Source organism: Cryptomeria japonica, chromosome 9 (genome assembly GCF_030272615.1).
Source record: "Cryptomeria japonica chromosome 9, Sugi_1.0, whole genome shotgun sequence".
Taxonomy (NCBI): Eukaryota; Viridiplantae; Streptophyta; class Pinopsida; order Cupressales; family Cupressaceae; genus Cryptomeria; species Cryptomeria japonica.
In genome coordinates, this window is record NC_081413.1 from 750,940,694 (window position 1) to 751,084,872 (window position 144,179).

Genomic DNA, 144,179 nt, shown 5'->3' on the forward strand with positions numbered 1-144,179 from the left:
TTGGTGGAGCATTGAAAGGGAACTTGGAACCTTGAGGAGCAGGGTTTGTGGCAAGAGACCATGACATGAATGTTCTAGCCTTTGGAACGAAAAGACTAAAGCAGGGTACGAATAATGAAGCTGAAATCCAAGTGACACTGTTAGTAATCAAGATGGCTAAGAGAATGTTGGTGGAGAATTTGCATTTAGAAGATGATTCTCAAGTTATAATTAATGTAATAATCAGGGGTGAATGTCTTGCTTGGAATTTAAATAAAATTATCAAAATTATAAGAAATCTTTTAATTTCCTTTAAAAAAAAAAAAATTTCCCATGTGATGAGAAACGAGAATTGGGTAGTGGACAGGATGTCGAAATGGGTGGTCTCATTAATGTAAGATCACGCGAAATTTTTTGGGAAGATTTATGGGTGATTACATTCACTGATTAACGACGGGTCATACGTTGCCAAACGCAGGAACAATTATGGAAAGGAGTGTGTGTTTAATGCGATATGATGGGGGTTTATTTTAAATTCGGCATCAAAGCTTCTTCTGGTGCAAAATGAGTTGGTGTTGGCGTAGGTTGGCGTGTCGCAGACTAGTGCTGAAGTGATGCAGCATGGAAGCAAACTTCAACCTGTCACCCCAAGTAGCAACTTGCCTTCTTGGGCCGGGTTTTAGACAAGCGACTCCGCAATATTTTTTAATTTGATGACCCTCTGTTCGTGCAGATACTGGACATTCTATTTGGAGAAGAATTCATGAGAATGGAGCACAAGTATTGTACAAATATTGATATAGTCTCTATGTTGGTGGCACGGGAGTTGGAGCTGGAAAGTAAGGAGAACGTCCAGTGGGTCCTCAAGGAGTGTGTGGAAGAAGATTGGCCGTATGGTTAGAGGCCAATTCTGGAATGGGTACGACTGGGTGAAGGCCTTCTAGTTGCGGAGGGAGATTGGCTAAAAATTGGTGATCAACCTTCACAACTCCAACTGTTCATTTGGCAGAGCTTGGTGAGCAATGTGGATGAGAGGAAGGTAGAAGCGTGCATTGGGTGGGAAGCATTGAAGGACTATCTTGGGAGTGAGGCTTGGATCATGAGGATGTCGATGTGAAGAGAGAGATGAAGGGAAAATCATGCGCAGAACGAGAGCATGAGGATGGTGGGGTGGCAAAGGAGCAAAAGGACAGATCTTGGGCAAGGCTCAATGTTGAAGATTACCGAGTTAATGGACCGCTTAGGGCATGCAGGAAATAGGTTTTTTGAAGGATACTTTTCTATGAATTTTGTATGAGGTATGTTCGTGGTCTATTTTTGTGGATAACTGTAAATTTTGTATGAAAATTGAATACAATCATGGCTCTTTAGAACATATAATGTTTTATTTATAGGGGTTGAGTGTCAGATGATATTTTGTAAAAAACAATATGATGGTATCAGTGAGCAAGGTTGTTAAGGTTTATGTAGATGATCTTATCTCAAACTTTTAATGTCAATGTAAATTTATATTTAAATTATTAAAATTACTACATTATATATATATAAAAAGAATAGTAATGATAATAAACAATATAACTAAGATGGAGAGATAGCAAAGATGTGAATATCTTGAGGTGTTTAGGGACACTACAAAAGAATACTTCAATAACAATAAAAAAGTAGAAAAGATAAGAATAAGAAATAAATATCACCTCTTGAAGCTTGAAAACTCAAAGAGGATAAGAATGTTAAATGTCACAATGCCTTTAAGATTTTTTTTGTAGAAGTGCTCATGTGCTCACATGGAGGAACTAATGTCAACAAGTTGTAGCAAGAGGTGTAAAATGAATTCATGAGAGAAAAATCGAGTATAATGAAAGATTAAAAAATGAGGGAAAAGAAAGGAGCTAGTGAACTATTCACTCATGGGATGTTAGTGTGTCACACTAGTGTCTAGAATCTTTTGGCTTTGAAAAAGATGAAACACAAGGTTAAGATAGCTTTAACATCAATTTGACCAAAAAGAATCATGGGAGACAATGCTTTGGCACCATGGGGAGGAAAAGGCTAATAAATAAGTTGAAATGAACCTAAAAACATTTTAAGGGGATGGACAACGAATTAAGAGAAAACCATGACAAAATATTGCAAGGTTATGCAAAATTCTACATTGCATATACATTTTTATCTATCTTAACAATTCTCTAGAATGGAATTTATTTTCACCTTAACAACATTACACATCAAATTTGACATAAACATTCTACCCAAACAAATGAAGAGCATATTTATATTTGAACATTACTAGCGCCAAAGTATTTTCTTCATGATGCCCTTCCCACTTTTCAACACAAACTACGTAGAGTGCCAATTACTAATTGATATTTTAAGATGTCCTCAAAAGGGCATTCTTACAAATTATTACCCATTTAGTAGATGTAGCTCCCTTTCAAGTTTTCAGCCCTCTTATCTTTATTTTAAACTCCATAAAATGCTAAAATTTGATAGGATTAAAAAATAATGAGCAAGTCTATAACTTGAAAATGATTTGTAAGCAAAAATCAAAGCAGACACTAGAAAAATTTGTGAATTTCCATTGAAGATTATATTTAAAATCCGAGTGGAGATTTAGAGCACATCTTCATGAGGAGTAGGAATATTTTGAAGTCCTTAAAAGGATCTAGGGAAATTATCACCCTAGATTTTGAAGGTTAGATGCTTCTACTTGGTGAGATATGAGGTTGGAGCCTCTCATTCAAGAGATTGGAACCTCTTGATGAGTTGGAGCTCAGTGGATGGGATTGATGTCTCTTGTGGATTGGAGCCTACAAATTTGTACAAATATATATATATAAATAATTATTTTGATGTGGCTTTCTCCCACAAGGGTTTCCACATAAAATTGTGTGTGCATGTTGTCTTCTTTAGTTAGATCTTAATTGTGTGAATGCTTTGTTCATTACTTTGAGATTACTAAAATTAAAAATTGAGAAATTTGATCTTATACTAATTCAACCCCCCTCTCAGTATAAGTGTGTGTGTGATTTCTTCTAAGGGAGTCATACCCAAAAATAAGATTTTTAAACCAAATTAAAAAAATGCATTCCCTGTAGACATTGGTGCAATAATGCAAGAACACTTTGCAACAAATACTAGGTATCCCATGAATGGGAAACATAATAGACATCTACAACATTTAAATTTTGCTTCACCTTTGGAATCAGAGCTAAGGTGTATGTTAAACTATACCTCATTTTTGTTCTTTTTTCTATGCATCATTGTCCAATTTTTCTCTAACACACCAATGCTCTCATCTAATTTCTCTAGAGGCTTTTCCTTTTCTCCTAGAGACTTGGTTTTTGAACTCACAATCTAATTTCTCTTCTCCTTACTAGGCTTGAGCTCCTTAGTTGTCTTAACACTATCCCATGTTGCTTCAAGAGTACCATCCACCTTTTTCCAAGAGGTTAGTGTTGATTTTGATGGAGCATCTAGAATCTCAAGCCCCTCCATACTAGACATATTAGTGGCAATAGTGGAGACTTTGAAAAGAAACTTGAAAGCTCATAATAACAATTTCCACATAACCCAAAAGAGAAATCTATGTAAATAAGTATTCAAAATTCATATGCAAAAGAATAGACAACATACCCATCAAAGATGACAAGATATTCCTTGGGAAAATCCTCATGAGGGAAAAACATAGCCTCCAAAATAATTCATCCTCCATGTATTATTTAGCAGTGTAATTGTAGTGTCCTAAATTATACTTGCCTATAATTGTGTCCTCACTTAGACTTCACTTCTACTCCAATGCTTGATAGAAGACTAATTGTTTGCTCACTTGAATGTATGATCTCAATTTTTCTCTCTTGTGTTGTTTAGGAATTAGAATCGGGGATTGAATGAGAGGGGTAGACCTCCTTTTATACTTGCTTTTCAAAAATCAAATTAAATTCCTGACCTAAGCTGACATGGGATTGTTAAATATCCAGGCAACTGAGAGCGGGGGGGTGTGAATAAATTGTCAACTTAAATCTTTTCTTCAATATTCATATATCTGGAATAACTGACAAAATTAAATAAAACGGATATAACATGAAAGCACATACACAAAACAGATCACATAATGAACACTGGATAAGGTGACTTTTACAAAGGGTGGCTCACTGCCTAGAAAGGATCGCTGTCGAAGGAAGAAGAAAGAAAAGGGAATCCAATACTGAAATATAAACTGCAATGTCAGAACTGCTTCCAATACCTCTCAACACACTTCACATATAAAAAACAATTGGATTTTCCTTTTCAATCTTGCACATCTTCCATACCATAACATAATTAGATCATCTTCTTATATACACTATCTCTGATAAACATACTCTTCTAAGTCGGACAATCAGAGATTCAAAAATAGGTCACCACTAAACATTCCAGTGGTGGGAAGGAATGAGAAGTAGACCATACCACAATGCACTTCATTGATCAAATCAACACATTACATCCATCATAATTATCAGACACAAATCATGACTCATATGCAACACAAATGCCACTACACAAACTCCAATTCCAGATCAAACTAGACCAAAAATAGCACTACCCAACTTAGCAAAATAAGAAAGAAATCAAGATACTCATGAATACAATCAATTAATACCATATCTAGTAAGAGGATAAATCTGGATTACCATCATTACAAACAATCAACACTAAATATCAACTGTAGCACATCTTTCAGATCACCAAACACTCTGAAACACATCTTCCAAATCACCAACTCTCAAAACAATATGTTGACATCAATGGCAACCATTAATGACAACCATCAACATCACATTTGTAACAATCTCCCCCTTTGTCATTGATGGCAACATCCATCAACAACAAACACATAACTTTGCAAACTTACTCAGTATCTTTGCACATCACATCTCTGCATCTCATTACATCTCTCCCCCTTTGACATCAAGGACAAAGGCATACATAACTCCCTCTTTAAAACTCACTCTACTCCCCCTAAGAGGAAGAGCCCAATCATTAGTCTAGATAAGAATATGCAAATAGTTCACTGCACCAATGTACTTCCAAATGTACATCAGTTCAAATTAGGAAGGAGTAACACCCCTAACTTCTATCGGAGATACTCAAAAGTATCCTTACACAACACTTTAGTGAAGATATCTACAATCTTCTCTTTTGTAGGTACACACTCAAGCTTTACTTCATTGTCCAACACCTTTTCCCTCAAGAAGTGATATCAAATAGATATATGCTTTGTTTAGGAATGTTGTACCGTGTTCAGATTAGAAATTTTTATTGCACTAGTGTTATCACACATTATTGAGATGGGTTCATTGAACATTGCACCGATATTCTTCAAAGTTTGCTTCATCCACAATATATGTATACAGTATGAAGATGCTGCAAAATATTCTTCTTCAGTTGTAGATAAAGACACAAAATCTTGCTTCTTACTTGACCAAGAAACCAACCGAGAGCCAAGGAAGAATGCTCCACCACTTGTACTTTTCCTGTCATCAACAATTCTGACCTAGTTTGCATCTATATAAGCTGTCAAAGTGAAATCTGAATTTCTGGGATACCACAAGCCAAACTCTTATATCCTTTTTAAATATCTGAAAATTCTTTTTACTGCTATAACATGTGATTTTTTCATTTCTTGTTAAAATCTAGCTGCTAAACAAACTGCATACATGATATCCGATATGTTGGTAGTCAAATATTACAGTCCTCCAATCATTGATCTATACTGACTTGCATTAGCTTTAGGAGATTTATCCTCTTTGGTTAACTTGCATCCGATGGTCATAGGTGTACACACCAGTTCGGAATTTTCCAACCCAAACTTCTTCAACAATTCCTTAATGTATTTAGACTGTGAAATAAAAATTTATTTGTCATTCCGATTTACTTGCAAACCAAGAAAGAAATTTAACTCACCGATCATGGACATCTCAAATTCCTTCTGCATCTCATTAACAAACTTCTTGTACATACCTTCATTTCCTCCAAATATTATGTCATCAACATATACTACAACAATCAAGATTTTACCTAAGTCAATTTTGAAGTAAAGATTACTATCAACAGATCCCTTCTGAAAACCTTGATCAATCAAATACTTATCTAGCCTTCCATAGCAAGCTCTAGGAGATTGTCTCAATCCATACAAGGCTTTCTTCAATATACAAACAATGTTAGGATCATCTCTCAATTTAAATCCTTTCGGTTGCTCAATGTAAACTTCTTTTAGATCTCCATTAAAAAATGTCGACTTTACATCCATCTAATAGACCTTGAAATCTTTAAATGTTGCAAAAGCCAAAAACATCCGGGCAACAGGTGCATATGTCTCCTCAAAGTCAATGCCTTCAACCTGCGTATAACCTTTGCAAACCAATCTTTATTTATTTCTCACAACCTTTATGTCCTCATCCAACTTGTTTCAGAATAATCATTTTGTTCCAATTACATTCTTGTCTTCTAGTCTGTGAACTAATTCCCATGTCTAATTCTTCTACTGTTTTTGGTTCAGTCTCGAACAATAAACATAACCAAACTTGTTCTTGAGTTGCTTTGCTTCTTGTGATAGTTCCTTTGTTCTTATCTCCAATAATCTAATCTACTGAATGATTCTTCTGCACATACCTTAGAGTTTTGGATGGAGATGTCGAATCATCCCGAGTTTCCTTTTCTTTCTCTTCTTCTCTGGTTTCCTCTTCCCTTTTTATTTCAGTGGGCTCATTAGATTCATATCTTGTCAGTTTGTACGAGTCTTTAGAGATGTATTCATCAACCTTCACATTTGCACTTTCAACAATCTTGTTCAGTCTTTTGTTGTAACACCAGTATGCCTTGCTCTTTGTAGAATATCCTAAGAATATACCTTCATCTGCTCTGCTATCAATTTTTTCAAGATTATCTTCATCTCTCTAGATATAGCACTTGCTTCCAAATAGCTTGAAATACTTTCAATTCAGAGTTGGACCATGCCATAGCTCATATGATGTCTTTCCATATCTCTTCCGATATAAAATTTTGTTAAGAGTGTAGACTGCTATGTGAATTGCTTCTTTCCAGTAAACTTTCTGTAGTTCTGCTCCTTTGATAATTGTTTTGGCTGCCTCCTGCATTGTTCCATTCATCCTTTCTACTACACCATTCTGTTGTGGTGTCCTTGGGGCAAATAACTATCTTCGAATACCACATTTCTCACAAAAAAATTTAAACTCATTAGACATAAATTCTCCTCCTTTGTTAGACCTCAAGCACTTAATCTTTTTGTCAACTTCAATCTCAACTTTAGCTTTGAATATCTTGAATTTTTCTAATGCTTCTCTAACTTCTCCCTCAAAAATGCAACCCATGACATTCTATAATAATCATCAATTAGAAACATGAAATACCTCTCACCTTGTATACTCCTTGTTCTGGTGGGACCGCATAAGTTTGTGTGCACCAAGTCCAATAATGTAGTAGACAAATATTTCTTCCTTTGAATGTTCCTCTTGTTTGCTTTCCTTCTTAATATTCTTTGCAAATTTTGTTATCCAATTTGGTTAGCCTTGGCAAATCTCTCACTACACTTAAAGAATTTATCTTCATCAGATTATCAAAGTTGATATGACACATCCTCTGATGCTAGGGGAATACCACTTAATTTTAAAATCAGGGCAGACTATAATTAACCTCTTAATTTTAAAAAAATTCTTGAAATTTGAAATGTTTAATTTTGAAGGTATTTCCGATTCTAGAGGGATCAAAAATCGATAGAATAAGCCAATCTTCCGGATTTAGGCTACTAAATACAATCATAACAGTCTCCCGAAATTTCGAGAAAAAAGTCGAGGACTGTTGCAGGAACACACATGGTCCAACCAACTTTTTTTCGAAAATTTCAGGGATGGATATTACGATGATTTTAAAGATAACCCAAAAAAATTGGCGAATTTTATGATCTCTAGATGGGCGAAATGAAGACGCAAATGTGAAAATAGGACCCTATTAGGGTTATGAAGAAAAAGAGGAATTGAATTGCAACTTTGAAAAGGGTCAAACATAATGGATAGGGACACCTTGGAAAATGTTTAGAAATTTGAATGTAAATGAAATTGATTTGAAATTCACACAAAATCCAATTAATTTTAAAAATTAGGGTTTGATGACCTAACCACTTAATTTTCAAATTTGAATTTTGGGAAAAAGGGGGGAAATTGAAATTTTGAATTGTAGGATTGAAGACAAATCTAAGAACAATAAGAAATCTGAAAATAAAATTGAAATCCAATTTTTTAATTTTTTTTCCACAAGTTCAAGATGATTGTGGAAAATTAGGGTTTTAACAAGTAACCTCTTAATTTTGTAAGCTGTAATTACAAATTGAACAAGACAAAGAGGAAATTGAATTTGACAAACAAAGCAATTTTCAGATCTAAGATAACCATAAACAATTTTTACAAATCACAAGCTCAATTTTAAATTTAAAAACTAGGGTTTTGAATGATTTAACCACTAAGTTTGCAGAAAGTTGAAACTTGTAAATGAAAAATATGCGATTTTGTTCAAAGGAAAGCATGCAAGATGTTGGGTTCACCAAAATGTAATTGTGGGAAAATGGTGAATGATAGATCAAGAAGGAAACTACTCTTTCCCTCAAAGAGAGATGAGAGTTTCACTATTGATTACTGATGCTTTGCAAAAAGGATGTTAGGAAACACAAACACGACTCAAGAATCAAACGTTAGTGTTAGTATCATACACGAAATACAATCCTAAGCAAGAATATCAAGAGAGATATAAAACATTTAATGGAAAGCATGCAAAAACAAAACAAAGACACAAGACCCTTCCAAATGCTTGCCAATATGTTCATAGTTGTTCCTCCCTTGTTCCTCTCCTCTCCCAGTTCCACATGAGTGTAGCCCTCAGCTTTTTGCACTACTATGAAAGTCTTATGGAGATTCAAGATTTATGAAATGATTAAAAGATTATGCAAATACAAGCTAAATATGAGAAAGCCTAATTAAGCTATATTGGTTTTAACCAAAATAACAATTTAGATATGATTTGCTCCTAAAATGCTCTCTTAAATTTCACTACAGATTAGATGCATACAAGATTTTTGGATCTGGATATAAAGGAATGGGCTCTATTTATAGGAAAAATAGAGAAATGGATGGTTGAAATTGAGTAATCTCAACAAGGGTCAAGATTGAAAGATTTATGATCCATGTGAAGGCTTTCAACCCAATCCCAGGATGACAAATGTCAACATGAGATGGCTTGAGAGGAGAGGGAAGAAGCATTAAATGCTTGAGATGACATGAATGTTAGCTTGGGAGGTAAGGTTAAGCTTTAGTTGAATGAATAAAGACTTTATCCAATGAATGATGCCTTTATCCAATGGACAAACTCTTGTGCAAGAGTTAGTGGGGATAACCATGGTCAAAGCAATGAATGCTTGAGGAGACACATGAGTTAAATGGAGGTTGAGTTAGAGGTAAAGCCTCTAACCATATGGGCAAGTGGAATTAACCATTAATGGTTATGTAAGAGCCATAAATGGTCATGTAAGAACCATTAATGGTTTGGAAGACTTTAGGGGTTAACTTGTTGGAGACATAAAGCATTTAATGTTTTTCAAAGATTTTGTAGGCTTTGAGAAGTGACTTCAAGTTGCTTAGGAATGTGACAATAATTAGAGAGGGTGATCAGGCTAATTAGGAATGGTTTAGAAGAATCTAGAATGGGTTTAGGATGCAAGTGGGTTTGGTGGGTGAAGAAAAATAGGATTTTATTTAAAATAAAATTTACTTTATTTTAACAAAAATAGGTGCAACTTGCATTTGTAGGAGAATGCAAGTAAGGGAGGGGGGGGGGGCGGGTTGTTTAGGGATTTAAATAATTTTTTTATTATTTATTTAAAAGAGGAAAAGGGGTTAAATTAAATAAATGTGTTTTATTCATATAATTGATTTTGAGTGTAGCTTAAAGAATTCATTTAAATAAATTGAATAATTTATTTAATTAATAGGAGAAGGGGTTGAGGATGAATTAATTAAATATTAATTAACTGATTATTGATGGTTAATTAATCAAATAAATACTAAATATTCATTTAATTAAGTGGACATATTTATGTGACTACAATTACCATTCAAGCACTTTTCACCATGTTACATTAGAAAGAGGAGAGGATGATTCATTAGATTCAATCTCTCCACATGAAGATGGTAGATTGAATTCTGAATGAATTGGGAATGTTAATTTGATCCCCCCTTTCTTGTTTGAAATGGAAAGGAATTGATTGAATTATGTAGTGCAAAAGTGACAAAGAATTGATTATATCTTGAGATCGGAATATGGGATGAAGTTGTGCACCTAGATCTGGCCGTAAAATGTCGAGACGAAGTCGCACTGCGAATTTGAGGAAAAGTTGCCTGAACCGTGGCGGGAATGTACACGATCCTCCAAAAAATCTGCGAAACGAAAAGAGTTTTTCCGCCTCTGCGAATGAAGCCCGAGTCCAAAAGTACAGTTGGGCACCTGCAACCTACACACTAAAAAGAGTGGAAAATGGGTTGGGATTGGAGGTTTGCCTTTAGGTCAAACCCCAATTTTGGAATTAACCAAGTAATGAAAGAAAGTACTTGCAAGTAGATGTAAATGAAAGACTGAATTGTAAATCACCTCAAGGGAGGTTGTAGTAGCAATGTTGATAGAAGTGCTTGTGTGGAATTGAATGTTGAAATCAATCTCCTCTTCAATGGTTGAATCCTTGACTTGAATGCAACATCTAGCCTTGAAGGGAGACTTGAGAATGCTCAATGCTGGAAAAGAATGCTTGAATGCTTGAATTCTTGATCGCTTATGCAACTTGAATCTATCGAACTTAGACCTATCCCACTTATGCAAATGAGAGGACAAATGCCCCCTTAAATACATGTTAGTGGATCTGATTTTCGTCACGGGCCAACATCATGGGAGTTTCTCGCTCGAGGCACAACCAACAATGCAACCCTAGGAAGGGTCATGCCCCAAAATAGGGCAGGGATAGGGGCACCATGCCCTTGTCCTACCCCTTTCTCTAGAGCAGAGTGCAGATGAGGTGACGCAGAGGACAAGGAAGACGTTGTTTCTGCAAGCTGAGCAATCTCCAGTCTCTGATCAGGCTAGAGGATTCGAACTCGCATGCATGAAGACCCTAATGCATTCAAAAATTGCTAGGACAACAATTTTATGACACTATACATTGATATGAGATAACATTAATGACTTGTAGCCCCTTCTAGCTAATACATATTTGTACCAGTCTTTTTCCCTGGTGCAATAACAATTCCAGATCCTTTCTGGATCTCACAACTATCATCCTGAAAACAACATTATAACCATTATCGCACATTTTCTCAACACTTAAGAGATTATGATGTAAGCCCTTCACATAGTAAAGACTGTCAGTATTATGTTTTCCATCAAAAGTAATAGATCCAATTCCTACAATTTGTGTTGTTTGATCATCTCCAAACCTAACAGAACCTCCATCATACTTTTCAAGTTTTATAAACTTACGCTTATCACCACTCATATGATTTGAGCATCCACTATCAATCAACAATTCATTTCTATCTCTTCTTACATATAAAGTAGTAGAAACGGTCTTAGAAACATCAACCTTAGGTACACCTTTTTCTATAAAAAAAAATATACAATCACCATCTTCGTAGTTTGATTTATCATCGGAAATACCAACATCATGTTTAACATAAAAATCTTTTTTGTTAAACTTCACTTTATTTTTCCTAAATTTTTGTCTTGACACCTTTTCTGGACATCTAGTAGCTTATATGACCAATCTCTCCATATCTAAAACATTTAAGAGGTAACATACCTTTATATTTACCATTACCTTTCTTCAATCTTCTTTCAAAATTTGCTTCCATTTCATCCAAGCTTTCATCTTCCAAATCTTCCTCAGAGGATTTAAAGGCAATCTCATATTTCACTTTGTCTTTTCCAAACTTCCTTATCTCAAATGCAGACAAGGTGCCATATAGTTGTTCCCTACTAAAATTCTTAGGATCATAAGTTTCTCCAATAGAAGAGATCTTATCACTGTATCTTTCTGGTAGAGACATTAGAATCTTCTCAATTATGTCTTCATCTATTAAGGTGCCACCAAGTTCTCTGATTTCCTTTATTGCACTATCAACCTTTTGAAATTAACTTGTTATATCTTCTCTTTTTTCCATCTTCAAGTTCTCATATATGTGCTTACTTGTCAGCTTCTTTGATAATTTAACTATATCATTCCCTTCATAGATATCCTTCAACTTTTCCCAAACCTCATGAGTAGTATTCAATGAAATAACCTTTGTCAATTTAGTCTTTGATAAAGCACTAAAGATAGCATACCTTGCCTTTTCATTTTCTTCATATGTTTGAATTTCATCCAGAGTGGTAGGACCATTTTCTAGTTGTACATAATTATTTTCCACTGCTTTCCAAGTGTTGTATCCCAAGGAGATCAGGTAACCTCTCAACTTCACTTTCTAGAAGCCATAGTCAGATCCTTCAAAGATAGGAATGTCTGTGTACCATCGGATCAAGATCTACCTCAAGTGATTAAGCTCTTCTTCAAGGAACCAAAGCTCTGATACCAATTGTTAAATATCCAAACAACTGGGAGGGGGGGTGAATCAGTTGTAAACTTAAATCTTTTCTTCAATATATTCATATATCTGGAATATCCAACAAAATTAAAATAGAACAGATATAACATGAAAGCACATACACAAAATAGTTCACACAATGAACACTAGATATGACATGGAAAACCCAAGAATGGAAAAACCAAAGAGAATGTCAGTTCTCAATATATAGCATCAGTTTTTTTTCGGTTTTTTTTTTTGAAAACAGGTAAACCTAAACTTCAAAGTGATATTCGAAGGTCACACACTCAAAACTAGCAGTTGAGAAAATAATAAGAATTGTAGTACTTTGAATCTAGTTTCTAAAATGCTAATTTTTTTTTAAATTGGATAAGATTAAGAGGGTCAAACCTCTCTCACACGAAAAACTGTTCCTGATTTTTTCTGAAAAACATAACATAGCTGTTTTCGTGCGTTGCACAAAATATATAATTAGATTTAGTATTTTATAAAAATCTTTGGTAGGATGATAGATAAGATTTAGATCTAGAAGTTGTGTATTTTTTTGTAATTTTTTTTTTATGATTTTTTGAAGTGACTGAATCCTGAAAATTTGGTACCTATTCGTGCATTGGGCATAACTTGCATCAAAATAATAAAAAATGAAAACTTTTTTTAAAAAATTGTATAGAATCTAGTGCAAAACAATAATATGTAATTTATTTTGAATTTGCTCAAGTATATCAAAATTTATTAAAAAAATGGTAGACATATGTCTGTGAGGACTGTCAAGGCACTGGTAAAGAAAATTAAAGTTTACTTGCTAATGTTGTCTAAAAATATAAATATTTATATGGTCAATGAAAAGACGTGTGAGATTATGGTGGTAACTTTAGAGATACCCGCTTGATCATTTGTAAACCTGATGATGATGAAGTTGAGAAATCATGTTGAAAGATGTAAAACCGTGTAAAGGGACAAAAATGGAGGGAAAATGGGCTTGCAAGCCTTAGGGTCATTTTTCGACCCTCTTACAAGCCAAAACTCGCACGGGTTCTGATGTGCAAGATAACCCGCTCGGGTTTTGAAAAATAGAAAGTACCATTCATAGTTCTACATAACTTGTACGGGTTATGTAGAACTAAAACCATCATTTTGAGTTTCACAAAACCCGTACGAGTTATGAAACACATCATTTTGAGTTTCACAAAACCCGTACGGGTTATGAAACACATCATTTTGAGTTTCACAAAACCTGTACGGGTTATGAAAAATCATTATTTTAATTTTCACAAAACCAATACGAGTTATGAAAAACATCATTTTGAGTTTCACAAAACCTGTACGGGTTACGAAGACATCAAAATGTATGCTTGTAAACTTAGCATATACTACACATATGTATAGACATACATATATAATATGTGTTTATGTATGTACATATATATATATATATATATATATATTTATATAGATACATGTATATATGTTTGTATACATGCATGTCTCTCTTCTTTTCCTCTCTCTCGTCTTCCTTCCCCCATCACCGTCTCTGTCTATTCTGAGCCCTAATTATCCTTCTTGAGTTTTATCTCATCTCTGTCCCCTTCACACTTCTCTCTCTATGGAGTCTCTCACCCTCTTCTCCTTCTCCTTCTCTCTCTACCTCATGTATCTCACCCTCTCCTCCTTCTCCACTCTCTCTCTCCCTCCCTCTCTCTCGTTATCCTATCCTATTATCACCCTCTCCCCCTTCTCTATCTTTCTCTCCCCTACCTCTCCCTCCCCCTCTCTCTCTCTCTCTCTCTCTCTCTCTCTCTCTCTCTCTCTCTCTCTCTCTCTCTCTCTCTCTCTCTCCCTTCTCTTTCTTTCCCTATCTCTCTCCCTCTCTTCCTATCCCCTTCTCTCTTTGTCTCTAACTCTCTCCCTCCCCCTCTCCTTATCCTATTTTATCCCTATCTTCCTACCCCTACTCTCTCTCTCTCTAACTCTCTCCCTCCCCCTCTCCCTCTCTTCCTATTCCATTCTCTCTCTCTCTCTCTCTCTCTCTCTCTCTCTCTCTCTCTCTCCTCTCCTCTCTCTCTCTTTCCTTATCTCTCTTCCTCTCTTCCTATCCCCTTCTGTCTGTCTCTAACTCTCTCTCCCTCCCCCTCTCCTTATCCTATTCTCTCTCTCTCTCTCTCTCTCTCTCTCTCTCTCTCTTAATCCTATTCTCACCCTCTCTCCCTTCTCTTTCTATCCCTATCTCTCTCCCTCTCTTCCTATCCCCTTCTCTCTTTGTCTCTAACTCTCTCTCCCTCCCCCTCTCCTTATCCTACTCTCTCTCTCTCTCTCTCTCTCTCTCTCTCTCTCTCTCTCTCTCTCTCTCTCTCTCCCTACCTCTCTCCCTCTCTTCCTATCCCCTTCTCTCTATCTCTAACTCTCTCTCTCTTCCTTTCCCTCTCTTAATCCTATTTACACCCTCTCTCTCTCTCTCTCTCTCTCTCTCTCTCTCTCTCTCTCTCACTCACTCACACACACACACACACACACACACATTCTCACCTTCTTTCCCTTCTCTCTCTCTCTCTCTCTCTCTCTCTCTCTCTCTCTCTCTCTCTCTCTCTCTCTCTCTCTCTCTCTTAATCCTATTATCACCCCCCCTCTCTCTCTCTCTCGCTCTCTCCCCACCACTTCTTTGGTTCCTAGTTCTACATAACCCGTACGGGTTATGCAGAACTAAGGACAAAAATTCTAGTTTTGCATAACCAGTAAGGGTTATGATAATTTTTTTCTCAAAACCCGTATTATTTTTTATTATTTTTGGCTAGGCTTGGTGTTACCAAGCCTAGCACGTTTTTTAATTTCATAGAACACGCATGGGTTATGAGAAATTTCACTTTTTTTTTTGCATGTGGCCACTTTTCTGTTCACCATCTTGGTGCACTTACCCCACCACTTAAGGTGATTTTTACAAAGGGTTGCTCACTACCAGAAAGGCTCACCGTCGAAGGAAGAAGAAAGAAAAGAGAATCCACCAATGAAATATAAACTGCAATACCGAAACTGCTTCCAGTTACTCTCAACGCACTTCACATATCAACATCAATTAGATTTTCCTCTTCAGTCTCGCACATCTTCCATACCATAACATAATTAGATCATCTTCTTATATATACTGTCTTTGACAAACAAAATCTTCTAAGTCGACCAAGCAAATATTCAAAATGGGTCACCACTAAACATTGTGGTGGTGGGAAGGAATGAGAAGTAGACCATACCACAACACACTTCATTGACCAAATCAACACATTACATCCATCACAATTATCGGACCCAAATCATGACTCATATGCAACACAAATGCCACTACACAAACTCCAATTTCAGATCGAACCAAACCCAAAATAGCACTACCCAACTTAGTAAAATAAGAATGAAATCAAGATACTCATGAATACAATCAATCAATACCATATCTAGTAAGAGGATAAATCCATATCACCATCATTACAAACAATCAACACTGAATATCAATTTTAGTACATCTTTCAGAGCACCAAACATTCTGGGAACACATCTTTCGAATCACCAACTATCAAAACAATGTGTTGACATCAACATCACTTTTCCAGAAGGGATCTAATTTCCTGCTCTCACTAGGGGACCGTTGAGAGGGGCCAGTTTGGGGCCCAATTGAGGAGCCCAAGGTGTGGGCGCCATGGTCCTGTTCCCTAGTCCTACAAGTCAAGGTTCTAGACAAGGGGGTCAAACTGAAAAATAGGTGAAAACGTGACATGAATGAGGGGTGTGAGCAAATTAGTGCTTCAATAAGGCCTTATAGGATGAAACGCCAAAGTGAGGCCTAAGTGAGGAAAAAATTGTAGGTGAATACAATTTAGGACGCTACATTTAACCCCCACTTTACCAAGAGTATGAGACTAAACATACTCATGGTAAAGTACAAAGGTCTAAATTGAAAATATTCATCAAAATATTAGAGAGACAAGATACACTAAGCCCCCAAGGACTTTAGGATCTTACTACTCTAATATCGAGAGATAAAAGGGACATCATGTGTGTGTGTGTGTGTGTGTGAGAGAGAGAGAGAGAGAGAGAGAGAGAGAGAGAGAGAGAGAGAGAGAGAGAGAGAGAGAGAGAGAGAGAACATGATTGCTAGCCCAGTAAGGTTTTATTACTATGATTAATGAAAAAGAAAAATACCAAATTACAAAGCAAAATGCTCATTTTCAAAGTAATTTGAGTATTGAAACTTGTCATAGTGTGTGCATAAAGTGAAATATTGAGCGAAGTGTATGCTCCCACGTTAAAGTGATTGCATACACCTTATCGAGAACAATGCTTTAAGGTAGAATGCATCCGAAAGACAAGCACATTACCATGTAATGAGATACCCTCAAGAAAGGACAAATTAATGGATAATGGTTGCAAAACATACAACACATAAGGGATCCACTAACTCTGGGGTAAGTATGCTCTTATGATAAATAATTTATATCATGAATATTTGGATTGAATTGACCTCATACCCCAAATATAGTGGAACCACAAGCACAATGGAAGAAGGGAACATATGTCTTTTGAGTCAACATGGAAGAGACCAAAAGATATCTCAATGCTTTGCATCATCCCCAAATAGACAACACAAAGGACATCAAATAGAAGAATTGAGATACAAATAGAATAATGTCACAATAGATTCGACCTCTTTATTACCCTACACCAACAGAGTGTCAAGGATCATCTAAAGACAACATAACATAACACAAAAATACATCACGAGGGAAACACAATACGAACAAGAAAGAGAGGATCTATGACATGAATGAAGCTAATCAAGCAAATCATCCACCTCCCAAACTTGATGAACATTGTTTTGGGAAGGTGGACAAGATGAAAGAGGAGCAACTTTGAGCCATGGGGGATTCACTGTCTAGACAATATTATATCACATGCATTCATATTGGGGGGTTTAATATCCCATAAATGAGGGTACAATATATTGCCTATCGGTGAAAATAGGGGGGTTTTTAATTTGAGCTATGAAAAAATATAATATTTGGCAAAAATAGGGGGGTTTTTAATTTAGGATGTGTATTGGAAGGGGGTGACAAAAAAGGAGTTTATGGCAATATTTTATGAAAATAGGGGGATTATTTAGTATGCCATGAACACACTTGCTATAACCCAGGTTCACCAAGTGAAGCCCCTGTGCTTTAGATATAATAGAGCTACTACAAGTTCCAAACAAGGGCCATGCTCTAATGATGAGTCACTTTGTTTGACACTAGGAACTAGGATTAATGCTTTTGAAAAATGTGATGATAGATCATTATTAACATCGACAAGCTCATACATATAATCAAAATAGTTAGAATCAACATCGTAAGCATGAATGACATCATCATCCATTTCATCATCTAGATTCATAACAATAGGATCTCTAACACAAAAAGAGTATGAACCATCATTTTTCTTAAGCATTTTTAATCTTGGTGATTTAGGTTGAACTTCCTCCTTAGGGTTAGGTAAAGGCTGGACAAATGGGACCAAGTAAACATTTGGTGTCTCCGGAGAGGAAATGGTTTGAGAAGAAAGTTCACAAGCCTTAGCATGATATCTACATCGATGTTCTCTCGTACAACAATTTATTTTAGTTTTAGCTGAGGGTTATGAAGGCTGAGGATCAATGGACATAGGCTACTTTTCTTCCTTCGAAGGAGGAGGAATGGGAGAAGCCACATTAGGTTGAGACATTGAAGATGCCAAGTGCTTTCCTTTGTAAGATGTAGGAGGCAATATTGCGACATATATGGGGGGAATAGAAGGTGTGGGAAGGATACCAAGTCCATCATGAGGAGGAGGAATAGGTCTAGGGTCTCTAGGCTTACTCAAGGATAAGATCACCTCGTTCTTCCACTTTTGATATGATAGTAAAAGGACATCACTTCAAGGCTTAAGAGGATCAATTTATTTAGGCCAAAAGTAATCAAGTGTGAAATTTACATGCTTTGCCATGGGTTGATACATGTTATGATTAATTGTTATGATAGTACCATTATGAGGGAATTTTAAACATTTATGAACAGTAGAAGGGATAACTTTCATGGAAGAGAGCCAAGGATGTTCCAACTTCACACAAAACTAATCCATTATAGGAATGATAGCAAAAGTCACATCTAATCATTTAGTACCAACCTCAATGGGAAAAGTGATAGAGCCAATAGTAGGGCAAGAGAAACCATCATACACCTTGACAATTACATCAAATTTATCATATGTTACTTGATGAAATTGTAAAATGTAAAGATATTCTTTAGTGATCACATTCACCATACACACTGGATCAATGAGCACCCCTCGTGAGAGTTTGTCTTTGATCTTCACAGTGATATATAGTGAGCCATCAAGTGCAACAATAGTCTCATTAGGATCAGAGGTAATGCATAGGTCCTTAGGAAGGTTAGGTTGGTCAACAAGGTTCATAATATTATTAGACTCAACACAAAGGCCATCGGGAGAAAAGGAAAGAGACACAGACTCAACCAAATTAGTAGAATGGGAAGGCAAAGGATTGGTGAAATTTTGGAGATTTTGATAAGGAGGCACTACAGATTTGTTTCCATTGTCATTCACATCGGCTAAAAATATGGTATTATTATCAATGAAATATTGAACCTTACTCCTTAAAGTATAATACTTCTCAGTATCATAACTGGGTTGACGGTGATATTGGCATAAGGCTTTGAGATCATGATAAGATGGCAAATGTTTGGAGGTATCAATATCAACATTATACTATGAAAAGACTTAGAAAGAGGAGTAAAGTATTTTCTAAAGTATTTGGATAAAGGGGCCACACTTGATGTCGTGGCTGCCACTTGAGTATTGATCTTGTCATTTATCTTGATATATCCTTTGTTCAGTTTAAACTTCACAAAATATTTTAGAGCACTCTCATTCTTATCAAGCAGAGCCATTAAAGGAGATGATTCAAATTGACTCACTTGAAGCTAATAATTATGAAGCACTACACACAATTGCGTAAAGGAAGTAAACTCATAAAAGAGAAGCTCATCTAATGTCTTTTTGTAAATTACCAATAAAAAATATTCAAACATCATGATCAAGCATAGGATATTAAATTTGAGAATACAATTTTTTATATCTACCAATAAAATCAGTCACTTTCTCTTTAACTCCTTTCTTACAATGAATCAAATTAGTCAAAGTAATTTTAGGACCAATATTATTGTGAAATTGTTGAATGGAAGCATTAGCTAATTGTTGAAATGATGTAATAGAATAAAGAGGCAAAGAACAATACAATTACAAATCTTTATCCCTAAAGGTTCAAGTAAACAATTAGCCATAAGTATTTGGTCATGAGCAAAATCACTACATTAAGTTTGAAATGTTTTCACATGAGTCAAGGGATCACTTTTTCCATTGTACAACTTCAATTGAGGGACTTCCATATGCTTAGGAGGGACATCATAGACAATGTCATCGAATAATGGGCTTGCTACATCAAATATGGACACATTAAACTTGGATTGGGTAATGGAAGCCAATTGTTGTTGTAGGGATATAACATTTTGGGCAAGGTTATTAATGGTTGCTTCGATGGATTTTAAATTGGACATATTGGATTGTGTTGGAGGAGTAACTGTTACAATTATGGTTATCGTTGCTCTAAAAGATCGACCTATTAATGCCCTATACAACCACTATGCTTACAAAATCCATAGGAGGCAATTAAGCCATGTCACAAACCCGAGCGTTGCACTGCACAACACAATGAGACCAAGGGCGTAGACCTTGCAACAACCCCCCCCCAATGCAAGTGAGGGGTTTGAACCTATGACCAAGCTCTAATACTACTTGTTACAAGTTTGGTTGTTGTTGCACCAAAAGATCGACCTATTAATGCCCGATACAACCACTAGACTTATAGAATCCACAAAAGGAAGTTAAGCCATGTCACAAACCCAAGCGTTGCGCTGCACAACGCAAGGAGACCAAGGGCGCACACCTTGCAACAGTAACGTTGTTGTGTGTAGGTGGAACACTATGATATGTAGGTATGGGAGATGATTGGGATACAAATGGAAGACTCATGGAAGGAGGTATGTAAGAATATTGATTAACGAGATTGCCCCCATGACTAACATGTGCAGGATTAAAATTTTGTGTGGAAGTAGTCATGATAGAAGATGCAAATGTAGGCACACTAGGCAAGGATGTAGGAATAGAGGGAATGATTAGTTTGACTAGTGGGTTGAGAATAACCAAGGAATTTGGCACAAATTTTGATAGGCATGATATTAGTGTCAATAATATGAGCAAGGCCACACAAAAAAGAAATACCAATTTTATCACTTTACACCATTCTCTTCAATCCTTCAAGTAATGGGATTGCCTCTCTTTCTGGGTATTATTGACTCATCCATTGTTGAATATTTTCAAATTCATTGTCAATCTTCTCTAATTGGTCAATGGTAACCCTAGTTAGTGATTCATCCTCAACATGATAATTATGAAGGGAATGGGGATAATGACATCATTTGTTGGGTTGGAGGAACCACCAACATTCTCATGAAATAAGTTATCCAAATTAGGTTCCATATCCCTAGTAATTAAACCTTGGGAAGCCTTAATTATATAGCTTCTTCTCACGAGAATATTGTTGGTAGGACTAATGGTAAGAAAACCCATGCACAAAGGATGCACAAATTGAAAATTGTGATTAAACAATGCATTTTTTTTATAAAAGTAATTGATTAGCCAATTAATTAAGCAATTTAATTTGTGAATTTTAAAGATAAGTGCCTCTATATCATAGCATAACATACCATAAATATCAGATCTGAAAAATATATTTAAAAAATTATGCAACCCACAAGTGAATTGTAGAATTATAAATTAGGGTTTTTATGAATTTTGTAATGTCACAAATTGCACAACCCTTTGTAATTCAACCTGCATCTTTTGCAATCACTTTGGTGTCCATTCCCCTAGCATCTGAGTAGCTCACTTTAGCCCTTGCATCAGCCTTTTCCCTCTCAGGATGCTCAAGACACCCTTCCTAGTAGCTCCCTCATGGTGTTAGTCTGGTTAGCCGCATGTCTCCCTTGTCTCATGTCATTTTCAAGTGTGATTCATTTGGACACTAGTGCACCACGCAGACATCCATGTGTCATGCATTCTTCCCACGACATCTCAACGTTTGAATGTTGGTTCTGGGCGCGCCTTTCCACTTGTCACCTGCCTATGTCAGTGGAAACAACTCAAAATCTTCTAGATACATCGCAACCCTCTCTTTCCCTCCTCTTCTCTCTTTTAAATCCATCTTTCACTTCATTCAAGCTCTCTTGGTTACTCAACCTCTCTTACACTCTCTTGGTCTCTCTCTTGGCTCTCACATCTTTCTCTTGTTGTTGCTCTTGCTAGAGCAATTCCTAGCTTCCTACAACACTCTCAAGCTCTCACAATATCTCTTGCGACTCTCTTGTCTTTCTCAAGCCTCTTTGGTAATAGCTTTATATCTATCTATTTATCCTATTTTTGAGCATCTTGGGATTTATCACATCCCCTATCTATTTTATCATTTTATCATTATAGCATCTATCTTTTATTCTATCAATCTATTTGGGTTGTGCGTGGAGGTGGAAACACCAAAATGAGGGTTCGATTGAGGCAGACTCCAAAACACAACCCCCAACATTTTCCTTTCTGGCTTGTGTTTAGGTTGCATTAGAGAAGATTCATCTGGCTAGAGGCTTCATAGCATGGACCTATTGTTTGTTTACTTTCTTCCCTTTTTCTGCTTCCATTTTATCTTGGTTATTTCGTATATAACATTTACTAGTTTAGCTATATTACTTTCTGTGTTTTATTGCATTATAATCGCACTTGGAACTCCCTGTATGAATTATGTACCTCGTCTATACAGGACGATAGTGCGTTGTGCTAGTGTCCAATACCTGCATGCTCATCCTTTGAACAGAGGCTTGATAGAGTCATCTTAGAGCCTCAGATTGCGATTAACTACTTAACTCTGTCATTTTTATCCCCTTGCACACCTTAGCGCCAGTTTGAGTGAGGTAGTGGAAGATCGATTTGTCCTCTAAGATTCATCATCTTGGAGGTGACAAGTCCCTTCCTCTACAAATGTAACCTCTAAATTTATGTAATTCAATTGAAAATAAAACTTATGAGTGTAAATTTGAATTTGAAAATGCATAAACAATCAAATCTGACATCACAAATTAGAAATTAAGGTGCATAAGTGAAGTCAAAATTCAAGCATTGGAGATGGAATTTATGTTCTATATTTTATGAAGACAATCTACATGAAACCCTAATTCCTTTTTGGAGACAAAAAAAACTTCATTAAAGGTATATCATTAGTGTTTCAAATATTTTCAGCCTTTCCCTCAAAAGGAAAGTATTTTACTGCAGTACGTTATTTACATTTTCAATTCAATTTCATGGTTAATTCCAAAACCAGTGTTTGACCTAAGGCAAACCCCTCTTCCCAAAAATTTCCCCCTTCTTTTTGTATGCGGAAAACAAGAACAAAGTTGTGTTCAAGAGGATCGACAAGATTAAAAGAGACGAAGAGGTTCAACTTTTAGAGGCAACAAATTCAGAGGACCATGACAAATCGATACTACCTAGTCTCAAAAAATCAGGTCGAACTTGTACGAACAGATCCAAAACATATTCTTCTACTCAAATCCAGGTTGGTGTCTCTATACAACATATGTATCTCACTTTTTCTATCAGATTAGTTCAATTATTCACTATCTTGCCCTAATCTTCAACAATTCAAATTCAATTCAATTTAAGTAGGAAAGAGCCCTATCCAAAGAGGCTTGGAATCTAATCATAATCTAGATCTATCAAGGTTAGATCTATTAGATTCCTTTCCTTCTTAATGTGTTGGTAAATTAGGTTTGTTAGTGGTTTTATTATCTTAATTTAACCCTAACCCTAAATTTTACACCACCATAGTAACATTACAATACATACATGAATAGCTCTGAATCACAAGCTCTCTACAAGCACTCCATGTGAACAAGCATGTAACCATACATCTCATGCCATGCTTCAAACCCTAACAAAAAATACAAGAGACAATCTCAACCCCTTAGCCAAAATAGCCAACCTTAAACAATACCCTAGTGGTTTCTTTTGTTGAAATACGTTCCCACAAAACCACCAAGTGGTATTACATAAAACCATGTGACTAATACCATGGGATCACAAACCATTGACCCACATTTTATATTGGGTACTAATTTTTATCTTTATTAAACTAACTTTCTTAATATTAAATAAATACAATTACATGTGACATACATCACATAAAGTGGCCACAAGAATGTTAACTGCTAGTGATGCATGTCCATCTAGGTTCCCCTAGTTGCACCACACACATGATAATAAATAATACATTATGTATGCGGGAAAATTGGTTCAATGAAACTCAATATGTGAAAATATTTCAAAGGACTTGTCCACACACCCATGGGACTCTTGATGCAAGTTATGGAGTCATGAGGAATGACTCAACTTCCCAAGGTGGGTTCCATGGTTCTCTATCTCACAAGGTCCCTCAAGCCAATGCCTTTGCTCTCATATCACTGAGAAAAGTTACTTAGGGATGACGAATGCAAGAATGAGGGATGCTTTAGATTAATTTTAACATGAATGCATCCTATTTATGCATGATTCTACAAAAGAGTTAAACTAGATTATAAGATGACAAGATTAGTAACAATACTACCTTAACATGATATACTAGTTATATGATTTAAGCTAATGATAATAGAAATGCTCTAAAATGCTTATTAGATTAATTCCTATTAAAAAGAGAGGCTAGATGTATGCTAAAATTGAGTATAAGTGTGATACTAAAAGCTTGGATGATAAAAATGGAGGAATTAGGGCTCTATTTATAGGGAAAATAGGGCAATGGATGGTCAAGATTGGAGGAGTTTATCAAGGGTCGGGATTGAAAGTTATCAATCCATGTTTTAAATTCTCACCAATGAAATGGTGACAATTGTCAACATAAGATTGCTTGAGAGGAGAGGTAAGAAGCATTAAATGCTTGAGAAGACCTTATGGTTACCTTAGAAGGTAAAGGTTAAGGTTAGGTTAAGGATATCCATTGGATAAAGCTTTTATCCAAAGGATAAACTATTATGCAAAGGTTAAAGGGATAACCATGGTCAAAGCAATGAATGCTTGATGAGATCCCTGGGTTAGAAGAGGGTTGAGTTAGGCAAAAAGTCTCTAACCATGCCACTAAGGGTTAGTTAACCATTAATGGTTTGAAGACTTTGGGGACAAATTTGTAAGAGTCCTTCCAAATTTGGGGGTATTCAACAAGTTAGCTTGTTGAAGGCATAAAGGCTTTAATGCCTTTTGAAGACTTTACTCCAAATTTCAGAAGTGACCTCCTTAAATTTAGGGAAAGGGGATAATTGATGGGTTTAGTTTAATTGATTAGGATTAGATAGGTTCTAGAAGAATTTAGGAATAGGGTTAAGAGGCAAGTGGGAGATATAGGAAAATGCAAGTGGGTGAGGAATAATAGGTTTTAATTAAAATAAATTGTTTTATTTCAATTTGGTTGCAAATTGGGAATTTAAATAAAATATATTTATTTAATTGGGGTAAACTATTTAATTAAATGTAAATTTAATTAAAAAGTAGAGAGAAGTGATTTAATTAAATAAAATGATTTATTTAATTAAATGATATAAATGACTTAAGTGAATTCAAATAAATAAATTGATTAATTTATTTAATTAAATAGAAGAATGTGGATGATTTAATTAAATTAGATTTCACTAAATAGAGGAATGAGAATAAAATGAACATTAAATATTCATTTAGGAATACGGTCATTTTTATATGTCTACATTTTGCCCCTCTTTGAAGTGACGTGTGTGCACATGTTGATTCAAAGAAAAATGATGCGTCGTCCAAATTTGATTATGATCAGTGTGATGTCGTGTCGAGATGTTCATGTCATGCCCCAGATTTGATAAATGATGTTGATAATGTCCCATCGGAAGATGAATCAAAAATTTGAAAATTTGATTGCATTTTGAATTTTTTTCTATGTTGAATGCATTAATTTGATTAATCTCCCAGTAATGATGTTTGTTAGGGTTAGAATAGAGATCACAAGCAATTTGCGTGCTTGTCCACGCAACCCTAATGTTCATTTACCCTATAAAAAGGTAAAAAGTGATTTATTTTGTCTCATTTGTGCTTGTTGTCTTTGGAGAAAGTGACATGTGGAGAAAAAGACAAAATGTCGATTCCCTTTGTTTCTCATCGATTTGAGCACATTTGGAGGTATCGAAGACCCACCATATATGGACCATCGATAAGTCATCATTTTCAACACCTTTTTTATTTTTGTTTTGTCATTTTTAGTCAGGTTTTTCATTTTTTGCACGCGGATTTAACGGTTTAGCGCGTCAAGTAAAAACTGTAGCGCATACGATAAGTAGCATAGCGCGTGGGGTTTTAGGAACTAGGGTAGCGCAAGGGTAGGTTAGGTTAGCGCAAGGGTGTGTTAGGGTAGCACATTGACATAGTTTAGCGCATCAGGTGTACAGGGTAGCGCATAGGGGGAAGCGGGTAGCACATCGCTTAGACCTAGTGCTTAGGGTTAGCCGAGGTCGCATGGGTAGGTTAGGGTAGCGCGTAGGTTTATTTTAGCGCTTAGGGTTAATGGTGTAGCGCATACAGAAGGTTGGATGGTGCATAGCTAGCATCTTAGCGCGTAGATAAAACTATTTAGCGCGTGGGCCGAAAAAATTGGGGAAAGTAGGATTTTGGTGAGGATTGTGAGATGAAGAAAGGTATGTAGGTGTTTGCCAGTTTTGTCGGGATGGGTGTGATAGTTAGTCTGCGTGTCCGTTGTCGTTTGTTTTGATATTTTGTCCAATATGAGTTCCGATATGGTTTGGTGGATATGGTTTTTGGAGATAACTTTATTTGATTTGCAATGTTTCAAGTTGATGTTGTTTTGTTGATTTGATATGATGTGGATTTTGATATGGATGTTTGATATGAACTTGATTTGATATGCAATGTTTCAAGTTGATATATATGTGGAACTCTAGTTGTTTTACAAGCTGGTATGATTGTGGAACTTGAGTTGTGTTACAAGTTGATATGTTTGTGGAACTTGAGTTGTTTTACAAGCTTATATGAATGTGAAACTTGAGTTGTGTTACAAGTTGATATGAATGTGAAACTTGAGTTGTGTTACAAGCTGATATGAATGTGAAACTTGAGTTGTGTTACAAGTTGATATGATCTGATATGGATATGGATTTGATATGATGTGGAACTTGATTAGATTTTCAATGTTTCAAGTTGATATGAATTTAATTTTGATATGAATTGATATGATGAGGAAACTGATATTGGACACGTTTTGTTTATGATAGGAGTGACTTGGGGTGGTTCAGTCACGAGAGTGATTTTCGAGACCGTGGTCATTGATACCATGATTGACACAGGAAGACAAGGATATCATTGAGAGGTGTGGCATATCCTCTTTGTTAGAGATGCCCCAGTATATCATTAACCGGGGTTTGTTGACAACTTTGGCCGAGAGGTGGCATAGTGACACCAACACCTTCCATTTGGTGACAGGTGAGATCATAGTGACACCTGAGGATTGCTACTGGATTTTGTGGATTCCCATGGTAGGTGCACTTTTACCTTATGAGAAAACAGAGGAGGGCGGGACAAAGGCAATTCGTCGGATTTTGCATGATGAGCATATTTGTGGGTATGAGATCCCATGGCAAGAGTTTATTGATTTGGATTCTTCTCCTCTACCATCAGTGCTGACAGGATTTATAGGTGGGTTTTTACGTCCCGACCATAGGTCGAAGGGACTGGCAGTAGGATGGGGGTTGGTCATGGAGGACATGGTGACACAGGGTCGCCGATTCACATGGGGGTCTACCATGTTGGCCCACTTATATAGGGATCTACATCAAGTGGTTTACTTGGGATACAACAGTCTATCAGCTGGGGTTACCCTGTTACAAGTATGGTTGTGGGACCATATTCCTGCAGCCAGGCCACTTGCGGACAGAGATAGGCCTGCTGGGTGCACTTATGCCTATGGATACCGCGGGATAGTTGTCCAACGTAAGCTAGGCAAACTAGAGCATTGGAGGTGAGTGCTAGATGATATCGATACAATCGTTTGGAGACCATATATGGATTGTGAGGTATGGGAAGATGATGGGATGGAGATGCCCTATGCCTACATGTCCTGATTTTTGATAGGGCAAACACCCTTTGTGATTGAGAGGTTCTTGCACAGCCGAGTGTTGCGACAGTATGGATGACAACAGGGGATTCTACAAGGAGCATGCTTGTATGCTCATCAAAGGCAGGATGTACCAGAGTGGTGACTGACTATTGATAGCGCGATAGCAGTTGAGGAGTTCTTTCACCTAGCCGACCAGATATGGGACTATACCTATGGGATAGTAGATGCAGGGATGACAAAGGAGTTCGCAACACTGTTTGCGACATATGTTGTGGCTAGGATATCAGATCCAGCGAAGATGATTCCCATTTTTGACGATGATGAGGATGAGCAGCATGAGAGGCTAGGGAGACGGGGAGAGGAGGGAGAGGAGCTAGATGAGGGAGGTGGGGATGGTGGAGCTAATGACAGTGGAGATGGTGGAGGAGGTGGCCGAGGTCGGCAAGGGGATAGAGGGAGATGAGATCAGGGGAGGAGAGGAGACAAAGGTGGAGTTGGTGGTGACAAAGGGATACAAGTGGAGAGAGTTGTGTGGCAGGCTGTGGAGGATAGAGGGAGAAGAGGCTTGGTTATTGAGCTAGGGGTGAGGAGTAGGTAGGAGAGGTGATAACAGCAGTGGGAGGGACAGATGAGTTTAGATGGCCGACCCAGAGGAGGAGGTCAGATGTGTTACCCCCACCAGCACCGAGGACAAGGGGAGGGATAGGGGGTACCACTTCACAGGTACCCATCCAGATGCGGATTCTGACTCACCGGGAGGACGCTCAGATTAGGTCCCTGCAGTTATCAATGCAACACCTGTAGACATGATTACTGGTGCATCAGCGGCAGATTACACAGTTGACCACTGATCGAGATACACTTTTGGAGTGGTTGGGTCGAGCCGAGGCTCGAGCAGAGACTTTAGAGAGAGCGGTGACGGGTGGCTCGATGAGAGACACCCTGAGAGAGGTGGCTTTGAGAGCCAAGGAGGTGGAGTACCACCAAAGGCATTATGAGGATGCAGTGCCCAGGGAGCGCCGAGTTCTAAGTTTCACAACTTCGAGATCTAGTCGATCCAAGCAGACTAGGTCGAGGACAGAGAGAAGAGGCGTGACAAGGCCTACTAGACAGGATCCACCTGGAGATCCACGTGCTGGGACATCTGTTGCGAGACCGTCACCCTTAGGAGATAGTCATACCTGAGAGATGTTGTCTCTATCGTATTTTGATTATTTTGTTGTGTTTGGCACATACATGACATATTTTGTACATTGATCATTTTTGAGATATATATATGATACCATTTTTCTTGATCCTCATGTGATGTGTTATGGATGATGCTTTCTATATGATTTTAATGTTTCTATGATGATGATGCAATGCTTAGATGTATGTGATTTTATATGTGATGAATATGATATGTTTATTGCATGATGTTGTGAGATGTATCTTGAAAATGAGATGTATGATATGATATGTTGTGAGGTCTATCTTGAAAATGAGATGTATGATATGATATGTTGTGAGATGTATCTTAAAAATGAGATGTGTGATATGATATGTTGTGAGATGTATCTTGAAAATGAGATGTATGATATGATATGCAACTAATTGTAAAATGATATGCAACTAATTGTAAAATGATATTGTAAAATGATATGAAACTAATTGTAAAATGATATGCAACTAATTGAGCATCCCTCATTCTTCCATTTGTCATTGTATAGTCGCATGTTTTTGCTTTCTTTGTAGGTATCATCATTGAGCATTGATTTGTTGGGATATGTTGAAAATTTATACAAGCATAATGGTATAATTGAACCATAATGACCTGAGAAAAATTTACATGATTTTTTGATTTTGCAAAATAGCACAAGCGTCAAGGTATAATTGAACCAGGACGACCTGAGTGCGACTTGGGTATAAACAGATAATATTAAACCATTTGTATGCGCAAAGTGGAATCATGTCTTCAATGATATGCTTTGAATCACGTCTGGAAACAAGTATTTGCACAGTACAAGTGATCGCCTCACAGACATAAAACTAATAAATATTGGAGTCCCCATGACTTTCTCTAGCTTGATGCATCGTTGAGAAAATGTAGAGGATCCAATAGTTCAAGAAAGTTCAAGTGCAAAAATAGTCAAAACTTCATGTAGGATGCCAACATTTGATACTTTAGAAAATCATCCATCATGTGTTCTGAAACGTTTTAAGTGATCAATGTTTGTTCTCGTGATTGTTGATTTGTTAGATAGGATGCTCTGAGTTTGCTGCAAGTTTTGATTTTAGGATGGAATGTTTGATCAATGTTGCCCCTAGCTGAGTTTTCCTCTTAATGTGGATATGTGCAGTGATTACCAAGCCATGGTGGGATATGATGAAAGGATATTTGGATAAACCGGGATAGTGACTACACTAAGTATGTCCTGGATAACGCGATAAGACGTCGGGCGATGGCCGATAGTGCTTGACTGTGGATATAACGGCTTTTGAGTAAATATAGATAGAAGAGATGTCCTCTTACAATAGCACCTATTGCCAGGTTTTCACCAGTTGCTTTTATTGTACCTTGTTATTTGCTTTTTTCTTGATTTTTGATATTTTTGATATTTTTTTTTTTTTTTACTTTTCCGTGCATTAGATTGTTGAAGTGTAGTATTTCTTCAAATGGATGATGTTAGTTGGTTCATCGAGCGCATCTCCTTCTGAAGTTGTTAGCTGATAAGCACCTGATCCATAGGCTGATATGATGACATAGGGACCTAACCAGTTAGGTTCAAATTTCCCTTTCTTTTCCCGATCCTGCTGATTTCTAGGATTTTCCTTGAGTACTAGATCACCAATTTTAAAAATTTTGGGAATGACTTTTTGATTGTAGCTTCTGCACATGGGTTGTTGATACGCTTTGAGGTGAGTATAGGCATGTTGGCATTTTTCATCTAGAAGTTCTAGCTCTTGAAGTTGGTTGACCCGATACTCTTCATCTAGAATGAGGCCTTTTAAAGATACTCTGAGAGATGGAATCTCTACCTCCAAGGGTGAAATTGCTTCTAATCCATACACCAATGAATATGGCGTAGCTCCCGTAGGTGTGTGGATGCTAGTTCTGTATGCCCAAAGTGTTGGATTGAGTTGCACGTGCCAATATTTTCCTGCATCATTTATTGTTTTCTTAAGGATTTTCAATATTGTTTTGTTGGATGCTTCAGCCTGACCATTCCCCTGTGGGTAGTAAGGTGTAGAGAAATGATGTTGGATCTTGAATCTGTCACATAGTTCTCACACATCTTGGTTCTTGAAAGGCCATCCATTATCTATGACGATGGAATTGGGAATGCCATATCTGCAGATTAGATAATTAAGAATAAAAGAGACAATTTGTTTCCCAGTCACTGTGGTCATGGGGACCGCTTCAATCCATTTGGTAAAATATTTTGTTGCAGTGATAATGAATTTGTGTCCATTTGAAGATGAAGGATGTATTTTGCCAACCAAGTCTAGTCCCCACTGGAAAAAGGGCCAGGATGTTGTGAATGGTTGCAGTTCCTATGCTGGTGCATGTATAAGATTGCCATGGATTTGGCATTTAGGACACTTCTTTTCAAAACGATAAGAGTCTTTTTCCATTGTTGGCCAGTAATATCCCATTCTTAGAAGTTTTTTAGCAAGAGTAGGACCACTTGAATGTGTGCCATAGATACCTTTGTGAAGCTCTTGTAAAGCAGAGTCAGATTCATTACGATCGAGGCAACGAAGAAGAGTACCATCTAAACCTCGACGATACAGAGTATCAGTAGTGAGAGTATAACGGGCGACTTGCCAGATAAAGTTGTGTTTTTGGTTTCGAGATAGGTCAATGGGTAGGGTATTGGTTTTAAGATAGTCGTATATGGGTCTGTATAATGGAGAATCAGAACCGGTCAAGGCATAGATAACATGGGATTCAGAATGGTCATAGGCTCGGGAGAACAGTTGCTCTACCAGAAACTCGTAACGACTCTATTTCTCTAGAATTTGTAGTAGTGAAGTGATAGTAGCCATTACATCAGTTGCTCTATTGTCCAACCTTGGTATTTGCTCAAAGGTGATGTGTACAAAATATTGTTTCAAATCATCCACCATTCGTTTGTATGGTAGCAATTTATTGTCCTTCGTCTAATAATCATTGTTGATATGATTGATGACTAGTTGTGAATCTCCGTAGACTTTTAGTTCTGTGATCCTCCATTCCACGACCATTTTGATCCTTGTAACCAGTGCTTCATATTCAAAAATGTTATTTGTGCATGGAAACATGAGCCTATATGATCTTGGTATGGTGTGCCCGTCAGGAGTGATGAATAGAATGCCAGCACCTGAGCCATGTTGAGTGTAGGAACCATCAAAGTAGAGGGTCCATTGCTTGGTGTTTATAGTAAGAACATCCCTATTTGGAAATTCAATCTCCATTGGTTGTTTGTCCGGTAATGGTGCATTTGCCAACTGATCTGCAATCACTTGTCCTTTGATAGCTCGTCGCTCGGTGTAGTGGAAATTCATTGAGAATCATGACCCATTTAGCTAATCTTCCTGTAAGAGTTGCTTTCCTAAGCAAATATTTGAGAGGATCATTTTTTGCGACTAGCTTAATTGTGAGCTAGCATGTAATGCCAGAACTTTTGAGAAGCAAATACCACTGTTAGACAAGCCTTCTCAATGAATGTATAGTTGAGTTCATATCCATTCAAAATTTTACTAATGTAATAGATAGCTCGTTCCTTGCCTTGTTTATCTTCTTGTGCTAATAATGCCCCCAGTGATATGTCTGTTGTTGATATGTAGAGAATGAGTGGTTTCCCTGCTATGGGTGGTACTAGAACTGGTGAGTTCATTAGATATTGCTTGATTTGATAGAATGATTCTACACATTTGGCTTCCCATCTGAATGGTACATTTTTATGTAGCAAATGGTTGAATGGTAGACTTTTATCTGCTAGTTGAGCAATGAATCACCTGATTGACTGGAGTCGTCCTTGTAGAAATCTAAGTTGGCTAATGTTCTTTAGTGGTGGCATCTCCATTATGGCTTGTACCTTTGTTGGATCCACTTCAATGCCCTTTGTTGAAACTATGTAACCTAATAATTTGCCTGATGTTACCTTGAAGACACACTTCTTAGGGTTGAGCCTGACTTGGAATTTCTCCAATCTGTCAAAAATCTTTTCTAAGATGTTTATATGTTCTACTTGGGTAAATGATTTAGCTAGTAAATTATCCACACAGTCCTCCATGAAGGTATGCATCATGTCATGAAATATTGTTGTCATTTCTCATTGATAAGTTGCCTCAGCATTCTTTAAGCCAAATGGCATGACATTCCAACAATACATTCCCCAAGGATAGGTAAACGTTGTTCTATCTTGATCTTCTGGGGCTATCTTGATTTGATTATAGCCCAAAAAACCGTCCATTAGTGATAGCATTGCATGGCCTACTGTGAGGTCTACAATTATGTCGATACTAGGCAAAGGAAAGTCATCCTTTGGACAGGCTTTGTTGACATCTCTAAAATCAGTGCATATTATGATACTGTCATCTGGTTTTGAAACTGGTACTATGTTGGAAATCCATTCAGCATAGTCGATAGGTCGAATAAATCCAACGTCTAATAGTTTCTTTAGCTCAGCTTTGACCATGAGTGCTACATGTGGATTCATCTTTCTTAATTTTTGCTTGATTGGCTTAGCTCCTGTAGCAATGGACAAGTGATGCATGATTAACTGTGGATCAATCCCACACATATCTGCATATTGTTGGCTAACGGATTGGATTTCTCAAAATTTATAAATAAATACTCCTATTGCCCAAATAGAAAACCAACGAGAACCAGCAGTTGGGTAAATAATTATTGTTTTTACCCTCTGCATTAAGGTACAGCTCCCTATATGATATTCAATGAATTTTGAATAAATTTTTTTATGTGATTCACTTTTAACCAGAAAGCAAACAAAAGGCTTCAACATTCACTAGTCAACACAACGTGAATGCTTAATGATGGATAATGAAATTCATAATAAGATATTTGATCTTAAATGGAAATTAACTCACAAGATGATAAAAAGAATATTTGAACTATGATTGATACTCGCTTATGTCTCACAGGACGAGGGGAATCAGAAAATTCAAATGCTTTCAGCTAGTTTCATTTACCAAATTGATTCGCAGACTTCAAATGAAAAATCAGAGAAAGGAAACAGATACATGAACACATAATCATTCCAACAGAAATTTTATGCATTCAAAACACACAGGTTTCTAAAGTTGTATCATATATTTCATTCCACTCAAAGATGGGTATTTCACTGAAATTATGAGTGAGATCAGTTTGTTCCTACCAATTTTTACACAAAAATTCTATCTCGCGCAAAAACATCCTTACTAATATATATAGCCACCAGGCTTAATTGTCTTTTTTTAAAACAAAATGAAATTATGAAATTCAAGAGACAACCGCCTGTAACTGAAATTAACTAAACGGCTCCAAGCCGTAAATAGAGCCATAACAAAAAGAACAAAAAATGGCCTAAATTGTCTCTAGGGAGTGTGTGGTGCCACGTATATTTCGCCACTCCATATGAGCCGCAGAGAAGTTATGAACAACTTGGTAATGTGGGAGCCCAATGTGCATGATGCGTTGCTTCCAAACTTCTTTATCCATACCCACTTGCGTGACTTTAGTTTTGTGCACTTCTAAGTGATCTGAACAGACAACCAACATGGATTCAATGCGGGCTACTCTGGTGAAGTCATCTCGGGTGAAAGATTTTGATTCTTTAACCGAGTTTATTTTCCCTTTGAAACTCTGCACCGTATCTACTACCTGCTCAATAGTCTATCCATCTTCCTTCAGAAGTTGTACATCAATGCACTTCAAGTCTTTCTGCATCACGGCAATGAGTTCTTTCAATTCTTTTAACAACCTAATGGACCCTTTGTGACCTTGTTTTATGATTGAATTTCTCCATTCAATGTTTTCCTTGGCCACATGCAGTACCTTGTCATCCAAATCATTTACTACCTTTTCTGTAAGGAAGTTCATGACACCATACTTCTGTGCATCTTTCATTTGAATCAATACTGCAGCCCATTTTTTCCTTTCCTTTTCCCACGCCGACACCTCTGTTTCAAGCTCTTGAGTTACAGTTACAGCATCCTCGTACACCTTGACTAGATTAGCAATATACTCTGTTCCTTGCTGAATTATGAACTTAAGCCACTCCTCGAAGGTTTCTGCTAGCACATGATTTCTTTGAACCTTATCCAACAAATTCTAGTTCATGGGAGATTTAGGATCAAAATTCTGAGGAACCTATGACAGGGGTTGTGGGCTGGGATGATGAATGGCATTAATGTACTCTGCCATCTGCTTAATGGTCTATTTCAACTCCCATTTGTCCTTCTCATCCTTCCATGTTCTGGACAACATTCGTTTAGCATAGGACTCTAGGTGTTTTGCATCAGCAGCCCTTGAAGCAGTTCCTGAATCAAGCTTTTCAACAACAAAATCCTGCTCAGTTGCATTCTCTGGATCTTTGTCTGAAATCGGCCTAGCCACTTCAACTGCCCAGTGTCCTGTATTCTCATCCACCTCCAGCATAGCTTCTGCTTTTAGCTTTTTAGACTTAGGTGTTTTCTCGAGGCATTTACTCACCATATCCTCCATGGGTACACTGATAGGGACTACGTTGTGTTTCTTACTTATTGATGCTCCCAACCACCTTGAAACGTTTGAGGATATCTTTGCTGGCGGCGTTTGCTATTCAGATGAATTAATGGTAGCCAAAGTAGTTACTTGATTGGGGCTTTCCTCGGGCTGCTCCTTTTCTTTACCTGCATCTTGAGCTACAGGGATGTTTTCTTCTGGTTCACCCATAATCACTTGTGCCTCCTTAGTATCAAGAACTATGATAGTTTCTTTCCTGTAATGTCTGCACCTTTCTTTTTACTTCTAGAATGAGTGACTCGAACCGTTGAGGGGCCAAACAATGGTTCTTTAAGTCTTCTGGTTTGACCCTTCTCACCTTGAGTACCAGTGACACCTGCAATATCAACAATAATGTTAGAAGAAGAAATTGGTACAGCAGCACGAGATTGCTCAACTGATTTCTCAACTGAGGCAGCGGTCAGTCTTATTCAAGGCCTATGATCTCTTAACCATTTCTTCATTCTCCTTATTACATTAAAGGTTCTAGACTGAATATTTTCTTCTTCTCTCCTATCCCAATCAATTTCAGGAATAGGTTGCTCATGAACTCTTTCATTGAACTCCGGGTCCAATACATCTTCACCTTTCGCTTCTTGTATTCCTGCAATGTTCATTGGCAATTTCAAAGTAATAATTTGTCGTAAAGTGAACCTTGACCATAATCTTCTTCGGACTTCAAATTCATCACAACAATCCTCCCAATAGTCTTCTAATTGGGGTATATGTGAAAAGTTCACATCAACATTTAGGTGCTTCACTGCATATTCTTTGATGTCAAACCCCTGTCGAGCAACATATGGCGGCAAATTCATCTTCTTGAGCTCCAATTCTAAGTTCAATGCATCAAAAATAGTTTGGCAACTATAATGTCCGAGTTCAACTGGGAAAATTGCTTCAAACTCACTTTTCATCCCTAATCTCTTATCCACATGAGCTAACTGTCTGCTAACTTCTAAAAGTACATAACTATCGAGAGCATATCTAGGTAATCTAAAAGGTTCATCTTCAAAGCCACCAATTCTAATATAAGTAAATCTAGGAAATTGAATAAAACAACTCCCATATGTGGTGACCAACTTTAATGCCTCAGGTGACATTCTATTATTCAAATTTCCTTGTAGTTCAAAAGTTAATCTTCCCACAAAGACATCATTCCATCTCAAGAAGTTTTCTATGTACCTCTGTATTTGCAAATGTGGATAGCATTTGTAGACCTTCATTCCATTAACCCAAGGTTCTTGATGTAATCCTGGCCATTCTCTGATACAAGCTAAAATATAGAACAAGTATGAAGTCATGTGAAAATTAGCTATTCCAATAAAATTACTCAACCCTTCATGCAATCTCTCAGCAATTACTTGCGCCCAATCTAGGTATTTTTCACCAAATAATAGTACCTGAATATAGAAATACATCCAGTCTTCCTAATAGAAGGCATGCGAATTCCCCTTAAGCCTGTTCAAAAGAATCATGATGTCCCTAACTTTTGTGATGAAATGCTCTCTTGTCAAGGGTTTAGGCAACCTAGAACCTCCCTTCTATATTTTAAGGAGCCAGTTTCTAGCAATGACGCTCCGATAAACACTTCTCTTCTCAGAGAAAAATGTGTATGAGGTTCCTATGGACCAATCTTCATAGGGCTCTTTGTGAGGAATTCCAATTGCAGCCATTACTGTTTCTCTGTCAATCCGCACTAGCATGTCTCCATTATTGGCTCTAATACACCTATTACTAGCATCATATCTGTTCATGCATGCATATACTAATTTTGGGCAAGGAGCAGCCATTGGGAATGTAGCGGCCTCAACAAGACCACTGTGAACAATCTTTTCCATCATGGAATTGGCTGTTGGGTTCCTAGCCCTCTCTAGGAAATTATCTAACTCATCCTGAATGAAGGCTGTATCATCTAACTCTGGAAGGGTACTAACCAAGCATGATGTTTGACCCAATTTGGGCAGAGTCGATCTCATTTTTTCTTTAAATTGCGTCAATCAAACAACATTCAACTCCAAAGCAAAGAATTACACTTTCCAATTTTCAGAACTAAAACAGAGCAGGGGAAAATAAGCAATTGAACTCACCTGTCTTCGACATCAAACTGTGAAACCCTCGAAAGAACTGAGCTAAATTACCTTCTGTGTCTCCACTCTTCGCCAATGGCAACAATAATTATCTTACCTGAGACGCCCCATATTTAAAGATGGAAAAGACTGAAAAGAACCAACACACGCTTCGGCCCAGCTCATTCATCCGTGTAAAACCACTTGTGATTTGATATAATTCTGACATGCTTATTAATTAGAAATCAACTCCACATAATCGACATGCCTTCTCATGATTGTTTCCATAATTGCAATTTGAAAACATGAAAACCAAGAAAAATTATGTTTTGATTACGCCGCCTTTTCTTCCAAGACACCATCGGGCTGATTTGAAAACACTGCTTTGAACCTTGAACTCATTTTAAAAGAAGTTCATTGGTTCAAAGTTCAATGACAACAAGTCACATTTGTGAACAAGCAGAAAGAGACAAAAGGAACATTCAATAACATGGGAATGAACCTTGAACCTTGAACCATTTCAAAACAAAGGTTCAATGGTTCAAGTTCAAAGTGACCACAAGACTAGTACTAAAGAGACAACCGCAAAACACAAGACAAAAGACCGATTGAACCTTGGACCTTGAACTGAAAAGGTTCAAAGTTCAAGTTCAATGACTATGCTAATGATGACTTAGAACTTTATGGATCGCATTTCTCTTGAACTCGAATTGTGAACTTTATAAAAGGTTCGACGAATGAGTATGAAACTCGTTTGATGAAGACTTAAGTCCTATGAAAATAATGACCCCTATTTTTGATAGGCTATAAGCGAAAAATAAAAAAGAGGCAACACATATGACCAAGCAAAGTTGATTTGCTTTTCTTTGAAAAAGTGGACAAACTCTGATCTTTCTTCCTCTATCAAATATTTTGCAAGATGTATGTTTTTGGCTGCTTCTGTTGTACCAATGTTGATTGATTGAATAGGCTCAATCAATATGGGTGATCGCTCCTGATAATGTTCGGGAAGAGTGTCAAGTCTCCCATATTTAGGTTCCTTAAAAAGGTTTTCACCCGTGAATGCGTCCTTTATTTTTACTTTTTTGTGATCTATTGCTACAATTGACTGGTTTTCAACAGTAGATCCTTTGTTTCATTCATTTTTGCGACTGAGAGACTTGTCACTCCCCTGATTGTAGATGTTGTTACTTTGTTCACTAGTAGAGTCTTTTTCTGGGTTGACGATACACAAGTAATGGATAATGGATTCATCATTTGGGAAAATTGGTATGTAATGATTTTCAAGTTCGTCCAAGTCTATGAGGTCAGGAAAGATAAGTGGTAAAGAGTCATTAGGTGGATCAAGTTCAGCTGTTGTAAGTGTCAGGATGGAGGTATCATTGTGGTTGGCCAGGATTTTAAATAAGTTAATGATTTTGTCGAGGTCTTCGATGGTATCATCTTCTATGTATACTTTCTTGTAATGTCATTGCTCGTTTTCTTTGGCGTCATAGATATTTTGTGGACCAAATTCAAGTAGTCTAGGTTCTGTGTCGTGTTCTTCTTGAGAAATGGGTATATGATTGTCATTTGTAGCAATATCTTCAATAACATTAGAACAACTGCCCCATTCATATTCATTTGAATCAGTCTCAGAGGTATTATCCCAGATTCTTGCAATGTTGTGGATTGGTATGTTGTAGGGTGAAAACAAGTCTTTGATGATTGATACGAGCCTGATATTTTTTTCTGATTCTGTATCAGATCTTTCTTCCACTCTTTGCATTTGCTCATATATTGTCTCTCCTCGGGGAGTAATGATGTTATCAGAAGGTGATTCCTCGTTGTTGGACACTGGTTCTTGAACATGATGTACTTCTGCAGTAGGTTCTTCCTTCTTTTGATTGACCGACTTCTCTTGATGTTGCTTTTTTTCTTGCTATTCACGTTTCTTGCTTATTGTTTCTGTTGATGCAAATAGCACCTCTTGCCATGAGTCCTCCTTGTATTTCTTCTTTGCCTTCCACTGAGGTTTTTGGTATTTGCTTGGTGTCTTTCTTGGTGGTAGAATGTGTTCATAGCCCAATCTTGTTTTATTTTTACAAAATTGTGAAGGATGATCCAATGGTTTTGTGACGCCTTCCTAACGCTTGCCGATAGGTCCTTTGCCATTGTATCCCATTTGTTGCATGATCAAGTAGCCTTTTCCATACAGGTGTGTTGGTATAGCTACTTCCATAGTAGCCGCTCTGTCTTCTTCCTCATCCTTGTATAGCCAACTAAGGATGTCCTTTTCCTCTTATTCATGTGCTAGAGTGCCTAGTTGGATAAATTTGCCATCAAACTTGGTGATGGGTTGTGTTGCTTGATGTGTTGATGATGTAGGTAATCCATGAGATTTAGGTGATGCTAGTAAGTTGGCTAAACACAAGGGTTCTAAAGAGTATTCTCCCATGCCTTGCTCTTTGATTTTCATTTTCTGCTTGAAATCCATAGATAGTGATTTAGACTTTTCTTGCTGAAGATCTGGTGCTAAGGAACTTTGTTTTTCTCTATTATGTGGAACCAAGTTGTCTTGGGCTGCCCCCATAGCATTACAATGTTGAAAAGGGTTATGATCTGCTGATATAGAAATCTCTTGTCCATTGTAGGGTAACTTAACATGTCGGTGATAAGTAGAAGGTACTGCTTGCATTTCATGTATCCAAGGTCGACCCAATAAGATATTATATGTGAGATCTATGTCTAAGACTTGGCACATAGTGTCCTTTTCTATTGGTCCTACTTGAATTGGCAACATTATTGTTCCTTTGGATGATCTTTCTTCATCATCATATGCTTTGATAGTGATCTTTTTGCGTGGATCAATATATTGCTCAGAGAAGCCTAATGCACAGATAAGTTTCAAGGTACAGATATTGAGTCCAGCTCCTCCATCTATTAATACTCTTTTGACTCGATGCTTGTATACCAAGACTTCAATATGGAGTGGAGTATTGTGAGGATGGCTCAATGAGATATTATCATGCTCAAAAAAGGTAAGGTTATGAGGACCTGTCATGTGAGCTACCATGGCTTGGAATTTGTCAGCATCCAGATCTTGAGGTACATTTGTTTCCAATAGTGCTTGTTCCAAGATGTCTTTGTGTTTTGGCGAAAGTTTTAGCAATTCCAGTATGGATATTTGAGCAGGAGTCTTGCGTTGTTGACTGACTAGATCATATTGCATTTTGGGTAGGTGTTGGTTGTTGACGTATGTCCCTTCAAGACATATTTTTTAGCTCTGGTGGTTATGTTGACAGATTCATGTTCACGCTTGACTTTGATCGTAATGACATTTACGTGATTGTCCTCAACTGATATATGATTGATGGTGTTATTGTATATGTGATTGATACGAGCTACACAAGTATCGTTTGAGGTCGAAGCTCCATCCTTGTTGTAGTTTGGAAGAGGATTCTTAAAGGCTTCATGGTCACCATTTGTCTTGAGACCATCGACTGTTAAATCGCCTCTATCAATCATGTCTTGAACAATGTTTTTTAGTCTCATGCAATCATTTATTTGATGGTGTCTTTGTTTCGATGAAAATCACAAAAGTGTGAGTCATTCCACCAGGGTGGTTTGATTTGTGGTTCAAATTTGTTGGTAAGGAGATAATTTTGTTTACCAGGAGTTCTCTAAATGTTGACTCCAATGATTTCCCTAATGGTGTGTTGACGCATTTTGGAAAGTTGTTGGTGTTACCTCATGAGTTTGTATTAGGTCCTCGATTGGTGTTATTGCTTTGTGTATTGTTGGTGTTGGTTGTGTTGAGATGATCTTGATTGTTATTTGGTGCATAAGTGTTAATACCTTGGTTAGCACTTGTCGGATTCTTTGTAGCTTGAGGATTTCTTGATAAAGCCAACACTGGTTGCTTGGATTTCATATCATTAGGATCGTTTCCTCCTTCATTTCCAGTGTTTTTGTTTCGGGTTCAGAACCTGGATTTGTCTAAGTTGTTGTTGTTTTGGTTATTGTAATTAGAGTTGGATGAATTCATCCCTTCTTTGAAAAATTTCAATGTTCCTTTTTTGACACATGCCTCTTCTACTTGGATGCCATTCTCAATCAATTTAGCAAAAGATGGTATTCGTTGGAGTTTGAGTTTGTAACTCATCTCGCTATTTAAATTGTCAATGAAAATTTCCATCTTTGCCTTCTCAGGCACATCTTGAGGATATCATGAGACCATCCATCGCCAACGTTGAAGAAACACCATGAATGTTTCGTTGTTCTTTTGTTTGGTATTGCAGAAATCTAGCATGGCGATGGCATGTTGAATGTTGTAGGAATATTGAGTTATGAATTTGTTGACTAACTCATCAAAGGATTTGATAGGAGGTGTGATTTTGGATAACCATTCCATCATTTGTCCTCTCAAGCTTCTTGGGAATAATCTCATTAAATAGGTGTCATCATGGACAAATTCTAGGCTCATGGTGCAGAATTCCCGGACATGATCGCAGGGATCACTTTTCCCATCATATTTGTCAAATTTGGGAACGTCTGAATTAGGGGGAAAAGGTATCATGTTTAACCGCCTGTCAAAAGGATAAGGAAAAATTTCATTCAAGGTATACCGTATTGTTGTCCCTTGTTGCATGTCTTGCATTTGTCTTTGCAACATTTGCATTTATTGAGTGAGAGCAATCAAAGGCGCATTTGTTTGTCGAGGGAAGAGTTCTTCCCTAGCATTATTTCTAGTTTGGAATGATGTGTGTAGTGGTATGTTTTGCTCAGGGATGTTTTGCTCGAGTAAATTTTGTTCAAGTAAGTTTTTCTCAGGTATGTTTTGCTCATGGTCACGTAATTCCACCTCTCTTTCTCATTCTTGATAAGCATAATGTTGAGACCTTGTTCTAAATATGTTAGTACCGAAGTCTTCAGGGAGTTTAACTCCTTTTCTTGTGAACATGAGTAGATATTTTTCGTTGTCATTTTCCATGATTTTTTCCACAAGTTTTTGAAATGAAGCACATTCTTGACACTCTTGGAGGAGTTCCTTAGAAATTTTGGTGTTTTCTAGATTTGGACACTCGAAAGGATTTGATAATCTTCGATCCATGCTGGACTCTAGTTGTGTTTCGCTTTGTTTGTTTCGTTGAGAGCGAGTAACAACTGGCATCTAGTAGAAACTTTCTATGACAAAGGGAATGAACTCCTCTTCGATGTTTTTCTCAGGGGTTGGTGGTTCAAATAGAGGTATATTGTAAGTGATGCACACTTCGGGGAAGAAAGCTGGATTGATTTTTCCTCCTTGATTCAGGCATTGACTAAATGCTGATTTTTGACAGAATGATCTACTCCTTAATGGTTCCTTGTCAAATTAGTTTGTTTTGTCTTGAAGATACAAGTGCATATGACAGAGGAATGTTTGATGATATTTGAACAGTTGGCAATTGATGTATAAAAATCTATTCCATTTGGCAAGTTTCAGAGAACTGGGTTGGTGTTTCCTTAACTTAGTGTTATGATAAATACTCTTTCTTCTCAGAATATGAGGATTACCCATGCACAAGTTATCAATGGTTTCCTTTGATTTTTTTTGGATTCAAGATATCTTGTTTGGAAACTTAAGTTTTACTTTATCAAATGAAGGTTTAGATGCCCCCTCATGACAAAGTGTGTCAAATGATATGGAACAAGAGCTTTCCCGATATGGAAACTCGATTTGAGAACTTGGAGTTTAAAACAAGTATGTTTTTGGATAAAAATATGTTTTATTGAAGAACCTTTTGATATGTGTGATGATGTTTCCTGATTTTGATAGGAGAGATGTGTTTTATCCTGCGACTAGTTTTCAGATTTTGACAACTTTGTTTTACGGAAAACTTGCTTTTGGAGTGGTTTTGATAATTCGATTTTGATTCTTTGTTTGATGAAGTTCAAGCTAAGGAAGGAAGGCTTCCTAAACTATTTTTAGAATATTCAAAAATAGCTTCTGTTTTGCCCCCTGTTTTCTCAGTTTCGGCTATGTGCTAAGCCAGAAACCCAATGCGCTACTGAATTTCCTCAAAGCACTAGAGAATAGACTCCATGTGCTAAGCTGCCCTTTGTGATGTGCTAACTGGATGGTTTAAATTTGTTTTGGTCTAAAAGGTTATGCGCTAATATGGGCTTCTAAAGCTCTAGTTCTGGATCCAGAAGCCCCAAGCTGTTGCTTCAACACGCTAGAGTATTTTTAGAAAGCGCTAAGTTTTTGAACTGGTGATTTTGGACTGATTATGCACTAAAGTTCAGAATGAATGCGCTAAGTTGAAGCTTTTAAGCACTAAGATGTTGTTCTTATGTGCTAAACTGCCCTGGTAGTTTGACTTGGTGGTTTTTCTGCAATTTTTGAACTTTGTTTTTAATGATGATGGATGATTTTATGAAGTAATAAATGCAAGCACGACACAAAAGAGATAACCATTTTGCTTAGTCTAAACAATGAATTTATGTTCTACGAGGATGTGTTCAAATCCCCAGTGTTTTAACAGGTTGAGATACAACAAAATACACTTCAATCAGACTCTTTATCCAAGGGTCATAAGTAATACCATAGCCCACTAGTCTCAATACTCTGTCAGCTCAAACATCCTTGTCACTCCCTAGGGGGTGCCTGTTTTTTTGCCTTTTGTCAGAAATTAACTCAAAGTGAATTGCTTCACAATTAAGTAGTTATCGGGAGATATATGGTGAACGATCTTGGGGGCGGATTCTTCCCCACCCTTGCACTATGATATTACAAATGTTTGGATACTGACTCGGCTCAAAGTTTCTAATGCTAAAGTTCGTAATCAGGCTTCCCGTTCGGCCGTCAGTGATAAACTCCCTCAGGAGGCTTCCCAACCTTTAAAACAAAGGCTTTACATATCGTAAAAATACTGGGGGAAGGTTAATCGCTACGTGTAACCATTGAAAAGGACTTTCGTCACTTTCCACTTTTGATTATAGTGGGTTGGAACACTTGGCATCAAAGTCGTTCCCCATTTAGGTCGTTCCCCTCACACCGGCCAAAAAAATGGCTTTAATAGTTTTTCAACTACTCGGGAGGCCAGGCTTGCTAAAGGATTTAATGCAATAAACACTGAAAGTGTAAGAGTGGTCTGGCTTTTTGATCACCCAGTTAAGGGGAGAGCATATTCCTTCCACTTTCAAATCAAAGCAAACAAGTGTTCTTTTTAACCTTTTATTGCAATGATTTGGTAAAATCTATATGGAGATATTGCTCCACAAAAACATGGTGTTTATTTTACTTCTTCAAATCAATGATTATCTGATCTAGGAAAAGAACCTAGTCAACAAAGAAAAACTTCGATGTTGCGTCAACAAAATAAAATCAGCAAAAGGGGAAAAACTTCCCTCTTTAACTTGAATAAAACAAAACAAGTGTGGTTCTTTTACTTTGCAAAAATTGAAGTTGATCCTTTTATGCAGCAAAGGATGGTGAGATTCTTTTTAAAGCTCTTTTTGCAAAAATAGAAAGATTGTCTTGTTCTTTTTAGAGCCCAAAAATGAAATTTTTTCTCCTAAGAAAGCAAGAAAGATTTCTTTGTTGTTCTTTTTATTTGCCCAAAATAAAGGTGAGTTCAATTTTATTTAAACAAGAAAAGAAAGAAATTTGAATCTTAGCTAACTTTGAAAACTTAGTAAAATTTAAACTACTTTAATTCTAGCCTAAATAGAATAGATTGAAAACTTGCAATCAAAATGTTAGTAACCTGCAGAAAACCAGTCAATTAGTTAGCAAAAAGGTGAGTTCCGTGGACTTCCACAAGTCTAAATTTTGATTTATGTTACAAATTAATTTTATGTTTTATGTCTATGATGCGCTACAGAATAACTTGAGTGCGCTCTCGGACAAACCCGATGAGCTGAGATGTTTTCCAAATGTGCTACTCTATTAAGTTCTTGCGCCGAGATCTATAGGATTTTTTTTAAATGCTATGCGCTAAGGGATGGTTTCCACGCGCTAGGATATGAGTCCTACGCACTGAAAAGTAAACCAGATGTGCTGGAATGTTAGCCAGATGTGCTAAGGAATGTTCCCCATGCGCTGATTCCTGTTTCTCGCGTACCTGCAAAAGTGGTTAGATTCAAAAACCAATTTGATTAATGGGGTTATGCCCCACGGTGGGCACCAAAAATGTATGCGGGAAAAGTGGTTCAATGAAACTCAATATGTGAAAATATTTCAAAGAACTTGTCCACACACCCATGGGACTCTTGATGCAAGTTATGGAGTCATGAGGAATGACTCAACTTCCCAAGGTGGGTTACATGGTTCTCTATCTCACAAGGTCCCTCAAGCCAATTCCTTTGCTCTCATATCACTGAGCAAAGTGATTTAGGGATGACAAATGCAAGAACGAGGGATGCTTTAGATTAATTTTAACATGAATGCATCCTATTTATGCATGATTCTACAAAAGAGTTAAACTAGATTATAAGATGACAAGATTAGTAACAATAATATCTTAACATGATATACTAGTTATATGATTTAAGCTAATGATAATAGAAATGCTCTAAAATACTTATTAGGTTAATTCCTATTACAAAGAGAGGTTAGATGTATGCTAAAATTGAGTATAAGTGTGATACTAAAAGCTTGGATGATAAAAATGGAGGAACAAGGGCTCTATTTATAGGGAAAATAAGGAAATGGATGGTCAAGATTGGAGGAGTTTATCAAGGGTAGGGACTGAAAGTTATCAATCCACGTTTTCAATTCTCACCAATGAAATGGTGACAATTGTCAACATAAGACTGCTTGAGAGGAGAGGTAAGAAACATTAAATGCTTGAGAAGACCTCATGGTTACCTTAGAAGGTAAAGGTTAAGGTTAGGTTAAGGTTATCCATTGGATAAAGCTTTTACCCAAAGGATAAACTCTTGTGCAAAGGTTAAAGGGGTAACCATGGTCAAAGCAATGAATGCTTGATGTGACCCCTGGGTTAGAAGAGGGTTGAGTTAGGCAAAAAGTCTCTAACCATGCCACTAAGGGTTAGTTAACCATTAATGGTTTGAAGACTTTGGGGACAAATTTGTAAGAGTCCTTCCAAATTTGGGGGTATTCAACAAGTTAGCTTGTTGAAGGCATAAAGGCTTTAATGCCTTTTGAAGACTTTACTCCAAATTTCAGAAGTGACCTCCTTAAATTTAGGGAAAGGGGATAATTGATGGGTTTAATTTAATTGATTAGGATTAGATAGGTTCTAGAAGAATTTAGGAATAGGGTTAGGAGGCAAGTGGGAGATGTAGGAAAATGCAAGTGGGTGAGGAATAATAGGTTTCAATTAAAATAAATTGCTTTTTCAATTTGGTTGCAGATTTGGAATTTAAATAAATTAGATTTATTTAATTAGGGTAAACTATTTAATTAAATGTAAATTTAATTAAAAAGTAGGGAGAAGGGATTTAATTAAATAAAGTGATTTATTCAATTAAATGATATAAAGGACTTAAGTGAATTTAAATAAATAAATTGAATAATTTATTTAATTAAATAGAAGAATGTGGATGATTTAACTAAATAGAGGAATAAGAATAAAATGAACATTAAATATTCATTTAGGAATACAGTCATTTTAATACGTCTACACATTATAAAAATTATGCAAGGTGTACAAAACCTAATTCCCAACATTCTCCCACTTTATACATTTCATAAGGGGCAACAAGTAACCAAAACATGAAAAAAGAAATGATCCCTCTAACCACATGTATACAATCAAGGAATCAAAGTGATCCATGTGCTCCATCAAGATACCTAAAATAAGAAACAATGTGACCACCATCTCAAACATTAACGCTCTCATCCTGCATCATGCCACTTCCACGACACAAAGATAAGAAGCCATCCAAAGAGAAGCCACACAATCTATCACAATGAAGCATAAGTCTTGCCTCAACTGATATCCCAAACATAAACACTCAATCCAAAGGTATCAAATGCATCAATAGCTTTCAAGAAACCATATCCATAGTTGAAATAAAACCCACATCAAGTGCTAACACATCCAACTATCTATACCTCCAAGGTATACAAAACATATCAAGTGCATCTCATGTCATCAATATATATAACCCATATCATGCAATCATAAGCTCCAAGTGCCATATCTATCACATATACACCTAGAAAATCCCACTACATAGCTAATGTCAAATATAAAAAATGATCTAGACATCTAAAGATCCACTAATAAAATTATATAGAAAGTGTAGTCAAAACCATGTAGTATCAAGGAACATCCACAACAATATGCATAACCTATAAACCAATAACATACAAGTACAACTCTCACCACAAGTCTTCATAGCTATCCTAATTTTTTCAAACTTAAAAAGGGAAAGAGACAAGGTAAACTCCATCTCATCTCCCATGTTGCAACACATGACCATAAACTCGTGATCACCAGAGCTCCAACAAAAACCTCAAATCTAATGTAATGTGAAACCAAACATCCAGGAAGATAACCAAGACCAAAATGAGAAAACCTATAGCATGTCCTTATACATACACCTCTAAATGCTAATTGTGTCAAGTACGATCTCCTCCATAAAACACCAAAGAGAAAAGAAACAACAATACCCATATATCCAATCCCATATAGATCAAATAAACATATATATCATGTAATCAACATGGATGTAAGCCTCTGATAATCAAGAATATCAAACTCAAAATACCAAATTCACAATCCAAGAGAATAACCCCAATAAACCATCTCCTAATATCCAAATAATGAACGGATAAAAGCACAAAGTCGTGTCACACTTTTATAAAGGAAATGGCCAACACCTATTCAACTTTTTAAATTGAATCAATAGAAAGTGAAATATATGTTTTGAATTTTGAATTGATGTAAACTAAAAAAATGTGTATTTTTTTGTATATTTTATGTTTGTTATTTTTTAAAAATTTAAAAAATTATTTGAATATACTTTCTTATAAATTAAACACTATAATTTAATTGTTGATATAATACAAAAATTGAAGTTACACAAGGCGTCACACTTTATATAATAAATTTTAGCTTTTTTTCACTTTAGTACGAAAATATATTTTTAACTATTGTTTATGTATATATATTTTTCAATAAATTTTAAAAAGTTGTGTGTACTGAAATATAACTCTTTCCATTTGGCGTCACCTTTTTTCTTAATTATTTATCCAAATTAGAAAATAATTGTATCATCTTGAAATGGACTCTTTTCTCTAGTGCATTTATTTTTTCAAAAATTTTAAGAAATTTTAGCATTTTTCCTTTACAAGATAATCAAGCTTATATTCTAGTGTTTATGACCTATTTTCAATAAAATAAAATATAAATATAAAAAATTAATTAAAATATTAAAAGATATATATTGTGGAAAATTCACTTATAGATCTATAAAAGGGTATTTTTATATTTCAAAAAAAATATTATTTATAAGAGTAGGAGTTGTTGAAACAATGAGTTTTTCATTTATTTTTTTGATAATTAGACCCAAAGTGGTATAAAATATATATTTAGTAGACAATTCCAATTGGAAAAGTTGTGGCCCATATATAAGATAGCTATAATGAATCTCTATAGACCATATGTTTGACTAAAATAAATTTTTAGTTAGAATTACTTAAATTCACTTGTGCTGATTGTTGGCAATATTACAAGGATATTGAGAAGGTTGTTGATGATTATGGACATAATTGATTAAAGATGTTTTACTGTCTTGATATTATTATTTTTTCATTGATGTCAAGAAATTGATTTTCTAATTCAGTATGATGTTGCCATATCTTAAGAAATATGATATGAAGATTATAAAGAAGTCGGTAAAGACACATGAAAGAATATGATGAATAAAGGGATAAGTTATTCAATGGGCAACTCTACCGAGTCAAACAATGATGAGATCTTGATGTTTTAGATTGTTCTAACATCATACATATGTTGTAAAATGTAAAGGTTAATACTATACTATGTTATCAAGCAAAGAACCTAGTCGGTAAACCCTAAGGAACCTAGTCAGTAAACCCTAAGGTTATCGCAGTCGGTTAATGAAGACGGAATATCTACCAAGTAAAGTTTAGTATTCACTGAGTTGTAACCGAGCTATAACAAAATGCATTAAATGTTTACATGTGATATTTAATGAAAGATGTTGATGGGCTGGAGCGGATCAATGATTAGCAAGACATAGAAAAAGTTTGTTAACGAATATACGGCAATGGAAAGTCGGTAAGAAGATCTACAGCTCAAATTGAACCGCATCACCCTAACACAAGCTCCAAGATGAATGTACAAGTTCCAAGGCGGGGTAAAACATTTTCAGATCGAAAGATACAATGAACCTAGACAAGATTGAAGATCCAATGGCTATGATTGATCATGGGAAATGTGATCAATGAGATTAAGCGGTTAGAAGATTGTTTATAAATAAGGAACTATTGATAAACAATGTATGCGGGCAAGTGTATGCACAGGGATGCTACATAGTTATTACCGAGCACAGAAGCTTGAAGACCTGTTAGAATAACAGAGTATTGATGCCCAGTAGATAGACAAGATTAGTTCTATGTCTAGATTGTATTGAACAAATAGGAATCTGCTTTAGCATTTTAGATGTGAAGTTGCAGATAAATTGTATTACTGTTATTTTGTGAAAGTGACAGGAAATCTCTTAACTGAGTGGACTTAACAGTCTTATATGTAAATCCTCTAACAAGGTGACATTCTGATTGAGTGTTTGAAATCCTTTGACAAGGTCACTTCTAACAAAGTGAAGATCCTAACAGATCTAAGGGAAATCCCTTAACCAGGTCACATCTAGCAATGTGTTTTGTAATCTTTAACAGGATTGGCTTTTAGCCGAGCATACTCTAGAAGAGTATATTTCTTAGTGGGTCTGAAATCCCACAGTGGTTTTTCCCTATTTGGGTTTCCACGTTAAATCTGGTGTTATGAGGTTTATATTGTTCATATGCTTTTGAGTTTGCATGTTTGACAGTTTTTTATTATATGACTGATATATGTTACTGAGGTTGAATATGATGTTTTTATGGATGAATAAGTTTGTATGATTCACCCCTCCCTCTCATCTTGTTGGCTGTTGGATCTATACTTATATTAAGTATCAAAACTATCAATTGGTATCAGAGCTTTGGACTCCGAAAGGAAAGTTTAAAGGTACTTGAGTTAAAGATCCAAAGATGTATAAGAGGGACGCACCTAAGCTGAATAAGTCAAGTTTCTCTACATGGTAGAAAAGGATGAAGCTACATCTATCAGGAGTTGGAGAATATGCTTTATACTATCTGGAGAATGATTTTGTTGCACTGAGCACCTATCCATTGACTATGGAAGAGATAAGGGAAAAGCAAGAACACATTCAAGCAATGATTGAAATAACATTTGCATTGACCGATTCTGAGTTTAATGATCTAGAAGGCTGCAATGGTGCAAAGGCAATGTGGACTAAGCTCATATCTATATATGGAGGAGATGAACATGTTCAAAGAGCAAAAGTTGATAGTCTAAGAGGACAACTTGAATCTATGAGGATGAATGAAGGTGAGAAAATAACCCAGTACAGTACAAGACTAAAGGAGATTGTAAATCAAATCAAAGGAGCAGGAGGAACTATTGAAGAAAAGGATGTGACAAGTAAGTTGTTAAGAACCCTTCTACCTTCCTATGCAATCCGAGTCTTTGCAATCAATGAATTGAGGTCTGTACCTAATATGCCAGTTTCCTTGGATGCCACTATTGGTAAGCTACATGCATTTGAGTTAAGTAATTTTGATAATAGTGGGTCATCGGTAAATAAAGTTGATTCTGCATTTAGTTCTTTTCATCTGAATGAATCTAATGATTACAATGAGAGAATGTATAAGTACTCTGAAGGAGATCACAGTGGAGCAAGTGAAAGATTTCAGAAGAACATGGAGGAGGTACATAAATTGAATAAAGAAATCAAAAAGCAAGAAGAATTTGAAGCACTATTGGCCAAAAGGTTACCGAGAGGCAAAGGTAAGTATAAAGGAAAACTACCTTTGAAATGTTTCAATTGTGATAAGATTGGACATATGGCTTCTAACTGTCCTGACAAAGATTTCACTGAAAAGAGAGATTACCGAGATGACAAACAAAAAGATAATCATTACAGAGGACACTGAGACTTCAGAAGAAGAGATAGAAAGACATGCTTAATTGCTGGTGAGGAATCTGAAGATGATAAATCAGATGAGACTGATACGGAGGAAGTTGTTTATGTGGCTATCAAGGATGGATCAAATGAAGAAAGGTATGAAGAAAAAGCCCTAATATCTCACATAAACACTAATGATTCTTGGATTATAGATAGTGGATGCTCACATCATATGACAGGAGATAAACACAAGTTTGTTATGTTAGAAGATTATGATGGAGGCTATGTTAGATTTGGTAATGATGCACCATGTCCGGTAAGAGGTAAAGGATCCATAACACTTCTTGATAAAGCAAGATGCAATGATGTTTATTGGGTTGAAGGTTTGAAATATAATTTGTTGAGTGTAGCACAACTAAACAACACAGGTTACCAAATAGAATTTCATAAAGGAATTGTCAAAGTTCATGACAAGAATGGAAAGTTGGTTGCTATCGGGACACAAACAAAAGGTAATACATTTCACCTTGACTCTACTCACAACAAGTGTTTGCATGCAAAGATTGATAATACCTGGTTATGGCATAAAAGGTTTTGTCATGTTAATTTTGATAATCTGATCAAGATAAGTAAGAAGCACAGAGTAAGAGGTCTACCGAGTCTTGAAAAACTTGAGAATACTATGTGTCGAGGATGTCAGATGGGTAAGATGACAAGATCTAGCTTTACAAGTAAGTCCTACACTTCTAAGGGAATTTTAGATCTTGTGCACACTGATCTTTGTGGTCCTATGAAAGTTCAAAGTTATTATGGTGATAAGTATTTCATATTATTTGTGGATGATTATTCAAGGATGATGTCAGTAATATTTTTAAAAGAAAAGTCAGAAGATTTTCAAATGTTTAAGTGGTACAAGGCTAGAGTTGAAAATGAAACAGGAAGACAACTGAAATGTCTTAGATTAGATAGAGGAGGAGAGTTCACATCTGATGATTTCAACCTATTTTGTAATGATCATGGTATTAAAAGACAAGTCTCTGCACCAAGAACTCCACAGCAGAATGGAATAGCTGAAAGAAGAAACAGATCTATTGTGGATTGTGCTAGAACATTGATGATTGAGAAGGTTCCACAAACATTTTGGAGAGAAGCAATAAGCACAGTTGTTTACACCTTGAACCGAGTTCAATTGAAGAAAGGTACTTTGAAGACGCCTTATGAAATCTGGTATGGCAAGAAACCTAATGTAAGTTATTTTAAGATCTTTGGAAGCAAATGCTATGTTCATAAAGATGATAGAAATGGCAAGTTTGATCAGAAAAGTGAAGAAGGAACATTTCTAGGATATTCTTCTAGAAGAAAAGCATTTAAATGTCTGATCAAATCATCTAACAAAATAGTAGAAAGTGCAAATGTGAAAATTGATGAATTTGCAGAAAGAACTAATGACAGGAATTCCAAAGAACCAGAAGACTATGATAAATTTGTCTATGTGCAACCGAGAAGTCCTACCGAGATAACTGTTGAAGGAAATGAGGAAGATATCCAGTTACCGAGTGATGAAGAGTATCATACAGAGCCTACCGAGCCTGTATTAGCCAAATATGTCAAAAGACACCATGCACAAAGTCAAATTATAGGAGATAAGGATGATCCAGTGATGACAAGGAACAAACTGAGACAGAACACATGTTTGATATCTGAATTTGAACCGAGAATAGTGAAAGAGGCATTCAACAGTGAAGATTGGATAAATGCTATGACTGAAGAGATTGATCAAATCAAGAAGAATGACACATGGACACTGGTCCCAAGACCGAAGGACAAAAATGTAATCAGTACAAAATGGATCTTCAGAAACAAGCTAAATGAGAAAGGTGAGGTCATTCAGAACAAAGCAAGATTGGTTTGCAAAGGTTATGCCCAAGAAGAAGGAATTGATTATGGTGAGACTTTTGCACCTGTTGCTAGACTTGAAGGAGTTAGAACATTGTTGGCATATGCTGCTTTCAAAAACTTCAAAGTATATCAAATGGATGTCAAATCTGCATTTCTGAATGGAATATTAGAAGAAGAAGTTTTCATTGAACAACCTGAAGGATTTGTTGAAGACAATAATAAAGATCAAGTATGTAAATTGAACAAAGCTTTATATGGTCTGAAACAAGCACCTAGAGCATGGTATGAAAGATTGCACTCTTATTTGATTAAGATTGGTTTTATAAGGACAAGTGAGAACAACAACATGTACATGAAGAATGATGAAAATGGAATACTAATCTCAACCATATTTGTTGATGATATTATATTTTGTGGAAATGACTCTTTATGCAAGAACTTTGGAAATGAAATGAGCAAAGAATTTGAGATGTCATTAATCGGTGAGATAAAGTATTTTATAGGCTTACAGATACTGCAAATGAAAAATGAAATTTTCATTACTCAATCCAAATACATAAAGGAAATCTTGAAGAAATTTGGAATGGAGGATTCAAAGCCAGAAAGTACTCCTATGACTACAAACTATCAAAGAATGATGAATCTGCATCTGTTGATGAGACACTCTACCGATCCATGATTGGAAAACTACAATATGTTGTTCACAACAGGCCAGATATAGCACATGCAGTAGGTATTGTTGCAATATTCTCTGCAGATCCCAAAGAAATACACATGACAACAATCAAAAGAATTTTCAGATACTTGAAAGGCACTGAAGATTATGGCTTAGTATATCAGAAAGGAAATGATTTTGATTTAAAAGTTTATACTGATGCTGATTGGGCAGGCAACATTGATGACAGAAAAAGCACAAGTGGAGGAGCTTTCTTCTTAGGAGAAAGACTAGTGAGCTGGCTTAGCAAGAAACAAGGATGTGTTTCTCAGTCAACAGCCGAAGCTGAATATGTTGTTGCAGCACTGAATTGTACCAACATTGCATGGATCAAACAAATGTTGGAAGGTATAAATGAGAAAGTTACTGAGCCAGTAACTATATTATGTGACAATACTAGTGCCATTAATATTTCAAAGAACCATGTTATGCACTCTAATACAAAGCACTTATCTATCAAATATCATTATCTTAGAGAAGAAGCTCAAGAGAAGAAAGTGGTGTTGGAATATGTTAACACAAAGGAAAAAATAGCTGATATCTTCACCAAGCCACTACCAAAGGACACTTTTGAATATCTCAGAAGTAGGTTAGGGGTCCTACCCCTATCTTTTACTCACTGACCGAGATCGGTGAAAGCATCACTTCGATGAATCTATTGAATATCTTTTAAGGAGCCCATGCTGGAGTGATACACTTTAGAATGTTTTTCTGAAAGTGTACTAGAAATAATACTGGGATAATACAGAAAATGATATAGGGAACAGGAATTGTAAACAAAAGCTCCGACCGAGACTTAGTTGATACACAACAACAGGAAATAACTTCTTGCAACAAGAAATTATGTTTTAGTTATATTCTTTTTAGCATTGTTGTCAAAGGGGGAGAAGACCAAGGAGAAGACCAAGAAGGAGAAGACCTACCCAGGGGGAGAAAAATGAGACAAGACTACAGATTGAGATAAAGACTGAAAACAAAAGAGAAGTCTGATGTATGGGGGAGAGCATTTCAGCATTTCAGAATCACAGCAATCCGAATTTTTAAAGGTCAAATCAATTGGTTTTTCCATCAATGCCAAAGGGGGAGATTGTTGGCAATATTACAAGGATATTGAGAAGATTGTTGATGATTATGGACATAATTGATTAAAGATGTTTTACTGTCTTGATATTATTATTTTGTCATTGATGTCAAGAAATTGATTTTCTAATTCAATATGATGTTGCCATATCTTAAGAAATATGATATGAAGATTATAAAGAAGTCGGTAAAGACACAGGAAAGAATATGATGAATAAAGGGATAAGTTATTCAATGGGCAACTCTACCGAATCAGACAATGATGAGATCTTGATGTTTTAGATTGTTCTAACATCATACATATGTTGTAAAATGTAAAGGTTAATACTATACTATGTTATCAAGCAAAGAACCTAGTCGGTAAACCCTAAGGTTATCGCAGTCGGTTAATGAAGACAGAATGTCTACCGAGTAAAGTTTAATATTCATCGAGTTGTAACCGAGCTATAATAGAATGCATTAAATGTTTACATGTGATATTTAATGAAAGATGCTGATGAGCTAGAGTGGATCAATGATTGGCAAGCCATAGAAAAAGTTTGTTAACGAATCTAAGGCAATGGAAAGTCGGCAAGAAGATCTATAGCTCAGATTGAACCGCATTACCCTAACACAAGTTCCAAGATGAATGTGCAAGTTTTGAGGCGGGGTAAAACATTTTCAAATCGAAAGATACAATGAACCTGGACAAGATTGAAGATCTGATGGCTATGATTGATCATGGGAAATGTGATCAAGGAGATTGAACCGCATTACCCTAACACAAGTTCCAAGATGAATGTGCAAGTTCTGAGGTGGGGTAAAACGTTTTCAGATCGAAAGATACAATGAACCTGGACAAGATTGAAGATCTAATGGCTATGATTGATCATGGGAAATGTGATTAAGATTGTTTATAAATAAGGAACTATTGATAAACAATGTATGCAGACAAGTGTATGCATAGGGATGCTACATAGTTATTACCGAGAACAGAAGCTTGAAGACCTATTAGAATAACAGAGTATTGATGCCCAGCAGATAGACAAGATTAGTTCTATGTCTAGATTGTATTGAACAAATAGGAATATGCTTTAGCATTTTAGATGTGAAGTTGCAGATAAATTGTATTACTGTTATTTTGTGAAAGTGATAGGAAATCTCTTAACCGAGTGGACTTAACAGTCTTATATGTAAATCCTCTAACAAGGTGACATTCTGATTGAGTGTTTGAAATCCTTTGACAAGGTCACTTCTAACAAAGTGAAGATCCTAACAGATCTGAGGGAAATCCCTTAACCGGGTCACATCTAGCAATGTGTTTTGTAATCTTTAACAAGATTGGATTTTAACCGAGCATACTCTAGAAGAGTATATTTCTTAGTGGGTCCAAAATCCCATAATGATTTTTCCCTATTTGGGTTTCCACGTTAAATCTGGTGCTATGAGGTTTATATTGTTCATATGCTTTTGAGTTTGCATGTTTGACAGTTTTTTATTATATGACTGATATATGTTACCGAGGTTGAATCTGATGTTTTTATGGATGAATAGGTTTGTATGATTCACCCCCCCCCTCTCATCTTGTTGGCTATTGGATCTGTACTTATATTAAGTATCAGAACTATCACTGATAACTTGGCCTGAAACGTGACATGGTGCTTTTACCTGAATGTCATAATAACAACATATGCACAAGGAGATAACCAATGCCAAACATCTTTCAAATTGAACCCTCCAAAACTAACCATCTATCCATAACTCAAGATCCATATCTATAAAAGATGAACATAAACATACTGTACCTAAAAGGAATAATGGGAAATACCTCTCAAGTGGTAAATCGTCGAGTAGACCAAAAGTGGGGATTATGAATGCTCCTCCAAGAAATCTAAGTCATCATGACTCACTCAAAGAACAATCTCCTCTCAAGTCCATACCAAGTGAAAGCTCCTCTATCTTCCTATTGAAACCATCAACTATCTCAACACATGTCTCTAATTTGAAGAGAACTCAAGACTGGCCTATGTCTCCATGTATCCATGAGCACTTGTAAACAATCAATCTATTTCAAATTCCATTTGAAACATAGCACCATCATGAAGTAATCAAGAAAATGATCATGCACTTAATACAAAGAGAACCACCCAAGATCAATGTCAAAGCTCAAACCATGGAATCATAAACATAAACATGACATCATGATCTAACCATCTCCTCCTATGAGATAACATGTTTCGTATGGACATATCAAATAGCTATATCATGCCAAAACTCTAAACTAGTAATTAAGAGTATACCATGATGTAATAGAAAACATTCTATGTCAAATGATAAAGCATAAACCACACCTCAACTAAGGACTCCATGAGTAATCGAAGATATCAACATCTGCAACCATCATGAAGATAACCACCTCCTACCAGTGAACTTGCAAATGTGAAAGACCCTTATGTAACAACAATCGCGAGCTCCTTCAAACATATGCAACACTAAAGAAAATCATCCACCATAAAATTGTGAATACACATCACTGACAATAACTCCCACTAAATCGTGGTACTGAGTCACACATGGTATTGTGATAACCATCTCCTTTAGAAATGAAGATCATCCAATTCTACATGCATACAACTGAAATATCAATATCAAGTGTAACCATGATCTCCAACCCAAGAAGATACATACAACCATTAACAAACCACCAATAAAGAGTCATTCCTACACCACCAATACATCACTGTCAAAAGATCCTACTGAAATGTGTTACCAATGAAATGCAACCAAGCTATCATGCCATTATAATAAACCACATGCTACAAGTCCTAACACCAAGTATCTAGGTACTATAAACCATATCTATCCTTTCATCTAGAAAACAAACATACCAATGCACTAATGACCACAGACAAAGCCAACTAAAAAACACTGTGTTAGACAGTTCAAAAACCATAAGATAGCTGAGAAGGGGGGGGTGAATCAGTTGTCACCAATTACCAGAACATTTAGCAATTAAAACTTTAATACCAGAACCCAAAATATTAATATTGGAATGCTTAAACCAAATATTGGAATAACAGATAAACCATAATCAGAGAATAAATACCATCCTCATAACACCAAGATTTATACGTGGAAAACCCGACAAAGGGAAAAACCATGGTGGGAAGCTTACCCACAGTCAGATAATACTTCTGCAGTAAGTATGTGAATTACAATTGAGGGACCTGCACTTTCAGGAAGGCCAACAACCTAGAGCGCACTGCTCATCACAAAAGGAGTCTCATTGACTACATAGAAATCCATAGTACAATCTGGAAGAATGAATGAACTGTAAAGATAGCATCTCCTATGCCTGAGTACAGTTCTAATTAAGCTCAATACCAGAGGACTAAATCCTCTTACATAAACCCAACTCGATCTCCAATGGTCGACCAAATCCTCTGCCCGAATGATATTATGTAATGCCCTGCCAAGAAACCCTAAAGGATTCAACTACAATTATCGAATAGAGTGCAAATAATTTTATTTTTATTAACATTAAAGAACCTAAAGATGCCTTAAATAACATATTGCAATAACATTTGCACAAGCGGAAGTCCTAACTTAAACACCTAAAGGGTTTCCAACGAAGATTACTAGATTAATCCAATGAACATTAAGGTGTACTAATCCAACTAACAAAGAGATTGATTAAACCTACTCATGATAGAATGATTACCACATCAACATAGCCATAAAATTCCATAAGAGATTTAACTATCATGATTGAATATATACATCTTGACATTAGCTACAATACATCATTAAGTTGCATCCATCATAATCCATATTACTGCATTTAAATGATGACTTCATACATACATTTAAGATTAATATCATCTAAACTATATTATACATTTTAGCCATAATGTCATTCATAAATCCAAAATAAAAAGGAACCAAATGAACACATACACCATACAACACCAAAATTGATATCGAAGTTCACCCCTAATGGGCTATGTCTTCGGGTTTGCTTCAAATGCAAGACCCTTCTAATAAATAATAGGTGAAAAATACATAAGGTTCACATCAATTACATCTTGCCATCAAGGCGTACAAAAACAAATGATACATATGACCACATAGGGTCCAAGAGATACATGAACGATCCAAGAAGAAGAAAGAGGATCCATCTAATACATGGAGTGGAGTAAATACAAAAGAACATCTAGAGCACCTACCAAAACTAATTCCTCGCATACCATCATAAGAATCCCATGGTCTAACAGGAATATCAGGTACTCACATGAAGTATAAACACAAAGATATTACTCCCACAATAGTGCTCCAAGCAAAATCAATACAAGATTGCACACTGGAGAACATAAGGAAAGAACACATGGTCTAACATGACATCGAACTATCTCAAGAAACATACAAATACACACCAGATAAGACTTCACAAAGAATACCAAGTGACATCTACAAGTCTTCACAACCGTGTACATAAGAGAAGAGTGTCATCGCATAGTTTGGCATGTTATCCTGGCAAGCCTCCATAGGCCCCAGCCCCCATCATGGGTTATCTTGGTAGTCTCTCCTGAACTCCCGCCCCCATCCAAGTTCTATGCGGACCCAAGTTATCCTTTCGTGAAGACAAGGTAGATGGTTTTCCATTCCAGGCCTTCCCAATGCATCCTGAGTCTGTACAAGCACTCAACCATGAGCAGGGCACAATAAATCTTGATTAATGTTTGTAAAACCCAGCCCCCCATTTTTAAATTAAGTTATCACTTATTACTCAACTTTCGATGGGTTATCCTGCTAACCACTTTGGGCGCGACCCCCACTCGAAAGCCACTCTCCCTTATGATGCCACAACCTACTGAACTCTACGGTATGACACGATACCAAAATTTTCAAGTGGTTCAGGCTCAATAATAGTTCACTTGGTCACATGAACCTAGTACCTAGGTTGAGTAAACCAAAGGACTCAACTGGGTCATGAAAGGAGACTATAACAGATAAACAACACCAAAAGGATTACATATAACAATTAACTAAATGATTTGCACATAAACTTAATCATAAGCCAAACAAGTAGGCAAACCAAGATAGCACATCATGACATAAAAGAATACAATAATGTTGATTATCGTATATCTCAATTGACCAAGTTACTAAAATTCTAAAATTCATCAATATATTAATTACGATAATAATATTCACAATTACAATAGTAGTAATTTCAATTGAAAGTAATTCCTTAATTACCCATTTAAAGAATTTCACAACATAATAAATAATCAGTCTATAAAACGAAATACGTAATTAAATATTTTAATTTCTCAAGCAAAAACAAACATTCTCACATATTTCTCAATTCCAATATATTAATATTCATAAATATATTATAATATACACTCATATATATAAATATTTCTTAAATAAAAACTTAATAAAAAAAAAATTCCTTAATCTAAAATGACTATTTTAATATATTATTAAACTTTAATAAATATTATTAATAATTAATAATACATATTAAAATCAACTCTTAACATGTATTATTAAATTATTAACATTTTATATATATATATATATATATATATATATATATATATTTTAAAAAAATATAAAACAAAACTTTAAAATTTATAAGAAAAAAACATACTTTAATAAAAAGCAAGTTTTAATAAAGTAAAAGCAAACTTTACTTTAAAGTAAAGTGTGGTGAGGGGGGAACATGGTTCCCAGTATGGAAAACCATGGACTCCCTTCCCACGCAGCACCCAAAATGCCCCCGTGAAAAACAAAAAACATGGTTTCGTTTTTGTTTTTTTTTAAATTGTTTTTAAAGTAAAACAAATTTCCCTTTCAAAATATAATAATTTTCTAAGTAAGGAAATAAAGTTCTGGAAAATAAAATCAGAACTAATATGTTTTTACCAGTATATACAGAATGCTCAAATTGGCAAAATTGTGTCAGTATAACCCCACCCAGGGGTAAAATTAACAAATTTAGACCACTATTTTTGACAAAGAATAAACTGATTTTACAATTCAAATACTAAGATAAGAGAATCAAAGTGAAATCTTGGGTTTTCAACACACAAAAAGAAATTCACAAAACTGATTATTAACTCAATTTTTTTTCCTCACAACCAAGAAATTGATTGAATCCAATCAACACAGGATTAAATACCAAAACCTAAACACTCATTCCCTTTTAACCAAAAAAAAATACAAGAGTTTCCGAACAGAGAATGAAACCACATAACCTAAACACTCATTCCCTTTTAACCAAAAAAAAATACAAGAGTTTCCGAACAGAGAATGAAACCACATACCCACACACACAGGGATTTCCTCAAAATAATTTAAATTTCAAAACAAAGGTAATTAACAAGAATCCAACCTCAATAAGAAATCTAGGTAGTGATTGTAAGAAGAACTCCACCTGCAACTCTGATAAATTCCTTCAACCAAGGATGCACAAGATTTTTTCTCCAAAACTTCTCCCCCCTTTCCTTTGAAAGAATATGGTTAAATAGAAAATTTCTAACCTAAAATTATTTTAGGTTGAAATTATTTTTGGCTCAATCAAATTCTTTCCATAAGATTTAAATGCAAAAAAACTTTTCTCTCCAAAATTTGATTTTCTCCATTTATTTAAAAACTCAAATTTACATTTTCAAAGTCAATGATGAAAAAGATTTTTATTTTCTTATTTCTATTACAATTCTTTTCAAATTTGCCTACACATTTTATTTCTCACATGAAAACAATACATCATCAAACTTGCTTATATAATAAATTGAACAAATTGATTTTACGATGAACCACAAACAGGGGTCGCAATTGATCTAATTTAATCTCTTTTATTTACCAATGCATAATAACATATTTATTCTATTTAAATACTTCAGATTTAAATCATTTTACCCATTGCATAATACAAACTTAAGTAACCTAATTAAGTACATGACTCACAAACCAAATAAAAAGAAAACTTACGGATGACCGACACCACTCATATTGAGAAAGACTAGGGGTAACACGAAGGGTTAAAGAACTTATCTTCTCCCACATTCATTGAATCAAGAAGGTACGCTCAAACCTGTGAAACCAGGTGGAGTCGATACCTCGTACCCACATGGTACTCAAACCTGCATTTTCCTAGATCACCGATACACACATGCATATATACATAAAAACATGGTAAACACACCAGTGAAGGAGAATCGTGACTTCTCATGTCTCACCAAAGTTAGTGACGAGAAACCATCTCCCCGCACCCCATACACAAACATACATAGGGTGAATTCACGAAGCTGGTTCCCACTTTTGCCAACGAAGGAATTTGGCGAAAGTGGGAATTTCGGATTTGCCCGTGTTCAAGCGAAATGGAAATGTTCGCTCGGACTACCCCTCGGAGTCCGAGCGAACCAACCTTTTGACTTGGGTTCGCTCGAACCCCCCATTCGCTCGAACCCGTTGCGGTTAGGGTTTTTTTTTTAAATTTATAAATATCGAAAATGACAGTTAAAAGGTCGTTATCAAATTTGACTTTTTCTGTCTGATGGGGGTTGGATCGAACCAGTCGTCAACATCACGTCACCAAGCTTTGTCTGCAGCAGTTAGCATCTTTCCTATTTCAATTTTCGACCTTTGTTATATCAGGTGCACAAATTAACCCTTTGTTTGGTTTAATAATGTCTTTTTTTATTAAATTTGTAAATAATTTGTTTGTTAATTTATTTTTTTAATTAAATAATTGTATATAGTTATTGTTTTTCAACATTTTAGAAAAATGTTTGATAATTTATTGTTTTTCATTATTTTAGAAAAATGTTTGATAATTTATTGTTTTTCATTATTTTAGAAAAATGTTTGATAATTTAATGTTTTGATTGAAATGTGTCAATTTGCTTTTAAAATTACATAATTGTATAGATGTATATTTTTTTCAACATTTTAAAAAATTGTTATGAAAAACATAGAAAACTAACCTGTAGTAAATCATAACTTAGAAAAACATTAGCAAAAAAAGAAAAACGTTAGAAAAATTAATTTAAATAAATATTAGAAAATTTAGATAACAAATTTAAACAAATTAAATTTCCTCTACAATGTGACCCATTTTCACATCCTATTACACGCACAACATGACCCCTTAAGACCACATATGACACTATACGTTCCCTTAGGAGGTCATAGAGGATCACATATAACATAGTTGTGTACATGTATGACATTCCCTTTAGGATCACATCTAGTGTCCTAAGGGGTCATACGTGGTTCTAAGGGGTCACACATGTGTTATAACACATGTGTGACCCCTTAGAACCACATATGACCCCTTATAAAATTGTAGTGTGAACGACATACCCCTTAGTCCATCAAATAGTGTCTTAACACATGCATGACCCATTACAACTGCATATGACCCTTTATAAAATCCTAGTGTGAACGACATACCCCTTAGTCCATCACATAGCGTCTTAAGGGGTCGTATGTGGTCCTAAGGGGTCACGCATGCATTAACACATGCGTGACCCCTTAGTAGGTCACATAGGACCCCTTATAACATCCTACTATACATATGACATTCCCCTTAGGATCACATAGTGTCATAAGGGGTCATATGTGGTCCTGAGGGGTCATGCATGTGTTATAACATATGCATGACCCCTTAGAACCGCATATGACACCTTATAAAATCCTAGTGTGAACGACATACCCCTTAGTCCATCACATAGTGTCTTAAGGGGTCGTATGTTGTCCTAAGGGGTCACGCATGCATTAACACATGCGTGACCCCTTACTAGGTCACATGTGACCCCTTATAACATCCTACTATACATATGACATTCCCCTTAGGATCATATAGTGTCCTAAGGGGTCATATGTGGTTAGAACCACATATGACCCCTTATAAAATCCTAGTGTGAACGACATACACCTTAGTACATCACATAGTGTCTTAAGGGGTCGTATGTGATCCTAAGGGGTCACGCATGCATTGACACATGTGTGACCCCTTAGTAGGTCACATATGACCCCTTATAACATCCTACTGTACATATGACATTTCCTATGTGTCCTAAGGGGTTGAATATGTGGTCCTAAGGGCTCACGCATGCATTAACACATGCATGACCCCTTAGTAGGTCGCATATGACCCCTTATAACATCCTACTGTACATATGACATTCCCCTTAGGATCACATAGTGTCATAAGGGGTCATATGTGGTCCTGAGGGGTCATGCATGTGTTATAACATATGCATGACCCCTTAGAACCGCATATGACCCCTTATAGAATCCTAGTGTGAACGACATACCCCTTAGTCCATCACATAGTGTCTTAAGGGGTCGTATGTGTAAGGAAGTTAAGTAGTGGAAACAACTTCCTACACTAACCTTGAGAGGAGGGTAATGCAAAACTTTTTCAGATCATTACAACAGTTAAAGAAAATAGAAATAGATATAATAGCATTCATACCACAACACAGTGATTTACGTGGGGAAAACCCTTTCGGGAGAAAAACCCCACCCTCCAAAAGCAGCTCAATATTTTATTCAGCAATCAAAAACAGATTACAACATACTTGCAGAGCAAGCTCTTCACAGGAGTAGCACTAATTAGAGATTCAGAGGCAACTCAATAGCCATAGGACTCTTACACACAACCTCTATCTCACACACCTCATAAATAAGAGATACAATACAAGAAACCGTCAAACGGTATTACAAAACCATGAGCTAAAACCACCCAATAAGGTGTAGGCGACCTTATCTCCCTTCTAGATGCCCTATGACATGTTAAAGCACACATCAACATGTGTCGCTCCCTTTTACAGCTCATTTATGTATCCGATACAAATTATTTTTCCTATTTCAGGAGTACAAACTTCCGGAGGCCATAACTTGAGAACCGGGTGTCCGATTGACGAACCGTTTGAAGCGCCGGAAAGCTCGCGAAGTGCTCTATCACCTCGTAACCGGCTTCGCCGGTTACAGCCACTTTTCAGGGCATTTCGGAGCCTCTAAAGTCCCCAAAATTAAGTTTAAATATTTTATTGCACCCCTCCAAGACGAAAACATTAATATCTTCAAAACTAGTTGTGACCTTGCGACGCAACTTTACCGGAATGCTTATCTAACCAACCAGAAGCTTTAGGGAGAGTTTCGCACCATTTCGTGCTCAAATGAAAACTTACTATAAATAGTAACCTCGCATAAATGCAAGGTTGAGACACCATTTTTCCCAACAAATCTCCCACTTGTCGAACACCTTGCAAGACCAGAAGGGAATGTCAACACAATGAATCAATTGCTAGGGGCCATAAGGCCCATAGACTCTGAACACCATCTGAACTTTTCTGTGCTCACAGCCTTAGTTAAAGCATCTGCAACATTCATCAAAGTTTCCACCTTAACCAGCTTCACCCTACCATCTTCGACCATATCTCTAACAAAATGATACTGAACATCAATATGTTTGGTCCGGGCATGAAATGTCGGGTTCTTAGCTAGGCTAATTGCACTCTGACTGTCACAGTAAACTGTCACTGTACCTTGTTTTATTCCAATATCCGAACACAGTCTCTTAAGCCAAATGGCCTCTTTACAAGCATGAGTAGCTGCCATATACTCCACTTCAGTAGTGGATAAAGCAACCACAGCCTGTCGCTTACTCATCCAACTAATTGCACCACCAAACAAAGTAAACACATAAGCACTGGTGGATCTTCTACTATCAATATCACCCGCCCAATCTGAATCCACATAACCATGGATATCAAGGGAAGTCATTTCTCCAACTGAATTACCATGATAACACAAAGAATACTCTGAAGTACCCTTCAAATATCTGAAGACTCTTTTGACTACATCCCAATGAACTCTACCAGGATTAGACATATATCTAGAAAGTACTCCCACTGCTTTGGCAATGTCTGGTCTAGTACAGACCATAGCATACATCAAGCTTCCAACCGCACTCTGGTAAGGCACTCTGCTCATGTCTTCCATCTCCAATGGGGATGTAGGACAATCTGAAACAGATAGTTTCGTTCCAACTGTAAAAGGAACACTCAATGGTCTACAATTCTACATGTTGAACCTCTGTAACACTGAATTCACATACTTACTCTAGCCTAGCCATAGCTTTCTGTTCACCCTATCTCTTCTAATTTCCATCCCAAGAATGTGCTTTCCTGCACCAAGATCTTTCATTTCAAATTTAGCAGCGAGCTGAGACTTCAGTTCTGAAATCATACCTTTCCCTTTACCAATGAATAACATATCATCGACATACAATGCAATGAATAAGAAATGATCACCATAAGATTTATAATAAACACAGTGATCTGATTTAGAACATTCAAATCCCAAACTCAACACATATGTATCAAATTTCTGGTACCACATCCTAGGACTTTGTTTGAGGCCATACAAAGATTTCTTCAATTTACAGACCAAATTACTTTTACCTTTCACCACATAGTGCTCCGGTTGTGTCATATAAATATCTTCCTCCAAATCACCATGAAGGAAAGCAGTTTTCACATCCATTTGCTCAATCTCTAAATCATAAGCAGTAGCAATAGAAAGCAAAAATCTAATGGACGTCATTTTTGCAACAGGAGAAAATATCTCACCGTAATCAACACCCTCAACCTGAGAGTAGCCTTTTGCAACCAACCTTGCTTTATACTTCTCAATGCTTCCATCTGAACCAATCTTTTTCTTGAACACCCATTTACAACCAACAGGTTTTCGTCCTTCAGGCAATGGTACAAGATCCCATGTATCATTCTTTTTCAAAGCTGCCATTTCTTCCTCCATAGCAATCTTCCAGGATTCTGCATCATTCATACCTAATGCCTCTTCTACAGATTTCGGTTCATCCACACTAGTATTCAGAGAAAAAATACATCTCCAATCATCAGGTGAATACCTTTCAGGTGGTTGTCTATGTCTTGTAGACCTTCGAACAAGCTGAGTTGGAGGTTCTTCCTCCTCTTCTGAAGATTCAGAGCTAGACGAGCTCTCCTCAAATTCTTGCCTATCTAGGGGTCTCGATTCAACTCTTTCAGGTGTAGAAGGAAGTTGAAACACATCTTCTTTTTTAGTCTGTTCTGGCTGCAATGTAACAGAAGGAGACTTAATTTCTCTAAAAATAACACTTCTACTGTGAATTACCTTTTGTGCAACAGGGTCCCAAAGCTTGTATCCTTTCACACCATAACTATACCCGATGAAGATACATTTCACAGCCTTGTTCTCCAACTTTGTTCGCTTCTCCTTTGGCACATGTGCATATGCCTCGCAACCAAAAACTCTAAGATGTCTCAATGAAGGCTTGTGACCTGACCATGCTTCCATAGGCATTTTATCAACAAGAGCTGATGTAGGAGACTTGTTAATCAGGTAGCAAGCAGTGGCAACAGCTTCAGCCCAAAACTTTTGTTCGAGACCAGCACCACTCAACATACTCCTAGCCTTCTCCATCAGTGTCCTGTTCATTCTTTTTGCAACTCCATTCTGCTGTGGAGAATACGGAGTTGTCTTCTGCCTGTTAATTCCACAGTCTTTACAGAATCTATCAAAATCATTAGAGCAAAACTCACCGCCATTATCAGTTCTCAAACATTTTATTTTCTTTTCAGTCTGCAACTCAACCATTGCTTTAAATTCTTTAAAACGACTAAAAACTTCAGATTTACTCTTTAGGAAATAAACCCATGTCCTTCTACTAAAATCATCAATAAATGAAACATAATATGTGGATTTTCCAATCGAAGAGACATCTACTGGACCAAACACATCAGAATGGATAAGATCCAAAACACCACAAGTTTTATGAGAACTCAAGTAAAACTAAACGCGGTTTTGTTTTCCATAAATGCAATGCTCACAGAAATCAAAGTCAAGATTACAGTCATTCAAACCTTCAACAAGGTTTTTATTTTTCAAGGTCCTTAGACCCTTTTCTCCAATGTGACCAAGTCTTTGGTGCCATAACATAGTCTTCTCTGCAGGTAACTTTGCTTCAGACGAAAGAGCACCCTTAGGTACCCAAAAACCATTTCCATCTGCTGAAGGTGAAACCTTCAAATCTTCCAGTGAAGTATCTGCAGATTTACTTATTACAGAAGTGCTATTACACTCAACAGTGTATGCTTCAAGCTTATACAAAGTGTCAAACCTGACACCTCTAGCAACTACCATAGCACCCTTAATCATCTTACATCTTGCTTCAGAAAAGACTACCTGCACACCTGCATCTATCAGTTTGCTCACAGATAACAGGTTTCGTTTTAATCCAGGGATATGCAGCACACCATTAATCCTTTTTATTCTACCATCAGAAAACCTGATTCTAACTTTACCTCGACCAACAATGTCTAGATGTGAATCATCACCCAAGTACACCTTACCTCCATTAAATCCTTCATATTCAGAAAACCAATCTCTATTGGAAGTCATATGAAAAGATGCACCTGAGTCAATTAGCCAGGCATCATTACCTACATGAGTCGCCAAAGCCGCAATAAATGCATCGCCATCTTCCTTGTCGGACTCAGAATCAGAATCGAACTTTTTCTTTTTCTTCTTCTTCTTTTCTTCTTTGCAGTCCTTACGGATGTGACCCGATTTACCGCAGTTCCAGCAAATGACTTTGGACTTTCCAGGAGATTTCGATCTCCCTTTGGATTTGGACTTGTCGCGCTTCTCATTCTTCTTGCCTTTCTCCTTAGGTCTTCCACGAACGGTTAGGGCTTCCTTTGAACTGATGGATACCTTCCTTCGCATCTCTTCACTGAGTAGGGCACCCACCACGTCTTCAAATTTCAAAACAACAGAAGTACTACCGATAGCCATAACAAGAGAATCCCACGAATCAGGCAAAGAACAAAGCAAGATCTGACATTTCTCCTCCTCGTCCATCTTAACACCGATGGATACTAATTGAGCCACCAACATATTGAATGCTTCCAGGTGGTCTGCAATTCGTCCACCCTCTTCCATCTTCAAAGAATACAATTTCTTTCTTAAGAAAATTTGATTTAATAAAGATTTCACTTGATACATCTCACCAAGCTTAGTCCATAGCTTCTTTGCAGAGTTCTCTTCATGGACATTGATTAGAACAGAGTCTGCCAGGCACAGTCTGATTAGACCCTTGGCTTTTCGGTCCATAACATCATACTGAGCTGTCGCAATAGGATCTGAGGGCCTTTGGACATTCGCATCAACAGCATCCCAAAGATCTCGATCTATTAGCAGATCTTCCATCTTCAGCTTCCACATCTCAAAATTACTTCCATTAAATTTCTCCACCTCTATTCTCCCTGACGAACTCGCCATCTGAATATTCCTGCAACAAGATCAAAAAGTGTCTTTTGCACAAGCTCCCACTCAAATCTAGATTAGTTCAAAAAACCCAACTGCCCACAATTGAAACCAAAGGTGATCAGGCTCTGATACCACTTGTAAGGAAGTTAAGTAGCGGAAACAACTTCCTACACTAACCTTGAGAGGAGGGTAATGCAAAACTTTTTCAGATCATTACAACAGTTAAAGAAAATAGAAATAGATATAATAGCATTCATACCACAACACAGTGATTTACGTGGGGAAAACGTTTTCGGGAGAAAAACCCCACCCTCCAAAAGCAGCTCAATATTTTATTCAGCAATCAAAAACAGATTACAACATACTTGTAGAGCAAGCTCTTCGCAGGAGTAGCACTAATCAGAGATTCAGAGGCAACTCAATAGCCATAGGACTCTTACACACAACCTCTATCTCACACGCCTCATAAATAGGAGATACAATACAAGAAACCGTCAAACGGTATTACAAAACCATGGGCTAAAACCACCCAATAAGGTGTAGGCGACCTTATCTCCCTTCTAGATACCCTATGACATGTTAAAGCACACATCAACATGTGTCGCTCCCTTTTACAGCTCATTTATGTATCTGATACAAATTATTTTTCCTATTTCAGGAGTACAAACTTCCGGAGGCCATAACTTGAGAACCGGGTGTCCGATTGACGAACCGTTTGAAGCGCCGGAAAGCTCGCGAAGTGCTCTATCACCTCGTAACGGGCTTCGCCGGTTACGGCCACTTTTCAGGGCATTTCGGAGCCTCTAAAGTCCCCAAAATTAAGTTTAAATATTTTATTGCACCCCTCCAAGACGAAAACATTAATATCTTCAAAACTAGTTGTGACCTTGCGACGCAACTTTACCGGAATGCTTATCTAACCAACCAAAAGCTTTAGGGAGAGTTTCGCACCATTTCGTGATCAAATGAAAACTTATTATAAATAGTAACCTCGCATAAATGCAAGGTTGAGACACCATTTTTCCCAACAGTATGTTGTCCTAAGGGGTCACGCATGCATTAACACATGCATGACCCCTTAGTAGGTCACATATGATCCCTTATAACATCCTACTGTACATATGACATTCCCCTTAGGATCATATAGTGTCCTAAGGGGTCATATGTGGTTAGAACCACATATGACCCCTTATAGATTCCTAGTGTGAACGACATACCCCTTAGTCCATCACATAGTGTCTTAAGGGGTCGTATGTTGTCCTAAGGGGTCACGCATGCATTAACACATGTGTGACCCCTTAGTAGGTCACATATGACCCCTTATAACATCCTACTGTACATATGACATCCCCCTTAGGATCATATAGTGTCCTAAGGGGTCATATGTGGTTAGAACCACATATGACCCCAAGTATAAAATCCTAGTGTGAACGACATACCCCTTAGTCCATCACATAGTATCTTAAGGGGTCGTATGTGGTCTTAAGGGGTCAACATGCATTAACACATGCGTGACCCCTGAGTAGGTCACATATGACTCCTTATAACATCCTCCTGTACATATGACATTCCCCTTAGGATCATATAGTGTCCTAAGGGGTCATATGTGGTTAGAACCACATATGACCCCTTATAAAATCCTAGTGTGAATGACATACCCCTTAGTTCATCACATAGTGTCTTAAGGGGTCGTATGTGGTCCTAAGGGGTCACACATGCATTGACACATTCGTGACCCCTTAGTAGGTCACATATGATCCCTTATAACATCCTACTATACATATGACATTCCCCTTAAGATCATATAGTGTCCTAGGGGGTCATACGTGGTTAGAACCACATATGACCCCTTATAGAATCCTAGTGTGAACGACATACCCCTTAGTCCATCACATAGTATCTTAAGGGGTCGTATGTGGTCTTAAGGGGTCAACATGCATTAACACATGTGTGACCCCTTAGTAGGTCACATATGACCCCTTATAACATCCTACTGTACATATGACATTCCCCTTAGGATCATATAGTGTCCTAAGGGGTCATATGTGGTTAGAACCACATATGACCCCTTATAAAATCCTAGTGTGAATGACATACCCCTTAGTTCATCACATAGTGTCTTAAGGGGTCGTATGCGGTCCTAAGGGGTCACGCATGCATTGACACATATGTGACCCCTTAGTAGGTCACATATGATCCCTTATAACATCCTACTATACATATGACATTCCCCTTAAGATCATATAGTGTCCTAAGGGGTCATATGTGGTTAGAACCACATATGACCCCTTATAGAATCCTAGTGTGAACGACATACCCCTTAGTCCATCACATAGTGTCTTAAGGGGTCGTATGTTGTCCTAAGGGGTCACGCATGCATTAACACATGCATGACCCCTTAGTAGGTCACATATGACCCCTTATAACATCCTGTTGTACATATGACATTCCCCTTAGTATAATATAGTGTCCTAACATATGACGTGTTAGAGCTCTCTATTCTTGATTTTTTTATGTATGTCAAAGATTTAAATATGTACATGTGTTAGATCTCTCTATCTCTCTGAAATATATGTTATCTCTAGATCTGAAATATATGTTCTCTCTCTCTCTCACTGAAATATTTGAAATTTTTACTTGTGTTTTTTGAAAATGAAAATGATCTCTCTCTCTCTCATGAATATTTATATGTATATAATCTCTCTCTCTCTGCTTACGTATTTATTTTAACTTTATGACACGTACCTAGATAGATGGCATCCCAAGATATACCTTCGCAGGCTCCTGATCAGGATCCACCTTCGCAGGCTCCACATCAGGATCCACCTGGGCAGGCTCCACATCAGGATCTACCTGCGCAGGCTCCACATCAGGAGCCACCATAGCAGGATCCTCCACAACAAGATCCTCCACAGCAGGATCCCCCCTTGCCCGACATTGCTACTATTTTTCATTACAGTGATCGGGAGTTGCATAGGTTGAGGGCCATACTAGATGACCCTCGTACTGATGGCGTGTACAAGAGTATGTGCACGTCCATTTTTGATAGTTTGCGGACATTGAGGGACCGCTTAGTATCTCATACCTCATTCTCACCTGAGGTTATAGAGGATATATATAGACAGTTGAGGAGTGAGATGAGGGGTCCTCATTCTTTTGCTGATGTGGTGGGGGTGGTCTCGAAGGAGACCATCAAGGAGAGATGCTTCCCACAATATCAGGAGAAGAGTAAGGTGAGGGGATATCAGGTTACTAGATGTATCGACCCACAGGTTGCATCACTGATTTACCCACGATTCTTAGCAGCCCATGGTCGTTATCCTAATAACAACCAGATTCCATTATACTTTGCATAGCAGGTATTTGCTGAGGTTCATTGTCAGATGAAACCAAACTACCTTGATATTCTGGGATATTATGGACAGGGGAGGGGCAGGATTGCTGATAGAGATGCATATCGTAGGCGTGATAGAGCTTTGCCTAGACACAGGGACCTTGTTGGCCAGAGATTTCCTGCAGTAGTCCCAGCCATGGCACCCATAGCGAATCACGTTCCGATTGCTTCTCAGAGAGAAGCAATTGATAGGATTGGACAGATTGCATCAGCAGTAGCCACCATATCTTCTGACATGGTGGGCAGATATATGATGAGTCGACCACATTCGCGATCATCCATAGATCATGCATCTTCTAGTCATGGGGGGGCTTCAGATTCAGATGATCGGTATATTTCTGCTGGCATCCCCTCCCCAGATGAGGTAGCAGCTATAGTCGGAGGTAGTAGACATGTACAGATGTCGCAGTATTTAGCCGAGGACCTACTACATGCTTATAGTTTTATTTCATCTCAACTTGGGATACCATTGGGTGATGTTAGAGAGGAGATTCTCAGAGATGGTCAGGCTACAGCGGCATCGACGCATACCCCGAGGCAGTCACAACATTCTCATCACTCTACGCATGCTCCAGGCACTAACCCACCTACAAATCACTCTGTTGCTGCAGAGGAGGAGCTACGAGCTGATCAGCTCCATATCACATATGAGGGCCGGTTGGATTCATTTGAGGAGGAGATACGAGCTGATCAGGTACATATCACAAATGAGGGTTTGGACTCATTTGAGGATCAGCTGAGAGATTTGAGCCATACTGGATTTATGGACATGCTACTACAGTCAGACACTTCATCCACGATGCCCACTCATCTAGTTAGCCCCTTGCACTCCTCAGTGATACGTACAACTAGAGAGAGTTATGCAGGCACGAGTGATGTTGTTGATATGATCACAGGACAGGATTAGACTATACAGCCTACTCCAGGTGATACACAGGTATGTACATGTACATGTACATGTGTGTATAAAATTTTAGAAGATATGTATACATACATTGCAAATTTGTACCTGATAAATCTATATATATAGATCTCATGTTTAATAAATAATCTAGAGTTCTAAGTTTTAATTTGTAGATCATTTAAATTGATTGTGGACTAATCCTTAAATTGATAGTTAGCTCATGTCACTCCTTCCTTGAGCTCTGAGCATGTGCATAGGAGAGATTCTTTAGATGTTGTTAGTGTACAGGTTGGTTATGGTTTTTGGTACATATATTTGATGTACATGCACGTCTAGAGAGATAGATATATTATATTTAATATTTAAATAAATTCTACTTTTGCAGGACTCCCCCTCAGATGGTCGCTCAGTTCGTAGCCGACATGATCCCTGTTGATTTGCTCCAGACTTTATAGCTCATTTACATTTATCTTTTTATATACTTTCATATTATATATATTCATGCACGTACATGGAGTTTAGACTCTAGATTATACTTTATACTTGGTTTGTGTTTGACTCTAGATTATACTTTATACTTTATACATGGAGTTTAGACTCTAGATTATACTTTATACCTGGTTTGTGTTTGACTCTAGATTATACTTTATACTTTATACATGGAGTTTAGACTCTAGATTATACTTTATAAGTTTTATACATGTTTGATTATATTAGATTTATACATGTTTGATTATATTCTAGATTTATGTACATGATGTTTGATTAAATTAGATTTAAATACATGTTTGATTAGATTGTATATTTCATGCATGTACAACGACTTGTTTAGACTCTAGATTATACTTTATACCTGGTTTGTGTTTGATCAGATTATACATGTTTGATTATATTAGATTATATTTGATTATACATGAAATGAACAAACTAAAGTTAATAGGTCATGTATTGATTGTTCACATCCAGTACATTGTAGGTATGTGAGCTTCTAGGTATGTATATTGTAGTTAAATAGTTCACAGTTCATGTACATGTCCTAATTCCATATTAAATATCAATTTTACAAATGTACATATTACATTTTAATTTAAATATGCATTTTTTAATTAAATACAAATACAATTACATACAATTAAACATGTACATTTAAATACATCCTAATTTGATATAATGTATAAATAAACTTAAAAAATATTTATCCTTTAGTTTCAAATGTTCAAGTTACTTGAGATCTAGAATTTATCTTGATTGTATTAATTAGATTTATACATGTTTGATTAGATTAGATTTAAATACATGAAATGATTTTCAAATGTAAAAGAGTATGTATGATTATACTTGTTTCAAGATTTTCAAACAAAAGAGTATGTATGAAATGAACAAACTAAACTTAATAGGTCATGTATTGAATAGTTCACATCCAGTACATGTATATTACATAGGTATGTATATTGTAGGTATGTGAGCTTCTAGGTATGTATATTGTAGTTAAATAGTTCATAGTTCATGTACATGTCCTAATTCCATATTAAATATCAATTTTACAAATGTACATGTATTACATTCTAATTTAAATATGCATTTTTTAATTAAATACAAATACAATTACATACAATTAAACATGTACATTTAAATACATCCTAATTTGATATAATGTATAAATAAACTTAAAAAATATTTATCCTTTAGTTTCAAATGTTCAAGTTACTTGAGATCTAGAATTTATCTTGATTGTATTAATTAGATTTATACATGTTTGATTATCTATTAGATTTAAATACATGAAATGATTTTCAAATGTAAAAGAGTATGTATGATTATACATGTTTCGAGATTTTCAAACAAAAGAGTATGTATGAAATGAACAAACTAAACTTAATAGGTCATGTATTGAATAGTTCACATCCAGTACATGTATATTACATAGGTATGTATATTGTAGGTATGTGAGCTTCTAGGTATGTATATTGTAGTTAAATAGTTCACAACATGTACATGTCCTAATTCCATATTAAATATCAATTTTACAAATGTACATATTACATTCTAATTTAAATATGCATTTTTTAATTAAATACAAATACAATTACATACAATTAAACATGCACATTTAAATACATCCTAATTTGATATAATGTATAAATAAACTTTTAAAAAAATCATCCTTTAGTTTCAAAACAAGTTACTTGAGATCTAGAATTTATCTTGAACTTACATTAAAATTCAATTCATGTGGATTACTAAATGTATATATAGTTCATACCACATCAAGTGGTTCACAACGCTCTTCAATAACACTTAATATTTTGTCATGATCTTCACTATCTAGTCTCCACTTTTGAGACCGCCCTCGACATGGAACTGTTTGAAGAATTAGGCCAACAGCAATGACCAAGTCACTATACTGATATACCTTGTTGTCAATTTGGTATTCAGTGAAATGAATCCCATGTTGAACAATTTTAACTTGTTTGAAATATGTCCCTTGCACTACAACTGATTCTGCATGTACATGTATATAAGAAACGTGAGAAATTAAAATTTTCACATAAGCGATTTGTACATGTACATGTACATATTCAAATCAGAACTCAAACCTGTGGGAAATGACATTCCATCACTCATCTCAGATTTTGATAACTTCTTTCTCTCTTCTGTGCAACGCAATAAATAATAACTAACACCTTCTATATTTCCATCTTCTGCTATGACTGCAAAAATCTCCTGCAATTTGACACAAGTTAAATAAATTCTAAGTTATATGTCATTTTTAAGGAAATGTTTACATGTGTACGTCATGTATGTACCTTTTTTAATCAATCCTGAAATATGATCGTAATCACCAGAAATCAAAGGAATGTCTTCAAAGTTTTCATCCTCATTTGAATCCTCGTATGTGTCAGAAACATCTAGTGGCACCATTTTCCATTCACTAACATATCCAAGCTCTTGGTTCTTGCAATCAACATAGTTTTCGAAAATGCATTCAAAACAAAAACATGAATCATCCCTAGTGTATAATGTCCATGGGCGATTATCTGTACTCATGACACAATGCAAAGATCTTGTCCTCTCCACACTCTTGCATCCATGCATTGATTTTCTATCCACATCTACAAAATGTACATGTGTACAAGAATGTACATGTAGATCAAGTTGTTAAATTAAAAAAAATTAAATAAAATACTAAAAGAGAACACGTACCAATTATCTCCCAAAACACTCTATATGAAATGGGCTTATATGTTCTCAATGATGTTCCCCAGGATAATTCGGTTGCTCAAAGTGTTTCTTACACCATTCAACAACATCATGTGCATTTTCTATACGTTCTCCTGTGTACTTTATTTGATGCTTTCTTAGAGCACGTTTGATACAAGCTCCTACACCATCATGTTCACCCTTTTCATGACCACTCTCAAAAAAACTCCAAACATGTAGTATTTTGTCATTTCGATGATATCTACATAGTGCATAAAATGGCCTCGAAGATTTAAATTATGCCGCACATCCATCAAACCAAACAAAATGTTTAACTATTGTTATGCCTCTATCTTTCAAATACTCAAAAAACTTCTTAAAGCAATGTTGTACAAAAAGTGTGTCATGCTCCTTATCATCACTGATATAGAAGTGGTACTCTTTCTTAATGACAAAATTTTCAAATGTACTATCAACACCATCCAAATTCATCTGTGCATGTCGATAACACACATGCACAAAAATTGTGATTTGCTTTGAAAAGTAATACTCTGATTGAATCTCTTTTTGATGTGCAAAAGAGTAATTCTCTGCGAAGTCAACTACAGATAGAATAGTTCCAAGTGGGAAAGTGTCTCTTAATCTTTTAAATTGTTCTGCTTGCCACTTGGCAAAAAAACCATGGCATATGTATGGTTTTATCAACTTACGAAAATTTTCCATAAATGTTCCAATAGGTATTTCCTCTTCTACATAATCTAGTCTTGTAGATTCCTTTCCAAATTTTGTTTCAAATTTTTTGTACTTGTAACTCTTGCAATTTACCATCTTCCTCATGTCAGTATCTTCATCTCTCAAAGGCAATTTAGCCAAGTCCCTGCATGTTCCACAAATTCCTCTTATACAATTTATTTGACCGGTTGCATTATCATTTGATTTATCACATAAGATGGATGCTATGAATTGACTTGTTCGTTTAGGAGGAGCATTTTCATAACCATCATTATCTTCTCTAATCTTTCGAAACACCTGATAGTACAAGTCAAATTCGATGTGATAACGACAACAACAAGTTTTGAAAACTTTGTTTAACTTCACATAATATGGCCTTAACCGTTCAAACATGGTTTGTCCAATATTTATATGAGGGTTTGTTTTAGTAAACAATACATACAATTCATGTTTTGTTGTGTCTATCCAATGTTTTACATGGAGATCATAACGATCAGGACCAATCCTTTGCTTGATAACATCTCTACTATTTGATGAAGGGCGAGTATTATCATTCCAAAAACTTGTCACAAAGTTCCTAACAACATCTTCAATTCTATCAGAACGAGGAGCTCTACACATAATTGCCCAATTCCCTTCTGAGGTAGTATCATCCAAAATCTTTCTCCTTTTAACATATTTAGATATTGTCCTTCTACTAAAACCAAACTCAGATGACAGTGAAGAGATTTGTCTTTTTTGAGGCAATCTTTCATTTACTAAAGATGTCAACATCACTCTTCTTGAAATGGTCTTATCTAGTTTTCGAGATTTTTTAGCAATGTTCACCAAACCTTTCTTAACATTATCAACAATAGATTTTTGTAGCTGAGAAGATTTCCTCTTTTGACTTGTTGTATCTATACCCAACAATTTCATTGGATCTATTAAGTCTTTATGAGTAAGTACAATTGATAACAATTGAGCTTTTTCTAGTGTAGTATCAAGATTGTTGAAATGCGACATTATTTCTTTTCCACTTTTATTCATTGACCTCCTTTTAGTATGTCTAGGTTCTTCACTAAGACGTTTCAACTCATCCACATCCATTTCAAGTAAATGATCTAAATTTTTATAAGAAATATTTCTCTTCACCTGTTTAGCTAGATCCACAATATGCTCATCCATATCAGTGGTAGGAGGTAAGGAGCCTAACCCCTCTCCTTCAAAGGTCTCCATTGGTTCAACTTGGACAATCTCCTCCCTATGTTCATCAACTATATTGTGTTCTTCAACAGGTTCGTTTGCCCGTTCTGCACATAATTTAAGAGTTTGTGTAAGGTTCTTGAATTAATCAGAGATTATTCAATTAGGATTAAGAATAAGGATGAATTTGGCTTAAAGCTTTACATGTTAAAAGTAGCCCATTCAATTTGGTTTATTAAATTTAATTACTTTCAGGACCTTATTGTTATAACTCTAATTAAATTACCTGTTTAGGTTTAAAGTTCAGTTTGTTCTTAGGTTAGGATTAAAGTTCAATCTCTAATTTTGAGCACTAATTTAACACAAAATAAAATTTTGATAAATTAGAAATTCCAATTTTAAAAATTAAAAGTACAAATATTTTGATGCATGCATACGATAACTTAGGTGACCTCATATTAATTTGTTATGGACCATAATGTAAGTGGACTATAATTTGTCACATGTGTGTATATTTAAGACCTATTATTGCATAATAGACCTCCTAATCTGAAATGTTTTTGCATGTACGTGAAGTTGAATATAAATAGTTCACCTAAATTATTCAACATGTTTAATAGGTTATAAATTTATGTCACATTTAAGACCTATAATCAATGTAATAGTCCTAATATGCCTTATTATTAAAATCAATATGACCACATTTGAAAAAACATTTCACAATTAATATACTTAACTACCCTTAAGACAGATATATTATGTGATATTAAAGGACCTATCACATGAAATTACTTGTACATGTAGATTAAATATTCAATATATATAATTTAGAACCTAGAAATTATGACATAATAGGTCTTATTAATTTTATGACTTAATAGGTCTTATCTATTATAAATGAACTTAATTATATAGGAGAAAAATACAATTACACAACAAGCAAGTTGATGGAATTTGAAATTTGCAAATACACATGTATTATCTCAAATTAATTATGCTTTCCAATTAAAACAAAATTATTTTTAATCCTATTAAAAATATTAGATAAAAAATATTGAATTCTAATTAATTGATACGTAATACATATTAAATTAAAAATACATACTTGCATCATGATATCTTTGTCTTCTTTGTTCTCGATATCTTTCTTCCGTTTCGGGAGAATAATTCCTTGAAGTCTTATTTTGCCTTCTCTTCTTGTTCCCCATGCCTTTACAAAAAACCTTCAAATTATTGCCTTCAAAATAATTTTCAAATGTCTTCTTTCATCCAAAAATGTGAATTATTTTAATCATTTGGGTGATAAAAAATGAAAAAAAATTATGGACATTTATACGATTCCACAAATGAAAAAAAAAAATGCGTCGGCTAGAGTTCGAACGAAAGTCGACAGTTAAAAATTGTTGGGTTCGCTCGAACATGACAGTTACAAAAATGTGCATGCCAAAATCGAGCTCATTGGTTCGAGTGAATGGGGGTTCGCTCGAACCGTTTTGGGTTCGAGCGAACCCAATTCGCTCGAACTCGTGTTCGTTCGAACCAACAAACTAAGGGTTTCTCCCAAAAAATTTCAGAGTTCTGAAGAATTAATGACTTCGGAGCTCTGGTTCAATCACAAATTAAATAATCTTGATAACCCAAAAATATTAGATGGTAGTACTCGAAGCAAGCTTTCTAACGAGTATAATTTTGTTATATTTTGAATTTATTATGTTCTTGTTTTTTTAATTTTATGGAAAATTGGTTTTTCACCGAACATGAACTTCTCTGTTCAACGCATTGGGAAAAATAAGAAACTAATTCAAAAAAATTCTGAAAAATATCTATGCCCCTAGTATTGATGTCTTCTTTCTAACAAAAAAAATAAAATTGAATTTCGATTTATATAGAACAAGTTATGTGTTCAAACGTAAACCTATGTTTGAATTATGATTAGTCGGACTTCAAAACTTTATAAAATGAAAAATATTGAACATATCACTATAAAACCAAATGCAAGCCCTGGATATTGATGTTACAAACCAAAATTTGAAAGAATTGAGTTTTTATCATTTATAGAAAAAAAGTTATGCGTTTCGGGAGGCACATCACTCTTAAAAAATGTAGTTTGTTGTAAAAAACTACTTTTCGAGGGAGATGGAAATTTTTTTTAAAAATCCTTCAAAAAAATTTGAAAAAAATGTATATAGAATCTACAAACAAAATGCTAGAAATCACTAATTTACATCATCTTCAAATTTTTAATAGTTTAAAAGTTATAGTTCTCGGAAGTTGAAGATTATTTTAAAAATGTACATCTCAGTGTCAAAAGTGGCAAAAAAGTGGGAACCATTATTGTGAGTTCACCCCATGATACATTCACATGGCGCACAACATGCATAAAGGAAACGAGTCAATCCATAATCATTAATGCGAAATTGAAATCAACATTTAATCATCATCAATAAATTAATGCATAATCATCATTAACTAGAACACACACACATTAAAGCATACATCATTATGATAGCATACTAGCTGCACAAAATATCATGACCAAGGGGGGTCTACAAAGGTACTGAAAAGTCAAACTTAGTCAAAGTACGCATGAGAATAGAATGATCGGGGAAGGGGTACTACATATTACATTATTCACACATTACATATCCATATCACATTCCATGACTATGATCTACAATGAGATCTTACATCATATATATACAAACCCTCGACCATAAAAAATCAGATCGACCACCAGAAAATAAACCAATTATATAATTACAAAACATGCTGGCCTTAAACCGACATCCTGAAAACACATCAAAAACACATCCAAAGGTCCAATCCACACGTTACATTAAGTCGGTCCATAACCTAGATCAACCGAGACCCAATATAGGCCCACATGCTAAAGCAATGATCTTCATCCGCTAAGTCTCGAACATGATCACCATCAGCATCCTGAAACCATACCAGAAGCTACACCAACATCACTTATGCATATCATCAAATATCTTCATCAAATCTCTATCGGTGAAACCCTCACTGGAACCACAACCCAAGCTTCCAAGCAAACAGGATAGCATCTGATTACCAGATCAAAACCAACTGACTAAATATGAACATGAGTATCATGAATAAGCCAATTTCATAACCAAATCATATCGGATCATGTTGGATCCAAACCAACCAGAAACCACACATCCTACCAGGACCAGAAGGGTGTCAGTAAAGCATCCAAAACAGCTAGTGTTGACATCAATGATAAAACATCAATGCAACACATAATCAATTCCTCCAAATGGCCAACAATCTCCCCCTTTGGCATTGATGGCAACACTAGTTGTGAAAAATATCTAGTACCAAGAAATGTCAAACAAGTCTCCCCCAATGGAAGACAACCAACAATCTCCCACATAAAGATATAGCAAACAAAGAAAAAACTCCCCTTGTGAATGATATCTTTGTAAAGATCTGTATTACACATATATCTCTCCCCCTAATGTATACAACTCCCCTTTTTTTACATCAATATCTCTCCCCCTTTGACATCAATGCCAAAAATCTGACAAAAATATCAAAGCAAAAACAAAAACCACTGGAACACAAAGTTGACTACTCTCCCTGAGCAATAGCATCCCCACATCAATGCTGGAATGAATGATATCTCTGATAATGCATATCGGACTGATGCCAAGTCACATCAATTAGTTCTTTGTTGGAGAGGCAGAAACCCCTAACCTATCTCTCAAGTACTCAAATGATTCTTTAGGCAAAGGTTTAGTGAAAATATATGCAATCTGCTCTTTAGTGTTCACATAAACTAGTCTAACTTCATTTTCTTCCACCTACTCCTTCAAAAAGTTATACTTGATAGATATGTGCTTTGTCTTCGAGTGAAATACAGGATTCTTTGATATGTCAATAGTAGCAGAGTTATCACAGTGAATAACTACCAATCCAATGCAATGCACTTTGATATCCTTTAACATTTGCTTCATCCATAGATCTTGTGTACAGTTAGTAGCATCAGCAACATACTCAGCTTCAACAGTAGATAAAAAAGTACATGACTGTTTCTTGCTGATCCATGAAACCAACTGCTTTCCAAGAAAGAAAGCTTCACCGGAAGTACTTTTCTAGTCATCAACATCTCCAACCCAATCAACATCTGTATATGCACATAAAGTAAATTCATCATCCTTAGGGTACCACAAACCATATTTTGATGTACCTTGCAAGTATCTAAAAATCCTTTTCTCTGCACTCTCATGATTTTCTCTAGGATCACTCTGATATCTAGATGTAATACAAACAACATTCATTATGTCAGACGTAGTCTGAGTCAAATAAAACAGACCTTCAATCACATATTTGTATCTTGTAGGATTTACCGGTGCAAAAACATCTTTCCTTGTCAATTTCTCACTTGTAACCATAGGAGTACTTACCGATTTAGAGTCTCCCATACCAAATTTCTTCAACAATTCCATAGCATAATTAGTTTGATAGATGAAAATACCTTTATCAATCTGAGTAATCTGCAAACCTCAGAAAAATTTCATTTTCCCAATCATAGACATTCCAAATTCCTTCTCCATATTCTTATAAAATTCCATGCATAGCTTATCTTCACCTCCAAAAATGATGTCATCAACAAATACTTCAATAATCAATATATCATCATCAATGACCTTATAATATAAATTATTGTCAGCATTACCCTTAGTAAAACCAAGCTTCAAAAGATATTTATCCAACCTTGCATACCAAGCTCTAGGTCCCTGTTTCAATCCATATAAAGCTTTCCTTAACCTGCAAACCATGTTTTTATAATCTAAAAGTGAAAAACCATCAAGTTGCTCAATATAAACTTCCTCATCAAGATCCCCATTCAAAAATGCATAATTGACATCCACCTGATAAACCTTGTAGTTCTTATGGGCAGCATAGGCAAGAAATAATCAAACAGCTTCAATCCTAGCTACAGGTGCAAAAGTCTCACCATAATCAATTTATTCCTTCTGAGAATATCCTTTACAAACTAATATAGCCTTATTCCTTACAGCTTGACCATCTTTATTCAATTTATTCCTAAAAACCCATTTCGCTCCAATAACATCCTTATTTTTAAGCCGGGGAACTAAAGTCCATGTGTTATTCTTCTCAATCTGATCTAATTCTTCTTCCATAGCTTTCAACCAACATTCATCTTTACATGCTTCAATTACTAATACCGGTTCAACTTGAGAAATTAAACATACCTCTGTTGGATTTTGCCAAGATCAAGAAGTCATTGAAATGTACAAGATAGAGACATAATATGGGACAAGAATAAACTGTATTCTCATCAATAGAAAATGATCAACAATCAACTGGATTATCACTGTTGTTACATACAATGTAGATGAGCCTGCTTATATAGGCAAGGCTAGGGATATGTATGAGCACACAAATATGACATGTGGCTCAATAAGAAACAAGGGTAGGTAGGAAATATGTGTGGGTAGGTAGGAGAAATAATATAATATTCCACATGAGGTGGATCACCCACCGAAGGTGGAATTATCACTCCACAATAAGTGGATATGATAATATAATAACAAGATCAACACCATAAGAGGTGGAATTTCTCCTACACACACTATCCCAATGTGACACAAACACCCAAGTGTCTCATATCCAAACTACTATGAAATGCATTATCCTAAGTAAACTTAAGTAAGTGTAATAATATCCATGATGAATAATTATTTACACCAACACCCCCCCTTAAGTGCAACTTAGGGGAATGTACTTAAGTCTACAATGCAACTAAGCAATGCAAGATGGGTCTCGGCTACGAGGCCATGTTAGGTACCCATGCACAAATGCAAATGCATGCAAACCAATGCAATGAAATCTCTCACAAAGTGGGGAAAGAGAGAAAAACCCAATGGGAAAAAACCCTCCCCCAAAAAGAGAGATGAAAGCTATACAAGAAACTCTCAAAGAAGTATGTGAGGAACAAAACCCCATGTGAGGAAAAAGTCCCCCCCATATGAGAGAAGAAGAGAAGTCAAACTGTGATCATCCCTCAATGAAGAATCTGCACCAATGATAGAAGCTCGATGTATGAAGAAACTGCTCCACGAACGTCGAACAACATTCCTTCCCTTAGGAAGAAACAAAACCAAAGGTGTATCCATGAAGTCTCCCCAATCATGAAGGGAAGATGTATGAAGAAAACTCATGATGAAATGAATCTCTGAAAACTGCTCAAGTGTCCCCATGTCGATGCTAGAAGATACCCCTTCCAAAGATGGTAAACTGTGCCATACTGCTGAAAAAGGAACTCCAACATCTAGTGGAGATGGATGAAGAACAATGTCCAAAGACTCATGTGTCTCCTCAAAGCATAAAGAAACCTCCTCCAACTGCTGTACATAAGTATCCACAATCATGTCAACCTCGAAAGAATGATCATGTAGAGAATGAACAAGAGGGTCAGAGTGTGCCCTCGCAACAATCGAAGAAGGATCATCTTCATCAAAGAGAAGATGTATGTCATCAATGATGTCTCCCAAATCTGCAATGTAGGATTCCACAAACAAACCTGCAATGTCTGTCAAGTAATCATCCCATGAATCTGAAGCTGGAAGACAATGTATATCCTGCTGCACTGAATCACATGAAGGCAAAACTGTCGCACTATCTGCATCATCAGGTGCAATAGGTGATGTGATATCAATATGAGAAGATGAAGTACAAGACTCAAGAACTGGGTTACATGTGAGAATCCCCATGTTCAAGTGTCCAAAGTTCTCCTCAAAATCTGAATCATCACAATAAGTGTGATCATCATGTGTAGAATCATGAAATGTGAAATCATCATCATCAACAAAATCTGAAAAGGAGTATAACCGAGATGCATGATCAACCACCCCAGTTGCAATGATAGCTCTAGTCTCCATGTCTCTAATAAAAACTGAGTCAGGTGTGAACTCCACAACTCTCTTAGTTGCGCCATGTGTGATTTGATAGATAGAAAGGAGATTGTTTGTCAAGTGGGGTACACACAACACATCATTGAAGGAGTTATCCCCAATGTCAATAGATCCTTTCCCAATCACATCCATGTATGTATGATTGCCCATCAAAATCTGTGGCATGGTGCAAGGCTCAAATGTAGAGAACATAGATTGTGAAGATGCCATATGATGAGAAGCCCCTGAATCTAGAAGCCATCTCTCTGAAGTATGATTTGTTGTAGCACATAGAGCTTTTCCTTTTCTTGTTCCAAAAGAGTGAGTCTTTCCACTTGTAGAAGCCATGAATGCTTGCCCTTTTCCTTTTGAATGTGAGGAAGTGGAAGTTGATGAATCATCCTTCTTGTAGACTTTAGGCAAATCAATGTTATGCTTTTTGATGATATGTGTGAGCTCATCAATCTTCTTAGTATGGCAACGATGTTCCTCATGACCAATCTTTTTACAATAAGCACAAGTAGGTCTCTCTCTCTTTGGTGAATTATCTTTCTTGGAAGAAGATGAATCTCCTTGTTGTGGAGAAGATGATGCTTTATCCTTAGGCTTTGATTGCCATTTCTTCTTGTTTGAGTTGTCCTTTCCTTGATTTCCTTTGTTCCCTTGATTTGCCACTAATGCTTGAGACTTAGAAGAAGCCTTAAGAATGCCCATGCTTATCAACTTAGTTTGTTCCATCATCAAAATTTCATTGAAAGCATCAAATGTAGGCATTTTGTAGCTTGAACCCATTGACATCCTATGAGTTTGGAAACTAGAAACAAATGCTGCATATTCTTGTGGAAGCTTCCCTATCAAGTTGAATATCAATTGAGTATCCTTCTTATCAATGCCACAATCTTTGAGTTGTGCCCTCAACTCATTTGCCTTAGTGACATAATCTTGTATAGTATCAAAGTTCTTGGGATCTAACATGGTGAGATCACTATCAATTTGATATCCCCTAATCTTGTCAACTTGACCATACAAGTCTTGAAACTTTTGCCAAGCATCCTTGATTAGAGTACATTTTTCAATATGAAATATGAGATCCTTTGATACATACTTTCTTAAGGTACCAATTGCCATGATATTTTTAGTGAGCCAATCTAAGTGACCAACTAGATCAGCCTTAGGATCAGCTGGAGCAACAATAGTTCCATCAATGTAATGAGTGAGTCCTTTTTCCATAAGTTTACTCCATGCATCAATTTTCCAAGTAGCATAATTATGTGGAGTTAAGAGAGGAAACTTAGAAAAACCCATAGCAGCAAAAAGGAAAGAACACAAGAGCACAAAAGCACAAGAGACACCCCCCAAATTCAATCAATCAAAGTACCCCCCCTAAAGTGATGATTTTGGCACTTTATACTTAGTGCGATTACAATGAGCCACTTGCAAAACAAGGCAAAGTGGGCTTATGATGCAAATTTTACAACTTCCCAAATGAGATACAAGAGACTTCAATCAATAGTGCAATGAATCTAACTGAGATTCAAGCAAATATACAAGTACCAAGAGAGCCAAAAATGGCCAAGATCTGAAAGTACAATTTCTACTTATAATGACATCAATCTGATAGCATCATGTGAAATTAGACAAAAAAATACGCACTTTCAAAAAAAACGGCACCTAAAAAGGAGGTCGGATGACCCCAAACGAAGCCTCTGAAGTTGCAAAAACTGGGATTACTCAGGGACAGTCACCAAAAACTGCATTTTCTGAAAAATCCATACATCAAAATCAAAAAAATATTTCACCACTATGGAGAGCACGAAATTCTAGCCCATTTCAAAAAAAATTGCACCCAAAAAGGAGCAAAAATGAGCAAGTTATGGCCATTTGAAGTTGAACTGCAAAATCAAAAATGCAAATGAGAGGGGGTCCAAAAATTTTCAAACCCTGCTGATGTGGCGCTGACGTCAGCAAAACACTGGGTTAAATTTGACGGCCGTATGACCGTCGCCAAAACTTCGCCTATCTGCTGACTGGGCGTCCGTACCGTACGGACGGATTACGTGGCAAACTGACTGGGTATTCCGTACTGTACTGAATGATGACGTGGCAGAGGTGACTGTGCGATGATGTGTCACTGTACGGCGTACGGAATAGGTCTGCGTGTGCTGCCACGTGGCTGAGCTGACTGTGCAGGTTGCTAATGTGTCTGTCTGCGTGGCAGGAGGCGGAGGGCGCCGAGGAGCGGCGAGCGGCGCCGGAGGCGGCTCGCGGGAGGAGCCGGCGGAGTAGGGAGCTCGGGAGGCGGCGGAACCAGGAGCAGCACAGGTGCTGGGTGGAGCGAGGACGCCGGAGCGCTGTCTTCGGCGGAGCGGAGAGTGAGCCCGTGGACGGAGACTAGGGGAGGAGCCGGAGGAGCTAGGGAGGCGCCGGAGTCCGGTGCCCGAGCAAACAAGTGGAAGTCGATGCCGGTGAGGTGATCCGGTGGCGGCGGGACCAGCGCGTAGGAGCGGCGGTCTTCGGCACGGAGGACGTGCGGCGGCGCCTGTGCTCGGCGGGAGATGGGCGAGCGGACGGTCAGTCGGGTACGAGCTCTGCGGCGAGGACGGGTGCGCGGTACTGACTGGTACACTGCGTCTGCAAAAAAAACCTGCAACCGGGGGTACGGATGGTACGGGGGGGTCTGCGGACCCCCCAAAAAATGATTTTTTTTTTTTTTTTTTGATTTCTTTTCAAATTTTTTTGCTTTTCAATTTTTGATTTTTATTTTTATTTTTCAATTTTTTTTTTGATTTTCGATTTTTCAAAACAAATTTTCTGAAAAAAAAAAAAAATTTGAGAAAATTGATAGGAATATTCGAAAAATCCGTACGATAAGCAAAATTGGGGAAAAAAATTTTCCTCACCAAAATAGGCCAACTTTATAACCAAAATTCATGGAAATGGCCTTCCGGACGCAATGGCGAGGTCGGATCTGGTCTAGGACGCCTCCAAATGACGATGCTCCTCAGATCTGCCTCTTGACGTCACAATAATACCTCTTCAAGACGAATCAATGAGACTCCAATAGCTCTGATACCATGTTGGATTTTGCCAAGATCAAGAAGTCATTGAAATGTACAAGATAGAGACATAATATGGGACAAGAATAAACTGTATTCTCATCAATAGAAAATGATCAACAATCAACTGGATTATCACTGTTGTTACATACAATGTAGATGAGCCTGCTTATATAGGCAAGGCTAGGGATATGTATGAGCACACAAATATGACATGTGGCTCAATAAGAAACAAGGGTAGGTAGGAAATATGTGTGGGTAGGTAGGAGAAATAATATAATATTCCACATGAGGTGGATCGCCCACCGAAGGTGGAATTATCACTCCACAATAAGTGGATATGATAATGTAATAACAAGATCAACACCATAAGAGGTGGAATTTCTCCTACACACACTATCCCAATGTGACACAAACACCCAAGTGTCTCATATCCAAACTACTATGAAATGCATTATCCTAAGTAAACTTAAGTAAGTGTAATAATATCCATGATGAATAATTATTTACACCAACAACCTCATTAGTTGCCAGTCTTCTTCTTGTCATCACTCCATTGTTCTTATCTCCAATGATCTGATCTTCTGAATGATTCAATCTCACATACCTAGGAGTCTTCTAACTCGTTGTTCTTCTTTTTGGTTCTTCAGTTACTATAGAATTTTTTGATACTGTCGGAGTAACTGGTTCAACACTCTATTCCAGTAAAGGTGCTACCGGTTCAGATATGATCATTTCCACCGCGGTTCTTGCTCATAAACTCTAATTTGACTTTTATTCAGCTCATCCACCTTGATATTAGCACTCTCTACAATTCTTTGCAATCTCTTGTTATAACATCTATATGCCTTGCTTTCATTAAAATAACCAATAAAAAATCCTTCATCACATCTAGGATCAAATTTCCAATGATATCATCTCTCTTGATATAACATTTACTACCAAAGATTCAGAAATACTTAACTGTAGGTGTATTGTCAAACCATAATTCATAAGGTGTCTTACCGGTTTCTCCTTTGATATGTACTTTGTTGAATGTATAAAAGGTTGTGCTCGCTGCTTCTCTCCAATAGATATGAGGTAGACTAGCTTCCATCATCATTTTTCTAGTAGAATCCAAGATAGTTATGCTCTTCCTTTCCACAACTCCATTTCGTTGAGGTGTCTGGGGAGCAGAAAATTGTCTCCTTATACCATGCTTCTCACAAAAGTTATTAAAATCACCAGATGTGAATTGTCCACCATGATTTGACCTCAAACACTTAATCTTCAATCCTGTCTCAGTTTCCACTTTAGCCTTAAAAATTTTAAACTTTTCAAAAGCCTCAGATTTCTCCCTTAGAAAAGTAACCCACATCATTCTATAATAATCATCAATGATTAGCATGAAATATCTTGAAAACTTTTAACTCTAGCAGGGCCACACAAATCAGTATGAATAAGATCAAGAACATCTTTAGATTTATCTTGTATACTCCTAAAAGAGGTTCTGACCTATTTACCCATTTGACATTCTTTACATATCAGATTATAGGGCTTCACAATCTTAGGTATATCTCTAACTGCCTTAGTTGAACTGATCTTTACAATGCAATAAAAATTCACATGACACGACCTCTTATGTCATAGCCAACTCTCATCAATTTGCAATCAAAAATGTCTTCTCGCCAGAATTCAAATGAAATATATTACCTTTTGTTTGTGTACTAGTTGCAATCTCCAAATCAAATCTGTTAATGATTTTGCATTTTCCATCCTTGAACTGTAATTGAAATCCCTTATCCACCAATTGTCCTACACTAAAAAGATTATGCTTCAAACCTTCAACAAAATAATTAATATCAATATTGTGCTTACCATCCAATGATATAGTTCATTTTCCTTTGATCATACATGCTTTGTCATCTCCAAATCTAACCAGACCGCCATCAAATTCTTACAAAGATAGAAACTTCCTCTTATCTCCATTCATATGATGTGAACAACCACTGTCAATTACCCATTCATCCTTGTCTTCAATTTTAGCAGCAAGTGCCTTCTGTTCAAGTACATTCTCTTCCAGTGCCGGAACATCTTCCTTGATAGCCAAGAACACCCATTCCTTCCCATTGCCAGAACCACTAACAGATTCTTCTGTCGGTTCATCATCATAATCAATAACACCTTCCTCATCCGCTATGTAGCATGATTTATCTCTATTTTTCTTGTATTTAACTCTTTTTTTCAAATCTTGAATTCCTTTCAGGACATCTAGATGCAAAATGACCAATCTTATTATATGTAAAACATTTAAAAGGTTCTTTTCCTTCATACTTACTTCCTATGGGTCCTTTAGGTACTCTTCTAGAAAATAGTGCTTCAAGTTGCTCAAACTCATCATCTTCTCTCTTTATATCATCCAATTCCTTTGCATATAAAGCTTTCCAATCTTGTTTACCGGTTGATGATGCAGATGCATGAAAAGAAGGTTCAGACTTCACAGCTCCAAAAGGTCCAAATTCTTCAATCTCAAAAGCAGATAATTTTCCAACCAAGGTATCTTTGTTGATAGAAGTATTAGCAATTGTTTTCAATTGATTAATTGTAGTAGCCTTCATCTTGTATGTCTGTGGTAGGGCTCTCAAAACTTTAGAAATATTTTCATCTTCACTTAGAGTTCCACCACAACATTGAGTTCCCAAAACAATCTCATTTACCCTTTCCATGAATAAAATAATCCTTTCATCTTCTTCCATCTTCAAGTTTTCATATCTCACCTAGTAACCATCAAGTTTAGCAATCTTCACAGTAGGGTCACCTTCATCAAGAGTCTCCAACTTATCCCATATAGCTTTTCCAAATGATTTGTCAGTTAATTCCATAATTTGTTGATCAGAAAGTGCACACAAGAGGGCTTCTCTTGCTCTACAATCATTCTAAAGCTCCTTATACAAGTTTACCGGAGGAGGGTTGCCAGATGCCGAATTATGAGGTGTAACATCATTCTGTTTGATCTCCCAAATCTCCTTGCCAAGACATCTCAGATGAGTCTCCATCTGAATCTTCCATACTATGTAATTTGTTCCATCAAGTCTAGGAATATCTCTCCAAAAGATAGCTCCAGATGAACTAGATAAACTTGAACTGTTAGTCACCATAGGATCTTCCTCAAGCGGTTAAGCTTTCTGCAGAGAGGACTAGAGCTCTGATACCAATTGTTAGATAGTTCAAATAACCAGAAGACAACTGAGAGGGGGGTGAATCAGTTGTCACAGATTACCAGAACATTTAGCAATTAAAACTTAAATATCGGAACCCAAAATATTAATACCAGAATGCTTAAACCAAATACTGAAATAACAAATAAGCCAATTAAACATAAACCATAATCAGAGAATAAATACCATCCACATGACACCAAGATTTATACGTGGAAAACTGGGTAAAGGGAAAAACCATGGTGGGATGCCTACCCACAATTAGATAATACTTTTGTAGTAAGTATGTGAATTACAATTGAGGGGCCTGCACTTGCAGGAAGGCCAACAGCCTAGACCGCACTGCTCATCACAAAAGGAGTCTCACTAACTACATAGAAATCCATACTACAATCCAGAAGAATGAATGAACTGCAAAGATAACATCTCCTATGCCTAAGTACAGTTTTGGTTAAGCTTAATATCGGAGAACTAAATCCTATTACATAAACCCAACTCGATCTCCAATTATCGACCAAATCCTTTGCCTGAATGATATTACATTATTGGCACATTACATATCCATATCCCATTCCATGAACATGATCTACAATGAGATTTTACATCATATATATACAGACCCTCGACCATAAACAATCAGGTCGGCCACCAAACAATAAACCAATTACATAATTACAAAACATGTCGACCTTAGACCAAACAAATAATATCCAACCCATAAGACATCTTAGAAACACATTGAGAGGTCCAATCCACATGTTACATTAAGTCGGTCCATAACCTAGATCAACCGTGACCCAATATAGGTCCACACGCTAAAGCAATGATCTCCATCCGCCAAGTCTCGAACATGATCACCATCAGCATCCTGAAACCATGCCAAAAGCTGCACCAACACCACTTATGCATATCATCAAAGAACTTCATCAAATCTCCACCAGTGAAACCCTCGCCAAAACCACAAACCAAGCCTCCAAGAAAACATGATAGCATCCGATCACCAGATCAAAACCAACTAACTGAACATGAGTATCATGAATAAGCCAATTCCATAACCAAATCATACCGAAGCATACCAGATCATGTTGGATCCAAACCAACCAGAAACCACACATCCTACGGGGACCGGAAGGGTGCCAATAAAGCATCCAAAACAACTACTGTTGACATCAATGACAAAACATAAATGCAACACATAATCAATTCCTCCAAATGGCCAACAGACTACATCAATAATGAATCAAACCCAGTGAATATAGATGGTCCACATATGAGGCATCCCACTGCAATCAAATAGGTAGCCTACCCACATAGCTTCTTAACTCGTAGATCCAAACACTTAAAAATATGAAAGTTCATCATCACATTAGTAAAATGTAGCTGAGATATCAAAGAAGATAATCCTATAGACAAAATTAACATCTGATCTGATTTGCCAAACATGTCCACATCCAAATACCATAATCAAGGAGAAAAATAAGGACCAAGGAGATGAGAAACAACCTCCTAACATCAAACCAAATCACCACCAAACCACTACAAATATGATCATGTTGTGTCAATGCAAAAAGTGTAGCTACATAACCATGACACCATATTTATCACCAACATTGTACCTTCACTCAATTATCACCCACACGAGACTCCAAGTCTTAAACCATATCCAAACATGTCCTCAAATCAAAGACAACTTGAATAATTGTCACCATAAAATTCCAACTCTAAAAATTACCTATAAACCTATACTAGGAAGCACTAAATCTAATAATTAGTTGTAGCATCATACATATCTGATAAAACATGCACTCCTCAAGGTTTCGCCTCTTGAATCATCCAAATGCTTGCATAATCACACCTCAAATCATAGGTACCTAAAAGTGATAAAAAAAAAAGTACACAACTCTCCTTACTCATCAAATTGATAAAATAGTAGCACCATTGTGTAGTAAACTAAACATGCTCTCCAATACCTATTCAAAATAAAAAAATTCAATTTCGTACACAAAAGTTATGACCAAAATTGTGTAAAGAAGAACATTTGACTTCTAGGCCCAAAAAACATTACAAAAAGAGAAATCAAAGAACCAAGCCTATACCACTATGTAGTGCTTGAAACCAAATTTTCAACTAGTATAAGAAGTTGAAAATTTGACAATCTAGGTGAAATTTATGCTTGTTTGAAAAAAAAGCTAGTTTGCCTATATACATAGCTCCATGGTGGACACCACTCCATATATCAATGAATTTAATTTTTAAAATATTTCAAATTCTCTTTATGAAGCTAACAACAAATTAAATTCCATTTTAATTTTAATTTTAAAAAATTTGGTGGGGATTAAAAGAGGTTTTCGTTTATTTTCAAATGTTTTAAAATTATAAACCTTTAAAGAGGGTGATTAAACTTTATTTAAATGTTTAAGCTTACAAAGTTTTAAAAAGCACACATACGACAACTAATGTTTTAATATGGGTGGTTGAAATACTTTAGGTAGGCTATGAAGTAGATGAATTGACATCAATTGTCATACTATGCTCAAGGAGTACAAGTGGTGGGGTTTAGTTTGTGAACCTCCCACTAACCCCTTAACTTTTTTATCACATCAACTCTTCAGAGTGCTTTCCTCTGTGTTTTTTTTGCATTTTAAATATTTTCAAGGATTTTCTATGATATCGATCTGGGACTCTAATAATTTTATTTTCTCTATAGAACTACAATATTGACAATCGTATGACTATCTGACTAAAAAAAATTGCATTCTTTTCAACTTTGGTCAAAATAAGTCCAATTATATATCAAAATCCGTCGCTTAGCCAACTTGAATCCAATGGTGAGGTCAATTTTTATATGAATGCATATCCAAAAAACCATTTGACCGAATTTATTTCTAACCCCAAATCTGCAAACAACCCATTTGGCCCGATTTATTTCTAACCCAAAATCTGCAAACAACCCATCATAACAACAAACCCAAAAACCATTAGATTTGCAATAAACAACCCGTAAAACCCTCATATCTTGTCATGTCTTTTATTCTCTGGTTTAAGTCCATATATTCAAACTTAAACAAAATTTGTTTAGCCTAGCATAATCCAACCACAACAATGGCTTTGTATCAAATGAAAGGAAACTTGCAGCCTCATAATGACAATTTTCATATAACACGAGAGAGAAATCTATGTATAATAAGTGCTTAGAATCCATATGAAAAAGAATAAACAACATACCCATCAAAGATAGCATAAGATATACACTAGGAAAACCCTCACAAAGGAAAAACCTAGCCTCCAAAAACATTAATCCTCCATGTATTATTCAATAATGCAACATTACAATCCATCCATGAATGCCTCTAAATCACAAGCCCTCTACAAGCACTCTATGTGAACAAGCATGTAACCACACATCTCATTGTTCATAATTAATGCTCATACCTAGTTACATTTAATCCATTTCCCACATAATCCATGAGAGCAAAGGATGCATACAAGCTTACAAAATCACCATTATGCAAAGATCAAATAGACAAGCCACAAGATAACACAAGATATACCCTGGGAAAACCCTCATGGGAAAAAACCCAACTTTAAAAGAATTCATACTCCATCATATTAATAAGTCATAAAGCAATACAATGCACTTACAAAGTTACAATGAATACCCTCAAACCATCAAGCCCTCCTATGCATTCCCATGTGTCCAAGCATGAATCCACACATCCCATGCCATGCTCCACAAATGCAATTCTCTAAAAGACTCAATTTACAATGACAACTCAAACCACCAACCAACCTTAACCACTAAACATGTGCTTTCTTTTATAGGCAAAAGCTCACACAAATACAACTGGTGGTTAAATAAAACCATGTGCTACCTAACCATTGCCCCCACATTTAATATTGGGTAATAAGTCTGTAATATTAAATAATTACAATATAATATTACAATGTTACAATATAGCATCAAAGTAGCCCCAAGAATATTTCAAAGGAATCTCTACATGTTACACGTCTATGTGCAACTCACATAATAAATATTACAATTAAAATATTATTATACAAGGTGTACAACACCTCTTTTTCCAACACTCATGCCATGCTTCAAACCCTCACAAATGCTACAAGAGATGCTCTCAACCCCTTAGCCAAAATAGAAACCTTAAACAACTACCCTTGTAGTTGCTTTTATAAAAACAAGCTCCCACAAAACCACCAAGTGGTATTACATAAAACCTTTTGACTAATACCATGGGATTACAAACCATTGACCCTACATTTAATATTGGGTACTAAGTTTTCACTTTATTACTTATGGCTTTCCCCAATATTAAATAAATACAATTACATGTGACATACAACACATAAAGTGCCCCCAAGAATGTTAACTCCTAGCGATGCGCATCCATCTTGGTTTCCCTAGGTGCACCACACACATAATAATAAATAGTATATCATAAACATATGCAAGGTATAAAACACATAATTCCCAACAAATTTGTCATTCGATGTAATAAACCCCCTTACAAAAAAAATAAAATTCAATACCAAGATCACAGTCACACCAATAACCTGTTATGGTTAGAACAATGAAATCCAAACAACTGAAGGGAACCCTACACCTTTTGATCATCGAGAGCCCAGACTGGGAGGGTGAGAGCATACGGTAGCAGGGGATCGTTAGTAATAATCTTCTAAAGTGTTGAATACAATAAGGGGTGGCAAGCCAACCCCTTCCGCTTATCCAACGGGTGAATCAAGATTCTTGGTGGTAAACCAACCAAGAGAACAACACTCCCAAAACATGAATCACTCTACCACAATATTTCAGCAGGAGAACTGAACACACCAAACAAGCTCAACTCAATCGCTTAGGCAGCGTGAGGATCATTACAATAAATATCACTCAACCACTTATGCAACAGGAGGACCAATACAAACAAATATCACTCTACCTCTTATGCAGTGGGAGGACTGAGCAACAAATATCAAAATATAGGCGGCAAGCCAACCTCTTCCACTTTTTTAGTGGGAATGCTTACAATCCAGAAATGGTTAGTAGTGCTACTACTTAACCTTATAGTATAAAAATAGAGAGATAGAATAGAGAAGTAATGTTTTCCAATGCTGATAAATATCTTCAAACAGTTACTAACTCCCAAACCTAGGATCAATAACACGCAGACCAGCAGCTTCAAAAAACTATGAAATGCTCATTTCTCTCTCCAAACTCACCCAAATTACCCCAAATCACACTCAAATCAACTGATCTACTCACACTACAAAGGGCACACCCAAACACCAACTTCTGGAAATCTGTAATTTTATGACAACAAGTTGAAATGCACAACCAACACCAAGACACACTAAAATGCATAAAACTCACTCACTACTCACACCTAACATCCCCAAAAACTCCCAAACTGCTAATATATTGAAAATGACCAATTACAATCAGAAAAGTGACCTCCATATACCCCATTTACCACATCTTGCTTCCAAAATGCCCACACAAGAATGACGCCTAGGCTGGGAAGTTCGATTTGCAAAATAAAATTGATTACTCAAAGTTTAGTGTTGAAAACTTACAAATGCCATCGCCTAGGACATAGAGATCCAAAGAGAAAATAAGCAAACTGATAGAATCACCTGGCCATGAGGTACGAGAAAAATATGGTTTCAGCAACTTCGCGACCACCAACAAGAAAACACTCCAATCCCACACAAAACACTCCACAATCTGCAAAACACTCACTAACAACACCGAAATTACAAGAACGCAACTAGGTACTATCTTCCAAGTACGAAACTGAGACTTAGCTAGGAAGCCACACTTCGAAGCTTAGATTTCAATCACCAAACTGGCAGCATAACGATGCAATTTCATAAGATATCCAAATGGGAGGCCAAGCACCTGTATTTATAGATTTTTTCCCTCTGAAATTCAAATGTAAATGCTCCCAAATTTACCTCTCCAATTTGCATTTCATTTACCAAAGTGGACCCAAGAATGGTGCCATTCTTCAAGTCAAAACTATGCCTAGCCAGTAGGGACCACGATTTTTGACATAGCATAAACTTTGTCAAATAAAATAAAATCTCCTTATTCAATTTTTGCGTCCCCCTTCATGACACAAATAATTCGCCTAGTAGACTTAGGAGAAATCATGTTATGCATAATTCCCAATGTCATTAATCAGTAACAAAATAATATAAATAATTAAATATTAAACCTTAGGATAAGGAAATGATATTTAATTAAATCACTTATGAATCTAATATTGATTATCAACAAAATCCAAGATGAAGCTAAGCAATGAAGACCACTAAACTGTTGCAAGATCAAGACCCTGTCCAAACTGCTAAAAATAGAAATGCTCAATACTGCCACTTACTAAAAATAGTAAGTCATGGAATACTCCTTTGAAAAACATGATCTTTGCACCCAAAGAAAGAGCTTGGAAAGCTCAGTAAGACAACACCATCCAAACAGCCAAACCCTAACTTACTAAAAATAGTAAGTTCTCACTTCACCAAAAAATCAAATGCATGCTATGCCACCCTAGAGGTCATGAAAAAACTAGAAGGAAACCATAGATAGAACTGAATAATTCCCTCCTAGTAAACCCTAAAAAGATCGTGCAGAACTCCACAAAAGTTGGAAACCCTAATTCTCCTTTCTAAATAGCCTACGGGTCTCCGGAATAGACCAATGGACCACTGAATGCACATCACTGAGAAGGGGATATTACATCCGAGCAGGAATATTTTTTCTCCACTAAGCAGTTGTGAGGGGAAACATTGCTCCACCAAGTAGCCAAACTATTATTCCTCATTTTAGCATATTGGGCAACAAAATGACCAATATTATAAAATCTCCATCATCAGAAGTGTATACCCTCAATAATATACAATTTGATTCCAACATCCAACTATGGTATAGAGGGAGATATCCATAGGAAAATATTTGGTGATATCTATCTCCACCAAAATGTGAACATATGTGGTACGCAAATAATTTAATGAACCCTCATCAATTCCTAAAAAATTTCTCAAAGAGTTGTCAATAACTTCAAAATAGGAATTAAACCAAAATTGAAGTGGAATATTTGAGAGTCTTACCTAGATTGGAATTGCAAAGAAAAATCTGGTAGTTGGATTGAAAGAGGGGTGCCAAGGTTTCAACATAAGTAGATGTTACTTGCAATTCCACTAGTAGTCATAGAGAACAGTGTGGCAAGCTCAGATGTCATCGAAGACTACCACAAAAAACCCTTGTGCACAGGGATAAATTTATAAATCACCCACCAGAATGGGGTGCCATGTATCCACAATCCATTAGTGAACTTCAGAAGGCTTGACCAAAACCCTCTAAACCTACTAATCAAACCTTGCTTGGTAAAAAGGTTTCATTTTTTGATACCTCATGCATGATATCCTCTTCAAAATCATCTTTCAAAGGGGACTTGGCAGATAGAAATGGTTGTGCCACTAGAGGGGGGTCATTGTTCCATGCTCAATCCTTCTTTTCAGCCCTTCCAACCAGCCTATAAGATCAAGGAAAAAATCCCATTCCACATTCCTCTACTGTGAATGAAGGCTACACAACACCTTGACCCCTAGAAATTCAACTCCCTTTGTCATCGCAACAAAAACTAGTTGTAGGGAACACATGGAGTGAAGGCATGAGTGGAGCACATGAAGCCTAGCATACGATCACTTATTTTGCCTACTGGAATGTTAATCACCATGGAAAGGAGCCATCAATTTTTTTACCTACTGCCAAGGAATTCGTCCTTTATATCACCCAAAACTAGAATTGTAGGAAGCCCTAGCTCACGAAAAGTCCTCCAAAGACAACATTGTGCTTTTTTCTTCTAAATTAATACTCATTATTATATAATTATTAATAATTATACTCTATATTAATTTTATTTAATTATATAATTATTGTAATTATTTATATTAAATAATTATAAATTAAAATGTTAAAATTTAATGTAATTGAAACTTTAATTCTCATTTGACAAACCCTTTTTTTTTTGCAAAATCTTTAATTTTTGTTAAGAGGCAAAAGTAATTATTGTTACAGCCCAAACTGGTAGGTGAGTAGGTCTGGGGTTCAACTCCCTCCTAGATTTAATAGGGACTGCTTGTCGACTCACCTTGTTTGAATCCATAAAAATATGGTGGTAAACAGATTTGTCATTGTGGTCGTTTATCTAAAACTAACCCCATTTTCCCGATGAGCAGTGACAAACGTTCCAACAGTTGGAGAGATTGTTCTGTGAAACACAATCTTCCTCTGCATTTGAGAGGGGTAGCTTCCTCCTATGATAGGGGTGTTTAGGATTTTTGTGTACTTTTAACCTGAAAGTACATAAAGGATAAAACATAGAACTTAAACGAGAAATAAAGATAGAAACCCCAACAATAGACATACGACCATCAACTGAGATTTCTCAACACTGCAACAAATTACAAAGGGGAGTTTATAACGTAATATGCTTAGCCATGAGATGACGATAAAGAAGATTGACAAATCTCAACATACGCAGAGATAAGAAACTTCAACACATTCAAACTGAGATACCAAAGGTTACTTATGCATCATCACATCAATTGTACAAATCACATATGCATAAAAAGACTACCAATTTGACATACGAGAAATCAACAATGATAACACATGAATACATTTAGAACACACAAACTAAGACGTATTCTTCATTATCCTTTTGAAAATATACAAGTCCAAAATCCTTTCTATACATAGTGCAAATCAAAATGTCATTACAAGTTTCTCCTGGAATTCCAGCAGAGTTTTCCCTCTGTAAAAAGTCTTTTTCTACATTACAAATAGCCTTGTATTTATAGGCTTCCCAGAATAACCACCTTAGTAACTAACTTTAATCTTGGGTTACTAACTAACTCTTTTCTGCGTGAATTTCAATGAGTTAGTAACGTACACTTTTATGTGTAGAAGAAGTCAACTTTCTAACCTTGGGTTACAATAAGCGACATAAGTCACTTTTTACAAAAATAATATCAAACCCATTACATTGAAGAAATAATTCGTTTGTTGATTTTGTCGAGATGGCCTCCATCTTCATTTGCTTCATTTGATCTCGTAATCATCTCACCATTTGAATTCATGTCTACAAGTTCTCGAACATCCTTATCCATCATGAACATAATGTTTCTTTGAACAATAAGAAGGCTTATATGATGAGGACATTATCATGTTCATGACATTATTTTCGTGGTCTCCTAGCTTTTGTGTGTCATTCCACTGCGATTGGAGAATGTTGGTTGCGGTTCGTGAAATTAGTGTTGCAAACTGCCAGACCCTTGAAGTTCTTTGACTATGGTTCCACAAGCTCTGCACTTAGATCTTCCCAACAAATATATTTATCTATTCCTTGCGATCAATGTGATCCATGAGTCATGCCATTACATTTATTTGAAATCACCGCAAGTCGTGAGATGAATTTGAGGCATTATGTAAAATGAATAGCATGTCTTGTCTTAAGCTTCACATTCTTCATGTATGACGACCATGGTTTTATATCTAACAACAATCCTCATTTATTTAGTACTTCGATCAATTTACAAACTTTGTTTCAAAGTTTTCATTTTGCGTAGGCATGGAGGGTGGTTCTATCACTTTTCCAATGAGTGCATGTGTGTATCGCTGCCATCATTTCATTAAATTCCTGAGATGAAATCTCTTCGAGGCACACTAACAAACAATTCATGTGCTTGGTCTATGTTTCTATATTCTGTAGCATTGTTTGTGCTTCCACATTCGGCAGCTCTACAAACACTTCACGGTATTGTCCATGCAATCATCATATAATTTGAAAAGTTGACTCCTTGAGGCATGCTGTCGACTTTTCCACCACAGCTACATGATGTGAGGATGTGTTTGAGAGAGATTAATTAGATTGAAAATTTGGAGAGCTTCCTTGAGCAATCCATTTTGCATTCATATTTCCATCGTTTTCTTTCAATCCTTGAAATAAGACATCTTTTCGAGCTATTTTGTCATACAGTTCACTTGCCTTGTGTGAATTTACGGATTTGCAACCTCATCTACCAGAGCGGTTGTGACCACAACACCTATGCAATTCTTCCATTATTATGCGTAGATGGATGTCTATTGGCAATTTGGGTATATCTTGCAATCATCGCGTTTCATAAGACCACATTTCTGCGATCAAAGCATGCCATGAGATAATATTTCTTTGAGGAATTATGTCAAACTGTTGACGTGCCTGTGCATTCCCTATGCTCCCACGATGCATTCATGTCTGCCACGATATTCTATCAAACAGTTCACATGCCACGTCAAGGCTTCCATGGTTTGCATTTGTCGAGGGACACATTTCCTTGAGGCGGTTTGTCAAACTGTTAAATGCCTTGTCTATGCCATTCACTACTGCCAAACACTCTACGTGCATTGTCTTTTGATGGATGTAATACCCCATTCTATTTTGTGGATAGCCTGCAACCATCGCATTTCCTAAGACCACATTGCTAGAAGCAACACATGTCAGGAAAGAACATTTTTGAAGAATTCAGTCATGTGCATTGCCTATCACTTGATTCGCATTCCTTGGAGGAATTCTATCAAATAGTTCACATGTGTTGTTTGTGCATCACTGCATGTCATGAGACCACATCTCTGGGATTAACGCCTGCCAAAGAGATATTTCTTTGAGAGATTCTGTCAAACAGTTTACATGTGTTGTTTGTGCATCCATAATCTGCAGCATACGTGGTATTCTTGTCAAGCATCTCATGGATATTGTTTATTCTTCCCCATTCTACAACATTCAAACATGTTACGTGTATTGTCTATCAGAGCCGTTGCACTTTGACAAAACAACTAACAGCTTTATCATACATTTATGGTTTGCAACTATTCAAACATATGATTAGAGGCAAATCACAACTTGACCTATGGTTCCATGGTTTGCATTCATAAGCACGTTGTGCATTGTTTACCAGAGCAGCTGCGACTACAACATCTGACGTGATTCCTTTATCCTCTTATGCCTTGATGAATATCGCGTCAGATTAACTCAACCTCAGTTAAAGGCATTCATTCATTTTGACAATCTACGCCTTCCACACTTTGCATCCATACTCCATTTCAAGTATGTCCATGCTTCTTTCATTTCATTGATGATGTTCATAATCCTGCTATTTGAAGCTTTCTTTTCCTCTCTTTTTTTTAAAAAAAAATCTTATGAAAAAGGGTTAAGAATGCTCATTTATTTAGCATTTCTAACCTTTCTTACAAAGTGGGACCCGAAAGGTTAAGAAATGAGGTTAGAAATGCTCATGCTTCAACGAGCTATCCTTTACACCTTGGAAACCCTTTTTCATTGAGAATGAATCAAGGAAGAATTCCACCACTATTTGAAGATGATTTTCTATCACAATTGACCAGACATATTGAAATAATTTAAAATATTAAATTATTATTTGAGAAATAATTTAAATATTTTAATTTTATCGCTTTGGCTGGAGAAAATGACATAACTTTCAAACGGTAAGGAGTTAGGTCTTGAAATTTGAACTACGTGTCAATGGAAGGGAAATAGGTCCACATGATTATTTACACCTCATGACGAAGCCTAGGATGAGATATCTTAATCTTGTTGGGGCAACAGACACCAAAAATTGAAAGTTTAAAATATGACAAAGTATGAACTGGGTTCAAGTGAAAGTTGGCCACGTGATACAAAATGGCGCTTAGATCCTGACTGTCAACTAATTTCCCTCAATTTGTGATAATTCTCAAAAATCTTCCATTTTTCATATTCTGACTGGTAAGGACCTTGGATTGCTTGTTCACTGTTTACGCAAAAACACCTATTGGATCTTCATTCAACCTTGAGATCGATTTGAAATTTAAATTTTAGGTATGCCAAATATGGGGGAAACAAAATATAAAAAATAATTTATAGACAATTTTGAAAAGAATAAATTCTCCTTCCAAAAAAAACTAAATCTATTTTAATAATAATTGTTGGTGTAAATAAATATTCATTATGGATATTATTACACTTTACTTAAGTTAACTTAGGATAATGCATCTTTTCGTAGTTTGGAATTTAGACACTTAGGGAAGTGTGCACATAGGGATATAGCTTGTAGGAGAAATTCCACCTTTTGTGGTCTTATTTTCCTGTTACACTCTACATTCGGTGGGTCATCAACCTCTTGTGGAATATTATATTATTTCTCCTACCTACCCCTAGTATTTCTTACCAACCCTTATTTCTCATTGAGCCACATGTCATGATTGTGTGCTCGTACATCAATATGGCCTTGCCTATATAAGTAGGCCCATATTCATTGTATTGGTGAATCCAGTTGATCATTTGCATATTGATGAGAATACAGTTTGTTCTTGTCATTCTTTTGTCTCTCTTTTATACTTTTCATTGTGCCCTTGATCTTGGAAAAATCTCACATGGTATCAGAGCCATTGGGGCTTCAATTGATTGGTTTTTGGAGACATCTTGGAAGGCTTCCATTTTCGGATCTAGGGGAAAGCGTTTTTTACCTCACCATTGCGTCCGGGAGGCCATTTTCATAAAAATAAAGTATAAACTCGACCTATTTTGGCAAAAATCAAATTTTGGGTGTTGGAGGAATTTTTTGCCCAATTCGAGTGGTACGGTACAGAATTTTTCGGATCTCAAAAAAAAAATCTGAAATTATTTTTCCAGTTTTGAAAAATAAAAAAATTTGTGGGTCTGTATAGTCAACGCAGAGTCAGTGCCCAGTCAACATTTTTTTGAAAAATTTTAGACCCCTCTCCGTTGAGCAGTTTGGATATTTGAGTCAACTTTGGAGGCTCATAACTTGCTCAATTTTACTCCTTTTTGGGTGCAATTTTTTTTTTATTTGAGCTAATTTTTCGTGCTCTTCATAGTGGTGTGGTTATTTTCTGATTTTGGTGCACAGGTTTTTTGGAATTTTCGGATTCTCTCAACTGTACCTGTCCAATCCTCAATTTTCCAACTTCAAAGGCTTAGTTTGAGCTCATATGACCTCCTTTTCAGGTGCCATTTTTTATTAAGTGCATATTTTTTTGTCTACTTTCATAAAATATGATCAGATTTCAAAGATTTTGAGTAAAAATTGTACTTTCAGATATTGGTCTTATTTGGCCTATTTGGTACTTGTAAATTCCTTGGATCTTAGTTTAGATCTCTTGCATTATTAGTTTGAATCTCTTTTGGCCTTATTAGGGTAGTTGTAAAGTTGAAATCAAAAGTCTGCTTTGTCATTTTTTGTAAGTGGCCCATTGTATAAGCACTAAGTATAAAGTGTCAAATCATCATTTTGGGGGAGGTTCTTTGATTGAGTGAATTTGGGGGGGTTTCTTGTGTGATTGTGCCTCTCTTTCCTTGTGATCTTTCATTTTTTTTGCAATTAGTCCTCATAAATTTCTACCTTTAACTCCACATAATTATGCATCATGGAAAATTAAAGTATGGAGCAAATTAATGGAAAAAGGTCTCACGCATTATATAGATGGAACTATAGCAGCACCACCTAATCCTAAGGTTGATCCTAATGCTCAGTTAGAATGGCTCACTAATAATTGCATGGCTCTTGGAACTTTGCGTAAGTATGTATCAGATGACCTCATTTTTCACATTGAGAAGTGTACAACAATCAAAGAGGCTTGGGATATGTTTCAATAATTGTATGGTTAAGTTGATGAAATCAGAGGCTACAAGATTGACAATGAGCTCACCAACTTGGATCCCAAGAGTTTTGATACAATCCAAGATTATGTCACCAAAGCAAATGAGCTAAGAGAAAAGCTTAAGGATTGTGAAATTGACAAAAAGGATGCTCAATTGATATTCAACTTGTTGGACAAGCTTGCACCAGAATATGCAGCATTTGTGTCTAGCTTCCAAACTCATCGTTTGATAGTGGGGAGTTCCTACATTATGCCTTCATTTGATGCTTTCATAGAAATGTTGATATTGGAACAATCTAAGTTGTTGAACATGGGGCTTCTTAAGTCTTCAAAGTCCAAGGCTTTGGTGGCTAATCAAGGGAGTCAAGGGAGTCAAGGCAAAGATTCCAACAAGAAGAAGAAGCAATCTAAGTCAAAGCCACAACAGAAAAAAAGGGCAATCATCCTCTCCATCACAAGGTGATTTCTCATCCTCTTCCAAGAAGGGGACTCCACCTAACAAGGATAAACCAACTTGTGCATATTGCATGAAGTATGGTCATGATGAGCATCGATGCAACACCAAGCAATTTTATGAGTTGACAAATCTTCTTAAGAAAAACAACATCAACTTGCCATCTGCCTACACAAAAAAGGATTCATCTCCTTCCTCTTCCTCATAGTCTAAGGGAAAAGGGCAAGCATTTGTGGCTACAACAGGTTCTTCACATTAGTGGATACTTGACTCGGGTGCCTCTTATCACATGGGTTCTACAAAGGAGCAGTTTTCTTCATTGGAGTCGTCTAAGGTACCTCACATTTACATAGATGATGATACACAAGTAGAGGTTGAAGGGAAAGGTTCAGTTGACATGGATGATGGAACATTTGAGAATGTTTTTTATGTTCCTAACTTGTCTACCAACCTTCTCTCTATCTACCAAATCACTCACTATGGGAATGGGAAAAAGGTTGAATTTACACTAGATTCAGTTGTGGTAAAGGAACTTGATGATGATGCCTTGGTAGCGGTGGGACAAGTCAATGACAACTCAAGGCTTTATTCATTCTCCCACTTTGTGCCAAGTTCTCCTTCTTTCTAGGGTCTTGCTTACTCATTCAAATTCAGAAAGTAAGCTATGGCATGAGCGGTATGGTCACCTCAACTACCGCTATCTTCAGCAACTCAACACTAAAGACATGGTCATAGGTCTACCTCGAATCAGTTTTTTAGAGGGTGTATGTTCAGGTTGTTCCATGGGCAAGCATCCTGAGGAGAAGTTTGATGAAGGGAAAGCTTGGAGAGCTTTAGAAGTTCTTCAACTTGTTCACAGCGATGTAGCAGGTCCATTTCCAACACCTTCATTTAGCAAGGCCCGCTATGTCCTCACCTTCATTCATGACTACTCCCACTTCACTTGGGTCTACTTTCTCATTCATAAGAGTGAAGTATTTGACAGATTTTAGGACTTCAAGACTCGTGTGGAGAAGCAATCCGGGAAAGTCGTCAAGATTCTTCGTACAGATAATGGAAGGAAATATGTGAATAAAAGACTTGAGGACTTTTATACGTTTGAGGGGATTGATCTTCAGCATTTTGTTGCATACACTCCACAACAGAATGGAGTTGTAGAACACAAGAATAGAACTCTCAAAGAAATGGCTAGTTGTATGATACATGCACGTTCTCTTGATCCCGCCTTTTGGGTAGAGGCTATCAATTGTGCCACACACATCTTGAATGGGTTCCTCACAAAGCTTTGCAAGGTATTACTCCTTTTGAGGCTTGGGCTGGAAGGAAACCGATTGTGAGACATTTCAGAGTCTTTGGGTGTCCAGCATGGGCTCGCATACCTCCGCAGAAATGCAAGGCATTGGAACCTTAGAGTCGGCCTTGCATATTTGTTGGATATCCTGAGGGTGTTAAGGCATATAGATTGATAGATCCTGAGACACATAAGGTGTTTATTGAGAGGAGTGTTCACTTTGAGGAAAGCTCTCCTATCTTAGCCTCTCTACCTCCTCCACCTTCCTCCATTGTGGATAGTGATGCTAGTGATTCAGATAATGAGACTCCTTCAACTCTGACTCGCAAAGTTACACCTCCACAGGGTCCACTTGCAGTTGAGGAGCCTCGTTCTCCACCTCCACCTAGACCTCGTTGGGCTCGATAGACATTTGAGTTGGTGGATTCTCTTGTTGGGGATCCTTTAGATACATGGAGGACTCGATCACGGCATCAGGATCTTCCACATGCATTCATTGCTACCGCTTCCGACCCACAGACATTTCGGGAAGCATCAGGGGTTCTTGAGTGGGACCAAGCTATGAAGGAAGAGTATAGTTCCTTGATGAGGAACATCACATGGGATTTAGTCCATCTCCCTAAGGGGAGAAAGATGGTTCGATGTAAGTGGATCTATCGGACAAAGTTTGCAGCAGATGGTAGTGTGGATAAGTAGAAGGCTCGGCTTGTTGCGAAAGGTTTCTCTCAGGTTCCAGGTGTTGATTATACTTAGACCTTTGCGCCCGTAGCCTAGATGAACTCCACTCGCTTGACACTTTCTATTGTTGCAGCTCATGGTTGGGTTGTACGTCAGATGGATGTGAAGAGTGATTTTCCTCATGGGGATCTTGATGAGGAGATTTATATGGAGTAGCCACAAAGTTTCATCCAGGATACTTCCTTGGTTTGCAGACTAAGGAAATCTCTCTATGGCCTCAAGCAGGCCCCCAAGGCTTGGTATGCTAAGATGGATTCCTTTCTTCTCTTAGCAGGGTTCACCAAGTATCATTTTGATCTAAATGTCTACATTTTGCGACAGGATGACTCTCACTTGATACTTGTGCTCTATCTTGATGATTCGATCATTACAGGGAGCACCACATCCATCATTAGCAGGGTCAAATCTGCTTTACACAACAGATTTGCTATGACTGACTTGGGTCTTTTGCACTACTTTCTCAGGATAGAGATTTCACAGTCACCTTTCGAGATTACACTATCGCAGCCCAAGTATGCTCTTGATCTACTTGCACGCTTTCATATGGCTGATTGTAAGCCTGCACCGACTCACTTTCTTTCAGGAGTCAAGCTTGAGGCTCAGTATTCTTCTCCACCAGTTGATGACACATTGTATCATCAGCTTGTGGGTAGTCTCATCTACTTGACTCATACACGCCCTAATATTTCATTTGCGGTTGGCATGGTTTCCCGCTTCATGCAGGAACCACATGAGCTTCATTGGAAAGCCACCAAAATGCATCCTTCATTACATCTAGGGTACACATCACTATGGGATTCACTATGCAGCAGGCACAAGACTTCGCATGGTTGGTTACACAGACTTCGATTGGGCTAGCGATCTTGATGATCGTAAATCTACTTCAGGTTACAGTTTTCACCTTGGTTCGGGCCCCATTTGTTGGCAGAGCAAGAAGCAGCATGCTATTTCTCTCTCTTCGACTGAGGCTGAGTATAGAGTTGTTAACACAACGACTGAGACCATTTGGCTTCAGCAGATTCTCACAGAGTTTGGATTCACCACTCCACGGCCGACAGTTCTACATTGTCACAATCAGAGTGCTATTGCAATCTTGAAGAACCCGGTCCAGCACCAGCGGACCAAACACATCGAGATCCATATGCACTATATCTGAGAGCTGATTCAGGAGCAAGTCATTGATTTGCAGTCTTGTCCTACAACGGAGCAGGTTGCAGACATATTCACCAAACCTTTCACCGAGAGTAAGTTCCAGCAGTTGCGAGCTCTCTTGGGGGTGTGGGATGTCTCGTTAGGGGGGGTCATCTGACTTCTCCTTCCTCTCTTATGGGGGGGACTTTTTTCCTCTTTGAGGTTTTGTCCTTCTTCTTTGAGAGTCTTTTGTACATTCATCTCTTTTGGGGGGGAGTTTTTTCCCACTGGATTTTCTCCCTTTCTTTGTTTGTGATAGATTGCATTGCATAGTTTTGCTTGCATTTGCATATTGTACATGGGTACCTATCATGGCCTAATAGCCGGAACCCATCTTGCATTGTTGACTTGAGTCTTCATTTCCCTAAGTTGCACTTAAGGGGGGGTGTTGGTGTAAATAAATATTCATTATGAATATTATTACACTTTACCTATTTAACTTAGGATAATGCATCTCTTCGTAGTTTGGATTTGAGACACTTAGGGAAGTGTGCACATAGGGATATCTTTTGTGGTCTTCTTTTGCTGTTACACTCCACATTCGGTGGGTCATCCACCTCTTGTGGAATATTATATTATTTCTCCTACTTATCCCTAGTATTTTTTACCTACCCTTGTTTCTCATTGAACCACATGTCATGATTGTGTGCTCATACATCGATATGGCCTTGCCTATATAAGCAGGCCCATATTCATTGTATTGGTGAATCCAGCTAATCATTTGCATATTGATGAGAATACAATTTGTTCTTGTCATTATTTTGTCTCTCTTTTATACTTTTCATTGTGCCCTTAATCTTAGCAAAATCTCACAATAATAATAGAAACAAAACTAATTTCAAATTAATATTGAAAGGAAAAAAGAAAAAAGAATTTTTTTAAGATTCATCAAGCCTAAAGAGAGCCCTGGAGGAGTTTTCACACAAAGAAGGATTCGTTTTTGCCGTGACAAAAAAATACATAAACATGAAACCCGCAAAAACTTTAATTGAATGTCGTGAAATCCGCTCCGCAGCTTCGGGAACGGCACCGACGTTTGTTTTCAGTTCACAAAGAGCAATTTTGGTATGTAGGGTTTGTTAGGAAAAAATGATAAAATAGGTTTTTTTATTATTATTTATATAAAGGTCTTGGAATTAATGTTAAAGTTTATGTTGTAAGCATGTAAATGATGTTGAGTTCAAATATTTTACAATATAAAGAAAAGTAATTTTTTATAATAGTTGTATTTGTAAGATTAAAGATTATATTAAAAATTAAGTTTGGTGCTAAGTTCAAATCTTCTACAATAACAAAGAAAACTAATTTTTTTGTAACAACTGCATTTGTAAGATCAAGATTATATTTAAATGTTAAAAAAAAAAATTATAACAACTACATTTGTTAGATCAAAATTATATTTAAATTTGATACTGAGTTCAAATCTTTTACAAAGAAATTTTTTTAACAGTTACTTTTGTAAGATAAAAATAATATTTAGGTTTAAAATTAATTTTTTTCACAACTGATCAAGATTATATTTCAATTTGGTAATGAGTTCAACAATACAAAGAAAAGTAATTTTTTGCAACAACTGTATTTATAAGATCAAGATTATATTCAATTTAAATCAATTTGTCAGATCGAAGATTATATTTAGTTTAAATTTAAAAAAACACATAAATTGTATTATATTTAACACTATATTACATTCAATATAAATCTGCGAAAATTTATTCAATATAAATTTTCGAAAATTCATCCCTACTGTTGTAACTTCTAGTAGTAACCTTTTATATTTTAATGCACTTTCTGTTATTAGATGAATTATATGCTACATCTCTTGAATGGCACAAGGATATAATGCAAATGGTGAAATAACCGTAATCACAACAACGTTTGCTTGGCAAGGAAACCGATACAACTTTGTCTTAATCATCTTTTAATTTTCATGATTCTGGTTTTTAGTGACATTTTAATGACCCATTTCACTTTGACGAAGCAGTTATTATTATCATGAGGATTTGATGTTGCAACCTTTCACTGAATCATGTTCAAATTTTTTGCCAATAGCAAGCGGTAGAATATTAGAAAATTACATATATTTAAAAAACTCTAAATAGAAAAAAAATTAAATTATTTTTAATTAAATAAGATTAATTTTATAAATAAATAAATAATATAAAATAATTTTGAAGTAATTTTTTTTAATAAATAAATAAAATTATTATATAACAAATATAAAATAATGTTATAAAATGAATTTTTTTTTGCTAAATTAGAACATAATTAAGTTTGATTTAGTTTAGAAGTTGGACGGCAAGAAATTTCTCCTGATAGAAGTGTCAAACAAAGTTTTTCTGTGCAGCGGGATACCATTCATACATAAAATATATAATTATATTACCCAAAAATTACTCTAAAGACTGATTATATACAAATAAATATGAAATAAAAATCTCCAAACATCCTTAGTTTGCAGACCTTTTAACTTTGTAGACCGACCTTATGTCTCCTCTATAAAGTAATAAAGGGCAACCAATCAAATCTTCATATATTAGATGATTATTAAAGCATGTGCACTTATAAAAGAAGTGGGAATCAACCGAAAAAAACAGAGTCAAAGTTTTTTTAACGACATTTTTTGAGCATGACTATATATATATAAATATATATATAATCTATAAAAATTTTAAGTAAAATTGAAAGAAAATGTTTTAAATGGTTTTTCAAAGATAAAACTAAGCATGATATATCTCAAAATTAGAGCAACTTATATAAATAACTTACATATTTTTAATGTTAAAATTCATGTTGTAAGCATGTAAATGATGTTGAGTTCAAATCTTTTGAAATACAAAAGTAATTTTTTATAATAGATGTATTTGTAAGATTAAGATTATATTTAAATTTAAATTTGGTACAACTGCATTTGTAAGATCAAGATTATGTTTAGATTTTTTTTTTTAAATTATTTTTTTTTAAGATCAAAAATTATATTTAGATTTAATTTATTTATTTTTTAACAACTTATCAAGATTATATTTAAGTTTAGTGCTAAATTCAAATCTTTTACAATACAATAAATTTAAATTTAGTGCTAAGTTCAAATCTTCTACAATACAAAGAAAGGCAATTTTTTGCTTTTATAAGATCAAGATTATATTTAATTTGAATTAAAAAAACACATTAACAAGGGGCAGAATATTAGAAAACAAGTAATTAAATATAAATAATTTTAAATTTCTTTCAATAAAATAAAATTAACTTTATAAATAAATAAATAATACAAAACAATTTTAAGTAAAATAAGTTTTTTAAATAAAAAAATTATTATATATTTTTTCAACAAATATTAAATAATTATTCAAATAAAAGTAACAGTGTAATAAAAAGAAATATATTTTTTCCACATTAGAAAGTAATTAAGTTTGATTTAGCCTAGAAGCTAGACGGCAAGAAATTTCTCCTGATCTGAAAGATTTTCTGTCTGAATGTACTTCTGGATCTGTCTGAAAGATTTTCTGTGCAGCTGGATACAATTCGTAAATAAAATATATAATTATATTACCCAAATATTACTGTAAAGACTGATTATATACAAATAAATATGAAATAAAAATTTCGAATCCAGGCGAAGGCATTAGATTTGTGTAAAACGGCTCTATACTTTTTTTTTCTATTGTACTCAGATTTATACAGATTAGCCTTGATGGAATCAAGCTTTTTGTATACAGATATTTTCTGCAGCAATGGGAAGTTGATCGGTGTTGAATTTGGGCACAAGCGTAACAATAACACTGGTGTGATGCTCTGAATAATTAAAATCAAAATCATGGAGTATGTCGCTTATTTCTAACCTCAAACTGCACCGGCAGATGCCCTTGTTCCGGTTTTGGCGAGGAGGAATGTGAATAAAAGATCCTGCATATTCATCATCCTCTTCTCTGCACGCCGGTCTGATATACACATCAAAACATAATGGCTTCTCCCTCTCCACCTTTATCCCTTCTATTACCAGATCCGCCCGAGATTTCCTTCCAAATCCAGGCATCGTGACTTTTGCTTGAACAAAGTCATAATTTCCAAGGCAGTAATGTTGAGAGGGCACGGAAACCATGCCGGAAAACTCCCCGGGGGTTCCTTTGCAGGAATTAGACGAAGAAAACAGCGAAGCCACATCAACGTTGGAGGAATAGTTGAACTTGAGCTTCTGTGCAGCCTGCAATTTATGTAAATCCGTCAAATTTGAGGCCTCATTGCTCGGCATTACAAGCGGTGCGGGCATGCGGACGGAAGTGGAGGCCAGAAGCATTTGCCGTCGCCGGAAAACCACTTCATTTTCCCTTTGGCTATGCTTTGCCGCAGCGTTACACCCGACGATGTTATTTCTTCTCCAAGTTTTGTTGGGATGAGGTGCGAGAGAAAACGTGCATTCCACTCCCGAGCTCTTAAAAATGGCTGCCATCATTTGGAATGGGCTGCTCTGTAATTAAGAAGTCCGAAGGAGTATTTATAACGATGAAAGAGAGAGTCAGAATGAACAACCTCCGTGTTGAAGAAGAAAGTAAATTGAAAACGTGGGCGGTTAGGGTTTTTAGCGGTAGTTTGGCGTGCCCAATGTGGGATTTTAATTGGGGGATGGAAAATGCAAGCTGGAATGAGGAGAGAATGGACATGGACGACCGCTAATTTTATTTGATTACGTACGTTTGGGTAGTTGAGTTCTTCCCGCGGTCGGAAGATTAACACGTTATTCGTTAGCTGTGATGATTTTTTACCACATGTCGACTGATTCTGGAATATCCAAATTCCATACTTCTCCCTTCAACATTCAAAACGTACCTACCAAGTTTTTTTTATTTAATTTTATTTGAGAAATAGTTTATAATGAACTGAGCTTTAATGACTTCAGATACTATAGAATCAAAAATAAGGGAAGAGCATGTATGAATAGTTATACATTGTGAGGGTTGTTGATACTTTTTGTTTCAATAATAGTTGTGAAGGTTGTTCATACTTTTTGTTTCAATAATAGTTGTGAGGGTTGTTTATATATTAATAATTACAATACATTGTACCAATAGTTGTGACTTTAAAGTTGTTATTATTATGAAATGTACCATAGTTGTAAAAAGCAACCAATCATGTGATGATAGGGGCCTCTTTTGAATGACTATTGGTCTCACTTTTTGGGGGGGTTGTTTTGGATACCTTGGCAAAAAGCATGACATTAGTTATTTAAGGAGGGGACTTCCCAAGTAGTACTGTAAAAAAATGGAAGTATTTTCACGTAAGATTTTGAGAAGCTCGAAGTTAGGGTGCACAACTACTAGTGCTCTTCCCCTAACATGGTTAACAATTTTTCAAGTTCTTTTCATTGTCAATTTTCTATTATGTTTTGTTTGCCTTCTCAAATAGCTCATTTAGACTATCACCTTCAAATTCCCCATATTGTATACATATATCCTCATATTCTGCATTCTCAAATAGCTCATTTAGACTACTTACCTTCAAATTGTCCTCATATTATGTACGAATATGCTCATATCCTACACACTCAAAGATGTTATGTACAAATATGCTCATATCCTACACACTCAAAGATATTAAGTACGAATATGCTCAATCCTACACACTCAAAGATGAAATCCATTCCCTTTCCACCACCCTTTTTCCTTGTCTTCACAAAGGAAAAATGTTAAAATATTATTTAGAATTCTTGTTTATTTTCTAAATATAAAGACATCAAAATTTTAAAATATTTATACAAATGAAATTATGAAAAAGTGATATATAAGATTTTACTATATTTTTCAATGTAAAAATAAATAATATAATTATCTGAATAATGAGTGATTTTATAAAGTAACTTTAAAAATTACATACACAATTTTATTTTTTTAAATATTATTAATGATTTTTATTATTCTACAACAAATATATTATAAAAAAAAAATTAAAATAAATAAAATAAATAAGATAGATAAAATAAAATAATCTTTAATAAAAATTATAATTTATGTATGTATTAATTAAAATAATTATTACCTTAAAGAAGGCTTATAAGCAAATAAAATAGCTTTGTATCTTTCTTTCATTTATGTATTATCTATTAGTGTATTTATTACTTAGTTCAAATAGATATTAATATTTAATATTAAATAACTTCTTAAAATAATAATTTATTTTCATTAAAGTATAAATTTTAAATATAAAGGCATTGTTGAATAAAGTAATAGCTATTAATATTTAATATTCATGAAGGAACTTCTTAAAGTAATATTAAAAAATAAAGACAATGTAAAACTTACCCTTCTTAGTCTTCTATTTCAAATTTGATCTTATACAATATAAAAGCTCACTTTATAAAAGCTCACTTTATAAAAGCTCACTTTGTTATTCATTTGATTGATATTTATTTGATCTATTCATTTGTGATATCTAGAGATTGGTGTTGAAAAATACTTAATACTCACAATTCTATTATTAGAATTTTATTCATTGCAATAAAATAAATTATATTAGATAAGAATACAATACGAAATATGTTATAAATAATTAATAATAATAAAGAATAAAAAGACACTTCAAAGGGAAAAACTTTCAAATATCTTCAATGAAAACACAATTCATTATATGATGATCAAATAAGACTCATTACCTCCTATATATACCCTATGTAAAAATATAATAATAATAATATGACTTAATTAAGACTAATCGTAGTCATAAATTGATCATAACTTAGATAATACACTCTAGGATTAAGGGTGTAACACACCCCCTCTTTAGAGAAGTGGTGCCCTTGATGTTGATCAAATGTGGATATTTTTACAAAAAATCTTCATTGTCTTAGATAGCTTCTTGGACTAAAGATTTTTTTCATTTCATCAAACACTTAGTGATTGTTGTTATATGGAGCCTAATCAGACTCGAAGGTTAAATTTTCCCTAATTCTATTAGCAAGATTTTCCCCCATTTTTTTTTATGGGGGTTTGGAGGTAGTGCCCGCAAGGTGGGGTCAAGGGGCAGCGCCCCTTACGCACTCTTATTTTATAAAGGCGTCGATTGTTATTTTTCTATTGGTTGACATGTTGTAACCCTAATTTTGTAACCGACATGAGTCTTGATAAAAAGGCTAAGGGTTAGGGGTTTTCTGTAGAGAATTTTATACCATTTTGCAGCGGTATTGAGTTGCAAGGGATTGTTGGTTATAATCGGTTTTAATTTACTGGATAATAATATTGGACTCTCTGTTTGGTGGATGTAACCCGAGATTGGGTGAACCACGTTAAATATTGTCTCTTTGTTGTTATATTATTATGTGTTTTTCATTCATGTGTTAATATTTATCTGCATATAATTGATATTTTTTGCATGTAATTCCTAACAAGTTATTTCCCTTTTCTATGGCCTCTTGGACAATGTGTTTGAAGAATTCCCTCAAAGATCCATAATAATTCTTCCCTCCTCATCACGATCTAGTAACTTAGTTTGAGCTACAACTTTTTTTCCAATAACCTCTTTCAAACATGAAATGGAAAACTAGATGATTTTTTGTTGACATAGGTAGCTCCAATTTATATGCTACAGGACCAACCTTTCGCAACACCTTATAAAAACCATAGTATTTAGGTGCGATATTTTTATAATCTTCTCTTACTTCAAAGTCCTTTTTTATGGTGTTGGTCATTCTATTTTTTATCGTTACTAGGTTCTTTCAACTTAGGCTAGCAAATATGTCTTGTTGATGTTGAATGTGTTCTTCAATTGTTCAAACCTTTGGTTGTTTCTCAATAAAGAGGTGATTGATGGTAGATGGTGTTAGAAAAATGGTGTCTCAACCTTACAACAATAAAAATGTATTGTAGATAGAAAAAAGTATTGTTGATAAAAAGGTATTGTTGATACATGAACGGAGGAGTTTAGGGGTAGTGCCCCCGACAAAAAAAATTATGTATACCTTATCATTGTAAATCTAGAGAGTTTATCATTAGATCATAGATCTAATTATGGATATTCCGTATGCCTTGTTTTCCCTAAAAGACGACCCTATATTGTGACTACATTGTATCACAACTATGTCTTGTAATGTATTCTGAGAGTTTGATAGCTGTTGAGTTGCCTCTGGATCTTAATTCTTGGGAAACAAGGTATAGAGAGAGCCCAGGTAAGGGACCAAGTGGAGAGACCTTAATTTACAATGTGGTGTATGAATTATTCCCACGTATCGTGTTGCTAACCCAACAACCTATTTTTATGACCATGAAGAAACAACGCCTAGGAGAAGCTTTCTCTACAAGCATAATAATATACCCGAAGGTGGTGTTCAGAGAACTTTCATTAATAATTTGCAAAAGGATATTAGAGATGAGCTTCTATTTTCTAAATTTACATCTTTCACGCATTAATTCATAGTGATTCATAATTATGAACTTCAAGTGAGTCAATTTGAATCCTCTTCATCAATGGATTTCATTGATAAGAATGGAGATACTCAACATTAACCCTTTCAAAAGTTCAAAAAATGAAATAAGAATGATATCAAAATAAATAACAATTCTTCCAATCATATTGATACACAAGTGGCAACTACAACATCAGATGTGGCCCCCTTATCATCAATCTTTACACATTGTAATTTTACTCCTCTTTTTGACACATTTCATAGTATCATTCTTAGATTAATTAATGCTAATGTGATGAATATTCCTCCCATTAAACCCATAGATACCTCTAAGCCTATGCCAACTTCCTTTTATCCTGATAAGATTAATTTTATAAATAAATAAATAATATAAAATAATTTTGAAGTAAATTTTTTTGGTAAATAAATAAAATTATTATATAACAAATATAAAATAATGTTATAAAATGAAATATTTTTTTCTAAATTAGAACATAATTAAGTTTGATTTAGCTTAGAATTTGGACAGCAAGCAATTTCTCCTGATAGAAGAGTCAAGCAATGTTATTTTGTGCAGCGGGATACAATTCATAAATAAAATATATAATTATATTACCCAAATATTACTCTAAAGACTGATTATATTGATCAAAAATAAATTTGAAATATTGAAAATAATATTTTCATATTTTTTCTAGTTTTTCTATATGTTAGTATTCAACGTTTCTTAAGGCCTTCAGGGCATTTTCAGCCCTTGAAACTTTGGCTTGTCCCTTAGAACATTGTCATAGGCACTTCTTTTTGGACTTCACCTTAAGCTCTTGGAGACCTTTCCAACGAGTTAAACGACTCATAATTTAGAGTCCGGAGTAGAAATTTATGCCTAGTTAAAGTTAGAACAAAATTTCATATAGTTTTTTTTGAAATTTTCATAGTTTTAGATTTTATTATGTAAATAAACAAATGTGACTATTGGGTTTCGATTCTCAAGGGGTTTTGGTGACCCTTGGAATCTCATGAACTGATATATGTTGGATTTTTGAATTGAATAGATGACTTTTTGGCTTCCTTCAATTCTGTGTTTACCTTGTTTATGTAAACAAATCCACAATACCACAGGTTCTCACTCAGGTGTTGTCATCCGAATCCATAATTTGGATCAGTGGTATCAGAGCAAGTTCACTCCTATATGTCATATCACACGCGATCAACATATCAAAGATTGGAGTTGGAAACAAGGAATCCTTCAGATTACCTTCCTTTGAGACGCACACGATCGCAGATGGCTAAGTTGCAAACCGATGATGACATTAAGGCGTTGGTTGCAGGTGCATTAACAAAACAACATGAAGAAATGATGGAGCAGTTCAAGCAAATGCTCGAAAGTCATGGGTCACAAGGAAACCCACCATTCACAGGGTCTCTATGAATTTTTTTAATAGCTACATTTATAAGATTATATTTCAATTTGATGATGAGTTCAAATCTTCTACAATACAAAGAAAAGTAATTTTTTGCAACAAGTGTATTTGTAAGATCGAGTTTATATTCAATTTAAATCAATTTGTAAGATCAAAGATTATATTTAGTTTAAATCAAAAAATACATAAATTGTATTTTGTTTAACACTATACAACATTCAATATAAATTTGCAAAAATTTATTCAATATAAATCTACCAAAATTCATCCCTACTGTTTTAACTTCTAGTAGTAACTTTTATATTTTTTTGCACTTTATGTTATCAGATGAATTATATGCTACATCGCTTGAATGGCACAAGGACATAATGTGAATGGTGAAATAACTGTAATCACATCAACATTTGCTTGGCAATGAAACCGATACAACTTTTTCTTAATCATCTTCTAATTTTCATGATTCTAGTTTTTGGTTTTTAGTGACATTTTAATGACCCATTTCACTTTGATGAAGCAGTTATTATTATCATGAGGATTTGATGTTGCAAGCTTTTACTGAATCATGTTCAAATTTTTTTGCCAATAGCAAGGGGTAGAATATTAGAAAACCACATATATTTTAAAAACTCTAAACTAAATAAATAGAAAAAAAAATTAAATTACTTTTTTATATATATATTAAAAATCAAGAGAATCTAGAACAAGGAGGCCAGGCCTCAACAAAACATAGTTGTCGCCGCCACAGGACAGCAAAAACCCAAGTAATCGACAAGGTACGTAATCCGCACAAAAGAGTACTAACAAACTAACCGCATCATGAGAAGTCAACAAAAGCATAAAGAGAGGATGTTGTCATGGGGTTCAACCTATGTTGCCCATCCCTGAGGTCCTTCCATCCAAAAAATGGTCTTCTGGATCTGAATTTGTGCCAGCATCTCAACTTGGGAATAGGAGGGCTCCCTATTATCTTTAATTTCATTGTTCAGCTTCTTGAGAGCCTCCTCAAAGGAGGATAGGTTGTCCTCGTTGCGTCTCCACTCATAACCATCCTTCATCACATTGATGAACATGGTGGCGTGATCATCCTTGAGGAACCTCAGGAACTTGTGCCTCTCAACGTTCATAGTAGAGGCAACATGCACGGCAATTTTGAAGAATGTGAGTCTTCGAAAGGACTCAGTAAGGGCCCTAGCTTGGCCTTCAAACCTATCAGCATTCCTAATTTTCCAAATATACCAAAGAATATTGACAGATAAAGTAAACCAAAAGATATTAGCGTCCTTTTTCAATCCTTTAATGTGTCCAGAAATAATTTCCATAATATTCACAAGATCAGGGATAGAAAAGCCAAACATTAACTAGATTTCCTTAGCAATGGAGCAATCAAAGAAAATATGTCTGCCAGTCTCAGGAAGTTTACAAATAGAGCATAAATTATTATTATCATAATTCCTCCGGAGAGGAAGTCTATTAAGTATCAGAAGCCATTTAAAGCACTTGATTTTTGGCTCGATCAAAATTTTCCATAGCATGTTGAAGGTCTTTTGCCACAGCACAAGAGGCAGATCATAATACCATAAAGTGTTAACATGATTAATGATGGAAGCCTCATAAGTTAAGACAGAGTAAATGCTACGAGCCTTGATTTTAGCCAGAAGAGTACCATCAGCCCATTTAAAAGACATAAATCTATGAGAATCAGCATCACAATCTTTAGGAAGACCGAAATCAATACAAGCCTGCTTAATCATGTTGTAGGTTCTTTTTTGAGCGGGGGTGGGGTTAAATTTTGAGTTGAGATCTTCCCATGTAATAAGAGTACCATGTTCCAAAACGTCAATAAGATATTTGATCCCTTTGCTGGCCTAGACTCTAGCCAAGCATCCCTGAGTAAGGGCCAAGGGTTTGCCAACGTGGAAGAGGTTCCACCATAAGGATCTCTCGCCATGAATCAGGTCACCATTGTTGACACTAGTGCTGACCAAAAGCTCCCTAACATATTCCCAGGCTTTCCAAATAGACTTGAACACACAAGTGCCCTGGACAGAAACGGGAAAACCACCGGCCACAAGGTCGGTGAGAGGTAAACCCTTCCAAGACTTAGCATTCTTAGGGACAGCCCTCTCAATATTGTGTCTGATTAAAACCTTCCAAGGTTCCTGACCTTCGAGAGAATGGAAGATCCATTTAGCCGCAAGGGCAATACCTTGGATCCTAAGATCTTTTAATCCAAGGCCACCAATAGATTTCTCAATATGGCACCACTTCCAGTTAACAGCATGTAATTTATTATTACCTTTGCCATCAAACCAAAGGAACCATCTAACAACCTTTTTGAATTTCAAGGATCTGATAGTTGCTAAACATCCAAGCAAAGGAGTAGTAGATATTATAGGAGGGGAGGATTTTTTGGCACAGGGGTTAGTGCAGGATCAAGGGGGGCCAAAAAGTGGCGATGCGAAAAAAATAGCCTTCTTCACTCGCCTAAAAACGCGAAAATCCGTGTTGACTTTTTGCTTGGCTTGGGTGTCAGTACACCTTGGCCTAGTAACTACCTGTGCAAATCGGATATCCGATTTTTATTTGTAATTTTAATTTTAAAAATATATTATATGTTACACATTATTTAATATATAATCTATTATTATATTATATAATAATATATATAATATAATATTATGTTATATTATATTATATATAATAATGTAATATTATATTATATATAATATAATATAATATAATATTATATATAATATAATATTATTATAATATTATATTATATATATTATTATAATATTATATTATATATTATTATTAATATTATATTATATATATTATTATAATATTATATTATATATATTATTTTAATATTATATTATATATATTATTTATAATATTATATTATATATATAATATTATATTATATTATATTATTATATTATATTATATATATTATATTATATTATATTATATTATTATATTATATTATATATATTATATTATATTATATTATATTATTATATTATATTATAATATAATATAATATTATAATATTATATTATATTATTATATTATAATATAATATAATATAATATTATAATATAATATTATAATATAATATAATATTATAATATAATATAATATTATAATATAATATAATATTATAATATATATTATATTATAATATAATATAATATTATAATATATATTATATTATATTATAATATAATATAATATTAATATTATATTATAATATAATATTATATAATATTATATTATAATATAATATTATATAATATTATATTATATAATATTATATTATAATATAATATTATATAATATTATATTATAATATAATATAATATTATATTATATTATAATATAATATAATATTATATTATATTATAATATAATATTCTATTATATTATATTATAATATTCTATTATATTATATTATAATATTCTATTATATTATAATATAATATAATAGAATATTATATTATAATATAATTTTATATTATATTATATTATAATATTATATTATATTATATTATAATATAATATTATATTATATTATAATATAATATTATATTCTATTATAATATATTATAATATTCTATTATAATATAATATTATATTATATTATATTATAATATTATAATATATTCTAATATAATATTATATTATATTATATTATATTATATTATATATAATATAATATTATATTATATTATAATAATATTATATTGTATTATAATATTCTATTATATTACAATATAATATTATATTATATTATAATATTATATTATATTATAATATAATATTATATTATAATATTATATTATATTATAATATAATATTATATTATATTATAATATTATATTATATTATATTATAATATTATATTATATTATAATATTATATTATATTATAATATTATATTATATTATAATATAATATAATACAATATGTATTATATTATATTATATTATATTATATTATGTAATATAGTACAATACGTATTATATTATATTATATTATATATTATATTATATATTATAATATATATAATATAATACAATACGTATTATATAATATAATAATATATTATATAATATAATAATATATTATATAATATATTATTATGTTATATATGTAATTTAAAAATAATTTAAGTATAAAAATTGGATATCCGATTTTCTGAGACTCTTATATTTTGACAGTGGCAGCCCGTGAGTCATTTTTAACTCACGGGCCGCGCGATTTCATCACAATCCGATATCCACTCCATCCAATATCCGGTTTTTTGAAAAAAAATTGCTAAAAGATAGATTCAGAGGTAAGAATTTTATCGTTTTGAATCATTTTCATTCCTTTTTTGTATTTTTTGTTAATGTTTATTTGATTTTTTCATTGAAAATATGGTTTTTTTTATGGAAACTAGGTTTTTTTTAAATCAAATACCTAATTGTTTAAGTTTGTTAACTAAATTTAATTGTTTACATTCAATTAGGTTAAAAATGGGGGATAACAATGAAAACACTGACGAACAACAACTGCAACAGCCAAACCCTCATTTGCCAAACCCCCCCTCAATTCAGGATTTGATTGCACAAAATTTGAATGAATTGAGGGGGATTGCAGAAGTATATCGTAGGATCCCTCATCTAAACCCAATGTTCAATCCTCTCACATTGATCATAAAAAGTATGGAAACCATGACTGAGGAGCACGATGCCGCCCTTTTGTGGCAAGATTCTATGAGGGAAAAATATGCAAATGGCTTGTCGTATAAGGATATCAAGGATCTTGAGATATCCAAAGCCGAAATCGCCTCATTGTTTGTCAATCCCCGTATTGGTCAGCTTGTAGATCCCAAAAAAACAAAACTTTCTATTAAATGGTGCACAAATGATGGGATTGTGAAAAACTTTTGGGATCATTGGTGGATGGTTTTCGACAAACTACCCAACAACAATCTTGATATCCCCTTCTATTTTATAAAAAAATTGTATGCTGAGTTTGTTTTACACAAACATGTGAACTACTTTGACATCCAACCTTTCCAGGGTGTAGGTTTAGGTATGCCCCAAAATAGACCTGGGGCAGTCAGAGTAGTCCAGGGCCCGTATGTCCCCCCTCCTCCTGTTGATCCACCACCTGCAGTGCAGCATCCTGATATCATTCGTGAGGCAGCTTCACGAACCATATCGGCTATTCACTCTTTGAGTATCCTTTTGGTTTCTCAGGCCGCGTCAGTAGCTCAGCCTACTGTTGATGGTAGCGGTGCATCTGGTGGCATTGACACGTCATCCTCGATTCCACACATATGTGTGCCCCATAGTTGTGTCATGTGTGGGCACGTATGCTTGGGTCCAGTAGGACAGCCCGTCGATCATCCTGTGGACAGTGCAGATTATGAGGTGCATGAGATGCATGATGCACCAGATGTTATTACACAGACTGGAGGATACCCTGGGGAGTCCTCACATGCTAGAGGCGAGGAGGCACCATCATCATACATTGATGATGTAGTGGTAAGATTTGTATTTTCACAGTTCATGTTATATTTTAATTAAATATTTATAAATTAGATAATATTAAGTACTAATTTTTATTTACATGGTCTATTTAACAGTTGATGACCAAGATGAGTTGAGACAAATTCAGGAGGGCACCTTGTCGGTCATTTCATTTGGCCTTGATAGCTTGACGGTACATATATTATTGCACCTAGTCGTTTGTATTTTATTGTACATACATGCTCATCATTTATATTGGTATTAATTAGATTATGTAGTAACTTGTATGTATATCTTATTTTACTCTTGTAGGGCACAAGCAGCATGAGTGCGGAGCAGTGTGATTTAGGATCTAGTAGTGCAATTGGGGACAAGGGAAAGGTAATTGAATGCAAATATGATTGAATGAATAGTTTAAATAACTTATAGTGATTATACATGTCTAGACATAGATTGATAGTTTCATATACTTGTTGTGTATATATACAGAGAATCCTTGGCTTCACATCCTTGATGACTACACCCAGTATACCTGAAGAAGAAGAAGAGACGCCTCGAGTAGATGTGTGTTTATTTTATTTTTTTATTAGTAGATATAATTTGTTATTATCAGTGACAATTATATGCTAACTTGTATCAATGTCATGTTTCTGAACATATGTAGGTTGTGTATGAAAATATTCAAAACATACCTCCTCTATCGAAGGCATACATCAAGAGTCCTGCAAAGCTTAAGAGAAAACGTGGAGATGAGGTAAACATGAATAGTTCAATTATAGTTCATTTTTATGTTAACTTTTCGAATGTGAATTATATAATATAACTAAAATTAATCGTGGTTTGTTTTTCTTGTGCAGGATCCTTCAAAGCCGAGCAGTGCGGCGAAGAGGATCGATTTTGATGATCCATCAGCAGCTTAGGATGTTATAGATAGTTTTGGGATGCTTACATGTCTAGTTGGCATGTATATTTTGTATATGGACATACATTTTGTTTCAATTGGCATTTATGCCATATTTGTGTATGGACATACATTTGTAATCATTTGACATTTTTATATATACAGAAGTTGATATTCGATCATATAAATTGTTGCTCATCTGTGTGTGGTGTTATCATGGAAATCTTTAATCTTCATTCCAATAATTAACAATGGTTAATAATGGCTATTTAATGAACAATACAATTCATTTCATCGTAAGTGTTGTTTTTATAATGAACAATATAATTCATTTAATGAACAATACAATTCATTTAATCAACAATACAATACAATTCATTCAATGAACAATACATTTCATGAACAATACAATTCATTTAATGAACAATACAATACAATTCATTTAATGAACAATACTTGATACAATTCATTATTACCTTTTGCATGGTCCTATTTTGCCCCCCACCTCAGTCGAACGCTTGGAGTTTTATTAGGGCAGCAATTTTTCGATTGGCAAAAAAATCGCCAGTCTCACTTAATGGAATGTTGTCGCGTGGCCGATTTCTCATTCTGATCGTCGCGATGATGAACCGTCGGCTCCGACATGTCCAGTTAGGCATTATTACCCTACACATGCTCCTATTTCCCCCCCCCCCACTCGATCGAATGCTCAGGGTCATACCCTACCGGCGTCGTCCCTTGAGGGTCCTAAGTGCTCAAAATTGTCAAACTTTGACAGGCCCTAACTCAGAATTTGTGGCACCTGTGAACATTTCGTTTAAACCTACGGGGCCACGAGAGGGGTCCCTACAAAATCCTATCTCGGTTTTTCAAGTTGCCCTACGGTTTTATTAGGGCAGCAATTTTTCGGTTGGCGAAAAAATCATCAGTTTCACTCAATGGAATGTTGTTGCGTGGCTGATTTATCCTTCTGCTCATCGCGATGACAAACCGTCAGCTCTAACATGTCCAGTTAGGCATTATTACCCTACGCATACTCCTATTTTTCCTCCCCACTCGATCGAACGCTCGGGGTCATACCCTACCAACGTCGTCCCTTGAGTGCCCTAAGTGCTCAAAATTGTCAAACTTTGATGGGCCCTAACTCGGAATATGTGGCACCTGCAAATGATCCATTTGAACCTACGGGGCCACAAGAGGGGTCCCTACGAAATCCTATCTTGGTTTTTCGAGTTGCCCTACAGTTTTATTAGGGCAGCAATTTTTCGGTTGGCGAAAAAATCGTCAGTCTCACTCAATGGAATGTTGTCACATGGCCGATTTCTCCTTCTGCTCATCGTGATGATGAACCGTCAACTCTGACATGTCCAGTTGGGCATTATTACCCTACGCATGCTCCTATTTTTCCCCCCCACTCGATCGAACGCTCGGGGTCATACCCTACCGGCGTCGTCCCTTGAGCGCCCTAAGTGCTCAAAATTGTCAAACTTTGACGGGCCCTAACTCAGAATTTGTGGCACCTACAAATGATCCGTTTGAACCTACGGGGCCATGAGAGGGGTCCCTACGAAAGCCTATCTTGGTTTTTCAAGTTTCCCTATGGTTTTATTAGGGCAGCAATTTTTCGGTTGGCAAAAAAATTGTCAGTCTCACTCAATGGAATGTTGTCGTGTGGCCGATTTCTCATTATGCTCGTCATGATGACAAACCGTCAGCTCCGACATGTCCAGTTAGGCATTATTACCCTATGCATGCTCCTATTTTGCCCCCCCCCCACTCGATCGAACGCTCGGGGTCATACCCTACCGGCGTCGTCCCTTGAGCGCCCTAAGTGCTCAAAATTGTCAAACTCTGACAGGCCCTAACTCGGAATCTATGGCACCTACGAATGATCCGTTTGAACCTACGGGGCCATGAGAGGGGTCCCTACGAAAGCCTATCTCGGTTTTTCAAATTACCCTACAGTTTTATTAGAGCAACAATTTTTCGGTTGGCAAAAAAATCATCAGTCTCACTCAATGGAATGTTGTCGCGTGGCCGATTTCTCCTTCTACTCATCGCAATGAGGAACCGTCAGCTCTGACATGTCTAGTTAGGCATTATTACCCTATGCATGCTCCTATTTTGTCCCCCCCCCACTCAATCGAACGCTCAGGGTCATACCCTACCATTGTCGTCCCTTGAGCGCCCTAAGTGCTCAAAATTATCAAACTTTGACGGGCCCTAACTCAAAATTCGTGGCACCTGCAAATGATCTGTTTGAACCTACGGGGCCACAAGAGGGGTCCCTATGAAAGCCTATCTCAGTTTTTCAAGTTGCCCTACAGTTTTATTAGGGCAGCAATTTTTTGGTTGGCGAAAAAATCGTCAGTCTCACTCACTGGAATGTTGTCGCGTGGCCGATTTCTCCTTCTACTCGTCGTGATGATGAACCATCGGCTCTGACATGTCCAGCTAGGCATTATTACCCTACGCATGCTCCTATTTTGCCCCCCCACTCGATCAAACGCTCGGGGTCATACCCTACGCATGTGACATTCATGAAGGGATATGAAAGGATATTTTGTAAACAATCAGAAACCTTTAATGATAATCAAGTTGAAGCCTTGATATTTATGCAATATGGTTCAAGCCCAAAACTGTACCCTGAAGCCACACACTCTTCCATCTCCCAGCATACAATAATGAGTCACAAGTTAACATAGAATTTGGAAGGATTTGACGAGAGCGTTTTGATTTTACTTACGTCTTGTGTATTATAATATAGACCAATTTGCCAATGTGACATCTTCATATGAGAGAAAAGCTTCATTTTATCTCAATACAGTTGTACCTATTTCATTATTAGAAAAAATAAATAAGTTCTGCAATAAATAAATTAGTATCCTCTATATTATGGATTTGAATTGATGTTCTCAATTAGTTATTATTCCTACACCTCACACTCACAAGATTAATAATGAAATGACATTTATGATTCATCAAATGATAACAAAGTCTAATCAAAGTTCAACTTCAAGATGTATAAAACATATCATATTCAACTTCAAGATGCATACAACTTACCATATTCAAGCTCATGCCAACCACCACTTGGATATTGTTATATGTCGATTAAAGTACAATATATGTAATAAAACCATATAGTCTTACAAATAAGCCATCATAGACCATCTATGTCGATTAAAGTACAATTCATTTGTAACAGGGGCACTCACAATGTGAAGTTGCAAAGCCTCGTGGGAAGCATCAAAATAGAAATTTACTAATCTGACTCATACTACTGTCAAAAGCATCAAAGATGCTACTGCTAGAGAACACCATGCTCCATTGTGGAGAGAATATTAGGTGCATCTGATGTCAGCGTCCGAAAATGAAAGAATGTTATTCAATTGCCAAAATTTAACTGACTTTATTTTATAAACCATTAATGAATAAAAATAGACAAGGTTACCTGAGTGAAAGTTCGATGACCACCTTGACTAGTCAATGTCAATTGTTTGATTCAATAGATCATCTGTCATGACAATTTGATCCACTGCAAATGTGTCCTGGCCACATGCATTTGAATCATCTTCATGATAATAAACACAACAAGACCCACAATTTAATCTCATTAATGCACAAAGGAATATGTACCATCACCGAGAGAGGGCCTTGTCAACGATGAATGAGCTAGCATGAACCTGTATTTTTAAGAATTGTTAGTCTACACATAAATTGCATGGATGAACATAAGTGGTGTTGCAAAAATACGTCCCTTCCAATTATATTGAGTGTACTCACTATGTGCATGCAAAAACCGTGTTGCCCAAAACAAGCATTCATCAATAGACCTGCATTTTGAACACATCCTTAATATACACGTAACAAACTTGAACATTAAGGTTTAATGATCATTGTTTGAAATGAAATGCATGATAAAAAAATAAGGCACCATTAAAGACCTACTACTCAAGTGTGCCTGAAGGGTCATCTCTTTGTTTAAGAGTATCCAGTATTGCTTCATGATCAGTAGTAGTCACTGTCCATAGCTCTTTGGTCTTCAGTTTTGCTTGATGCTTCAACAACTTGACATTTGTAGCTATAATAAGGTGTGAATACATTATAATGGTTTTGTGTGTCTCTTAGTCTTCAAATGCAGGTATGCCATTCTTTCTAATCATGTATGTTCGCAACCAAGTTCCCACAACAACAACTGAACCTGTAGGATATGTGAACCCATCATCATCTGTCATTGGTTGTGTTAGCTTTTGTTTTCCCTGTACACATCGTGGCAACCAATATTCTAATCTCTCTTCATTCCCTTGCAGTGCAACAACTACAAAAACATGTCCTGGTTGTACAAGATCTGATAGACGATCATACTCAAGTGAACTTTCCATGTCATCGTTTGACAAGGATATTGTTTGAGATAAAGGAGTTAGATAGTGGGGAACCCACATATCAACCCACTCACTTGACTCACACTGATCCCAATCACACCGAAGACAACTCTGACAAAAACAAGCCAACGCTCGTGTCCAAATGGTCCATGTACTTGCATCTGAGCTGAGAAATGATTGCATCTTTGAAGAATCTTTAATTGTTTGACAATCCAATCTATCTCCCACTGTTCCCTCCTCAACCAACCAAAAGAATCTGTTCACTACTGAATCAAGAGTACCTCCATGTGACAATGCTGAACTACACCAATCAACAATAGAATGTGCATCAAAGAAATTTGCACCTAAAATCCTCAATTGCTCCTTAACTAGAGCTCTCTTCAAACATGCACCTACTCCATCATGCTCTCCCTTCCCATGCCCTGCCTCAAAAAAACACCAAATATGAGGTATACACCTCTCCACATACATTCTACTCAACCAATAAAACATACGAGCATTCTTGAATTGACTCGTACAGTTATCTGACCATATTATATGTCGGTCAATTGCAATATTTTTCTCATGCAAGAACTCAAAAAAATTCTCGAAAGAATGTTGCACATACTCAGAGGAGTGTGATCTATCATCACTCATATAAAAATGATACTCCCTGATTATCTTCCTATCCTCTTCTATACTATCAGGAGCATGTCTATATGTAATGTGAACAAAATAGCAATCTGGACTGAATTGTAGTACTGAGACTGTAACTCATTCTGTGGTTGCAATGTATAGTTCTCTGCAAAATCAACCACCGATACAATAGTGTCAATCGAGAAAGAGTTCTTACACATCCTGAACTGTTGATCCAACCACTGAGACCTATGGGTGTGCCTTGCATACTTGTAGAAAAGATTTTCCTTAAAATCCAAAATAAAATCAGCAATACTCACTTCTCTTGAGACTAATTCTCATCTAGAACCTTCACCTCCACTCTTCAAATTATATTTCACTATCTCGTATCTTTTTTTCTCAACATAATTATTTCCAAACTCGTGTTCGCTGCCCTCATGAAAACATGAAACAAACTTTGACAACCCACCGCATTCTGAGCACTTCTCATTCAAAGAATCATTTCTATAGAAATACCAGCCATCATCTCTAGGGCATAAAAATAGATCTTGCAAGTCTCTTGATGATCTCGGAAATAGCATTGCACCACACTCCTGCAACATCTCATTAGTATGCATCGTAGAACGAATATGACATAAAAGTTCATGGTACATTGAAAACTCCACATGGTACTTGCAACAACAGGTATTGGGAATCTTAAGAGGAACACAATAAAATGGTTTCAAAGATTCAAAGGCCCTTTGTGATATTTGCAAAGTTGGATGTAATTCACAAAAAAATTTGTACAACATTGTTTGGCTTGATTCCAAGAAATGTTTGGGATGTGGTGTGTAGTCTCGGTTGTCGATTCTTAATTTCAAAACATCCTTTACATTGGTGACACTCTAGAATTAGAGTGCCAAAATTGTTGAATTTGTTCCTTCACATTGTCAGTCAACTTTCTATCAACACGTGGAAGCCTCCCACCAAATGCCCATGTATCTTGTTGAAGTGGATCGTCAAGTCTTTGTCTTCGTGCAAGTGCTCTATCCAAAGTTTTATGGTTTATGTTAAAATCAACACAAGTTTGTCTCATTTGATGATCCTTCCTCAATTGATGGCTTACTAAGGAGGTTGTAATCACTCTTCGAGCGGCTCTCTTATCTCTTTCTTTGGTATTCCTTCCAATAGAATTGAGAGCGTCAAATAGATTTTTTGCAATAATAGAATTTCTCTTTGTCTTCTTGTTCATACAAATCTTCAATTTGTTTAGCAATGGTCTCATCTTTATCATCTTTAGCAATTGAACAAAGAGTTGGCATTGCTCGGTCAATGTCTTATTGCTAAAATTTTAGTTGAAAAGTTCTATAGCCCACAACTGAACGGTTCTTGTTGACCTCTTGCCTTCAAGATTCACAATAATGTTCTCATCGATTTCAAATAACCATTTTGGGGTTCTTGAAGGTCTTGGATTTGGAATTTGTCTTTCATCCATGAGAGGGTCTTCATTTCTAAAGTAATTAGGTGTTACATATGGTTCACTTGGTGAGGCAATTCCACCTTCAATGTTAAAGTTTTCCAATTTTCACCTCCTATGTCAAAATTTTCCACATGTTGAGCATTTTCATTATCACTTTCAACATTTTCAAGATTTTCAATATTTTCACTTTCAAAATTTACATTTTCATTTTCAATAACTTGTGGCACATTTAAAATTTCAATTTCCCCTTCAATTGAAGTAACATTAGCAATATTTAACATACCTTGTCTTCTCCTCCTATGACATTCTCTATCTCTTTCTCTATACACTTCAATTTCGTCATTTGAAAGTTTTCTTTTGTGTTTAGACTTCCGACGACTACTACTTCCCATTTCCCTCCACACATATGCTCCTTCGTGATTGACAATGTAAGTTTTCACTTTAAGAATCTCCCAAAAGCACAAATTTGTCTCTAGCTGTCTGAAACCCCGTGATCCTCGACAGAAAACATAGAACCCAGACTGTCGGCTGTTGGAATCTACAGAATGGCCCACAAACCCTTTTTTTCTTGGTTTTTAGTACTAAAATCAGATATCGGATTTTTATCCGATATCCGATTTTTGTACAAAATATGTGGTCCCCAAAAAAAATTCCCATTGCCGCCATTTATGAACTAAACTGCCACATGGAAAAAATCCGATATCCGATTAAATCGGATAATGGGAGAGACAGACAGACAGACAGACAGACACAGACATAGACACAGAGAGAGAGACTCTCTCTCTCCTTCTGTCTCTCTTTGTCTCTCTCTGTCTCTCTCTGTCTCTCTCTGTCCTCTCTCTCTCTCCTTCTCTCTGTCTCTATCTCTCTGTCTCTATCTCTCTCTGTCTCTCTCTGTCTCTGTCTCTCTCTCTCTCTCTCTCTCTCTCTCTCTCTCTCTCTCTCTCTCTCTCTCTCTCTCTCTCTCTCTCTCTCTCTCTCTCCTTCTCTCTCTCTCTAAAATATGACCAATAAAATCCGATATCCGACTTAATCGGATATCGGATTTCTGCCATGTGGCAGTTTACTTCATAAATGGCGGCAAAGGGAAATTCTTTGGGGACCGCAAATTTTTGTACAAAAATCGGATATCGGATAAAATCTGATATCCGATTTTTGTACTCAAATTTTCAAATTTCAAATTTCGGCTCAGGAATGCTTTGGTATTAGGCTTGGAAGTGACAAGCCTGGAAAGTCAACTGAAAAAACGTGTTTTTCAGTATTCCTTGATTTTCCAGACTTTACACTGGTGGCTGATGACTTTTTTTGTAGCCAAAATTGATAAAACGAAAAGGGTTTTTTAAGGACATTCCCATCTTTCCAAAAATATAAGGCTTGTCTTATTTCAACTTTAGTAAATAATTATTATTTATTTTCTAATTGAATTCTGACAATAGTCCTTATTGATATACTGATTGAAAAACACTCATAACTTTCAAACGGTATAACATTTTTTCAAACCGAAACATGCATCACATCCTATGCTTCGTCTACTATAGGGAAAAATTTAAAAAAATTAAATTTCATAAGGTTTTGACCAAGTTAAGGTGGTCAGACGTAAGAGTTTCTGAATTTCTGAAAAGCTGTAGTAAAAAAATCATAAATAATTATTTAATTCTTAAAAAATTTATAAAAAAAAATGTGTCACATCCGGACATGAGTCTAATACTTATATTATAAATATTATAAAAAAATATTAAGATTTGATTGTGATTAGGGTGGTCAGACATACGTCTACTTCTTATTTTTTTCCTGAAATTTTAGTACCATTGCATTGAAATTTGAAATTTTCATCAAATAGGATTTTTTTTTTCCAAAAAACAACTAGTAGCTTAGAAACTAAATTCAATTTTCTATATATTCTCTTCTTACATATTTTAAAAATAATGTTCACAACTTATTCAAATTTTCATGTCAAGTTGCATAACTCTGATTTTTCTGAAATTTCATTGCCACTTAAGGGCCTGTTTTGGCACACCATGATCCTACACATACCCCACACTTGAACCCTGCTAGCTAGGGAGAGGAATCTATTGTTCCATTTACTAAGTTTCTTATCAATTTTCTCCTTAACCTAGAGCCACATATCTTTGAGGGAAAGGGACACCGAGAAGGGAACTCCAAGGTATCTAATGATTTTGTTAGGACCACCCCATTGGTAGCCAAGGTGTCCAAACCAGTCAGGGGGATGATCCATCTAGCTAAGGAAGGTAGACTTGGTCTAGGAGATTCGAGCTCCAAAAATTGACCCAAAGCATTGGATTTTAAGGCTAAGGTTATCCATGTTTTGCTTGGTGAGCTCAAGAAAAAGAGTCATGTCATCGTCAAACTGAATATTCATCAATTCATTATCATCAGGGAGCATAATCCCATTAACCTTTGGGGAGAGGGAGTTATCCCTAAGGAGGTAGAATAAAGTGTTAGAGGCAATAACAAAGAGAGTAGGGGCCAAGGGGCAACCCTGTCGAATGGACCGAGAGAGCATAATGGAAGAGGAGAGGGAGCCATTAACATCAATCTGAGCAGAGGCATCTTGAAGGAGGACTTTGACATAAGTACATAATTCACTAGGAAAGCCAAAGGCTTCCAGCATCGTAATAATAAAGTCCCATTCCACCCTATCATGGGCTTTCTCAAAGTCAAGGAGAAACATAGCAGTGTCTTGACTAGAAACTTTAGACCATTCCATGGCTTCCCAACTTTTGATGAGATTTTCCAGAATATACCTATCTTTAATGAAGTTGGTTTGGGTAGGGCAGATGAACTTGGGCAGGATCTTTTCCAGTCAGGCAACCAACATTTTAGCCAGGATCTTATAGGACACATTGAGAAGGTAATGGGTCTCCTGTTCTTAATGAGGGCCTTGTCACCGTCCTTGGGTATGAGTTTAATAATGCCCTTGTTGATAACATTGCCAAGAGAACCCTTACCCAAAGCCTCATTGTATATATCAAGAAGATTAGAGCAAATCCAATTAAGGTTGGCTTTGTAGAACTCAACTGGGAGCCCATCAGGCCTCGGAGCTTTGTCATTGTGGAGGGAGTTGATGACTTTCTAAATTTCATCAATTGTGAAATTTTGTTTAAGGAGGCAAGATTCCCCCTCGGAGATCCTACAGGGAATGATGGATTTGCATTTAAGTCTGAGGGCATTGGAAGCCTCAGAGTCTTCAGAGGTAAAAAAAATTTGGAGAAGAGGGCAAAGGCTTCTTTAATGTTGTCCAAATCAACAATTTTTTGATTATCAACAATAAGTCTATCAATCTTTTCCCGGATTTTCTTATGTTTAAGCAGATTAAAGAAAAACTTGGAGCCTTTATCGCCAAATTGGATCCAATGGCTACGGGATCTAATCATGGCCCCCTTGATCTTAACTTGTTGATGTAATCTAAGGGCATCCCTAGTTTTCGCCACTTGGTTGGCAAGGTCAAGGCAGGAAGGAGTCAATTGAATTTCATTTTCAAGGTGGAGCAGATTAAGGTTAAGAGTCTTTGGCCCTTTTTTGACCAATAGTTTGCAATATTTTTTGCCAGGAAACAACATTATAATTCCACCTATCAATATGCGAAGATAAGTTCTTATTATCCTTATTTAGGAGTCTGATGAGGTTAATGGTAGAAAGAACATCAAGATCTTTCAATAAATTAGTGTTAAGAATGAACTTCTCAAGCCCCACCACATTAGCAGGTAAGGAGTTAGCAAGTTTGATGTGAGCAGTAATAGGGTGGTGACCCGAGAGAGTAAAATGCCAGACAGCAACAAAAATGCCATGGTTACTAGGGATAAATGAAAAAACATCTTTATTGGCATAAAAACGGCCAAGTCTGCAATAAATTCTATTACAACCTATTTGGAAATTGCACCAAGTGTTCCAGAGACCCCTTGTATCGGCCTTTTTACCAAGAAGAGGATCGAACAGGTTTTTCTTAGATTTCATTCTATCCCAATGGGATTTTTCAGAGCCTTTCCATTCAAAAGCATTACCCCCCATTTTATCATCACAATTCTCAATCATATTAAAGTCTCCTCCAAGGATCCAGGGAATATTAGGTAAGGATGCAATCCAATCCCAAAGGGTACTTCTTTCCTTATAGTCATTGGACGCATAGATAGAGCACACCCCAATGAGGGTGTTGTCAACATTGATAGAGGCCCAAACAACCCTGTTACAGGGAGAGCAACCCTTGTCAATAATATGGTTTGACCATTTGGGATTAATGAGCAGTCCAACACCACCTTTACTCCTAAGGTGATTGGAGCAAATTTTGATGGAGTCTTTCCAAATGAAATTAAGGTTAATATCCAAGGTAAAATTAATAGTTTTAAGCTCTTGAAGCATCAGAAAGTCCAAGTCTTTTTGAGAGTCCAAGAAACGTTTAACAATCTTCTTTCTGTCTAGGGCTTCCAGCTCTCTAACATTCCATGAGATGTATTTCATGGTAAATGGGGGGGATTACGAGCGCTTAGCAGCATGAAGGTTGCTATCACGGACAAGGAGACCCTTGCCCTTCTTCTTCTTGTCAGAGGGGGCCTTGTTCTGTGAGCCCACAGGGCGTCCTCTTCTATTGGGTTTAGAACAACCCTCAATTTGATCATCATGGTCTTCACCAGAATCATAATCTCCTTGAGAGACATTTTCAGAAGGAGGTTCCGCGTAGGTAGTAGGCTGGACCGGGGTATCATTCACTGTCATCCAAGGCATTTGTGTGGAGGATAGGTTAGAGGGGAAAAAGACATAATTTCTATCAGCCCTGGTATTAGTAGTGATGACCTGAATCATGTCATCAACATCAAGTTCTTTGAAGACTTTCGAAGGCAAACTCACTAGATTCACTAGTGATACCGATACAGGGGGTGGGATCGACGAAGCCGAGGTTATCAGAGATGTGATTAGCCCTCATGGAAGTCATAGAGCCATCACCCATATGTAAATCACTAGTGCACCTACCGAAGGTTTCAAAATTATTAATGATACTCTTAACTTTTGAAAAATTAGCATCAACTGCGGGTGGGGTGAGATTGACATTATTCTGAGCAGGATTAACACCGACATTATCAGACCTAATATTTTCAATGGCTAATTGTTGCGCATTCTTCCTTTTGCGCTTCTTAGACTTGTTTGTAGCTATTTGAAAACTATCTTGTTGTTCCACACCAAGTTGTTCTATGTTATCTGCAATAGGGGAGCAGGGGGGAGCCGTATTGGTTTGAGAGTTTTTAGGGCACGTATCTAATATGGGTAAGTCAGAAATGCTACCCATGACACGTTGGACCACAGGGGAGGATGGAGCCATAGGGTTAGGGGGGGACCAATGTTATCCGTATGGGTTCTCCACGAGTTCAAAATTGAGGATTTCTTATTAAGCATAGGGCAATTTTTGTGGACATGGCCATCTTTTTTACAGAGGAAACAAGCGTTTAACCCCCCTAAATTTTCCAAAGGGAAGGAGAAAATATCTCCCTCAATATTGTGATTGAATCTATTAGGAAGATCAATCCCGGGTTTAATGGAAATGAGCACTCTGGCATCAAGATGGGGCATGAGCCGTGGAGAGTCATCCATACGGATGAATTTACTGATGGTTTCCACAATTTGAGGCATAAATTTCCACAAAAATGGAGGAATGTTCTTGATAATTACCCACCTAGGGCACGGCAGAGCCAAGATTTCTTCAGAAATCATCTCAAGAGACCAACCTAGGGCACGAAACGAGATTTTACCAACATTCCAATACAATTTCTTAAGAACCTCTAACTACATTTCATGCGTATTAAAAAAAATAATGAACAATCTTTTTTGAATTTGCCTACAGAAGGATATTCGAAACCCTAATTTTAAGTTCCAGTAGTTATGAAACCAATCATCCATAAATTTCTGAGGAGGGCATTTATCAACATCCACACAAGCAAAAAAAATTGCAGTGTCTTTCAACCTGTTTTTTTCAATAGCAATTTCATTGGCCATAGAATCATTAGGCGAAATGGAGATAGTGTTGGAGTCGATGCAAGGTCCATACCATCTGGACTCGCTCCACCATCGCCACCGACGACAATGAATCTGGCATCCTGGTCAATTGACAATGAAACCCTACCCACAACTTCACTGAAGTTTTTTTTTGGTTGTAGATGGGGTTGGGAGGAGGTGGGCGAAGGATGAGACTGAGGGTCTCCATCTGTTTCCACCTCCATAAGGGCAGACAAAAATTCGCACGCAGAAGAAGCAATTAAAACAGAGGACGCAAACTAAAGAAGAGCATAAGGGAGAATTGTTTACAAACCATGTGGAGGAGGGAGTCCTCCTCCAAAACCACCAAGTGATCATGCGCCTCAATCCAGATTCGGTGATCCACTTTCAGCAATCCTCACGCCATTCGCATTTTTCACCCTACCAAATCATTACGTTTTTCCTCAGAGCACATAGGCAGACTATTTATCTCCCGTCAGAGCGCATATGCAGAGCGGCGAGCTATTCTCCAGCATGTATTCCCATTCTGCAATAAGAAAGGTCAATTTAATCGCTGAGATCAATTTAATTGCATAGGCAGAGCGACGAGCTCGAAAGTCGCATCCTCGAAAATCTTTTGTAAGTCGCAAATTGTTTATCCTTCTTCGCTAGCTTAATTTCGAGTCATATTCTACTTTTTTCAATCCATTGAAATTACTTTTAATTAAATGTTTAATTTTATAAATAAATAAATAATATAAAATAATTTTGAAATAAATTTTTTTGGTAAATAAATAAAATTATTATATAACAAATATAAAATTTTGTTATAAAATAAAATATTTTTTTCTAAATTAGAACATAATTAAGTTTCATTTATCTTAGAAGTTGGACGGCAAGAAATTTCTCCTGATAGAAGTTTATCAAGCTTCACGCACTTATATTTAATGTTAAAATTCATGTTGTAAGCATGTACATGATGTTGAGTTTGAATCTTTTGCAATACAAAGAAAAGTAATTTTTTATAATAGATGTATTTCTAAGTTTAAGATTACATTTAAATTTAAATTTAGTGTTGAATTCAAATTTTGTACAATAAGAGAGAAAATTACTTTTTTGTAACAACTGTATTTGTAGGTGCATTTGTAAGATCAAAGATTATATTTAGATTTAAATTTATTTATTTTTTTAAGATAAAAAATTATATATAGATTTAAAGTTTGAGTTTTTTTAAGAGTTTATCAAGATTATATTTAAGTTTAGTGCTAAGTTCAAATTTTCTACAATACAATAAATTTAAGTTTAGTGCTAAGTTCAAATCTTCTACACTACATGCAATTTTTTGCATTTATAAGATCAAGATTATATTTAATTTGAATTAAAAAAAAATTAACAAGGGCGGAATATTAGAAAACGACATATATTTATAAAACTCTAAAGTAATTAAATATAAATAATTTTAAATAATTTTAAATTTCTTTTAATAAAATAAAATTAATTTTATAAATAAATAAATAATACAAAACAATTTTAAGTAAAATAAGTTTTTTAAATAAAAAAATTATTATATATTTTTTCAACAAATATTAAATAATTATTCAAATAAAACAATGTAATAAAAAGAAATATATTTTTTCCACATTAGAACATAATTAAGTTTGATTTAGCCTAGAAGCTAGATGGCAAGAAATTTCTCCTGATAGAAGAGTGAAACAAAGTTTTTCTGTCTGAATGTGCTTCTGGATTGTCTGAAAGTTTTTCTGTGCAGCTAGATACAATTCATAAATAAAATATATACTTATATTACCCAAATATTACTCTAAAAGACTGATTATATACAAATAAATATGAAATAAAAATTTCGAATCCAAGCGAAGGCATTAGATTTGTGTAAAACGGCTCTATACTTTTTTTTCTATTAAACTCATATTTATACAGATTAGCCTTGATGGAATCAAGCTTTTTGTATACAAATATTTTCTGCAGCAATGGGAAGTTGATCGGTGTTGAATTTGGGCACAAGCGTAACAATAACACTAGTGTGATGCTCTGAATAATTAAAATCAAAATCATGGAGTATGTCACTTATTTCTAACCTCAAACTGCACCGGCAGATGCCCTTGTTCCGGTTTTGGCGAGGAGGAATGTGAATAAAAGATCTTGCATATTCATCATCCTCTTCTTTGCACGCCGGTCTGATATACACATCAAAACATAATGGCTTCTCCCTCTCCACCTTTATCCCTTCTATTACCAGATCCGCCCGAGATTTCCTGCCAAATTGTGCAGGGGCACCTGAGCACCTGAATGCTCAAATCCTAGCAGGTATAACATTTTATTGCAAATTAAGCATGTGTGTTTATTTTTATGCTTCTAGTAGGTTTAATAGGTTTTTTTTGTGGTGTAATAAGGTTTGGAACTCATTTTGTGAGTTTCCAAGATTTTTTTTGGTTTTTTGCTCGATAGGCTAAAAATTGTCAATTTTGGGTCCAAATGAGCATTTTTGGATTTTTTGATGTTGTAAAGCCTTGAAAGGCATTGGAGCATGTTTATTTAGTGTTTCTAAATGATGTTGAGTCATTGGTTTGAGTGCCAAGTCACCGGAAGTCAAAATGCAATTTTTGAGCAACAAAAAATTGTCAAAAAGTTGTCAAAAGTTGTCAAAAAGTGGTTTTTGGTGGTTTTGGTTAGTTCCAGCTTGTACCTGTCCGTACAAGGGCTTCAATAAGTTTGCACATGTATAAAAATCATGTTCCAATCATTGTATGGGTTGTTCATTTTGGAAAATTAAGAAAAATACTTGTTTTGCTCTTGTTTTCTATGAGTTTTTAACTAGTTTTCTGCACTTTTTAGAGTACAGTCCGTACCATGGCTCCATGAGTCCGTACTAAACCTATTTTTGATTGATGTAATCTCCTTTGATGTTTTAGTAGTGATCTTTGATCTTTTCTTGGGGTTTGGAACAAGTTTTGTTTGAAGTGCTCTTGAGAAAGGCATTGTTTTGTGGTTCCAATGGAAGACCATTCATGGTCCAACTAATTTCTTCAAAGTCTCTTCATCCATGGCTTTGAGGGAATTTGTTGAATCTGTACATACTGTACCATACATCCATTTTCCTTTTCTAACAATGCACAGGTGTTTGTAAACCCATGGCAAGTATGTGGAGTGAGCAACTTGGCTTGGGTAATCTTAGATTTATTTGAATGGTACTTTGTTGTTCATAGCACTGTACTTTGAAATTTTTGAAGTAGACTTAAGTTGGAAAGAGTTATTGCTGCACTTTACCATCCTTGTCTCTCTCATGACTTGGTTGGATGCAAGAAGAAAAGGTGTAAACCGACTGAAAGACAGTGTGTCACTGTTTCACTGTTAAAACCTCAGTGCCAACCTCACTCAAGGACAACATGGAATGATGGATTCCTTTGTTTATGCATCATGGAATGTTTTTGTAAATGTCTTCAATGTTAAGAAGGCAAGATACACAATTTGGTTGTAAAGGACCTAAATAAGGATCCTATAAAGGTGTATTTTCTGTCATAGTCTCATAATGTTGCCATGCCTGGTGGCATCTTTTAAGTATTCAAATGTACAAGATTTTTGAAGAGGATAAATGCATTATTCTATCATGCCTTTAACCCCTTTTTGCAGACCAGGGATAGAATGAGGAAGTGAATTAAACAAGAAAGAAAGTTGCAATCAGTTTTTAAGATTGTCAAAAAGCAGTGAAGGCGGGTGTATGAGCAAATAGTCATAAGAAAACCTTTCCTAATTGTATTGCAGGGTGTTACAACTTCTAACAAGGCATTGTTGCTTCTATATTTGTTAAACCTTCATTGTGTTTGCTTAACCAATGTTGGAAATGCATGTAAAACCTTGAAAAGTTGTTGTCCCAGTCATCTAGACTGTTATTTCTGTGTAAGGGCAGTAGTATGACACTTGTTTGATATAATGACAGTAGTCTAAGATAAGTTTTGAATCTTTGGAAGTGTTTGGCATATGTTAAAGCAAGGTGTGAACATTTAACTTGGGTCTAGCATCATGGAGGAAACCTTTAATTTGCAAACCCTCACCAAAACTCTTAAAAACCCTTGAAAAGTGTCTATTTTGTGGGACAGCACTCAAACAGTCCGTACAGTACTTGCCATAGAAAAAATCCTTGAGTCTTCATCATCAATAGACCACATCTCCAAGGGTTTGTCATGAAGTTAAACAGATTGAGCAAGGTGAACAAATTTCATTAAAAACTAGGGCTAATTCTAGTAGCCTTTTTGGAGCAATTTTGTCAAGTTCATGAAATCGGTAAGGAAGGAGAAGCAAATGATTGTTTCAAACCATCAAAATTGGTGAGTTGAGACCTGAGACACCCTACTACATGCTCCATAGCATTGCACTAAGTCATTTGTTCAAGATGACCCTTTGAACCTAGAAATTGCCTTGAGTATGTCAACGCTCCTTGTATCCAACTTGGGAATTTTCATTCTTGGAAAGTGAAGGACAATCATCATACCTTGCAGACCTATCCAGATGCTCAATCAACACTTTAATATGATTGAATTCCTCAAAGGTGCAAACAAGGTTAGGTAAACCATGGTTCTCCAACAGTTGCCCATTCCTGGAAGAGAGGAGATTCAGCCAGTTGGACAACCAAACTTGTTCATTTTTGGTGACACACAAGAGGATCTCATTTCAGACTTGAATGCCTTAGCATGGAAGGTAAGGAGGAGTGATGTCTAATACAATAGGTTGCAAGCAGTGTTGAATAGAGAGGAGGAGATAGGAGAAAGGTTTAGAAGAATCCCATTTGTGCCTAGGGATTGATTTGGGAAGCACATTGAGAACAAAGCCTACCAACCTCAAAAGAAGATTAACTTCTAATCTACCTCCTCATCACCAAATGCAGGCATCATGACTTTTGCTTGAACAATGTCATAATTTCCAAGGCAGTAATGTTGAGAGGGCACGGAAACCATGCCGAAAAACTCCCCGGGGGCTCCTTTGCAAGAATTAGACGAAGAAAACAGCGAAGCCACATCAACGTCAGAGGAATATTTGAACTTGAGCTTCTGTGCAGCCTGCAATTTATGGAAATCCGTCAAATTTGAGGCCTCATTGCTCGGCATTGCAAGTGGTGCGGGCAGGTGGATAGAAGTGGAGGCCAGAAGCATTTGTCGTCGCCAGAAAACCACCTCATTTTCCCTTTGGCTTTGCTTCGCCGCAACCTTACACCAGACGATGTTATTTCTTTTTCATGTTTTGTTGGGATGAGGTGCGAGAGAAAATGTGCGTTCCACTCCCGAGCTCTTGAAAATGGCTGCCATCATTTGGAATGGTCTGCTCTGTAATTAAGAGGTCCGAAGGAGTATTTATAACGATGAAAGAGAGAGTCAGAATGAACAACCTCCGTGTTGAAGAAGAAAGTAAAATGAAAACACTAATATTGATGAACCGAAATCTATAGAAGAGGCTCTTGGTATGAATGATTCAGAGTCTTGGAAAATTGCCATGGATGAAGAGATGGCAGCTCTAAAGAAGAATGACACATGGGACCTTGTACCATTGCC

The 144,179-nt window shown here is 35.9% G+C and overlaps 1 protein-coding gene across 1 annotated transcript; it reads right to left on the minus strand.

The window, feature by feature from the left end:
* Positions 1–113,571: 113,571 nt before the first annotated feature.
* Positions 113,572–114,420, minus strand: LOC131064644 (uncharacterized). The gene has a single exon (XM_057998862.2). It carries the CDS (start codon positions 114,392–114,394, stop codon positions 113,642–113,644), a length of 753 nt encoding a protein of 250 aa, XP_057854845.2. The 5' UTR covers positions 114,395–114,420; the 3' UTR covers positions 113,572–113,641.
* Positions 114,421–144,179: the final 29,759 nt, after the last annotated feature.

Bases quoted from the DNA above. Each gene is read 5' to 3' on its own strand.
- LOC131064644 (XM_057998862.2), bottom strand. From the start codon at position 114,394: ATGATGGCAGCCATTTTTAAGAGCTCGGGAGTGGAATGCACGTTTTCT.